Here is a 144,179-nt window from a genome sequence, read left to right as displayed (position 1 = left end):
GTCATATACTCTCAGCCTAACCTACCTCAAAGGGTTGTCATGAGGATAAAATAGAGGAGAGAAGAATTATATCAGTCACAGTAGGTCCCCATTGGGGACTATGGGGTTGTATATAAATTGAATCTTGTTGTTGTTAATGGTAGGGAATAAATAAATACATAAATACGTGTTCCATGAGCAGGTGGGAAGTCCAAAGTCAGCCTTAAAAAGTGGTATGGTCAGGGAAGGCAGGATAAATCAAGGAGCAGGCTTAGTGGGCAAATGCAGGAGACCAACTTCCTTAAGAAACATTCAACGGCCACTTAAAGTAACAGACCTTGCTTGTTCTACTGGCACACACCTCATTCCTTCCTCCTCCCCACCCCTTCCAGTGCAGACAATTGGGGTTCTAATCCAAACTAGTCATCCAGTATGTATAGATAGAGTTTCATAGGTTAGTTCCCTTGCACACCCATCCCAAACTCTGATTCATTTGCATGCCTGCATTGGTACGTTTCTAACCAGGAGGAAAGAGCAATTCACATGCCCAAACATGGCAACAAGTTATGCTTATGCACTTGTTGGTTTACTGGCAGTTTCTCCTATGTCCTCAGCTGCTAGGTTCATGATTCTGGGTTTTTTTTATATACCTGTGGTCCAGTGGGACAATTCTCATAACTATTCTGGTGTGTACCCACATCTCACCAAGCACAGGGAATCACTGGTATATACTCACTCCATTTGTTTTTCCTAAACAGTGAATTCAATCTAATCTTTTACTCCTGCTGCTCCCCGCTCTTTCATTTACTTGACCCATCATTTCTTCTTGCATCCTCTTTTATCCTTTTGTTTCCACATCTCCCAATTTCCCATTTCAGATTCCAGATTTTATATTTACCATGTACACACAGCAGATTTTTGAACTAGTAAGCGTGTTCGACCCCTTTCTTTCTCTTGGGTAGATTTGGTCTTTAAGCTTTTTATTCTTGCCCCTCTTGGTAGATTGCTGCCACCAGGAATTAAATTCCAGAATAACTTAAATTTCTCCTTTTAGTAACATGCCCAATGGTCAGGCTTTTTTTGGTACTACATGGCCCCGAAGGAAGGAATGGAATATAGGAATGACAGATACTCTGGGATATTTAAAAAAAAAACAAAGTAAATTTTATTTTTATAAGAAGTGTATCGGTTTCATATTATATCTAAAACTTGATGGTTTCAGAAGAGTAGTTCTCAATTCTTAAAGTTACTTTACTTAAACCCAGAGGAGTTAGCCATGTTAGTCTGTAGTAGCCAGACTAACTTAAACCCAGTCACATAGATCTTCCCTCAGGCTTCACACACAGTTTGCCTGCTTTTGCTATTAATTTCTCTCTCAATTACAAGTAAGACCTTTTCTCAGGCGCGCACACAGGTTGCCTGCTTTCTTCTGACTAAATGTTCTTTCACGAACACACAGTTCAGGTTTCCACACAGGTTATATTTCTCTCAGACAACATAAACAAGCTCAGGCTGCACACAGCTCGCCTCCTTTCTCCTGGCTAAATATTTCTCTCAGAACTGCTTGAAAATACTCAGGCTGCACACAGCTTGTCTCCCTTGCCCTGACTGAATCTTTTTTTACCCTCAGTAACTAAAAACTGCCTTCACTCCGCCCACCTTCTCAGTCATCAGCCAATCATATTACTTACTCATCCCTCTCTTTCACCCCCACTCTTCATCTATACCACACCAAGCATTTAAAGACACACACATGCATTTACTTAAAATCATTACAAAGCGTTTCTTAGAAACAAGTAAGGTAGTTAATTAGCAAACTCTTTTTAGAAACCATCTTGAGATTGAACCAAGAAATGCATTTCCCAGTCCAATAAATTTCTCCTCTAGCCATCCTTCCATCTAGAATTGTCAAGTCTGGACAGGAACAGATTAAGACATGCTGAGACCCTAAACTGTGTCAAGATGTCCCATAATGTTACCTCCAAATGGTGATTTAGTAAGGAGGGTGTTTTTAGGCCCTTCATAATTTGAAGCCCTAAACTGTAGTTTTCTTGGCTTATGCAGAAATCCAGCGCTGAGCCTGGATTTTGGATTATTGATTTTCCTGTAAATCTAACAGCTATTTCATTCATATTTTTCCATGGCTGTATTGCTCCTAGAAAATCATATTCATGGGCAACAGTGAGTTTACCATAAAAACTAATGTGGATAATTATTCCACAATTAGAAGCGAATAATAGTAATCTATTAGCAAATTTATACTGGGGAACTTGTACACTGCAGAAACTGTGTGTCGCTATCTCACTATTCCTCTAACTATGCTTGTTTATCTCCAGTGGCCATCAGATCAAAGTGGCTCATATCAGCTTGGACTGGATCTTTTATTGATGATACATGCAGCACAGTACAGAACTTATCTGCTTCTGCTGTCACTTGCGTTGCTTAGCCTCTTTCACGGTGCATACCCAAGTGCTTGAGCCACGTTGCACATTTATCAGAAAGCAACATGGAAATTTAATAGGTGGTCCTGTCTGTGGCTTCTATACAGGAGAGGCAGGACAATGGTGGAATCAATGAGAAGGAATGGCACATGCAAGTAGTTGGATCCGGCAGGTTTTTTGCACAAACTTGCCCAATTTGTCTCCTTTATTACAGCTCTCTTCCTGCATGGCTTTTGTCCATCCTGGTCATGTGAACCCCAGCATATCAACCCATAGAAAAGCTGGTTGGATCCAAGCCTAGGTGAAGCATGATGTGAAAAACTAGTACAGGATTCAGATGTGTTTGTAGCTAGTTTACACTCCCATCCTATGTGACGCTACTCCAGAGGGCTTAGGTTGGAGTAACTTTACATTGGACTGCAGAGACTTGCCCAGGCATCTGATTAAGTGTTTCTGTCTTCCAAAAGTTTACATCACAAAATACTTGTTAGATCTGAAGATGCCATGGAACGTGCCAGTTTTTACTAATGCGGACTAAAATGGCTAACCCCTTTGTGATTTTAATAGCAGGAGTAAAAGTAATACCAATCATACTAATATAATAATATAACATAACATTCGATTTGTATACCACCCTTCAGGACAACTTAATGCCTACTCAGAGCAGTTTACAAAGTATGTTATTATTATGCCCACAACAATCACCCTGTGAGGTGGGTGGGGCTGAGAGAGTTCCAAGAGAGCTGTGACTGACCCAAGGTCACCCAGCTGGCTTCAAGTGGAAGAGTGGGGAATCAAGCCTGGTTCTCCAGATTAGAGTCCTGCTGCTCTTAACCACTACACCAAACTGAATCATTCTTAGCATCAGTATCAGGCCTTGCATGTCCAAGTGTCTTCACATAGATTACCTCCATCATTCTTGTAGGCTGCCTAGAAAAGTCCATTTTATTATTCCTATATGACAGGATCAGGAGCAGCAAGATTAAGGAATAACAGTGGGCCAAATGGCAGACACAAAGTTGGGAGGAAATTCTACAGTCACACCAACCTGACCTTCAGGTATTAAACTGAAATGTGCCATCAGGACATTGAGGTCTACAGAACAGAAAGATCTGTGCCATATTTATTCTGCATATATTACATTGGCAATTAGAATGCCATTGGCAATTGCTTCAGTTTAAAACCAGAAATGCTGAAAGGGGTGAGAGTGGGACCATACCCCCAGAGGTCATCTAAGTGAGTTCATACTGAAGAAGAGCTTGAAACCTAGATCTCAAATATCTCAAATATTTTTGATATCTAATCTAACCTATTCTTAAGTTCTAAGCAATGCCTTTAAAACAATAGAATCCTGTTCTATTGCACACAAAGCAGCCATTGTATTTATTACATTAAAACCGTTAATGCATTTAAATGCATTAATTGTCATTTAAATGCATTTAAATGTCAAATGATTAACACTGTAAGGGACAGCTAATAATTGCTTAAATGCAACCTTTATCAACACTGCATCTGAAATATAGACAACAGCAATAACAATTGATGGCTTAAATACAACTCACAGGTATTCATGCATAACTCTATGCTGTGATCTCGGCAAGCATGCCATTAATGGCAGAGTTGCTCCATAAAAAATTAATTTAAAACATTAAAATCATTGATCTGCCCACCAAAATTGAGGATTGTTAATGAGGATGCATGAATAAGAGAAACCCAGAGCCAAAAGCCAGTGATACACATCCGCTAAGAGCATAAGCTATGTGCTGGGACTTAGCAGCTCAAGTCTCACCCCATCTGAACCTCAAGGCGAGCCACTTTCTCACTGTCTCAGTCCCCCATCTGTTTCAGGGAGATTACAATACCGGCCAGCTCTGATATTGGTACTGGATTATTGAATTAATGGGTGCACAGTGCTTTGAACACTTGCAGACACTATGCTATTTCTGTATTTTTCCAATACATACAGCAAAGTTTCATTGATTTGTATGGGATACCAATCCCACCCATGGACTGATTGCATTCACATTAGGGATGGAATGAACATTTTGCCCACACTAGCCAGTCAACAGGATCAAAGGCAGCATGGTATAGCCCGATCTCATATCCCAGAAGCTAAGCAGGGACTGTACTTGGATGGGGGACCACCAAGTAAGGCTCTGCAGATGAAGGCATTGGCCAAACCACTTCCCTTGAAAGTCCCTTAATGACAACAACCATCCCTTAATGAGGTTGCTATAAGTTGGTTGTGACTTGACAGCACGTATGTACATATGTACACAGCACAGTTTAAGCAGTTAAATGTGAGACCAAACCCTATCCTCTACCTGTAGACATGGACAAATGTTTTTTTTCAAACCTACACTGACTGTTGTCAAATTGAACATCACTAACATCTCACCATCATCCTTATCAGAAAGATCTAATAATAACATTAATAATAACATTCGATTTATATACCGCCCTTCAGGACAACTTAATGCCCACTCAGAGCGGTTTACAAAGTGTTATTATTATTACCCCACAACAATCACCCTGTGAGGTGGGTGGGGCTAAGAGAGCTCAAGAGAACTGTGACTCGCCCAAGGTCACCCAGCTGGCTTTGTGGAGGAGTGGGGAATCAAACCCGGCTCTCCAGATTAGAGTCCCGTGCTCTTAACCACTACACCAAACTGGCTCTACACAGCCCATTTCTATTCCACCTGTCTTCCAAGGTGCTCAGAGTGATACACACAGTTTCGTCCCACCTCACAACAATGCTGTGAGGTAGATCAGGCTGAAAGAGGGAATGATTGGCCCAGGTTTATCTAGTTGGCTTTGTGGCTAAGAAGGGATTTAAACCAGGATCTCCTCAATACTAGCCTGGTGCTGTAACCATCACACCATACCAGCTGTCAGTGATCAGACATGAGCCAATATTACTTTTTTGCTTCCAATCTGTGTGACATTGTTGTTGTCAGTCACTGTGGTAATGGCCACAGCCATTCATTTGAGCCTATGATTCTGCCTTATATAACCAGACAATTGGTCTATCTTGCTCAGCATGGCCTACTCTGGCAGTCAGCAGCTCTCCAGGGCCTCGGAGCAAAAGATTTTCCTCACCCCTGCTGAGAACCTTTAACTAGAGCTTCCAGGGGACCGATCCTGACACCTCCTGCATTTGCTCTTTGATTGAGTCATAGGCCCTCCACAATCCCCTCTTCCTCCCTGCTGTCTGTAGACTATAAGAAGGAAAAGGAGGTAGTCACTTGGATCTACTGGAGCGCTTCCGCAGGCATAAGGATTTCCACCTACAGATCATGACTTTCTCACCTCTCTACTCCCACTGAAGCCCCAAAGGCCCCTCCTCCCCAGAAACATAGCTCCTGGGGGACAGGAAGAATCCTTCTGTCTGCAGAAAAGCTCTGGTGGATCCAAGCTAACTCATAGCACAGGCTTTGAACTAAAGTCCCAATTATGAATTAAAAACTGGGGGTCCGCAAGGAATCACAGGCATTTGGAAATGCCACCAACCTCCTGTGTTCTATAAGCCCTCTGGGACTTGAGGAGGCTAATTTTCCCTCCCTCTTTCCCCCCTAACTGGCTCTCAACTTTCCAACATTCTGTGCCAACTGGAGTTTATTCAGCCCTCATAAAACCATTTTAGCAGTGTGTGTATGTGTGTGTGTGTGGGGGGGGTCTTTTTCTTTAATTTACAGCCATCTTTTTCTTCACAGTTGGCCACCAGGCTATGTACAAATGGGGGTTGTGCTTCTGTCCAGTCTCTTTACTGTTAGAAGGAATTATTAGCTATTCTTGTGAGGGAAAAGAGGTAGGTTAAGATTTTGAAGAGCCTCAGCTGAGAACGATTTAAAAGGATATCTCATCTAAGGTGTAATGCAATGCACAGGTCTTGATGCCTAACGAGGGACAGCATGTACAAGATTAGAGTCAGCTCTTGCATATATGAACATGACTTGTTTACTTAGTATTTGATGACTGGAATGTGTGAACTGTATTAGTTGACACTGGGTGTCTGTGGTAGTTCATCTGTGATGGCTCATTCACACATGCAAGTCATCACTGGATGCTATAGTCAAGAAGTAACCAACAAGTATGTGTGAACTGCCTGTTAGGCTTCGCTGCTCTATCAAATGCTTATTGATGGCATCAGATTCTCACGACAAGAAGTGTTGAAACATATGGTAAGAGTAATATCCCTGCATGCCAGGGGAATACTCCTGGAAATTTACATTTCATCAACCATTTTCCAAGCAACAATCTTTTAATAAAGAACTGATTAATAGAAGTCGTAGTCTTTCATTTTAATATATGCTCCTGCCACGAAAGCTACAAGTGTATTTTATCATGCTGCTGTTAAGTGCAGTGAATCTTACGAATATCTGCTTGGAAATAAGTCTTGCTAAGTTCAATGAGACTTATTCCTAAGTAAGGACCAAGTTTCCAACATCAAGTTTCCAACATCATCAAGCAAGCTACCGGCATAGTTCTTCTTTTGCTTCTTGCTGAGTGCTACTAGACAAACATCTCTGGAGAAAGAGAGAATCTCCACAGATCTTTTGAAGACCTCCACCACTAACTTAGAACTGATTTGGAACCATGTTTCTTCTTCTCCTCCACCTCAATGCAGTGTCCTGGATGGTACCAGAGGGCAATGCCAGAGGGCTATTGCCCCTCAGACATGTCCCTCTGCTGGGTTACTTTCCTGTTTAGTGGAGAATTATGCTCATGATGTTTTTGAAGGGAATGGGTCATTATGCATCAGGCCTTTTGTATCTGGGGGAGGAAGTTATAACATCCGAGTAGTGTGTGGGTGCTGAAGATGTGACAATGTAAGAAGAAAAGATTGAAGAAAAAGAATGAGACATGAGAGTATTCATTCACTTCGTAATTTCTCTCCATCCTACTGCGACTTCCCATTTGACCTGGATTTTGCATAATGCCTGTTAAAAATACATTCCTTTTTGACATTACTGCAGATCACAGTATGAAATTGTCAAGTGGGATCTCAGACTTGGCTAGGAGAGGCGAGGGACCCTATTCTGTCTCAGCTTACCCGGGCTGGATATTTAGACTTTCATCAGTCTCTGAAGAAGAGGTGGAGAATGGCTTTTATCCTCTATGGGATTTTCTCCTGTTACAGATAGATTCCAGTTTTGATTGAGTGTACCTAGTTGGGTGATAGTTATACGGAACTTACTGCGGTACCATACACCTAGTTTGCCACTGAGCTCCTTGGCTGACATGGTTGGTCTCTGACCTGAAGTTATTTTTCTTGGAAGAATAAGGCAGCCTTGTCTGTTGATGTTCAAGACTTAATGGCCTCCCTGACCACCATGGGACTGTCCCAAGTTGCACTGGACCTGCACATATTAAAGGGAATGTGCAGAATTTCTTCTCTGCACTGAGTAAGAAAATGGTGGCCTGGTAAGTGATATTGAACTAAGACCATTGTCATGATCAAACCATAATCCGATTAAGGTATAGTTGGATCTAGTCCCTTTCAACCCCAAGGGTAATGGATCATTGAGACTGACACAACCCTAAGCAGAGTCACACCGTTCTAAGACCATTTACTTCCGTGACTTTAGAAGTTAGTAACTCTGCTTAGGATTGCATAGTTGGAAACTTACAGATCCCATAAGATTCTAGGATGCTCTGAGAAACGTGGTTGATATTAAAGAAGTTGGGAGATGGCTAGAGAGAAGTTGATAGATGATTCAATATGTCAGACCAAAAAGTGCAATAGAACATATTTGCAATCCCAAGAGGTGGTGTTATTTCTATTAACAAAGATAACTAATACAGGGAACCTCTGTTACAGGGAACAACCTCTGAAATGTGAAATGGTTGTGGAGCAACTTCAGGGATTTCTAAATAATACCTCTTTTCCTGAACTGTTTCAGTGTGGCTTCAGACCTGGTTATGAGACAGTGTTGGTTTTAGTTGTTCTAGTAGGTTATCTATATCAACAGATGGATAGCAATAATGCTTCTGTGTGAATTTTGTGGATTTATTAGCAGTCTTCAATAATACTGATTGTACTATCTCATTGTGTCAGCTGAAATATACAGTGGGCATTTCTAGTACTGCCTAGAAATGCCCACTGCATACTATTGGGAGGCACCTAATCTGGAGAACTGTGTTTGATTCCCCACTCCTTCACTTGAATTCAGCTGGGTGACCTTGGGGTCAGTCACAGCTTCTTGGAGCTCTCTCAGCCCCACCCACCTCACAGGGTGATTGTTGTTGTTGGGATAATAATGGCATACTTTTTAAACTGTTCTGAGTGGGGTTAAGTTGTCCTGAAGGACAGTATATAAATCAAATGTTGTTGTTATTGTTATCCCTGCTTTTGTGACTCCATGCTGTAGCATAGTGGTTAAGTGGTTGGGTTGTGAATCAGCACTCTTCTTTCCAGCTCCACTACTGCCATGAGCTCAGCAGGCGGTCTTGGATAAGCCACTCCCCTCAGCCCCAGCTTCCCAGCTGTATTGTGGGGATAATAATAACACTGACTTTGTTCACCACTTTGACTGTGGCACTAATCTGTCCTGAAGGGCGATATAGAAGCACACTATTGTTGTTGTTGTTGTTACTATAACACATCATGTGTGGGGCTGCCCTTGAAGACAACCTGCAAGCTTCAACTAGTGTAAAATTTAGCCACTTGCCTTGTGTAGGAGTTGGGCAACAGATGCATATCCACTTTATCCAGCTAATACTAAAATAGTGTAATTAGCTTCATAATTGCTTCTGGGTTCAATGTAAGGTACTGGTTCTTTCCCATAAAATACAACTAGGGACTCACATACCTGAAGGACTAACTCTCCCATATGAACCAAAATGCTGACTTACTTCTGTTCGGTAACCCGATAGAAGGCACCCTCAATATACAGAAACATTTGAAACATTTTGTATGAATATTTATTAGAAGTATATAAGTATATATTTATAAGCACTAGTCACTTTGCACTTGAATACACTTTATATTTATAGAGATTGATTTTTGCATTCTTGCATTTTCCTCCCATTCTGGTTTTCCACCGGGTGTTTGTTGACTTACTTCTGTTCAGCAGGTCTTGCTCAGGCTCTCTTTATTTGGTAGATTTGTGAGGCTTCTGCAGGGCATCATGCATCCTCTGTTGCAACGGCTGGGTTGTGGAATGGTCTTCAGAGGAAGCTTGTAAAGCACCCACATTCATTTCCTTTTGTTGGGCTTGTAAAATTGTGCTGATTTGCAGGGCTTTTCAATGGATTTGGGAAATAACTGGGTGTTTCTGATATTGTCTTTGATATTTTATTTGATCACATTTTATTGCATGCCTTGCATTTCAGAAGGCAGGATATGCATCTTAAATAGGACTCCGCATATCCTCAAAGGTAATGAAGAGGTTCATACTAAATACTTTGTAAAGAACAAAAGTTCCATTGGAACATTCTTCCTCGTGATGTAGTTAAGGTGGAACAAGACTTCCTAAGTTACATGGATAACAATCCAATGACACATTTAATACATTTAAGCACTAACCCTAAACTGTTCAGAAATCTCATCAGTTTGATGTGATTTAAGAAAGAGTGCACAAGATTGTAGAAACCCACTGAATTCAATCACAATATCTAATAGTAAATCAGTTGGCCCTTGCGTGCATAATGAAAGCCACAACAGCAGGCCACCGGCAGACAAAATAAGGTTTCTTCACACTTGGAGGACTCTCTGGGTAGGCAGCAAATTTGTTTTTGTACCTTAACAAAAACAAAAAGGAAAGCAGCCTCAAAATGGCCTGATGAACACTAAATGGGAAGCCAGAGAGTGGAGTGTTGAGAGCAGCTAGTGTTGGTAAAGGAAAAAAGGGAGAGGGAACATTAAAGCTTATAGATAGCAGAGAGGAATATTTGGTGCAGCGGGATGGGATTTTCAAACTGTTGCACCTTCCTGTAATTCTTGCCCCCATGATGTCAAACTTATTTCCAATTAAACAAGCAGGCTAATGTGATTCAGGCAATGAATGGCGCATCCTGTACCGTAATCCACTCCTGCCTTCCCTGATCCATCTTGAAGCTGATCACCAGAGTTCATTTCTGACATTCCCTCCCCCCTCTCCAATGAAACCACTATTTATGTCCCCCAAAAGAGGCTGACTACGCCACTGTGAGAGTCAACTGCTCTGTTGTGGACTGGCTATTCTATTGTGACCATTTCATGGCTCACTGCTTTTTGGCAAAAATGAGATGCAAATATTTGGAAAGATCAGGAAGGAGAAACTTGGTCTCTGTTTCCCTGCTCTTGCTATTCAAAATAATTGCAGCCTGATTTAGTCAAATCACTATTGCAGGTATTATTCGTTCCTTCATTCAATTTCTGCCCAGTCTAAGTAGTACTGCACATTCGTTCCCTACTCTGCACTAAATGCTTAGTCTAGGGGAAGAAAAGAGGCCCTGAAAAGGGGCAACTGTGAGGAAAAGTTCTGAGTTATACCCATCAATGCTAGTTAGGAAGGACTGTTGTTATGACACCAGACTGGAAAAGCAGCTCTTTGCCTTGTGCTGGAGGCAAGGCCATTGCCCAGCCATCCCCAGGGTGGCACTCATGTGTTTCCTGCTACCTTCTCTGTGGCTTACATTTTGAGGATAAAATCCCAAGGGTTTTTTGAGTAGTACAGGGGAGGAAACACGGAGATCTGGATCTCTTGTAACCACCAGATGAGTCTCTTGCTATCAGCAGAGCACTGAGCTTGTCTTCGGTGGACACATCACTGCCTGCAGCTTAACCAGGGTCACTGACTTTCTTATGACTCTGAACTTGGAACCCCTCCCCAGTGACTATGCAGAGTGCAAGCCGTTCCTATTGTTTGGAAACCCAAACCAAATAGTGTCTCTTTCCATCCCCAGCTTTCCTCTGCCTTCTTGGGACAGGAAATATTTCAGACAGGAAGCCTGCAGGGAGTATCCATTCAGAAGTAGCTGCCTGTGTCATTGGAGGCCGCTTGGCTTGGAACCTCTTGTGAAAGTCCTTATCCTCATGCCCAGATCTTGTAGGGGCACCCACTACTGTCCCTCAAAATGCCCAAAGAGCCCACAGAGTTGACAATATTGGAGACGCCATAGAACCGAAGGGGATAGACACAGGTGCCTGGTGTGAGCTGTTTTTTTTATGGCCCTTCAGAAACCTGCCACACCTGTTCAACTCTGGGAGTCAGTGAAGAGGATAGAGACACAGGGGCCCACTGCAGATTGTGGCTTTCTTTCATAGTATTTCAGAAAACTGCCACACCTGTTTGACTCCAGGATCCTAGTAGGACAAAAGAGGCGAGGGTTTGTATGAGAAGAAATGACTGCTCTCTGTGCTCCGAGAAACAATTTGCTGTAACCAGGGCTTTTTTTCAGCTGGAACCTGGAGGAATGGAGTTCTGGCACCTCTTGAAAATGGTCACATGACCGGTAGCCCCACTCCCTGATCTCTAGACAGAGGGGAGTTTAGATTGCCCTCCAGGCCACAAGGCAGAGGGCAATCTAAATTCCCCTCTGTCTGGAGATCTGGGAGCGGGGCCACCAGCCATGTGACCATTTTCGCGGAGGGCAATTTAAACTTTAAAAAACTCCAGGCTTGTTCCAGCTGTTCCAAAGTGACGTAATTGTGCAGTCCTGAGTTCCACCACCTCTTTGCCCAGAAAAAAACCCTGGCTGAAACCAGTAATTCGAATTTGCAGATGGTTGAAGGAGGGGCAGAGTCAGTTCTTCTGAGGGCAAGGCAGAAAGCGCCAACCAGCAGCAGAAAGACTAAAAGCCGGTAACATGCTCTTTCTCATTTCCAAGAAGTTGAACAATTGCATTACAGATTTGGGGAGAAACAATAAGATTCACGCATAGATCCAGAGAACAGAGCTCTGTTAGGAGCATCTCATCCTTGGGAAGCCTGTTTAGGGACTTTTAAAAAAATTACAACTTTAAATGCCCTGGAGGATGATGCTCTGCCACCCCACCCACCCTGCCCCCTCCCGCCTCTTCCCCTGTCCCTATCTGTCACAGCCCTTCCACCCGTGTGTGTCACTGGACCGTCAGATGCAATTCTGCCCGACCTCCTCCCCAACAAAGAGCCTCGCTTTGCATGGATTTCCACCCACGGTTTTAAAAAGGCATTTCAAAAAAAAATCCTCGAGGCCTCCACAAATACGCACAGCAGGTGTGTAAGCCGCAGATGAGCATTATTCTCCAGCAATGGAATCCGGTCCGTCGCTGGTTTGTTTCTTTGCAAAGGCCTTGACAGTTTCAAGCCTCGTGGTTGGCTTTGGATCTGCGAAGGACGAAGACCTCGGCCGTGTCATCCAAAGGAGCCGGCAGGGATTTCATTTCAGTTGGGGGCTCTCCCCCTGCACCCCCCGCCCCGCACAGGCACACACAAGTACCGATCCAACTCCGAACAACAGTCCACACATCGTGCAATCCATTCCCAGTCGCGGAAATGGAAAGGTTTGCTTCACTAACCCCTGAAAGGTATCTGAAGAAATGAGCTGTGACTCACGAAAGCTCATCCCCTACCACAAATTTTGTTAGTCTTATAGATGCTACTGGAGTCTTCCTCTTTTCTACAAACAGGCTAGCAGGGCTACCCATCTTGATCTACCCTCTGAGAGTCAGTCCGACTTCTTTTGCGATCATTGGGTTAGGGAACTCAGCCTCTGAAGGAGCTACGGATTGAAAACTACCTGGAGTAAGGCTGGAAACCTGCGCTGGCTTATCTGGGGAGGAATTTGCTTTCCGAAAAAATAAGGCAAGGAATCCTGCTGCAAACCGCTTCATCCGCTTCCATTAAAACAGGGCGCGTCCCTAGTAGAGAAAATAAGCATTAACCTTGCAGTTACTGACTGCTTATCAGGAACCACTTTGTACGTACGTTTATACAATTAAAATTGCCCAGATAAAGTAAACGGAAGCCTACGAACTCCCCGAGCCGAGCAGCTGTGGCTAACTCATTAGGCATCGTTTAGTTACCCAGAAATTCTTTCCAGTATGCTGCAGGCTCCGTAGCCATTTCCATAAACAATCTTGCTCTTTTCCCGTAAGCGGAAGCTCTGCTCGAGCGAGGGTTGGGTGCTATTTTTTCCCCACTTTTCAAAACAACCCCCCTAATCTATGCTGTTTAATAAGAGATTGGTTATCTCGAGCGATTTCATTACATAATGCAGTTACTTACACTGGCAGGGCTGTTTTACGGCTGCAGCGGAGTTTGCAAACCACCATTGCTTTATTCCTACCCATACCTTGCTACTAGAAAGGAAGCCAGCATAATGGACAGATCCTCTATCCGTTTAGAGTATTGGGTCCCTACAATATCATAGAGCGGAAGCAAAGGAGAGAAAATAGATTTTCAGTGTTCATAGCTGGATGCATGGCAAGGTGTGTGAGTGTGTGTGGGGGGGAGGATTAAGATGAGGGCGCAGGCATCTGGCTTCTGGGGGCATATTTTTGACCACATCTCTGAGAGACATGGAGAGAAATGAAGCGGCCCGGTAACCTGGCCATACGGTTGGCCCGATCTGCCCACGAGGAGGCAGAGCTATGGGTAAAACACGTGCGTTTTCTGTAGGAGAATCTAAAATAAAGACTCAGAAATCTGGTGCAGGTTGGCAGGATGCTCTCTTGACTTCCCAAAATAGGCGGAAGGAGACTTCGAAAGATCCGTTGCATTGAGACGAGGGGAAAGAAACGATTCTTTAGACCAGCCTTGGGAACTGGTTCGTTCTTCCCTCTTCTTCACTTTGCCTTCGGAGCAGCGCTTCCAGCAGTGCGCTGTCCTTGGTGCTGAAGGCCATGGAACTCCCCCTTGAACAGAGAGAGCGGCGACTGCGGAGCGTGCCCCGATTTCTCTCTAGAGAATGTGTCATTCGAATATGGTCTAATCAAACGTCACGTTGTTGTTGCGAAGGGCTGGACTACATGACCCCTCAGGAACCGTTCAAAGCTAAGATTCTCCCAGTGGTTTAAGGAAATCAATCAACCAGCCATCCAGGCGCAATTGCTGAGCCCGGCCCACACGTTTCAAAAACACTGTCTTACACGGCCATGCATCTGATGAAGAGACCTGCGGTTCTCAAAAGCTTATGCTACAATAAAATTGGTTAGTCTTAAAGGTGCTACTGGACTCTTTACTATTTTTATAAGGTCGAGGGTCCCTCAGAAAACTGCTCCTTTGAAAAGCAGTAATTGAGTGGGCATGACAGGGAACTCTTTCCCCTTTCAGTACTGAATTGTGACAGTTCCTCCAGGATCTCCTCCTTGCTTACAGAAAGGGTCCCGCGGCCCAGCAAAATACTCTTCCCCATTCCCCTTTCCAATACGAAAAGACGGAGATCTCGCTATGTAGTTTCCATTGGGATGGCTTCTGATAGGACTTTGGGGGCAAAGCTGACCCCAATCACTTGCCCTCAGGGTTTTACAAGTGCTCTCCTTTGCCAGATCAATTCAACCCTATTTACAGAGAACCTGAATTAAGGGCACGTTTAAACTTAATCCGAAAATTCAGGCCTACAGATAGGACAATAGTATTTTTGGAGACTGCTGTGCTTTTAAAAATTTAAACTAAGGGGGGTGGTCCCTTCGGCACCCAAAAGTACTATTTGGTATAATGGTTGTTGACTCAATATTAACAAGCTAAGAAACAAAATTCAGACTAATCGTTGGCGGTGAGAAGAAAATCCGAAGTATATGTTGTATCTGGTGTTTAATTCGGATTACTATCCCTACAGCACATTAGGACAACTTGACACACCTTTAAACTGCTGTAGATGTCCTTAAGGTCACTGTCTCCTTTTTTAAAAAAGAAAGAAAACGTCTCCACAGGTCTCCATCCTATCTGATTTGAGTGGGAACACTTGCAGCAGGAAGAAGGCATTAGGCAAGTGTTGTGGTTGGTTTGGATTTTTAAAAATATCGGAACCCAACAGCCCCCTCTCTTTCATCCGCAATGCTGCTCACTGAATCAGGGACGGGTCAGGTACAGAGAAGCAAAGCTCTCTATATCCGCCTCTTCCAGAGGGCGACGGATTTCTTAGAACCAAGGATTCGCATATTTGAGAATACGGGGATGTTTTACGGAAAACTTTCGCTTGAAGTCGAGTTTCCCATTTCTAAAACGGGAATCAAACTTCTTCGGGAGCGCCCAAAAAGACAAATACCCTGGCCATTTATGCGCATTCAGACTCGGATGTTATACGTATTTATTTGTAATTCAATGGGATTGACTCCCAAGCAAAGTTCATAATCTTACAACCGAAGTGTTTCTCATCTTTACCGTATATACGGCTCGCAGCTCTTGAGAAGAGATACCTAGACGCCTATTTTAAAGTGTATTATTGTCGTTTAATTAACTACGGCTTATAATAGATAACATGAGCAATAACTTAGTGTAATTTAACAACCGTGCCTTTCCAGTTCGTTCCCCCGTTTTTTTTTTAAAAACAGGGCTTTCTCTCCACCGCTTTATCTTAGAATTCTTGGCCATGAATAAGCAATCTGAAAGGCCAGTTATTGTGCTGTTTAACACTAGCGGGGGAGCGGGGGAGATACAGTAATTCGTTTCGGACAAAATTACAGTCCACGCGGAGCCGCCTTGTGGCTGGTCCTACGATTGGTCGAAACTTCCAGGGCGCAAGAGATCTAGACGGCATGCTTTACAGTGTTGACTTGAGCTACTTTCTCAAACTTTTCCTGTTTAGTTTAAGATCTATTATGTAGGGCGAGGATCTTCTCATTGGGCCTGGGAAGACTGAAGGTGTCTCAGTGAAAGGGAAACGCCAGACCCCCGCATCTATTTGGGCAGTGGAATGGACTTGCATTTTAAAGCTGTTCAACTCTCTCCGCTCGGTGTGATCCAGGGGAAAGCGTGACAGGCAGTTCATTGCCTCCCCTGGTTCTACCAATTTGTTCTCGCACAGAACGCCCTTTGCTCCGAGCAATCCACAGCCCAACGAAGTCAGAGGCACCTGCGCTCAAGGGCACTGCGCTGCAGCCCTTTACACAGACACGCAACTCCAGGGACCATATCATCATAACCGTTAGCTCCCTAAACAGCAACTCGCCTCCGGGTACATATCAACCCATTTCTCTGTTTCCTACCACGAGCAAAATTCTTTGCAGGGCTTGAAAGGAAAATCGATCTCATTTGCCCCAATCGCAATACAAAACTTGGGAGGGGGCAGCGAAGATGAGAAAACCAACAGCCCCATTCCTGGAATCATTTTCTTTAAAAAAAAAAAACGCGATGGGAGGGAGGACAATATCTAATTGCTCGGAGCTGAGATGGTGAAATAGACGCCTCCAATCCCTTAGTTAAGACCCCCCCACCCCCGCCCGTTGGTGAAATCATCCTTTGCCCTCTAAAAGTCCGCGGAGCGCAACGTGCTGCGTAAAGACCAACTGAACATTTTGCCAGGTTTTATTATACTCGTTGTACACAGACAATACAAACGGGCGAAAAACCAAAACATTCTCTTCTCTTTTTTTTCAGATGGAATTTGCAACTTGTATAAATAATTATTCAGGTGCACAGACATAACAGAACAAATCGTTTCGTTTCTTTTTTAAAAAAACCCACAACAATCGATTTACAGAAGAGCCAAAAAATATACACACGGTGAAAACCCTGAATTTCTAGGTGGGAACGTGTCCCCGTCGACTGGAATCTAGAGTTAATAGTTTTGCCTGATGCATATTTCACGGTTGTTGTTTTTTTAAAAAATATTTTAAAAAATGGGTCGGTCATATAGATTTCCTACACAAAAATTCAAAGACTTGCTACTCTACATCAACGTAGGGGTCGGGTAGGGAGAACTCGATCGAGTATTAAATGCCCCTTACCCGAGGGAACAAGAGACTGAACAGGGAAAAAAAAATTAAAATGAAAGGGAAAGGGGGAGGAAATCGCTCTTAACGCCCCGCCTAGTGCATTTTCCCAGGAATGCTGTTCTGTTTTCCCAGCAACTTACTTAAGCTTTAAAAATAAAATATTTCCAAACTAAATGCATTTTTTTAAAAAAATGTACAGCTCACAGAAGTCATTTTCACTGGACTACACTATGGGTACCAACAAATCCGTCGTCTATTATGGGTTGTAGCTTGCTCATTACAAAGATTTACAGCAGTAGAAATCAACCAGAGTGGGGCAGGCAGGACGCGGGAGGGGGCGAGGCGGGAGAGCAAAGAAGTCGAATGGCTCCTGCGCACAGGCCAATCCTGGAGTTGGCATGGGGGGGGGGCAGGTAGGGACCGAGGGAGAAAAGACTGCCAGGAGGTGCTCGGATCAGGGCTCCCCTGAACAACCTGCTGGCCCGCAGTTCTTTCATTCAAGGATCGCCTACCTAAAAACGGGTGCCTATTTTTACACTGCAGTCTCCCAAAGCGCTGGGCCTTTCTAAGCCCATTGACTTCCCTGGGTTTAGAAGTGAGTGTCACACTGGGAATGACTGGGCGATCAAATTATTCGGAGGGCAAGAGGAAGCGCTGTGGAGCTCGGTCGGTTTCAACGAAAGCGCAGGCTTCAAGCAATAAAAACTGACGTCAATGGGACTTCGAAGCAATTCATTTTAGGCTGGCGCACTGGACCTAGCCGTGTCGAGAGGGCGCAATTTAGGCAAATTTCATTTTCATCCATGGGCGACGTGCCTGCAAGTCTCAAGGATACTTCAAATTTCCGATTGCCTGGAGTGCAAAGGGAAGTATTTTTCCTGTCTGTTTCAGAACTGGGCTGCCAGCCCTGCCGATTTATTAAGTAAGATTTAGAGGAAAAGAAACCCTGGATTGCACAAGGATAGAAGCCCCACTGAAACAACTAAAAAAGATTTCCACTGGCTCATTCCTCGAGATGTTCACCGATATCCTAAACACGGTTTGCTAGAAAAACTGCTTTCGAAATGACCGAGGGAATATTTGTAAGGAAATGCAGGTAGGAACGGGCGCAAGTCCTATCTAAGGACCTCAAATGTCTACAGGAGAAATTTAGATTCATAAATGCTCCATGGAAATAAAGAGGACTTAACTCTGTTTGACGCCCAGTTACAATGTCTCTCATTGAGATTGCAGTCCTACTTACATTAAATCCCACTGAATTCGGTGGTAGCTACTTATGAGTAAATAATATGCCTAAACTCCAACAGCAGCTCTCTTCCAAGCTGTAAGCAGCGTTACTGGCACGCAAACTCCTCTAGAATTGGAGGACAAGATTCGGCCAAAGTGACACACTTTAAAGACCCCTTGATTTCACTGAGACACAGAAAACGTGCTTTAGACTGCAATCACATGCAAAACTTACCTGGGAGTAAGCCCTCCTGATGACAACGGGACTTACTTCCGAGTAAACATGCCTAGGATCGCGCTTTTCCTGAAATCAGTGGAGCGTGAAAAGTGCTTGGATCGTGGCCCAAACTGATCCATTTCCCGGTACCTTTAGGAGTGAAATGCCTATCAGTAAAACCAGGAATTCACAGCCCACCGAATCAGTCCACCGGGATGCCCACCCCGATGTTAAACAACTTTGATTTGGCAGTTCTGGGAGAACAAACCCACCCACCCCTCTTACTTCCACATAAGTAGAAACTCTGAAATCTTAATTGGTTTCTTCTTAGCCCAAGTCTGTAAGGGCATATTCATATTTAAGAACTTCTGGAAAGTAGGGGAGGGGGGAGTGCCTTAATTTTGCTGGGGAAGATGTTTTCCTCTTACTTCATTGGCCGCTTTAGATCCATTCTTTGTTTTTAAACTGGCTATTTTCTCTTCCCTTCTGAATATTGAAAGTATTTTCTTTTTAAAGAGAAAGGAAAACCTCTCCTTACCCCTAGTTTCCTCCCGATGTTGGGAGAAAGAAGTAGAAAAAAATGAGACACACCGCCTAGCCAGGGCCAATCAGACCATAAACCTTATAACCTAGGAAACCTAAGTTCCATAGGACTTAAGGCTACCTAGAAAATACGCTAGTACTGCAACCTGCAAGAAGGTGACAGGCATTTCAGAAGGGGAAAGAGGAAGATATTGTCGAAGGCTTTCACGGCCGGAGAACGATGGTTGTTGTGGATTTTCCGGGCTGTATAGCCGTGGTCTTGGCATTGTAGTTCCTGACGTCAGGAACTACAGTGCCAGGAACTACAATGCCAAGAGCCGGAAAATCCACAACAACCATAGTTTGGGAAGAGTTTTCCGTAGGAATCCTTGAGCGGAATAAAAGTTTTTAAAAGTCCAGTAGCACCTTTAAGACTAACCAACTTTATTGGTTAGTCTTAAAGTTGGTTAGTCTTAAAGGTGCTACTGGACTTTTTTACTTTTTTGCAACTACAGACTAACAGGGCTAACTTCTCTGGATCTTGAAAGGAATGATATAGACAATTGCAGCCTCTTAACTCCTCTTTCGTCAATGGATTGTAACCTTTTGACTGTTCCTTACCCAAATGAGCGCGACCCCAACAGCGCAATCCGAAACAGAGTTACATGCTTTTGAATCCACCGAAGTCAAAGGACTAGAAGAGGGTAACTCTTCTAACTTTGTTTAGGATTGCACAGCAAGTATGTTAACTCAAAAGCAAGTCTGACTGAATGTCACGGAGTTTACTGCCAAGGAAGCCTGGGTGCACAACATTAGAATCCATACCAAAAACCTACTGGAGGTGGGAAGGGAGTGCCGCGTGATTGCCAGTTCACACACGAAAAGGCTAAAGCGGTGTCAAGAGTAACAGATCCCGGTTAAGTGAGCTGGGCCATTCTACGTGTTTAGTCTCCGGGTGAAATAATAATTCCAGAGGGCTAGCCAGGTCAGAGCGATCCTATGCAAAGTTGAAATCTAGGGTTTTTTTTAGATGGGATCAGCTCTGCACTGTTGGCCCCATACAGCAACCATAACCGGGAGTCTTGCGGCACTTCAAAGACCGACAGGGTTTTATTCCAGCGTCAATTTTCTGCGCCTCATCTCTAGGCACGTCACTCGTTGCATCTGAGGAAGCCGGGTCTAGTCCGAAAAAAAGTTCCTTCCGGAAGATACACGTTTTGGTAGTCTGTAATGTGCCGTTGGACTCCGGTTTCTTTCCATCTGGGCTAAGGGATCCCGACATGCTAGGCGTTTCCTACATGGGTGTCACCGAGGCGTTGGGAATCCCAGCCGCTTTGGCCAGGAACACTTCCCTAGGCTTTGGTGGCCAGGGTTGCCAACCTCCAGGTGGCGGCTGGAGATCCCCTGGCATTTCAATTGATCTCCAGGCCACAGAGATCAGTTCCCCTGGAGAATATGGTTGCTGTGGAGAGGGTAAAGTCTATGGCATTATACCCTGCTGAGGTCCCTCCCCTCCCCTTGGTCTCTCCAGGCCCAGCCCCCAAATCTCCAGGAATTTCCCGATCTGGAGCTGGCAGTCCAACTGGTGGCAATAGTCAGGGGGTGGGGAGGGCAGCGGGCACGACTTTCTCCAGTCCCTCTGGGGGTCGCTCCATCGCCCGTCCCGGCTGCCTGTTGGGACGCAACAGGGGCGGTTGTGCCTTCTGAGGGGAGCGTATGAAAGAGGCAGAAGGGGGCTGCGCGTGCGCCTTGGGGTGCGGGAGGGCGGGAAAGAGCCCCGGAGCGGAGTGGCGCGCCTGCGCTCGGGCGCCCAGCGAGGGGCTCCGGCGGACCAGGCGGGGCAAGAGGGCGGCCGAGGGGCGTGGCGTCCCGTGGCCCCTCCCCTCCCCGGCGGGCCGCGCCTCTAGCTGTGCGAGTAGAAGCCGTAGTAAGCGATGTCCTTGGCGCAGGGCTTGTCGCAGTCCCGGGGCGCCAGCGGGGGCTCGCTCTTGAGCGGCGAGGAGCTCTCGGAGGCCGGAGTGCCGGCCGGGGAGAGCCGCCGGCGCTTGGCCTGCTCGTAAATCCCAGAGTCGGTGGAGTCGATGGACTTGATGGAGGAGGGCGTCTCGATCCAGCTGGAGTCGGACAAGTCCTTGGGCGGCTTGGAGTCCTCGGGTGGCGGGCCGGCGGGCGGCGGGGGCGGCGGCGCCACCAGGGGCGAGCGCTCGGGGCCCGACAGGCTGTCCGCCTCCTCGCCGCCGCCCGCGCCCACCGGCAAGTAGGGGTGGCCTCCGGCCCGCCCGCCGCCAGCCCCGCCGCCCGCGCCGCCGCCGCCGTTGGGCCAGCAGGAGAGCGACTTGGCGCAGTACTGGGGCGGGCTGCGGGCGCCCCAGCCCGACGGGTCCGGGTAGTAGCCCAGCGGGCGCGCCGTGCAGCCGGCCGCCTGCAGCGGGAGCGCCTTGACGCCGGCCGCCGCGTACGACAGCAGGGTGGCCGCGTTGCCCGCCAGCTCCCCGGCGGGGTCGTAGGCCGAGGCGGCGGCGGCGAAGTCCAGCCGGTTGTTGGCCGGAGTGACGAACCAGCGCTGGGGCGACGGCGCGCCCGGCTCCTCGGCTTGCTGCGGCGACAGGAGGCCGTTGGGGTGCGGCACGCCCCGCTCCGGCCCGGGCCCGCCCGGCCCCACGCCCGCGCCGGCCCCGGCGCCCGGGTGGTGGTGGTGGTGGTGGAAGCCGCGCGACTTGGCGTAGTTGCTGACGAACTGGTCCGGCAGGAAGGAGCCCGCCGCGGCCATGGCGTAGCGGGCGCCCGGCACGATCTGCGAGCGGGGCGAGTCGTTGGGCGAGGGCGTCAGGCGGTCCATGTCGCAGCCCGTGTAGATCCTGCGGGGGGCAGAGAGAGAGAGAGAGAGAGACAGAGAGGAGGAGGCGTGAACGGGAGAGCGGAGCCTGCGGAACGCCCTGGGACTGGCTCCGAGGCCGGAGGCTGCACCTGCGAGCCTAGCCTCGTCTCTAGGGGGCTGGATGGATCCCATCAGACTCAACGGGGGCTCCCCGCCCAGGAAATATGCACAGGGACAACTGGCGACCTAAACTCTTGCGCAGGGATTGAAATCCCACCAAACTCGACGGAATTGTCCTCTCAATCCATCATCAGCCTGCGAATTTGCACATCCTATAGAACCCAGTGGGATTTTTTTCCCGAATGAATATGCGCAAGATCGGGTCGCCACATCCCAACCCGGAACACAATACTCGGGAGGAAAATGCCATAGAACTGAATGGGATTTAGTTCATAGTCACCGTCAATCTTAATCCTACTTGCCAAGGCATTCAGGGCAAATAGGCACAGGAGCGGATGGCAGGCCCCGGAACCTCCTTCTGAGGCCCGCTGAAGCATCAAGAATGCCTCCCTGCGCATTGATCGAGGTCTCTGCTGTTCTCACTACTTCGTTATCACAAGCACACAGGCACTCCTCGGGTGGCTGCAGCAAAACTTTCCAGGCAAGACTGACCTTTGCCGGATTTTTGCCAAGTCCAGAGGGATTTGATGTTCTGTGGATTTGCAAAAATTTAAACCTAGCAGTACTGGGCCTCACCTTTTGAATTTCTGCTTGTTGGACATACTTGAAAAGAAAATCTGCCAGAAAAGGGAGTCAACAGAACTCCTCCTCCCTAGTTGTAGAAACTAGCCACAGACACGAAATGAAATTAGAAAAAGAGCTCAGATCTACTGCTTGGAGGAATAGAAAGTTTGGGTCTAAAAATGAAACAAATATAAATGAAACAATTACAATAGGAATATTTGAAATAACACCCAAGTTCCAACAAATGGATGAATTATGGGGAAGGGCGCTGTAGGAAACTGGGAGGGCAGATTTGGCCGAGCTATCTTTGTCATTCCCTGTAAAGCCTGTTAAATTCTCAGCCTTTGAACTGAAGCTCTAAGCAAATCATAATAATTTATTGATTAATTTTTATACCTGCTGTTTCCCCCAGCTTGGTTCTGGAAGCGATTTTTAAAGGACAAAAAGTACAATAAATACATGCATTTACTAAAAAATATCCAAAAAAAGAATGAGCTTCCAGTCGAGTTTCTCTTTCTGTCTCTCTAAAAACGCTAGAGTTTTTGCCTGGGCAGAACCAGGCTCGGCTCCTTCGGAAGCAAGGAGAGCAGCCAGAGGAAAAGTAGAGCGAGGCCCCGGTTTTAAAAGCCTACAGCCCTTCAACCCCGGCCGAGTTAGGCCACAGCCTAACCGCGGAGGCCTCATTTGAGCAATTGGACGATTGGTCGCAACATCCAAAGGAAGGCTGGCTGTTCTTGACTTTAGCCGGAATCTGAGATATTCTGGAAGTTCGGGGATGACAATAATTGGAGAAGGAGGTGGGATCTGCAACACCAGCTCTAAGAAAGCCTCTTTCTTTCTACTGAGTGTTCAAACACAAGAGTGCGAACAGGTCTGGAACCTGATTTAATATTTGGAGAGACAAGCCCGGAAAGGCCTGGCCAAACTGGGGAAAGGGGGGGGGGGCAGCTGTCTCTTGTTCCGAGAGACCTCCTTGTTCCAGAGAACCAGGATCCCTTTCTCCAAAAGACAATTCCGCATTCCAAACATCACAGAAACATAAAGTACCTCTCATGTTCCAGACCCCTCTGCTTAAGGAGGCCCTTTGGCTTAGAACATTTGCATGGAGTCAGTGGGCACTCAAGTGGGGGGGCAGGGGCGGGATCTAGGTATTTTATTTTACAGTGAAAAACTAAACACATGACCTCAGGGGAAAGAACCTGGTTGTCTAAATAGGTCTGGGCGATCTGGGAGACTAGGCAGACCCTTGAAAACCTGAGGACCCAGCGCCCTGACAGTGCTCTGGAACCTCCCACAGGCAAGTCCCTTAAACCAACTGAGACCCTGGAAGAAGCCTAGAGCTTCAGACAAGGCAGCGCACCTGGAGATCCAGAGAGGAAGAGGGTCGCTGCCTGGCTTGGAGCCCAGAATCCAATCAATTGAGTCCTCGTCTGCTTGATAACTAACCCAGACAAGGAAACATTGGATTATGTCATGCTCACTAAGGTACATACACTTTCCCCCCAGTACCGATTTTTAAAAAGGCTTCGTTTAAAAATACGTAGAGACTGATTTCCCTTCAATTAACCCCTCCCCGCCCCCAGCAGCATATAAAGATTAGGACGGCGTTTGTATTTTATTTTAAACAAGGCAGCCCACCCGTCCTCCAAGAATAAGCCTGCCAGTGTGGCAAATTGAGCGAGGCCAAAATACGCTCAACAGGTACTCGGGGACCATTTGTAACAAACAGCAGGCAAAAGTGCTCTGCTGCGGAGCGCTCTGAATAGACGGCTGAACGAATGCCAATGGCAGAGCGAGGAGAGCCAGCCGGGCGGCAGGGAAATTGAAATCGCTCCGATCATCAAGTGCCTGCCAAGGGCATTTTAAGGGGCAGGCGCCTGATCACACCTTTTGCGCCCAGATTAATCAATCCAGGCGAGCTACCTGCCCTGGATTGGCGACTGACAGTCCCTCCGCCAGTCCCTCGCAGGGGGCTCTCCAGCTGGATGCAAGCAAGGAGCGCCGGGTGCTGGACCCTCACCTGCCTGCTTTGCTGCTCGGTTATGTTTTGGGGTTACCTCTGCTATGGCGGTAATGAGCGGCTTTGGCACGGATCTACCCACGAGCCTTTGTTTCTTTGGGTGTCCTGGGGAGGGGGCTTGTTCTTGCGACCAGTCCCGTTGGCATCACTCATGCTTGCAAATAAGGGATTCGCTCACCCTGGTGGTGTACAAGCCTAACTAACCCATGTCGAAGCTAATGATGAGCTTCTAGAAGAGGGTCTACAACGTTCAACTCCAGTCTATAGGGGCAAAGCCTTCAGCAGCCGATCACTTTCAGCATATATATTATATATATGTAAGTCTGTGGATTCTGCGCTACCCCCCTCCCTTTCATGAATTATCCAGCATATGCTGCAAGCAAATTTCAGGTCGCTAGCTTGCTGCTTCAGCTGCGTTGCTTACGCTGGACTAGGTCCGCAGATATAAATCTTGTTCGCTCCTTGAAAGGCTTCTGGTCTAAAGTCTGCTTCTAAAGGAGGACGGAGGGGTCTTTCCTAAAATTTGGGATCCAGTTGTTTTTAAATATTTGATTTCAGAGCTACATTTTAGCAGAGACCCCGCCCGCCCGCCCCCCCTCTTCAGCTGAGCAACTTCTAGAAAGACGCTAGCTGGGTGACTCCTTTCCTTCCAGAAGGCCAACCCCATGAGAGACTCCGAGCCGCTTCTGATCTGGATCTCCTCCTTCAACGCCTCAGAACTGCCAGGGAAACTCCTACACTCCGGCTACAATCTTGTTCTCACTTATTGGGGAGTTAATCCAGTTGCATGATATCGCGTCGTGCGCTCGCCTGACTTCGCCGGCACTCCAGCACCATGGACAGCTACCTTTCCCATTAAGTCAACGACTCTTCCTATATAGCGGCCGCCCGGTCTACACAGTCTCTGAGCTTGTCTGCTTCCGAGAGAGGGTGAAAGGCCGCAGAGAGGTCTCTTCAAGGGAGGGGGCTACCTCAGGCTTTATTCTCAAAGTGTGAGGGGGGAGTTAAACTAGTCGGAGGCAGTTTTCCTCTTAGATCTATTTAGCTATTAAACTCTAACAACCGCATAGTGTACCAGGGAAAGTCTAAAGCAGAGTTTACAATTTTAAACAAATGGGAAGTCCAGGGACAGACGTATAAAAATCACGTCTAAGGTCCTATATGAAGCTAGCCTTTCTTCCTGCAGGATCTGAGATTATCCAGAATTTGCAGAGGCTGGGGTTGTGCATAATTCAGAAAATCTGTGCTGCTCTGTCACTGTCGAGGTTGGCCCAATGAGAGGACAGGCTTCTTACTTGTCCCGACGTGCCTATGACGCCAGGTTTTCACAGTGTTCGGTAGGAAAGGGACCAGGGAGAACAATTTATGGCAAGCTTGTGATTAGATCCAATTCTGGCTCTGACTCCGTCAACTGGCTCTCTACACCATCACCGCGCTTATGAAAATTATTGGCCTCAGTGTTTCCAAATAGTACAACTGATCATGCAGTCCTCTATAGGTACAAGCCTCAAAACCACTACGGTCAAATACCGAGAGAACAAATTGTCCCGAGAAGCATCACAGGAAAACTCCAGACAAGGTCTAAGGCTGCAAGCCACCGATTATGGAATCGAAAAGAGGCGGGGGTAGACACCGAGTCCCCTCTAGGCCACGAAATGTACCCAGCCTATGGACAGATTGTAATCTCTTCCCAAGACTTTTGGAAGAGGGTCAGGCCCTTGGAGGAGGGTCCAGATGCGATGCGATCGATCAGTCAATCAAATCAACATCGACCTTCTCCCCTAAACACTGGAGAGCCCTTTTTCTCCCCTTCTTACTCCCCTGTAATACCTTTGCACAAGGGACCCGATAAGGGTCCGCCAGAGTAAAAGCTGCCCACCATACCTGCCTCCTCCCCCCTTCCTTCGCCCCATGGCCAACTACCGTAGCTGCGACCCTATCCTGAATGAACTAGCCACTCAGCCCCTTCCAACCCCCTACTGCGATCGCACACACCGGGATCCTGCCAAGGGAGGCCAGTCGATCGCAGCCACAGGCTCGAGTCGTAGTCGCTTCACCAAACATTGTACTCAACAGAGGTCGGCAAACTATCCTGAGCGAACATATCTAAAAGCCGCCGCAGAAGAAGGGACCCGAGCTAGTCTCACTTACGTGTCATAGTTGTCTCGAAAGCCTTTTGCGAAGGGGTTGTGATCTATCTTCAGCTGTGTGATCTGGGCAAGGAGGAAAGCAAAGAGTCAAAGATCTTCCCTCCGAGAGAGACAAATCTATATCAAAAAGCAATATTCGGTCATTTCATTTTGCAATTCATTCTCTTCTGCCCTATGATAGAAAAGGGCATTGGTTTTTAAGGGGGGGGGGACATATTCCTCCCCACGAATTATGGTCATCAGAAACTTGAAGAACAATTCTGGGCAACTGAAACAGGCACCCACATTGTGAGATTCTTTCTGCCTGGATAGCAATGCAGACAGCCTGTCGAGACCACAGGGCAAGGACCTGATTCTATGCACCTTTCTTGGGGACTCAAGTCCCCCGAGTAAACATGAAGAGGATCGGGGCCCAAGGGGCGAGTAAGGCCTAGTCACGTGGCCGACGCGGCTAGCTGCCCATTCTCCCTAAGGCCGCCGGACAACATATTCGCGATTAAATGAAAAGGGAGAGAAAGAAAGAGGAAGCATCAGCGCCGCATTTAGAGGCAGGGATGCTCAGTCTATGAGACACCGGCTTCCGAAAGCAGAGTGGTTTAAAAAGAAAAAGACCTCCATCTTTTTAGGCCACAAAATAACCACATTTCATGGTATTTTTTTAATATTGCAAATTTATATAAAATCAATATAGGTTGACCTCCTTCCCGAAGTGTTGGGTATCGCTTCGAGAAGCGTTTTGCTCCCTTGGAAGCAAACTCCCTTCCTTTCAATAAATCGTGGCGCCTTTGCACGCAGGAGCCCCGAGGGCGAAAATAGGGAAAGGAAAAACATTCGACTACTATCTATCAAAGCGGATCGGGCCATTCAAACAAAGGCAGCGGTAGCTGGAGGGTGGGGCGGGCGGGGGGACGTTTCACAGGCTCAGAAGCGAGTCAGGGCCGCCCGGGGTCCTCAGGGAATGGGGCCACCTCCTCGGGCTCTCTCAAGATGCCCCCAAGCTCAGGGCATGAACAAAAATAGGGCGAAGCCGGGAGCGGCGGGGAGAGCCCTCGGAGGTGCCGTTTCTAAACAAGGCTGGCCCTGGAGCTCCAACCAAGCCGCCCGCCCGCCCGCCCGCCCGCGGCTCTGGCTGTCCCTACAGCCCCGATCCGGGCCCCCCGAGAGCGAAGAACAAAGCAGGCAGGCAGGTAGAGGGCACAAAACGGAGCTGTTTACATCGGTGTTCTGGTAGGCGGTGACGGCGATGAACTGGGTCTCCGGGAAGGTGAAGGTCTGCACCCTTCCGGGCTGGCTGGTGTCCTCGGTGCCGTCCTCGTTCACCTCCACCACGTGCAAGCGAGGCTGGTATTTGTGGAGGGACTGCAAGACCACCATCTGCCGGGCGGAGGAGAGCAAAGGATGGGCAGGAAAGCCCGGAGTGCGGAACGGGGGCACCAAATCGGGGTGGGGGGAGGAATGCAAGGCTTGGACTGGCAAGTGCCACCCCCCCCCCTTCGGAGAGAAAGCTGCTGGCCCACCAACCCCCTCTTTGTTCCTTTCAACGCCGCCGCGATTCGTTTCCCTTTTTGCATCGGTTTTAAAAACGGGTTTTTAAAAGCGAAAGCCTCCGTTACAAAAGGCGAGGGTGGATCGCGCCCCGGGGATTATCGAGATTCTAGGTGAAACGTTTTCTTAAACCGATGCACAACAGACCCCCCCCCCCCATCCTTTGGGCCGGCCGGATCGCCTGGCAGGGGCTCGGGGGCTTCGCCCAGCGCCACTGACCTGCCCGTTGTTGTTGGAGGCCCCCTTGTTGTTGGTCAGCTTCAGCTTGCCGAAGGAGATTTCCTGGCGCATCCAGTGGGCTCCGGTGTTGGGCGAGTCTGGGTGCATGTAGACTCGGTTCCCTAAGCGGAGCAAAAGCAAAGCGTCGGAGAGAGACAGACAAGCTCAGCCCGGCCTCCATTAAATCCCCGGCGCTGGAAGCCACGCAGGGCCCCTCGCACGATTCTCAACCGCGAAACCAGGAAGGCATTGCAGGGAGGCCCGCGCAGCCCCCGACCCTCCCTCCCGTGGGTCGAGGGCCCCCTCCCAGCTGCCCCCGGCCAGGCTTTCCCGAAGCCTTCTCCCCTCCGCCGAGGGGGCGCGCCGCGGCGTGTGTGCGAGCGGAGAAGGCGCTGGCTGGGGAAGGACTTGCCTTGCACGTTGGTGTCCGCCTTGCCGCAAGGGACCCACTTGCCTCCTTGAAATCGCCAGTGGTTCGGGTCGGCCAAGATGACGTCCACGAAAATGTTGTAATGAGCCGTAGGATCCAGACCCGAGATATTAAAACTCAGGAAAGGGAACATTCGCCTGCGGTAAGGAGAAGGGAGAAAGTTTAAGGAAGAAAATGGTATACCTCGTCCTCGCAAAAAAGGAAACTTCGCTACGTCTGTCTACAAGCCCCTGTTCGAGAGTTCCTTCCCAGCCGAGCCAGTCCTTCCCTTCCGGGTTTGCGGTCTGCGTTGCGGATCTAAGGATGCCCCCAGGGCCGGGCACCAGGCGAGCCCCTGGAGCTTTGTCCAACGGAACCACGCGAGCTCCTTCTCGAGCTCTGGAGGCAACCGGCGCTGCCTTTCTGGGAAAGCCGCGCCGCGAAAACGTACTCCGGAGCGAAGCCGGCTCCGCTCTCCCTTTCTCGCTGGGGCTGACTTCCGAGGAACCGGGCGGCAGGACTCCGAGCGTGGAGGCTTTTCCCGGCAGGCAGCCCTGGAGCCCCAACGCGTTTCCTCGGAAGCGAGTCCCAGGGATCTCTGGATCCCGGGCTGGAGGGTGCGCGCCTCGAGGCGACGTCTCCGGGGCGGCCGGGTCTTGCCTGCAAAAGGCCCGGCGTCACAGAGCCCCACCGCTTTCGCTGCCCCAAGGACCAGTTGGAAAGGGCACCGAAGGCTGGAAGGCTGCGCGAGGGGGGGTTTCTTTCTTTTTAAAAAAAGATGCCTAATATTTAGTGTCTGGGGGGTTTATTCCCAAAGTGGGGAGAAGAGGGGAAAGTCCTATTCGGAGAAAAAAGGCGCTGCGTTGCCGAGAGCGTATCACGCCAAGGAGGAGACTGGCAAAAAGGCAGTGAATCAAACCGAAATGGTCAAAGTGCTTCCATTGTTTTGCCTCCGAGAGAAAAAACCCTCTTCCGCGGGTTGGTTCCTCGTTCGGGAGGCGGCAGCGGGGAAAGTTTGTGGGGCTGCTGGCCGCGGCGAGCCCTCCGGGGCTGCGCTGGGCTCCTTCCCCGCCGCCCGCGGCTTCGCTCCCCGCTTACCTGCCTTGCTTGGTAATGATCATCTCGGTCTGGTGCCGGTGGAACTTCAGCCAGAGCGGCCTGTTGCATAGGTAGACCTGCGCCTTGCCGGGGACCAGGCCGGCTTGGGCGGAGGGAAACTGGTAGAAAGGCGCGCCCTGGTACGAGTGGCCGTACTGCTGCGGGTAGGGGTAGCCGGCGGCCGGGTAGCCCTGGGGCGCCGAGTTGGAGAGCAGGCTGTTGTAGGCTCCGTTGGCCAGCACCGGGTGGTGCGCCATGTAGCGGCCGGGGCTGGCGATGGAGAAGGCGGCCGCCGGGTTGTGCTGGCCCGGGTAGGGGAACATGCTGGCCGGCGGCGGGGGAGCCGTCGGGGGCTGGAGGGCGGACGACGAGGCGGACGACGACGAGGACGAGGAGGACGACGAGGACGAAGAGGCGGCCGCCGGCGAGAGCAGGTAGCGATCGGCCGCCGCCGCTGCTGCTGCTGCTGCTGCGGCCGCGGCGGCCGCTCCATCGAAGGCGGGACGGAGCTGCTCGTGGCCGCCGCCGCCGTCCAAGACGACGGGCGAGAGTTTGCCGCGCTGCTGCTGCTGCTGCTGTGGCTGGTGCTGCTGCTGCTGCTGCTGCTGCTGGGCGTCCCCTGGCGGGTCCTTGGAGTCAGGGAAATCGTCCGCCTCGGCCTGATTCGTCATCCCCCCCCTGGCGAGTTTTTTCAGAGGTGAACTTCTCTCCAGGTTGTCAGCCGCCGCCGCCGCGAGGACGGCTGCGGCGGGGTGGTGGTGGTGATGGTGATGGTGGTGATGATGCTCGTGCAGGGCCAGCTCCGAGCCGCCCGCCGCGGGAGGGTACGCGCCTCCGCCGCCGCCGCCGCCGCCGCCGCTCACATGGAGGAATTTCTTGGAGAGCATCACCGACGGGGGCGACAGGCAGTGCTCCAGCTGCATCGCTCCGGCCGCAGCTGCCCCGCGCCGCCCGCCCGCCGGCCGCGGCTCTGCCTTCAGGGGCCCCGGGCCAGCCGGGCGCGCCTCATCCCGGGACCCCGGCCGTCCGGCCGCGCTCCTGCTCCGCCACCCGAGGCTGGTCCCGCACTGAAGCCGCGCGTCCCTTCTCCCTCCCCCCGCTCTCCCTAAGCGCAGAGATTGGCCAATTGACACCGTGCAGCAATCAGCCAAGCCTCCGCTTTTGATCTCCCTGCCTGCCGAGCGCCGCGAACGGCTCCTGCCATTGGTTAGCCGATGACAGTAATTTAATTAGATCGACGTTAATTAGGATAATCACCTGGCTCCCGGTCGCGGGGAGCCAGGCAGGGGGAAGTGGAACCGGCCGGGCGCGCGCACGCGGCTAATAATAATAATAATAATAATAATAATAATGCCACCACTCCGGAAAACGTTAATGTTGTTGGGAGACCAAGAAGGAAATGGGGCGAGAGCGGCTGTGCTTTGCAGGCAGGCTCATGACTGTGTGACCTCTGGAGAGGAAGGAAGAGAGTGGCAAGGGGCGCTCTGGAGTCTCTCGCCCGGCTTCCTTTGCCACGCGAGGAAGGCCGGGAGGAGCGGGGTCAGGATGCGACCCCTTCCCTCCCGCTCGGACCTCCTCCTCCGATCCGATCCGCTCTCCGGAGGTCGCACTCGCATTCCGGCGAGCCTTCCACAGCCCCCGTCGCCTAAGTCGCCCGTGGTAAGCCAGATCCCTTCCCTCATCGCCCGGGGTGGAAACGAATCCCCTCCGGGCCGGGGTGCCTTGGGCAGCCGCGGATCGAGGGCCGGGAGCTGCGTTCCGCCCGATCTTTGGGGGAACGCGAAGAAAGACTTGGCTGCCTGTCCTCATCCCGCCCTCCGAAGGCCCCGAGCAGCGCACCAGAGAAGCTGCATCGCCGCGGGGGGCGGCCGGGGAGAGGGAAAGCCGTCTTTCGCGGTCCTCCCCGCGAGTGTCCTTGCCTTGCCGATCTGAAATAATCATAAGGCGAAGTGCCTTAATGCAGGCGCCTGGCTGTTTACGGTTCTTCGGGAAATAAATATTTGATCCGCGGCGCTGACCTGATGCGGGGAGAGGCGGCGAGGAGGGCGCCGCTGCTGCTCCCAGGCGCCGCCATCCAGCCCCGGCCAGGGGCTCTCCCCTCCCCGCCCCTCCCCGCCCCGCACTCGCAGCGCCTCTCGCGCCTTCCCTGTTTGGAATATATGTATTTTTTCTCACACAGAGATCTCTTCGGTGATAATAAGGAGGTTGTCACACGTAATTACCTGGAATTCGTAGAAATAAATTAACATGCTGCTAGATTCCGAGAGGAGAGGGAGTACGGCCGGGATTTCCGAGGCACGCTGTTTTTAAAAAGATTTTTTTAAAAAAATAATTTAAAAAATCAAGGATTAGGTGTTGCAAAGGCCCCCTGATTTCACTGGGAGAGTTTTGAGCGGATGCTTCTCCCTCCCTTGAAATCAACGAGACTCGCAACACACGCCTATGTTTACTCAGAAGTAAGTCTCCTGTCGGTTTACCTCGGATTTCAGCTTTAAAAAAAATCATTTTAACTTGGCTGGATCCTGGCTCGGGGTCTAGATGTCAAGGGAAGACTAGAAAAGACCTTTCGAAAATAAAATAAAAGATGGTGAAGAGGCTTAATTATGCCATTGAGACAAAGACTGAGAGAATCACCCCACTTAGCAACTTCCTTCCAACCATTTGGATTCCATTTATGTTGTGGAATTGAGGCCCATCTCCTGACCAGCTACTGGCTACACCAACCACAGCATGGCAAACAGGGCCAGAGGAAGAGAGGTGCAATCCTAGGTTAATTTCTCTCTCCATTACCATCTTTGGGTTGAAACCAAAGGCAAGTAAGGCAATTAACACCATGCCTTCTCCTACAAAAGATCCCCTCTTCCAGTGGAGTAACCATATTAACCCATCATAACAAAACCAAAAAGAGGAATTTTGTGGCACTTTAATGACTGCCTGATTTAATGATGCAGCAGTCTCCAGTTCACAAAAACTTATGCTACAATAAATTTGGTAGACTTTAAGATGCTACTCATATTCCCATCTATCATTATCATCTTCATCATCCACGCTGAAGAGGTTGGCAGATTCTCACAGAGGTACTACAATCCCTGTGAAGTCTGAAAAGACACCCGTTACATTACTGATTTAATTCTTTTACTCCAAAGTGGTTTATGATACATACCATTACAGAAGGGAAAAAACACATACAAATGTATACAACTAAAATAAATCATTCCTGTTTTCCTGGAAATCTTGGCTTTGAAAGCTATTTATCTACACTAATATTTTCCAGTTTGATTTTACTCGATGTATAGTTTAATTCCATGCCATCAGCACTTCTCTCCTTATACACCACAAATGTGGTTAGAATTGCCTTATAGTGAGAGGCAAGTGGAAACATATAAGAAGCACATGAGCATTCTTTGGGAGCAAGGCACCAGATTGGGGAAAAACAATCAAAATAAGTCACCTTGTTAATTCTAAGAGCTGGAACCAAGTCAACAAATTGGAACATTGGAGCCAAAGCTCTTTTGGGGAGTTCATGTAGGTCAGTCTGCACAAAAGAATCAGACATTTTAAGAGGATAACATCCAGAAACTAGCAGAGTAGAGTTTCAATCCCATGACAAACTGCTGCAGTGTGGATTTTCAAATCACCATATTGTAGCAACAGAGGATTCAAGGGAGTCTCCAGTGTGAAACTGCTTGTGTTAGAATTCATTAGCAAGTTTCAGAAGACTAGAGGAGCTGGTAACAAAAACAGCAAGGGGATTTTGTGGCACCTTAAAAAAAATCACCATTGGTAAGTTTTCATGAGCTGGAGACCACTTAATCTGATCTAGGCTTATCCATGAAACGATAGGCCACAATATATTTGTTAAAATTTAAAATGCTGTAGGACTTCAGGCTGTGATGCTGTGAAACTCAAGTCTCAATGGTAATTGAGAACAGATACTTAACTACACAAAGTAATTGCTGCTGTATCCCATTTGCTTTGGCTGCGAAAGACAGACATGCACCCTCTAGAACTTGTCCCATTTTACTTGTTGATCTCGTGTCTCTAGTTATGTTTAGCTGTAAATGGCTTGTATCCACTCTGATCTGAATTTGCATTAATTTGTGTTCTGCATCACAGTGGTGCACATCTGTAACAATAAAATCTGGCCCCTTTGACACATGAAAATTTATGGCATAACATTTATTGGTCTTTAATATGCAGCAGCAAATTTGATACTGTAAAACTTGGACTCAGCAGAGATTGGGAGTGCTTGTCTCATTCAAGAAACAATTGACCCACTTTGGATGTTTACACTATGATGAGTGGCTGCTCATTGGGAGCGAATTACAGCTCTCCACATTGTGTGCCCCCCCCTCCGGCCTTCAACAAACAGGATCAGGGAAGTGCTTGTTTTTTACTCGCAACAGCTCATTTCTCACTCTTAAGCAGCATCACCTCACACATAAGATCTCCAGGGCTTTTTCAGTGGTGGCACCACATATTTGTAATGCCTTCTTACTTGAAGCTAACCTGGCACCTACCATACTGTCTCATAGGCACCAAGCCCAAACTGTTCTGTTTACCAACACTTTTATCTAAGGATTAAAAAAAATTCTTAGCTGTTTTATGGTCTGGCTTTTGATCTAAGGGTTGTTTTATGGATTTTAAAAAGGATGCTCAGTGATTGTTTGATGCTGGTTTTATTTTTGGCCCTGACTTATTTGGAATGACTTTTAAAAAATAATTTTATAATTTTTTAAAAAATGATTTTATGAAATTGTTTTACTTGTCAGTGGCTTGTAATATACGTTTCCTACATAAAATAAAAAAACTGAAAAATCCCACCCAGGCTGAACATCTAGTCATTACATCATTGGCCTTCAGTAGTTCTGTCATAACTGAATTGTGACCAGACTTAAACTGGTTCATTCCAGTGGTACAACCACTACTACTTGGAGAAGAAAAATGAAAGAAGGAACAATGAAGGAAGGCTAGCAAGAAAGAAGGACTCCAAAATTCTTCAAAAAGAGTCCAATAGCACCTTTAAGACTAACAAATTTTATTGTAGCATAAGCTTTCGAGAATCACAGTTCTCTTTGTCAGATGCATGGAGGGCAAAAAGAAACTGGTCAGATATAGAGGAGGAGAGGGGAGGGCGGAGTAGCTGCAAACAGCTCCTTCTGATATGGAGATGAAAACAGCTCCTTCTGATATGGAGATCAGTTTGCTTCTGTTGAGGAAATCAGTTACCTCTGATAATGAGATAACCATTCATAGTCCCTATTCAGTCCCAGCTTGACAGAGTCAAATTTACATATGAATTCCAATTCAGCAGCTTCCCGTTGGATTTTGTTTTTGAAAGGTTTCTGTTGAACTACAGTGACCTTTAAGTCTTTGATGGAATGTCCTGGTAGATTGAAGTGTTCTCCCACTGGTTTCTGGACGTTGCCATTTCTAATGTCAGATTTGTGTCCATTTATTCTTTTGCGTAGAGGTTGGCTGGTTTGTCCAATGTACAGAGCAGATGGACATTGTTGGCACATGAGGGCATATATCACATTGGAGGATGAGCAGCTGTAAGAGCCAGAGACAGTGTAGTTGATGCCATTGGGTCCTGTAATTGTATTCCCTGGGCAGAGCTGGCATCTGGGTCTGTTGCAGGGCCTGGTACCTGTGCTGGTGACTCTGCTAGCCGATTCATGATTGTAAGTGAGAAGTTGTTTAAGGTTGGGGGGCTGTCTGTAGGCAAGAAGAGGTCTTCCACCCAGGGCTTCTGAGAGAGAGGTACTCTGCCCCTATCCCCTATCCCAAGCTCTGTAACAGGTGATGGGAGCCTTTTGCTGGGAACCTACTAGACTGGTGGGAACATGAAGACCTTTTCCATTGGTATCCCCAAGCTGTGTAATTTCTTTCTCAGGAATGTGACATTGGTGCCATCCTTCAAGGCCTTCAAGCAAGTTGGACAGTTTCATTCTGAAAGCCCTTTTAATTAACTAATGAAAAGTGAGGCAGCCATTATTTCTCCTGTACAATCTGATTGTTTTAATGAGATTTTACCATTTATATATGTATTTATTCTTAGTCGCTTTGGTCACCAAGAAAAGTAGAAAGGCAACACAAACAACTAAATAAATGAAAAGCCTAGGTAGATAAAAGTATGTATCTATTAGATTGTTATCCCGCCTCCAAGGTACTCAGTGCATATGGCTTTCCCTTCCTCATGCTACCTTCACAACCCTCTCAGATAGCTGCTCTTGGAGTGTTTGTGGGGCTGAAGGTCAACTGGTGTGATTCATGGTCAAGTTAAGGTTTGGATTTAGGTATCTAGTCCAACAGTCTTAGCCCCTAAACAAGGAGTCCTCAGCATGGTACCCCTGGGTGCAATGGTACCCACTGACACCTATCCTGGAGGCCAGTAAGTGTTCTTAGAAAGTGGGCAGGAGCCAGTGGATCTTTCCACCAGCAGGGCTTCTGATTGGCCATTGGAGATCTAATTGGTTGCACAGATTTTTAAAAAGTTGCTTCTGCAACAACTACCACCAAAGCACAAGGATATTTGCTGTGTAAACTTTGTGTGTATGTAAGATATCACTGATTTGCATTTTAGCAATCTACCATTTTAGGGATGTGCACTCATGTCAGCTAATATTCACTTCCTTTAATGGACAACCATCAGTAATCTTCTTTTATCTTCGCACCTCTCCTTGACTCCACAAATTCAGAATTATTACATACCTTCCCATACTCATAGAAACAGAAAAATGGCAAGAATTACTGACATCACTGATAGGAGCAAACATTGAAGAAATGAGTAAGATTTAGGAAAAGACAAGTTGAGTGCAGAAATGTATCCATAATCAGAATCATTGGGGTGGACGTCAAAGAAAATTCTGTAGCTAGCTTTCCTCTTGGTTTTTCAGACAACCAACATCAATCCATGTTTATGTCCCCAGGTATCCCTAGTTTTTAAACAGTATGGTGTAGCTGGCTCATCTGTTGGACTAGGATCTGGGAAAGCCAGGTTAAAATCGCCACTCTGCCATAAAGCTTAAGAAGCAACTTTAGGACATTCACCATTCCACCCCAACCTACTTCACAAGATCGTTGTGGGGGTAAAATGGAGGAAAGGGAGGCTGAGCTATGCTGCCCTAAGCTCCTTAGAGAAAGGACAGGATTTAAATGTACTAATCAATTCATTAAACTAAATGGATGGATCACAAATCACACCAATCAGATCTGTACCACTCCATGTCTATTCTTTCCACAGACCAAATCCAATGGATAACTACTGACCAACAAGCATGGTATTAATGATGAAAGATAAAGTCATCCCTGATGTTCAAAGAGGAATAAGCTGCTGAGGGATGAGAGAACACAGGAGGATATAGCTACTCTGCTGGTTTAAATAGTCATGACTTTTCCCAAGGGACCTCTGGGAATGGTTAGTGTTCTTTAACAATGAATTTTCAGCAGTATTGCACCAAAACATTTCCAGGAGATCCACCCCCTTCCACCAAGGCCCTCATTGTGTGCTGCCCTCACAACCCTATGAGATACAGGAGGATCCAAACAACTTTTTGCTGGTAAAAAGGGAGGAGGGGGTCTGTGGCAGTTGAAGGAGGCTGAATAAGATGAAGCTCTGAAGCATCTATAAGCTGGGCTTCGTTTTGTGTTTAGGATGTTGTTGTATAGAAACCCTTCAGGGTCCTCTGTCACTGCCTGGAGCCCATCTGAAACGGACCTTCCCATTAGCCTCCATTCATCTTTGAATCATCAACCCACATTCATGAGAATGAATGACGTAAGTTTATGATGAAGTGTTGCGAGCCTGTGAACGGCATGCCCCATCTCTTCTTCAGGTATGTTTAAAACAATATTGGATGTATTTATGAGATAAATTCAGTCCTCCATTTACTAAATATTTTACTAAACAGACAAGATAAAGGTGAAGGCAAAACACATTTTATTGAACAGAAAAAACTGGTATTCAACAGTGTGTTACATAAGGTAGTAAAGATCCCCTATGCAAGCACCGAGTCATTACTGACCCATGGGGGGACATCACAACTTCTTGGAAGAATTTTTATGGGGTGGTTTGCCATTGCCTTCCCCAGTCATCTACACTTTATCCCAGGAAACTGGGTACTCCTTTTCCCCGACCTTGGAAGGATGGAAGGCTGAGTCAACCTTGATCCAGCTACTTGAACCCGTCTTCTGCCAGGATCAAACTCAGGTCGTGAGCAGAGCTTTGGCCGCAGTACTGCAGCTTACTACTCTGCACCACACGCTCCTCAGTGTATGTTCCAGTTTAAATGGGTAAATACCAGGTGAGATTCTTGCCTCCTTCCCTCAGAACCTTTACCTCAGGTTAGACCTGGTTACCAAAATGCAGATTCCCTCAGAGGTGTCTATTTTTACCTCTGGTTCTCAAAAACTGACTAGGTAGATTCAGTGCTTCTGGCTTTTACCATCAGACTTATCACCTAAAAATAAACGTTCTTCCCTAAACCTACCCCAAAACAAAAAATCCTAAACAAAAACCCTGGCTAAGCTGATGCTTTTACCCAGAGCCTCCAAGTCTCCCTCTGAGGGAAAAAGCTTTTCCCTCTTTGAAACTAAGTCTTGCTCACTCTGTCCCATCTGGTGGGGTTCCATGGGCTCTGGTTGGCTGACAAGCACTTGGATTTGCATAAGGCTAAAATCATAAGGATTGGTTCAGAGCTCTGGGAGGGAGGTGGGACTTTGGGGGATGATTGCCACAAGTTACCAAAAAGGCAACTCTGAGGATCATGGGACCTGCATGGACAAAAGCCGTATGGGACTCAGATTGCAGTAAACAGGGAAATTAGCTAAGATTGAGTGAAACCCATATTGTCTCTGTCTAGTAAGAAATAAAGTGTATCCTCCTTTATTAAGAGGGCTGTTATCAATGGTTCACATGAGGTATTTGGACAACCGGTTGAAAATCTGGTCTCTGCATCTGGTACTGTGGGACTATACCAAAGCAAGTGTTTTCTGTGAAGTATCAGAACTCCCACTTTCTGGATAGGGAATATAGGGTAGGAATGTCCTCTGGATTTAAAAAAAGTCCTCTAAATAAAATATTCCATAAGATTGGCTGCCTAAATCATGCCTGTAACAACAGTATATTCAATATACACTTGGTACAAGTCAGAAAGCCTTTTAAATGAGGCAGAACTAAAATTGATTAATTAAACTAAAATGGATGAAACAATACAAAAGGCACCCCCTCACACAATTACAGTGTTAAACTATGCAGTGTAGTGAACATTAGACATGTCATTGAAATAAATGTGACTGCAATTGTGTGTGTACTTACAGAACTCTTCACCCGGTTGATCTCAACAAATGCTTAGGACTGAGCTGAAATTGTATAAATGACAAACATGCTGTTTCCTGAAAGCAAGCCCACTGTGTTCAATGGGACTTGCTTCCCTTGTTCCAAAGGATCTATGCTGTCCCACTGACATCAGTGAGATTTAAAAACACCTTTTTATCACACCAAAACTTCTATGAAACATATTTTAAAATACATTACCAAATAAGAGAGACAATCTACCAACATTCATAAAGATGTTCCACTTAGATCAGAATACTTTTTAGAGAAAAATCTTTGTGCTCAACCCTGCCAAATGAAGGACCTATTTTGCAGTGAGGGAGATTTAAGTATAAACAGTTCCCTACTGAAGCAAAGAACACAGAGATGTATTATTGGCTTGGAATTGTGTTCTTTCTGGGCTGACCACTAAAGAAGACAGGGCTTTAGTCTAGCCCACAGAGCTGTTTCATGTTATTATCCGTGCTGAAGGCAAGGGGTGATCTATTAACCCTGCATTTACCAGGAAAGATATTTCAAAAATAGTTAAATCAAAAAGAAACACAAACAGTGTATCTGATAGCTTCTTTGTATGAATTGTACCACAAAGTTTGATACATTTCTGTGGCTACAATCTCATGAGGATTATTTCTAATTAAATAGCATTATACTTTGACTCCACAGTGAAGAAGCAATTTTATATAGACATCTTGCTGCTGAGACTGCTATAAATGCTTGCGAATTTAGCACATTTTCTTTTTAATTTTTTCAAATGGCCCGAGGCTTGGTAGTAACAAAATTAACTGAAGTATTCTCTGATGAATACTATTAAAATATCCTGTCATTAAAAATATAGAATTACTTTTAAAAACAAGTGTGTGGGGGCAGGTTTCAGAGGAAAGGTAAAGAGGGTGTTCCATAGTACTAGTCAGAAGACTCTCGGAAGTTCAAAAATATGCAGAACTCTGATAATATTTACTTGATAATATTCAACTTACCTCTTTCCCTACCCAGTTTCATGGCTGGAATTTAGAAGACACTAGAAACTGTTTCTAGATAGAATTAACGCAGCAGCAGAGATGTTCAATGGCCCAGCTGAAAGCAATCCTAAAACTAGCTTCTTTCTCGTACACCAAGAGCAAGAGTTCCCAAGAAGTTAGACCAAAAGGTCTTTCCTGAGAGGGCCACATCTGCTGGTAGGCCCCCACCCCTGCATAAAACCCTGGGTTAGCAGAGCCCCAGATGTATTCTCTCAGTTCCTTTAGCTCAGTCATATTGGGGAGAGAGAAGATACTGAGGCTATTCCAGACATGATGATGATGATATGGAATGTACTATTACATTAACAATGCCATCCTAACAAGTTACCCTCTTCTAAGTCCAATGTAGTCAATTAGTTTAGAAGGGTGTAACTGCTTAGGACTGCACTCTTATAGTACCATCCCACATAGATTTATACCCTTCTAAGACTGCTAAAATATTCAATAGACATATGAGGCAGTAACTCTGCGGAGGATTGCATTCTTGGAGTATTAGCAGGGTCCATATGATCATTCTTTCCCAGGATCTGAGCCATTCTGCCAGCAAAGACATCCCATTAGCAGCAGCTCCAAAAATTTCAAGAAGAGAATTTGGCATACAAGCTATTTGAAGAAATCATCTATTTTTTCATGTTTACTTTTATGCTTTTCCTCAAATCCAAACTCACATCTATATTATTCAATATACACATGATCTTTGGCAGAACAAGAAGAGCGTAGTGAAGAGAAACGCGTTCTGCCAAGGAAAAATACACAATAGAGGTCAGGCCTAAGGAACGTTCATGTTAACACAGCCAACTGTTAACACTATTAAACAAATTTCGTTAGCATCTGCTTGCCAATTAATGTATCTCTAGGTTTGGTCTTATTGTGCCCATCAGAGTCCTTAGAGGTAGATTAATGAGTAGATCTTTCTAATACACAGGAAACTGTTAGAACTTCTTACAGAGGAACTGAACAGAAGGAACTTAAAGCCCATCCAGTATGGATTTGCTGAAACAGCTTGAATGAAACTTGTCCAGTCATTCTTATTTTTTGATTGGAAATTCTTCTAAGGCAAGGCTTAGTGAAAACCGTAAGAACTGCCTGCATTTTGCAAGAAATATTTCCCTTGCAACCACAAACACCCTGTTACCAGAGAAGACAAGTGGTGTGTTAGCACAAGGTAGTTCTTTTTATTATTTCCCCCCGCAAATGGGAGTGAAAGCAGCACGTTTTAAACCGTGACTATTTTCTTATATACCTCCCAAGAATATGAGGAGAATTTACACAGAAGTCACTTTAAGGAAAAAGATTTGTGACTTTGCAAGTGTATTAGCACACTGAACAATCCATTTATGGAAGTTAGGAGCTTTTCAAAGTAGTTTGTGAAATCCATTTGGATCCAGTCCTTTAGAACTTGAAAAAGGAACTTGGTGGAACCAGCGAGAGATACAGAGATACAGGCACGTGCGCCTGATGATTAACCACATTTGGTCTGAGTTTAGGGATCGCCCAAATTATGGCTACTTGGCTGAGGAACTGTAACCTTCTGCCTAGTAGTATGTATCGCTGTTAGCCAGATTACATGATGTTTCGAGCAGTACTGAATGCCTACAAATTGCACTGGTGTAATGGTACAATATATCTGATAACCAACAAGGCACACAGCTGTATACTGATAGCAATGCAATGCACTTCAAAATGTCCGGAAGATTTACATCTCTAACCTAGAAGAAATGCACTGCTATGTTTGTTACCAGATGTCTCTTTATACACCTGTGCCCTGCAGGTGAGATTGTATTCTGAAATCAAACTGAGCATCACACATACTCTTTCAAAGACTGAGGGGGAAAATAATGAACCCATATATCCTCATATTAGAGTGCAGAGTACTATCACTGGACACTGACCAGTTTCATGATTTGTTTTCCAGGTTCTTGCAAGCATTTTACATAAGACTGACTCCTCTGCCACATCCTAGGGTTTGTGATACTTCCTTTTCAGTTGCTGCATAAAACTTGGGAGTAGGGGTGTGCGGTTTGGATATCCGATTCGGGAAAAATTCCCAAATCGGATCCGATCCGTAAAGATTTGGAATTTCCAGATTGGGGCCAGCATGCATAAAAAACAGCCCCCCACCCCCACTTACCTTGGCCCTGTGGTCAGTGGTGGCTCTGGCCCTCCCTGCTGTGGTGGCAGCAGCAGCGGCGGCGGCGGCAGGGAAGCCAGCTGGCTCCAGGCTGCCGCTGCGACCGAGTGCCGTGGCTAAGCAATGTGGCCACTGTGGCTGGCGCCGAGTAACGCCGCAACCGAGTGCCGCAGCCACCAAGGAGCAACGCTGCTGCTGCAGCCGCCGCCGGGTGATGCGGCTGCTGGGTGATGCGGCTGCTGCGGCCAAGGAGTGATGATGTTGTTGATGCTGCTGCTGCTGCCAGGCGACGCCACAGCTGAGGAGCAATGCCGCTGCCGCTGCCGCCACTGGGCAACGCTGCTGCCACTGAGCAATGTTGCTGCTGATCTCCCTCCCCCTCCAGCACAAGGTAAGTGGGTGGGGGTGGATGGGTTGCCCCAGGGCGGTGGGAGGTGGGGGTGTCACTTCAGTATGCTCTGAATATTTACGGAGCATACCAAAGCGAGTAAAATACCATAATTCTGAAGTGGCTTGCTGCTCTGGAATTATGGTATTCCCAAATTGTTTTCCAGCTTAGGGTAAACCAGAAGCGACCTGGCCCTGCACACCCCTACTTGGGAGAGATCTGTGATGATGTGTAAACAAACCTGGATTATGTTCTCTGTTCTTCCTAAACCAATGAAACTGTGTTTATTGTAAAGCTTAAAACCAAGTTGTTTCTTAAGACTGAAGGATTTTTTTTTTCAGAATCACACCTATGCCACAAGAATCCAGATTTCATTCATAAAGAGCCAACTTACTGATATATGTTCTCAGCATGAATTTTGTACAGCTGTGCCAACCTTTTCTTCCAATTTATGAACAAAACCACCAGAACACTAAATGGGTTACAGGGTTTTTAAAAAAATTATGTACGTAGCAACCATCAATATATATGTACTGCTAATTTCCCTTCAAATATTAAGTGAAAACATAACACACATTTTCCAACTTGGTGGTCTTGAACTGTGTTGGAGTTTGTGAAGATTTCAGAATTTTTTTTTTTAAAAAAAACACCCCAAAGTAACTGCACAACAAAAATGGAAAGGTGTTATAGTGCTGCTCTTAGACTGCAAATGCCAGATGTCTTTGACATCCAAATTTATCTTAGTCTCAGTGCTTGAAACAATGGATGATTACAGAAAGAAAACAGTGTTGGCGAGCAAAAGAGTTGTTATTTAAACACAACGGTATCCAACATAGCTGCTAAACACTGGACAATGTTGGAAGTCATCAGCACATCCACGTGTTCTTCTAAATGACGTTTCGGGTCCTAAAATATAAACAGAGGATGTTATTTATAGGAATTATCATACTCCTATTCTACAATCATGCTTGTAATTGTCTGTTCTAAGTTTCTAATTGATGACTGAAAAGACTTGTAAGCCATTACAACTCCAATTTCTTTTATGCTAGCTGTAGTTTCTCGTAAAATTCTTAGTAAGACTTTATTGTTACTGATGGAGACACCATTTTGTTTATATCAACTGAATGGAGTCTTAGTTACTGATATGCAAGAGAATGGTATTTTGAAGTTCTTGAAGCATTTTTCCACATATGCCCCCGGCTAGGTGGGATTTTTTTTTTCATTTTCTTCACACCCTGCCTCTTCCCCTCAATGGGGATCCAAAGTTCTTTTATTTCCATTTTATTCTTCCGGCAACCTTGTGAGGTAGGTCAGGGTGAGTGTGTGTGACCAGCCCCTGATCTGACTTGCGGCTATAGAGTGTCTGGATGGTCACCAGGAGCTTCCCCCATCCCTCTGCTGGGAAGCTCAGTGTGCAAAAAGGAATTTAACGGAATGGAAAGATCTGCTTTGACCAAGAATTCTATGGACTCTCCCTTGGAATATACATAAGGTTCTAGATTAGGGTCACTGTGAACAGCCCTCCTGAAGTCTGAAAACAATGGTCCTTGGCTGTTTTGAATAAAATACACAACACTGATTTTATAGTACTGTGGTAAACTGGAGTTTAATCCAGACAAGATAGAGGTGCTGTTTACTGTTTTCTAGACCCCTTCCAGTCTGGTTTCCGCCCGGGACATGGGGTCGAGACATTGTTGGTCGCCCTCACAGACGATCTCCGCAGACATCTGGATCAGGGCGGATCAGCACTGCTGATTTTGCTGGATCTGTCAGCAGCGTTTGATACGGTCGATCATGAGCTTTTGACCCACCGCCTTGCCAATGTGGGGATTCAGGGGACAGCACTGCAGTGGCTGGTCTCCTTTCTCCATGATCGGGGACAGAGGGTGGCGCTCGGGGAGAGGGTGTCATCTCGTAGGCCACTGGTTTGTGGTGTGCCACAGGGAGCAATACTCTCTCCATTATTATTTAATATCTATATGCACCCCCTCGCCCAGCTGGTGCGGAGTTTCGGGCTTGGGTGTCACCAATACGCGGATGACACCCAGCTTTATCTGTTGTTGGACGGGCAGCCTGGATCGGCCCCTGATGCCCTGGAGCGTGCTTTTGAGGCTGTGGCTGGTTGGTTGAGACAAAGTCGGCTGAAATTGAATCCCACGAAGACGGAGGTCCTGTATGTGGGTCGTGGGGAGATGGCTTTGGGACCTCGGCTTCCTATACTTGATGGGGCAGCACTTACACTGGCCCCGAGGGTTAGGAGCCTGGGGGTGATTCTGGATTCCTCCTTGAAGATGGAGGACCAGATCACTGCAGTTGCCAGGTCTTCCTTTTATTATCTTCAGCAGGCCAGGCAGCTTGCCCCTTATTTGTCTCCCCGTGACATGACTACAGTGGTCCAAGCAATGGTCACCTCTAGGTTGGATTACTGTAACGCGCTCTACGCTGGGCTTCCCATGGGCCTGATCCGGCGGTTACAGCTGGTACAGAATGCAGCAGCGCGGGTCATTGCTGGAGCACCGCTGTGGGAGCATATTACACTGGTGCTACGCCAGCTGCATTGGCTGCCAGTGGAGTACCGAATCAGGTTCAAGGTTTTGGTGTTAACCTACAAAACCCTACGCGGACTGGGACCGACGTATCTGAGGGACCGTCTCTCACCATATGAGCCCCGGAGGACTCTCCGCTCTGGCGGAAAACATCTTTTAAGTGTCCCTGGCCCTAGGGAGGCCCGCCTGGCGTCAACCAGGGCCAGGGCCTTTTCAGTCCTGGCCCCGACCTGGTGGAATGCTCTGTCTTGCGAGACAAGGGCCCGGCAAGATTTGCTTGCATTTCGCCGGGCCTGTAAGACAGAGCTATTCCGCCAGGCATATGGCTAACGCCGGGCAGTGCCCGCCCCCCCTGTGAAGGGGGGGTTAAACCATCACCCCTATGCAAACACAGAGGCATGTATGAACCACTATGCAGCATGAATTGTTATATTTAATGTTTTTAAATGTTTTTAAATGTATTATTTAATGTTTTTAAATGTTTTTAAACATGTTTGTATTTGTTATCCGCCCAGAGCCTGCGAAAGCAGGGAGGGCGGAATATAAATATAATAAATTAAATTAAATTAAATTACTGCTGAGTTCAGCCAATCTGATTTGGATAAGGCTGTATTCCTCCAAGAAGACATAGCTTTATAGTACACTTGGATCAGGAAGGCAGCTGTCACTACAATTGTTTTGGATTACTTTAAATTGGTATATGAGCTGAGTCCCTGTTACTGTATTTCAGTACTTTCAGGTTTCTGCAGCTCAGCACTGTACAGTATTTTTATTTCTATTTTTCTCCTATTGTAAGTTGATTTGGGGCACATGCAGGGTAAAAACGTTTTAAACAAACAGATTTTGCATACTGCTTTTTCTTGTTAGTTTAGGGGCCTGACTTGGTGCTTGTACAAGACCCAACAGCTTCCACTCCACTTTATGGCAGTAGCATTTCAACCACAGACACTGGAAAAAATCTGCTAGATATCAGCCTGCATGTTACTTTTGTTCCCCAGCTGCCGTTTTAGACAATGTCATTGATTATGATCCTAAGAGCTGTCAATCTGCACTGGCAGGGATCATCATGGGCCCAAGCAGCTTCCAAATATCTGGTACATTTGATAAACATTCCTGACACATCAAAGTTTATATAAACCAAATGAACATGTGCTAGTTTTCCAACTGCCTAGGCCAAACTAACTTTTGTGCTACATTTTACCATAGAGCTGACGATTAGAGGACAAACACTACATGGGATGCACAGTTGTACAAGTCTTACACAACAGATTTTTAAAAACTGAAAAAGCATCCTTGGAGACCCTGACTGAAATTGGGAAGAGTGAAGGGATGGGTGTGAAGAGCTACTTAAAGCTTAAAATCTCTACACACCAGCTGTTTTCTCACCTATAAAGGAAATATGAGTTCCCTATTCCTCAGTCTTCACGACTGCTTTTCATTTGTCACACATAGCTTGGCCCTTATTTATAACAGAAAATCTCTAAAATGAGTCTCTGCCTAATAAATGATGCTGTATAAATGTTTAAAATATCATTATGTCATAAGCATTAGTTGAATAAGTACACATTAGAAATTAATCATTAAGTTCAAGAAACGTCCCATTATAACACTGCTTTTCTTCTTCTTTTTTACCAAGTTCATTAATGAAATCTGGGCTCCACTGAAATCAATGGGAGCTTTGCCATTTGCTTCCAGTGGAACTGGGACTCCATCCCATGTTATTTTAAGATATCCTCACTCAAAACAAAAGCCCTTTCCAATTAAATCAATGAAAACAAACCATAAAATACAGAAAGGAAAAACTGTGAGATGGGAGGGGGGAACCTGAAAGAAAACTAAAAATGCTCTTTTTAGAAACTTTCTAACTTGCAAGCAAAATACAAATTCATACTGTGCCATGAATTACATTTATATCTGTATACTTTTGGCACGCAATGCCTTTCAGTCAAGAAGTTTTGTGGCTCGTTTTGCTAAGCGTACTTTTGCTTTCTTGCATAAACCTGGTAAGAAACACCTTAGGAACACTAGTTCCTAAGTTTCTTCCCCTAAGCTTGTTCTTTCCAGCTCTCCTTTTCTGAACATATATCAATACATGAAGCTGCCTTATTGAGTCAGATCCTTTGTCTATCAAGGCCAGAACTGTCGACTCCGACTTCCAGTAGCTACTCAGATCTTTCACATCACCTGCCACTCAAACCTTTAAGTGGAAAGGCCAACGATTGAGCCTGGGATCTTCAGCATGCAAAGCAGATGCTCTGGCCACTGATCTACAGGCCCGCCTCAATTCCACCGACTACTTCCCAGGTCTTGAACTGTAGTTCTAGATAGGACCTTCAGGGTAAGCCCAATGCATTGCAAAAGGTCCAGCAAAATAAAAAGCAGAAAGGATTCCTTGGCTGAGGAAAATGGTTTGCATTCCTCTTCAACTTCATTTGTTGTCATTAAATGAATGGGCTGCACTGGGCATATCTAGCATTCCAATGCGAAGGAGGGTTTCTTTACAGTATTTGACTGGTTACTACAACACCAGGCACTAAAGAAATACTGCCTCTTTCTTCCAAGAGGAAAAATTGATTTTTTTAAAAACACTGAGAAACTCAAACTGTACTTCAGATTAATTTATCTCATCAGCAGACTGGCACTCTAAACCTTAAAACATACCTGGAAATAAATCAATGAAACATTTCCAAGTAGCTATGTGTTGAACTCACAGGGAGTCAAGGACTCAATACCTCATATTTATATCACTCATAGGAAGAGAAGTTCTCAGGCTCTGGGGTGGGGACCCAAACATGGGCTGTAACTCTACTGCAGGAAGCCAGGAGGGGAGGAGGAGGAACAAGGTGAACTGAGCATGTGGCTCAGGGAGGCCTGATAGCAAATTTGGATTTGCCTCTGCATAATGCCCCCCAAATACGACATGTTCCTCATAACGCTATACCAAGAATCCTCAATGTGGTGCCTGGCAGTACTTCCCTGCCAAGATTTTCAGAAAATAGGCAGGACTTGTGACTGTCAACCCTCATTAGATGAAAGGGTTTCCAGCCACTTGTGGATGAGGAGGACTGGTAAGGACCGAGGATTGTGGTTCCTTCAGGCACTCTTTCTAATCCCTCCATCTTCCCCTCAGGCTTTTTTTCATCTCTTTTTAATCCCCCTTGGCAAAGCGAGAGTGGAGGGCATTCTGTTTTGCCCCTTTCTCCAACAGCCATTTTAGCTTCAGCTCCACCTCTTGCAGTGGCCATTTTGGGGAAGTACTTGCCACCCCCTCTCAAAATTCCAAAGGTGTCTGCAGTTTCAAAGGGATTCAGGACCCCTGCACTATACTGTATACTTACAAATAACTACCCAGGAAAAATATAGACTTGTTAATTATTAACTGATGTTTCTGTGTATTACACTGGGAAGGGTGAAAGTAATATGGAGTTACTTTGGAAGTGAGTTCCAAAAAATACAGTAACTTTATGTGGGTCCCACTTCAAAGAAGGTTGAAAACAGCTGCTTTAGAGTATTTAACATGTTTGGTCCTTAAAGGCACCCTCTAAAGTAGCTAAACACTATGGTGGGGCTGACACATTTTCCCAAGTAAGTGGGTACATAAAAAAAAAACCCTCCACCAAATTTGCAGGGAACCTACTCCTTCTCATCCACTTAAAACTCTCCCCCAAGTATCAGGAAAATTGGACCCAGGGGTCCAATTATATGGGCTCCTGAACAAGGTGCTCCTAGCCACTCTCCACTGATTCCTACGGGGAAACATTTCTAAGGCTTTCCAGGCAAATGAAAAACTTAAGCAATGGCAAGCCCTGGCCAAAAGCCTAACCAAATGCAAGTCCCATTCCCAATGCAAGATGAACCAACAAAGCCCAACAGAACCAAACTACAGAAAGGGAACCCATGTCAAACCAGAGAATCCCAAACTGAAGCACGGGCTGGGGAGGGGGGGCAGACTCGCCAGACAAGTTGCAAAGTTTAAAAGGTGGTGGGAACAGCCTGAAGAGCCCTTTTCAAACTTGGGGGTGGAGGTGGGATGGAAATCTACAGCCCTTATGGAGAAAAGGAGGCAGCGGAGGTGGAACAGAAGAGAGAAGGCAAAGATGTAAAGTGGCTTGAAGCACTGAGGCAAGCTCCATAGCAGGAGAGCAGTACAAGGCCAGCAAGGGACGGGAGATAGCAGGCAGAGAGGCTAGGAGAGGAGCTAGCTGGGAACATGGGGAGCCATGAAGTCATAGACCAAGGGAGACCGTCTTGCCTTCACCCCATCATGCCTGGGGCGGGGGGACTTGGATAAGCCAGGCTGCAGTGTTTGCCAGATGGAACTGAACAGGGATATTCAATAAAACAGTGCAGTAGAGTCTGGATTGCCTATGCTCATGATAGATTCACTATCAAGTTTCCTTTTTTGGGGTGGGGTGGGGGGATTGCTAGTCAAACAGAGTTTAAAGCTTATGGGACTCTCAGAAAGTACATAGTTCTCTGGACTGAGGCCTAGGTCTTCACTACTGCAATAATGAACTGAAACCATTGTTTTACAATGCGAAGGAAAACCAGATTGCTTAGGGGCCGCACATACCATTAATGGAACAGTAGCAGGTAACAAATGATAGTCTGTCTGTTCAGACTACCTTAAGTCAGAGACAATAATTTGTTCCAGTGAAAATAAGTGAACTCTTTGTAAGGAGTTAAAAGAAAGGAGAAAAAACCCACCAGCATGTGACTAAACAAAAATACACAAACCATGTAATTTCACGTCAGTATAATTCCTTACACCTCACCTGCTTGCCAACATTTTTTATTGCCAGCTGTTCAGGTGTCATCTTATCTTCTTCCTCTACAGCCTGTGAAGGAAATGCAGGAAAGGTTAGCACTTGAGATCTTATTAATTCCAGAGCCAAAAACATTTAAACACTATTTTATTTAAAACTGAACATAAAGCTACAGCATCCTTTAAAGAATTACATGTCCAATGAAAAAGGAAGCTAAACTATGCTGGTTCCATGAAACACAATAGTACCAAGTTATCAGCATAATAGTAAAGATCCACGCTCTTTGTTTATTTGTGTGGGATCTAGTCGTATTTCAAAATCCAATGCTTCTGTTGAAGGGATACTGCACTTTTACAATTTGGTATTATGAAAACCATAATTATTCCTCCAACACGTATTCCTGTTGATACTGTAGGTGCTTATTTCTTATATCAGCATTTCTAAAACAGGGGTCCTAGACCCCCAAGGGGCCCATGAGAATACTCCAGGTGCTTCTGTAAGGTTGAGCCTTTGCCATACCATTTGGCTTAAATGAAAACAGAGCACTTCTAGTTTTTCAAGGAATGAGGGTAAGGACTACTCCACTTCTGGGAAAGGGGGCTGAATTCGCTTTCTGTCTTTCAAATGACAGGGGCTCATACAACTGCCACTGCCTGCAGTCATCTAACTTCCGGATCATCTCAGAACACAAGCCAGAAGATGCGCTGTCTGGCTGACCAATACTTCAGCCCTATGAGCTGTAACTTGCTGACTTGCTCCAAGTCTTGTAGTCCTAATGCAGTCTTCATAAGAGACAGCGGCTTAATGTAGTACCTTGTTATAGTTCTTTGCTAATTCCAGCATTTCCTTCACTACTGTTTCATTAAGTTTGCAGTGTTCACTGTAGTCTTGGAGAGTTAACCCCTCCATCCAACTCTTCTTATGCAAATTGAGTAACATCTGCCAAAAAAATATATAACAACAACCTGTTCACAAAAGAGCTGGAAAAAGTGTATCAGATTTCAGACACTCACAGATGGTTCATAGGAACAAAATACAGAAGTACACTCGGTCAGTTAATGTAGTAGAGGATTTTGTGGTGGTTAAGTGCAGGTATCATGGCAGCTGAAACCTTCTAAGCAAATCCAGTTTTGCAATACAATCTGAACCCCAAAAGACCCTAGCAGGACATATTAGTAATCCTGAAGACATTCTATGTCTGCTGGTATTTATAATAATAATTGCCAAGAGAAAGGAAATTTTTCTGGAAGGCATTCAGAACACTGCTGTCAAGTCTGAATTTTATGGGCCTCCTACAGATGACTTTTTCCTGTTGCACAGGTCAACTTCTTACCCTATTCATGAATACTCATACCCTCGGAGATGATCTGATGCGACAGAAACTGTTTGGGATATAAAGTATTAGTGAAAATACAAGCTACCGTCACAGGGAGATTTTCAAAGACCTTGATTAAGTGCTAAAAACTGCTTGTGATCATGCCGTTTCAAGGCCTTCAGTCAGACCATCAGCTTCCAGCACATAATTGGTGTCAGAACTGCTGAGGTCCCATTCTCAGTCATGAGAACAAAGTCATGGATGTGGGGAAACGGACATCACACACTGAAAGGATGCCAGCACACTGGGTGAAGGCTATACATGCTAATAGAAACGGCCTTGGATCCAACAATCTTTTCCTTCTCACACTCAGCAATTACTGTTATCACCTTAGCAAAAATGCTTGCAGTGCAATGAATAAAGATAGAATTAACCTGAGGATTTTTTTTTAAGGTCCAGACTCCAGAAGGTGGAGCAAAAAAAGCAAAATTGAGTACAGGAACTGACACATGAAGGAACAACTCGTCATAATCTATGTTTCTTGATGCCTAGCAAAAGCTGATGTGCAAAACACAGCCCTTATGTGAACACACCCATCTCACTTTATCAAATCTGTCTGCTCACGCATATCACAGGTTTGTTAGGCTTTGTTTTTAAAGCACCAAAAGAATTCAACACTTTTGACTCTTGCGAGCCGAAATTAACTGGCTCCGAGTGAGAAGGCTGGGTTCTGTCTGGACTTCAGGAAATAAGATTGACATCTTGACAGTGAACGGAATAATGCCTTTTGTTAATTTTCATGCATTTTCAAGGACGAAAAACACAGCAGGATATTTAAACAGGGGCCACTGAGTCAACTTTACTGCCAATAATGAGCAAACCAGGTGGATTATGTTGTGAACATTATATGGCAGAGTGGGAATCTGGCACTCTAATTACTATACAAAACTGGCTTTCAGTTTTCCCTCCTTTCCCCCTCCTGGAAGCCACTCCCTGGAAAAAATCGTATTAAATTGAAAACGTTGTGTGGTAGCAAGTTGCTAAGATATGCTGTGTGGTGGCCATCACCAGGCCTGGTTAAGAGAAGCACAACCCAAACCAGTCCTTCTATGAATTGTGTCCTTGGTGGTTATGGCAGTGAACTTCTGGCATGAAGGTTGTGTCAGTGGCGGTCCTGACGTTTCTGTGGACATACTTTGGGCAAATCCGACAGTGTTCAACCATACAGGGATTTAAGGTGCCCTGTAAAGCCTTCCTTCCTCAACAGGCCTTTCAAAGGAAGCCATAATCTTTTCTGGCAGTTTGACCAGTGTGTTCACTTGGATGCAGGCACTCAAGTAACGGAATTAACTTTGGAGCATTTGCTAGATCGTCTGGTTTCATAACCTTTATTTTAAATTGGCAAGCCACTTTGGACCAGGGAAGAAAGCAAGGTATAAGCTTTTTTTTTTTTTTTAAATAATTACTGCAAGAAAATTAACAGGTTCATTGCAGAAACAGAAGATAAACTTGCGCAAAGAAGAAGCTTAAAAACACAGTAGCTACATTTTTGTCATAATTTAAACAAAAAAAAGTTCCTCAATCCTCTAAGTAAGACAGACTGATTTTCACCAACCACTTATTTAGCATTTCCTGGCTATGCATGCAGATGCCTCTTGGAGGAAATGCAGTTCCCTAATAGGAGTTCAGACTGAGGTTCGTGCGGCTCAGCAATGCTTTTGCTATATGATGAAAAGGAGCAGAAGGAAAATAGCGATAGAAAACGACAACGAAAGAGACCAGAAATTAAAATTCAGATCACAACACTGTTGCATGCCACTAGCCAGTTTAAATCATTTGCAAATGATCCTAAAGCAAATAAGTGAAATTACCCTAGGAAAAAAATTAACTTGCCTTCTGTTCTAGTTCATTCTTTCTGTAGTTGATAGTGATGGAATAGTAATGTCTATTCAGACCATGAATTAAAGCCTAGAAAAAGAAAATAAATATAATGGATAAATAATATACCCCAGAGCATATCCAAAAAGAGGAAGAACTCTAGATATTCTACAGTTCATGAGATCCAAACAGTTTTTGATCTGATTTGTACCACCATTTTTTGTTCTTCAAGTCTTTTAAAAATAATACATTTGTGTCCCTGACAAAACAGTTGTGCAAGATACTTAGCTCTGACAAAGTTCATTTCCTATAAGGAAAAAGATTCATGCCTTACTATGGGACAATTTAACTTTTCTTCAAGATTTCTCTGAAATCTTGAAGCTGGAAATCTTCTCTTCTGTTTAGAAGGGTTTAAGGCAACATGCATCATCACAGTAATCCTTACACAAGCCATGTAAGGAAGGCCACCAGTCGTGTTACATAGCAGATGAAGGCTGAGGCTAAGAGAACAGCAGCCTGCTGAAACATGAGCCCATGGATGTAGCAAGTTTCAGAGGCGATTTCTCAAGTATGTAGACCAAATTACATTAATACACCCTATGGTTTCCCAAATGTGAAATACTCATTTCACAGTTGGCAAACTATAGGGTATATTAATAGTTAGTATCTTCACCTGCACGAAAAATCACAACACGACCACTCCATGTATGTCCCCATGGGCCAGCTGCAGCCATTAGACTGCTACCTTTTGGTTGGTTGTTATTAAAACTGCCTTGAACCAAGAGAGAAAGTGGGGTACAAATGTTTAAATAAAGTGGCCTGCCTGGCATTGATGAGGACTCCATGCTTTCTCTGTTGTTGCTCCCATTCTCTGGAACAGGCTCTGAGGAGGGTGAGGGGGAATGCTGTCCTTTGAAACTTTAGGAGGTGCAATTAAGCTGTTTATTCACCAGGACTTTTAATGGGGGGTCGGAAACAGACATTTTATGAGGTTGGGGATGGGGTTGGATTTAATTGTTTTTAATCATGTTATCATAAACCACCTTGAGCCACTGGGAAAGGAGGCAAGGTGCTGCATGTCTTCATATATGCTCTAAAATCTTGCTGTGTTCCTGCAACTCCAAGAAAATACAAATATACATTTCCTAAGGATGCAACAGAAGGGTGAAATGGGCCAAAGGTCAAATTAGGAACTTGGTATAGGATAGGAGTAAGTCTTGCTAGCAGTTCAGAATTTTACTATTTGAGCAATCACAAAAAAGAAAAAACATAAAAGTGTACCACAATGAGATCAAATTATACTCTTTAACATTTGTTATAAAATGCATAAATACATTTGTACACCTACTTTTGGCCAGGATCCAAATAAATGTTAAATGTTCACAAAGGATTATAACCACAAGTGTGAGTAGGCTAATTTTTGATGACTGGGATTTTGGGGACGGGGGCATGTGCATTCTAGAGGTTCCCCGCTGCTGAAAAGACAAGTTGCCTTTGAAGCCAAAAAGCACCTTGTCACTTCAGTAGCAGAAGGTGCTGCCATCAACTATCCTGCTGCAAGGGCTATCATCCCCAATGCAACTGCATCACTTCTTTGAATCTTGCCCTCCATTTTGTAAGGACTGACACATGTTGAGCTGAGTGAAATGTGCAGCAGGTTCGGCACTGGCTTAGAATCAGCAAAACACCAGGCCAGCAGAAGTGGGCTCTGCATTTAATGGCTGTTCGGAGACCAAGATATTGCTTAACTTTCTAAAGGGAAAAAAATAATGAAGCAGTAGGACACTGTGGGGGTTTACACATACTACCTAAAAAAGCCCAGTAATGTATTCTCTGGAAAGATACAAGCACAGGCTTGCCTGCATCCAATCAAAAAACATAAGTGGGTTCTTTCATACTCATTATACTTTGCAGTTTGCTCTAACTTAAATGAAGAGCACAATCCTTCTGCCTTATTAAAGAGCAATTCTGCTGTGTGCACTGAGTTCTTCTGTTAAGCTATTGTTAGACAGGGAACGTGTGACGAAATAATCAAGCAATTTATCCATGTTTTGATGTCAGAGGGGTTTAGAACTATGACTGGATCGGAAGTCTCCAAGGTGAGAATGGGGGCTGGAGTCTCTGATGCTGTTTTCAAATGTGAGGGCAGTGTTTCCAGCATATGTTGCGATTAGTGTGCTTGTAATTAATCTTCAGAGAAATAATTAAGGCTTCTTGCTTGGAATGATCTGGGCCTTTTAAAATGCATTTTAAAGAAAAATAATAATTTCTTTGGCAGTATCGTCATTAGTGCATGAGAATGATAACGACAAAGATGTTAATCATTCATGAGGGAACACTTGTTTAAGAAACAAGATGCTTTCCGCATGGAAAGCCTGCACTCCTCCCCCAACCTTACTCGGAGAGAACCGAAAACCAAATCCCTGTCTCCATCTTTTGACAGGACTTACTTGAAAAGAGGTATGTATTGGATGGATCAACTCTCTCCCCGGAAGTTATATCAAAACAGAATTTATGCACAAATAGAAGTTTAAAAGATCGAAGCTCACGTTTTCTATAGGCTGATGCAATATAACAGTCTCGATCTCCTGTTATCAAATCCCCTGCTTTAAGCTGTTGAAAGCTTTACTGGTTTGTTTAAAGGATATGCAAGACTGCATTATACAGCTTATTTTAAAGGATATGTGTTTTGGATTGGTTGTGATCCTAAACCATGCTGATTTGGCAGTTTCACTAAAAAAAATATACATATATGTGCCTCTTCAGATCTTCTTCTGGTTCCAGGATAATAATAGTTTGAGACTGTGAGTGGGATCCTTTTGTTGTAAAAAGGGGATCAGCAACGAATTCAGAGATGGACAGAGCTACTGGTTTACCCATTACTTTCCGCCTGCAGTGGCTAGGGACATGAGAAGAGGTACGAATGTCCATGACATGCTTCTAATTTCATCTTGAAGGAGATCCCAGAGATGAAAAAAACTGCTAGCCTATTTTTCTAACGTGTATAAGTCTGAAATAGACTTGTTGATCTGTTCACATGTATTTGGTTTTAAGATTATGGTCTAACTACTTTTTAAACTATAGTCTGACTGCTTTGAGGGTCTCCAGAATTTGTAAGAAAAACTAAGACAAATAGAGAGGAAAAAAGGGAGGAAAAGAAAGAAGTTATTGAGAAAACTGTGAGTAGCACAGAATTAATCTGCATATGATCCCTTGAATAACAATGTATGATTGTAGCAAAAGGACAAAGCAGTGGGGGTAATACATAAAATAGCCAATTTTGAACATTTTCATTCTGCATTTAACACAGCTGTACCTTTGTAGCAAGATTTAGTATTTTATGACCTGAAAATGTGGTGCTTTAAATTCTTTCATTTTAAATCCTTTCATTACTCTTCTTTAAAAAGAAGAGTTACGAGCACAAAATGTTTTAGGTGGATAGCCATGTTGGTCTGCAGTAGAAGAAGAGACCAACAAGATTTTCAGGGTATGAACTTTTGAGAGTCAGAGCTCTAAAGAAGGGAGCTCTGACTCTCAATATACCCTGAAAATCTTGTTTGTCTTTAAGGTGCCACTGGACTCAAATCCTGCTGGGCACAAAATGGTCAGCGATTATATTTTAAGCTGCAAGAATCACTCACATCTCAAGGTGAACACACCAACATCAAACAATGAATTTTACCTGGATAGATGGCTTGTTTAAGTGACCCAGATTTGAAGTTGTTTGTCTTGGTTCATGTCCCAAGACCATCATATTAGCATTGATCAATCTGAAGGCATCGATAACAACCTGTAAAAACAAGACTCCAAAGTCAATTCTTTGTAGAAGCAAGCGACTGCACCAAGTTAACAGTGGACAAGTCATGATCAACTCGCATCTGAGTTTTGGCCTTCTTCCAGAAAATTATTTAATTATAATATTAATAAAAAGAGAGAAAGCCTCCTGCTGACTTTGCCAGCAGCCCACCAACTCTATCTTCTATTATAAGGTGACATTAATTACTGCACGTTTCAAGGAAGAGAAAATAAATTTAAGTTTTATATGTTTCAGAAGCCAAGTATACATCTCTTTCTACGTATGTATATATATATATACACACACACACACACACAATGTAACTTTAAAGACATGTATATATTTGTCACCTACATCTTACCTAGTCAAATTGAATGACAGAGAGACTAAAACTGAAAGTGAGCACGAGCTAAGGGAATATGTTTAAAGCCCAGTCCTGTCACATCAATTATACCACTGGAATACTTGAAATGACAACAAAATTATAGTCAGCAAGGAACTTGCCCTGTGTATTCCCCTCTAGTCAGATGCTTTTTACTCCCTGCAAGTAGGAAAGAGGTTATAAACTGTCGGATGGATTATGACCACCTTGTCAGTGTCATGGCCAGGAGTAAAATAGAGAAAAAAGGAGGAGGGGGGAGAATCAAGGTCACTTATGACAGAAAAAAGTGTAGCAGGCGGCTTTCAGAAGTTTCTTACTTATTTTTATTTGCTGTTAAGAACTCCACAAATTATGGACTTGTGCCCTGCTGATTTTGTCCAAGGATCTTTCTGCAAAACAGAAAGATGGACCTTATCTAGCAAGAGAATGATGGAGGGCTCTCACATACATTTTCCTGCCTCCTCTCCCACTCTGCATCCTAAAGTGCTCCTCTCAGGGGTTAATCCCCCCAAGAAACAGCATTGTGAAGGGGAGGGAACAATGTGAGGTGGTAACACGCAACAATTGCCTCTAGTGGAAGTGTCAAAAGTAGGAAAACAATTAGGCCCCTCTGAATGCATGTGTCTTCCTCTGAGAAGAGGCTACAGAGAAACTGCACGCACAGAGTCTGCAAATCCAACTGCTACAGTTCGTATCTCACTTGAACCACAAAGTCATTAAGTGGCCTTAACAAACTACTATCCATCTCCTATCTGCAGCGCGACTGACCCACCACAGAGGGATATTTTGGGGGGTGGGTGGGTAACTATTAGAGATGTGGTGAAGCATTTTAAAATTTTGAGGCTGGCATCTCTTTCATCAAGAGAACACAACTTATACATCTGTGTCAAGCAGTTTACACCACATACAATCATGGTGGCTATGCAAGTCCAGAGGTGGGATGGAGGCATCTATGGCAACCTCAACAGCCTTGGGACCACTTCAACCTTAATATAATTTGCTATATGGGAAGCACTTGCATGTGAAAAAACATAAAAACTCTGTGTAGATTTCTAAACGCAGTTGTACAAATGCCTGTGGCCAGTTAAGGCTTTTTAGATCACGTAAAAACATGAGGTCATCAGATACGCAAATATCAATTTTTATGCCTCTTTCTATGTGCCAGAGTTTTGTAGATACGGCAGGCATTTGAACCAGTTCTTAGACCATGAGGACAGGAAAGTGTTAAGAGCACAGGAGAGAACCATCCAGGGCTCATTCCCAAGAGATTTCATAAAATGAAGAAAAGTAGCAGGAAGGAGTACGAAGGATCAATGATGCAAAGGTTAGAAGTCTCACGCAGACCTGACAAGACTGAAATAAATGAGGTTAAACACAAATCCAGAGACCCGCAAAGCAAAAAGATTACCATGTCTTGATGCAGAAGCCATTTGGCTCTGCCCATCAGCTGGTATCTCAAGACAGGGGCGGGTGGGGTTGGAACAACTTCTTGGAGATTATATCCTCTCTATGGGAGCAGTGAGAAGTTAACAAATGCTTTACTAACAGATTATACTGTGACTTGTCATTTGTGATTTTATTTTAGTCTATATAATTTAAATTGTGATTTGTATATGCAGTGAGCCACAAGAAATGGTGGAATATAAATATTTTAAGCCATGAGGACGAGCAGCAAGAAAGGCAGCTAAGAGTACAGTCCTGTGCAGAGTAACTGTGCATAGGACTGTTCTGTACTTCTAAGTGCCTGCACCAATTCAATCAATGGATGAGTTTTCCAAGACCATCATACACACCGAATTGTCATCCTGCACCCAAAGTTTCCTTTAAGCATTTGTAAATAAATTTTAGTTTAGTTTTAGCTTAGCTGTTATATTTCTACCCTGCCTTTCTCACCAAGACTCAAGGCAGATTGCAAAATATACAAAAAAAATTGACCAGACAGCATAAGGCATCCAACGAAACAATGCAGGGCTGGAAATTAAGGCAAACCAACCCCCTCCCCCTGCCCAAGGCATGACATACTATAATGCAGAAAGTGGGTTACAAATGCAATAGACAATGCACACGAGCATCCCTAAAATGGAGTTACTTTTAGCCAATACTAAGGCAAAAAGTTGTTTCCTACTTGCTATCATTTGTATGCAGGAAATAGATTCATCTACGAGTCTGATAACTGGTCACAGGCCTTTAATAGCAGAGCGAAAAACTTATGTCAAACTCTACAATTATAGGATATCTAAGTAAGTGTAGAATGTCCCCCCAAATGCTGCCATTACTGAAATGGAAAAGATGTAAGATTAAGGGGGATGAGGCCATCTCCCATCTATTTTTTGGGAACCGAAGAAGGCTGAGAGCACATCCAGCGCTTGGTCAAGGTTCTCCTATCATCCTGAAGCTGAAGATAGCCCGGGACCCTCCATTTAGAACCGATAATTCTCAACATATGTAACAAAAAATTGGGAATTTTAATTAAGGGGTTAATTTTTTAAAATGCCATTTTACCCTGGAAACTCATTTTAAGCTGTCTGTGGTTTGTTTTTATGATCCATGGTTTTTTGGGGGGGGGGGTGCTGAGGCTTTTTTTTAATGCTGGATTTTAATTAATAACTTTTGTTTTTATTATTTTTGTTTTGTAATCCATCTTGGGCAATTTGTTGGAGAGGCAGCATAAAAATGTTCTAAATAAATAAATAAATAATCTCATGTGATTCCCGGAGGACACTAGTACAGACAGCACTCATCAGAAACAAATGGCAGACCAAGGTCAACAAATACGAACAGCCTTGTATCTGAAGAAGGGAGCTTTGACTCTCGAAAGCTTATACCCTGAAAATCTGGTTGGTTTCTAAGGTACCACTGGACCTAAATCCTGCTGTTCAACAAATATGACATTTCAGGTACAAGTCCAAAATTTACGAAGGACTGGGAATTGGCGAGTGGTTTCTGCCCCGCCTCCCTTCTTCTTTTCCTTCCATGGTCTCAGGTACCATCTTCTCCACCATCCCTCCCCCGTCAGGTTGAGAAGTACTCTCCTCACCCCACCTTCATTTTTTTTTAAAGTATTATTCTTGGTTCACTTGCCCAGTCCATTTTGAAAGTGTTCTGTAAGTCGTGCTTTACCTTCAGACTCCTTTGGCACAAGGCACCTTCAATTACTCAACAGCCCTAATGCTCAGCCCTAGATTGGGCCAGGGATATATAGGTATGTTCCTTCTACCTCTATGATTATGCAGAGTAACTTAAAATATGGGATTTAAATTGTGCACAGTATGCTTCAGAATTTAACTCTGGGCTTAACCTCACTAGCTTGAAATCATGTATTATTTGCTATACTTTTTCTTATGTAGTATCATTTTATGCATGGTTTAACATGCTTTGTTTTAGACAGCTGTAATCTTAGTCCTATTGCGTTGCTTAGTAGATGGCTCATTCTGTTGACTGCATTGACTTACACTGGGTAATCTGCCTTGAGTAGACATGGGCACGAATCGAAATATTACTCAAATTTCGCGACAAATCGGGCAGTTTCATGCTTCACGAAAACGTGATTTGTAGGGCCGTGTTTTTCATGAAATCCACTTTTTTAGGCAAGGGGACAGAGGGTGGCACTAGGGGAGAAGTTGTCATCCCGCCACCCGTTGGTGTGTGGTGTCCCTCAAGGGGCAATACTCTCCCCCCTGCTATTTAATGTATATATGTGTCCCCTCGCCCAGCTGGTATGGAGTTTCGGACTTGGGTGCCACCAATATGCAGATGACACCCAATTGTATCTGATGATGGCCGGCCGGCCTGGCTCTGCCCCAGATGTCCTGGAACGTGCCTTCAGAGCTGTGACTGGATGGTTGAAGCAGAGTCGGCTGAGACTAAATCCCTTGAAGACGGAGGTCCTGCATGTGGGTCTAGGGTCCATGGATGCGGGACTCCGGCTCCCCACTCTTGATGGAGCGCCACTTACGCCAGTGTCAAGAGTGAGGAGCCTAGGGGTGGTCCTGGATGCTTCCTTGTCTATGGAGGCACAGGTCGCAGCGGTTGTTCGATCCTCATTTTTCTATCTAAGACAGGCTCGACAACTTGTCCCTTACTTATCAACCCATGACCTTACAACAGTGATCCAGGCAACGGTCACCTCCAGATTAGACTACTGCAACTCGTTCTACGCAGGGCTTCCCTTGGGCTTGATCCGGAAACTGCAGCTGGTGCAGGATGCAGCTGCACGGGTGGTTGCCAGAGCACCAATCATGGCTCATATAATACCTATCCTCTGTCAGCTGCACTGGTTACCGGTTGAGTACCAGGTCCAGTTCAAGGTTATGATGTTGACCTATAAAGCCCTATGCGGACTGGGCCCAGCATACCTTCGGGACCACCTCTCCCCATATGTTCCCCGGAGGTTGCTTCAATCAGCCACTAAGCATTTGCTGATGGTCCCTGGCCCCAGGGAGGTCCGCCTGGCCTCTACCAGAGCCAGGGCCTTTTTGGTCCTGGCTCCGATCTGGTGGAACTCTCTGTCTGAGGAAACTAGGGCCCGGCAGGATTTGTTATCTTTCCGCTGGGCCTGCAAGACAGAGATGTTCCGCCAGGCATTTGGTGGGGGCTAGGCTGTCCTCTCGCCGGCCATACCACTGAAGACCTTCCACCACCCATGCAGGAAAATGCTGCATTTTAATATTTTATACCCGTTAAAATTTAATTGTTTTGATATAATGTTTTAATGTTTTAATAATGTTTTTACTATTTTAAACTGTTGTTAAACCGCCCTGAGACCGTCTGACGGGGAGGGCGGTCTAGAAATGTGATTAAATAAATAAATTCGTAAGCTTCATGGTTGATTTGTAACGCTGGACAGGTTGGCGCCAATCTATTGATTCCCTAGGCAACAGAGGCCAGGAAAGTCTGCAGATCTTTTGTTGCCCTGGAAACCCCAATCTTAGCTCTCAAAACCCTGACAGGATGCGCTCCCTGCCAACTGAAGATCTCCCAGCTTGCCCTATGTAGCAAGGGGCAGGAGATTAGAAAACTGAGGAGATGGCCTTTCTGTAGCCATGGGAACAACAATCTCTTCCCTCTAAACCCTGATGGCCAGATCTGTCTGCCAACCACCAGAGAGCTTCTGTTCTGCTCTATGTGAGCATTTCTTATTTAAGGCACAGCTCTCGCTGCCTCGTGGTTCAGTTCCAGTAGAAAGAGGAAGAGGGAGGAATTGTTGCTGGAATTGGGAGAGTGGATTTGGGAGCTTGTGGGAATGTCTTTTGGGTGAGGGTGCCTCCCCTCGCTCCAAGTTTCAACCCAACCCCCGTATCTGCTGGCCTGTGCCTGGCTCTGGGGCCTAGCTTAACTGAGGCCTCCCTTATTTATTCTTTGCTTGTCTTTGTCTGGCATCTATGGGTGAAGGGGGCCATTGAAATGCCCCTGGTTCTGATGAATCACGAAACTAACAAACCATTTTGTGAAATTGGTCAATTTCGTGAAAAATTCATGTTCTGTGATTTGTGAAACATGACAAAACACAAACCTCTCATTTCAGTTTTTTTTCAATTTCGTGCCCGTGTCTAGCCTTGAGTCTATGTGAGAAAGGTGGACTATAAATAAAAATAAACAAATAAAGAGATATGTAAGTAGACTTGATACCTTAACTAATCCTGGTGCGAAACCCCAAGCATGCACATGCCTCAGTGGATGCTATGTCTCATGATGTTTAAAAATCCTTAGATCATAGCCTCATTCATGTGCTGTGTGCACTAGGACTTCTATGATGAATTCAGCTGAATTCATCAGAGCTGAAAGAGGCAGGGCTAGATTCACAGCTGACAATCCTGATCAGGTATTTGGCAGCACAGAAGTAACCTTCTTCTGTATTCCTTGAAAAAAGGTGGTTCCCTCACCACGTTCTTTTTCTCCCTCTGCAGCTCTTTTTGTACATGAATGGGAAATCTGGAAGGATGGATCCCAGGTGCAAGTGCCCCCCCCCACGTATCTCCCTTGCTATACTAGGACAAACACAACAACTAAGAAAATTTAAATATTTTAGGTATTTGTGCCAGCTATTAAGGCTTTTTAAATCATATTTTTATGTAACACTGGTTCTTATCAGTTACCCAAAGCATCTCAACCAGATGTTCTAATTTATGAACACCTGCAAATGCCCAACCACAGCAGAGAGGGAGTATACATAAAAAAGTAAGCAAAAACAAAACTAAATATTCTACAGTGTAGTCCTCTAGAGATTTACTTGATAGGAAATCACACAAATAAAGAATTTACTCTGAGGAGAAAGATACAGTTCCTTGGCAGGATATCAGAAACACAAGGTGCTTAATCAGATTTAAGAGAACTAACACGTACAACTCTTAGAATGGATTCAAACTGATTGCTCCACTAGAGCGCATGGAACCCATCCAAGATTGCCATGGCATTTGCGAACACAATTGCATCTACTCAGATTTGCCCTCTGTATGCACTTCATGCACTACAAAGGGTATTAGATAAGTAGCCTAACATCAGGATATCTAAACAGCCGCCTGTTTTAATAAGGTCACATTTAAGTGGCCTTTATGGTAAACTGCCTTCAGCCATCTAGTGGTCACCTAGGGAACTACACTAGGTACACTGTTCTGGAACCCTGAATAGGCCCTCAATTCAATGGCCTTGATGCATGTAAATTTTAAATTATTTCTAAATTGACATGGCTGACAGTTCTTCACCTCCCCTATTGATGTTAAAGACTTTGCTTTCTCTGGAGAAGGACATTATATTGGGCTGTTAAAACTTGTGGACTGTACCAAACCACAGTATCTTTTTAAAGCAATACAGGTACCCTATTCTGTATTAAGGAGAATTTGCTTCCTTAAAAACTACTGGTCAAAAACATGACTTTAAGTGACATTTTGCTTCTGCTGAGCAGCATCATTACAACCAATGGAGAGGGGGGGAAAAGAGAAGAATACTTTAACTACCCCAAGATTAAAGGAATTCACTGCGATCACTATAGCAACTGTCTTAAGGAAAACTAACATGCTCAACAACCTGCAACCTAAAATTAGATCTGGGACGCAACAAAAGCATAAATACAGCAATACACCCTACATTTCGATTTCTATGCAGCCTTATAATTGCTTCTTTCTCCCCCTCCCACAGCAAGAACAAACGAGTTCCTTCTTTAGAGAATCGTATCAAAATAAATAGGCTCATTAATGTCCAGTGCACTAATGAGCAATGGATGAAGAAGGTGTTAATTATGCTACAGTAAGATTCAAGGATATAAAACCCTGGTGAGCTCCTGGATATACGCAGGAGCTCAAATCTTCTCTAGGTCTGTGTACTATGAGGTACAGTGGGAGGCAGCCACATGGTCACCTTATATTTTGTAGTGGAAACTTGACAGACACAGCAGTAGGATCACGGAGAGCACAGAGGTCAACTCAAGAGGAGGAAAAAATCAATCACTGTTACTTGCATTGTTACAAGTGTTTGAGTTCTCTTTAGACCTCTCGGCTTCCTCAGACCACAAAGACTTGTAACGACATTAAAAAGCAGTCTTCAGACTCCCAGGAAAGAGATGATTTTGCATTAGGACTTGAAAGGCAAAATCATCTCTTTCCTGGGAGAAAGGAAATAAAGAGTTTAATGTAATACCATAGTTTTAAAAAGTGTACAGACTAAGGTGGCAGGATTTTGAAAAAAAAATTATTGAATGCTTTTCTGTACTACAATTCTTTCACCAACTGGACGATTTAATTCTGCCTGGTGCAAATGCCTTGAGACTTTGTAGAGGTCACTTCAACAGTAGACAGCTTATAACAAAACCATTAGCGGTTTGGCTAGCTTAAGGAAACCCTCTTACTTTCCTTTTTTGTTTATTATCACTGCATGAATCTGCAGCATATGATAGTTTATAATTTCTCAGGCTTGTTAAATTCATGTTAAAGGTCTGTTTTCTTGTTGAATAAATTTTGTTCATATAATGCTGCCTATTTCGTACAGTGAGTCTTTAATAGCACCTTTGGTCTATGCGCAACTCACAGATCAAAACAGAGGACTAAAATAGGGGTTGATGATGCTATTTACATGTGTGATTCCTGCTGTCTTCTTGTTAGTAGCTTTAATATAATAGAAGACCTTGTCTGTTTTGTAATTAACACATCTTTACTGGAGAGATATTTGGAAGTGATTGCTGTGAATATACTGGTTAGTAAAATAAACACAATCACACACCACTTTCTGTTATCAGACAAATTTGTGAATTGTACACATTATACTCCAGATCAACAAACTGTGATATAACAGCCAAGTAGAAGACACATTTATATAACCTTTTATTTTTCAGAAAATGTGTATTCATTCTGACCTTGCAAATATAATTAGTTTGTGGGATGCATGGATTTCAGTACTATGGATTGCTTCAGTAATTGCAGTGCTTGGAAATAGATACTAAATATTTGGAAGCTGCCAATACAAAATAAAAACTGCATCTTTATGTACATCTGTTTGGGGTTCCGAAAGCATCACAATATGAACAAAACCTACATCCCATTTTTTTTCAGCTACTGGCCTCAGATTAACAATCCATAACATTGTTCATAACATCGTCAAAAACTAGCATTCAAACAGCTATCCAAGTAAATTTATCTACGTAATTTTAGACGTTAAGCAATTATCCATCCTGCAGATGAGCACACAAAATCACAACCCTGTTAACCAATCTGTGACCATTAAAGGGAGTCATTGTATATTACTATTTTTTTAAAAAAATTGTTTCTTACAATCGCTGTGATTTTAAACATTCAAGACCTTTTCATTGGAACTGTAGCTGTTTATTTACCTCATGATTTTTTACATTGTAAATGTTTCTCCAGAAGCAGATCTACTGATACTTCTGGGGGAAAATAATATTAGATGTAATATTTACGATGGTGAACTAGAGTTGGTTAATTCAGCTCTGTTGTTCAGAGCTGAAGCTTTCTCGCATCAATGTATTTGCAGCAAACCCCCCCCCCACCCTGTGACATATGCAAGGTATCTTAAAAATGCCTTGTGTTGCTTTTTCAAGTCAAGTACCCAGCTATTGTTTCAGCCATATGCTTATGAAACAGCATAGCCACACAGAAGAAAAGCTGTGTGAAGGGATATAATATAGCTGTGCCAGGTGTGGAAGGCGGAGTAATGTCCCATCTAAAATCTCTTTTATCGCCTGCAACAGACCTGTTATCAACTGCTTAGTTGATTTCCAGATTCTTTAAAAATTAAATGAACACATGACCCTCAAAGTGCAGCTGAGGCTTATGACCACTTCGTTATTTATGCTGCCATGCACGCTCAGACAACCACAACTAAAGAACATCTTCAGTCCCCTGCAAGCCCCCACAGCATAAAAAATTCAGAGAAGTCTTACTTTTTATGCCATTTCCAATGAAAAGCACTAAGAACAGAAACTGACTCATGCCAAATGCATATCACTGAATAGCTGTGATTGTGAGTTTGGAGTCTGCTTGGTGGAAATTATTTATAAAAATGTCAATTTCAGCTCTGGAAAAGAGTTCCTAGGAGTATGTACATTTTCTTTCGTTATCCTCTGAGAATTTGCCGGCTTTGGTCAGGGCTACAAAGCAACTCGAATACCCATACTGGAAGAGGAGACAGCTACAGAATAATACATTTATCTTGACAAGCGAAGGCATGCATCCATAACCCACAAGCAGCAAAACCTCAAGTTTCAAAGCTATATTCCTTAATGAAGACAGATGGATTAGTCTACATCCACTATGGTAAAAGGCAATGAAAAATTAATACTTTTAAACAAAGAAGTCTACTTTGAACTTTTTGGTCTTAGGGAAGAAAAATAAACTGAAATAACCCTTCAGTTTAACAAGCACGCTATTACTGCCTGGTCTTGAGCAAAGCAAGCTTGAGTGCTGTTGCAGTAAAGAAAACAGTTTGGCATGCACAGGAGTACTGTTAAATATCCATTCTAGTTCTAGACCAAACAAGTAACTTACCTTCTTAAAGTATGAGATGAAATTAAAAACCCCAAATGTACAATTATTAGATGCATTTTAAAGTTTAAACAAGACACGAAAGCTTTAACTACAATACAAATCTGCATCTTATTTTAAACATTTATACCCCACCATTCCATCTGTGCAGGATCCTTGGGGGTAGCTATATATATTTTGTAGCCAATGTTAGAAACACATGCAGACTCAGTTCAGGCAACTTTCCAAACCATGGCTGGTGTATCAGAAATAAGCTGTAGGAATGCACATACCCTGATCCTTGGCCCCTTCTCTCTCCTATTTCACACAACCCACAACCTGCTGACAGGTCTAAAGCAGCTAACTAGCGTTTGTCCTCCAACAACAGAATGAAAATCAGTTTCAAGGAGGATTCTCGTTCTGGTTTGGAGGAGGTGCACTAACCGTAGTATTCCAATACAGACATCATGACAAGCTACGGTTAACTCAAATTAGGAGATGGAGATGGAGAAGGTGGCAGCACCATGCAAGTCTCTCAGTACTTTGAAACAAGACTTGAGGATTACTTGAATGGTATCTTTTTTTTAAAGCAGAGGTGTTGGGTTGGAGTCCGGCGAAGTTTTCTGCCAATGGAAGACTGTCAGGAGAACAAAACTTTCTTGCTTCACTGTCTTCTGTGACAGCCCATTCGTCTCCCTGAAATGCTGCTCTTGGGGGGTCAAGGGACCTCAGGAATGGCACAACACGCAAATGTGCAGCAGGAAGGTGAACTGGAAGAAATTACACCTCCTCTTCATCAGTGGAGAATTTAGTCCGGATTGCACCTAGTGGTTGCATACTGTGGCCCAAGTGTTGTCCTTTATAAAGACAACACCAACTGCATGATTTAATTTCCCCGTCTATCTGTATTCTGTGAGTGGGACTTCAGAGTCAACAAACTGATACCCCAGCTTTGTACTTCCATGGCACAACTATGCCAACTATGCATTTTAGCTTCCCCTAGCACATCCACTGGGGCACGTCACAAGTATTATGTTCTGTGACAGTTTTGTTAGGAGGTAGGAGATGGTAAGCCACTCATCACTACAGCAACCGTTCCAAGAGAGGATTTCATGTGCACATGTAACTACTTGCAGTTTCAGACATGTAAGCCTTTACAATACTGAAATGGCCCCAAACAAGCAATTAACAAGACTGTACAAAGGCAGGGTCATGATAGTCTGATGACATTATAAGGACTTGTGTTTAGGGTAGACGTTCATTCTCCTTCTCTACACGCATTCTTGAGGACAACGAGGAGAATTCAAGATCCTGAAGTGAACTCAGCTGAAGATATGTCCTGTTTGTTAGCCCACCAGGGCAGCTGGTTGGCCACTGCATGGCCATCCAGCTGGGCTCTCCTAAAAGAAAAGCTTGGTTTAGAGACAGAAGTTTCTGTTCCAAGGTGTCAGGCAGAGCTGAAGATATCTTCTTCCATACAGAACATCTGAAAGCATCAGTTACACAGAGAGCAGAAATACAGAGAAGTCAGAGGATCAACAGCAAGTCTGTTGATCTGGCTGGCCTCTTTCTCAATTATTCATTTTATTGCAGTGCTTGCCCAGTTAGACTAAAGACAAGGTAAGAATAAAACGTTTAACAAAGGGCACTATCCACTTACTGTATAACACTTTGCATATAAACACTACTAAGCTGTGAAGCAATTTAAATATAGGAAAGAACTGTGGCTGAAACTATAACATACTACAGAAAAACAAATGACACCACGAAGAAACTAGGTACAGTCTAGCAGATCATACATTTAAAAAAAAAATCACAAGCCAAGTATTCCCAGATACTCCTTTAAAAAGGATCTCTATGAAAAGCTAGAGAAAGCCATGAGAGTTTGTGGGAAAGACCATCTTGATGGGGTTGAGAGCTGGAAAACTGGAGGGAGGGAATGTAGCGAAGAAGGCACACGGAGAAGGGCCATTGATGGTGGGGAGCGAAATGGAGACGAAGGAATCAAAACCAGCACATGAGAGGCAAGAAGAGAAAAGAAGGGCTCAACATGAGTTGGGAAATTTAGAATTAAAGCTGGGTTTTTGATGATGGTGCTTCAGATTAGACTGGCTGTGATGCGATAGCTTTATGATACAAAATTAAACAGGATGGTGAAAACCAAGGTAGATTTGTGAAGAGCTACAAGAGGATCTATCTAAATAAGGGGAGTGGGTAACTATGTGGCAAACAAAATTCAACATGGTCAAATGGCTGAATGCAAACAAATTGAAACTGAACCCAGACAAGATGGAAGTGATGCTTGTTGGAAAGGTGGCGATCTGGGGTTCAGCTGACTGTTCAGTTGACCATTGCAGACTGGGAGTTATACTGAATCCAGCACTGCTGGTAGAGAAACAAGTAAATGCAGCTGCAAAAAAGTCATTCTCCCACTCAGGTTAGCCTGGAAGATGGCTCCTACCTTGACACGGCTGATCTGGCCACCTAGATTCATGCTACACATGTAACACATTCTATACAGGTCTTCCTTTGAAGTCAATTTGGGGATTCCAGTTGGTACAGAATGCTGCAGCTCAATTATTATCAGGAGCTAAGCAGACATTCATATTACCCCGATTCTGTAGGCACTCAACTGGCTACCCATCGATTACCAGGCTCAATTCAAGGTTTTGACTATCACATACAAAGCCCTTCATGGCCTTAGCACCTCATACCTGCAGGATCACCTCTCTCCCTATGTTCTCCCATGGCAGCTTTGCTCACCTGAACAGGGTACCATCTTGCAAATGCTTTCCCCTACCTTCTGCAATGGCCTGCTGAGGAGGTTCGGAAAGTTCCCATTCTCTTGGCTTTCACAAACTATGCAAAACCGAATGATTCAGGACAGCTATTTTACTCAGGTAACAGGGCTGTGCTATGAGGAAATAGCCCAGAGAGATGCTTGTGATAAAGGGACTGTAGACTATACTACACTGCCTGTTGATGTAGATATGCTCCTACTGCTGAGTTTCCACGTCATTTAATATGTCGTGTCAAATTGCTTATTTTTTGTATCAGCACTGTTTCTGCTCTATATTCGGACTGATGCTTGTATTCGGATTTCTGCTATCCATACTCGATTGTATTATGCCCCAGCTGTTGACTGTATTAATCCTATGCTATGTAATCCACTTTAGTCTCAGTGACAAAGGCGGACTATAATTAACATAAATAAATAAGTGTAAGGTGATACATAATGAGAAAAAATTCTAATTTTAAATATATACAGATGGAGTCTGAACTGGCTAATACAGACTGAAAGACACCTGGGGGTTATAGAGAAAGCTTGACGAAAATGTCAACTCAATGAACGGCAGCAGTGATAAAGGCAAACTCCACGATAGGAATTATTAGAAAAGGAATTGAAAATAAAACAGTCAATACTGTAATGCCTTTGTACAAAGTTATGGTATGGCTTCATTTGGTGTTCTAGTTGCCATATCTCAAAAGAAATCTGCAAAAGTACAAAGCTGGGCAACTAAGAAGACTGGGGGCTGGAGCACCTTTTCTAGGAGGAAAGACTGGAGAGTCTAGGAAAAAGGTGGCTCAGGGGAGACATGATAGAGGTTTATAAAGTTGTGTGTGGAAGGCGCAAGAGCCCCACAGTGCTAGAACTTGGGGGCTCTCAAAAAAGTTGAGAGGAAATAAGTTCACGACAGAAAAAAGGAAATACTTCTTTACTCAATGAGTAATTAAACTGTGGAATTCACTGCTGCTGGATGTGGTGATGGACACAGGCATAAATGACTTTAAAAAGGAATTGGACAGCTTAATGGAAGAGAGGTCTATCAATGGTTACTCACCATAGTGACTGAAAGGAGATTCCATATACAGAGACAGCAAACCTTTGAATAGCAGTACTTGGAGATAGCATCAGGGGAAAGCCGGGGCCTCTGTAACATTTGACTGGTCCTCCAGGGCAACTGGTTGGCTCTGTATGAAACAATATACTGGACTAGATGGGCCACTGGTCTGATCCAGCAGGCTCTTCTTATATTCTTACATACACTTCAACTGCAAATATGGGCCCTATGGAACATGTACTTGCCTATCCAACTCTCCAAACATGCCAAAAATGTTCGCTGCACTGTGCATAGGGCTGACCTAAACCAGCTCCACGGAAAGTATTAACAGTGAGAGGAGGCCGTTTAAAATTTACAATAAACACTGAATGGTGCCCAGGAGATGCCAAAAACCTGGTGCAAATTTTGCAGGATAGGTGCAAAGTGCACCAGCAGCTGCCAGAGCGACATCAGTTGAAGGTTCTGACCTACATTTAAAAGGGCAGCCCCTCATGGTGATAAATATGTGAAAGAAGTTGGGAGGACCCCCCCCCCCATCTGACACAAAGAACACTGACTTCTCGCCAGGTGAGTCTGGTGGAAGAGCAAAAGAGCTGCTTCCTCACAGTCTGAGCACACCAAGCAGCAACCACGGGTGCTGGGCTGCTTACATTTCTGGACGCAGAGGAAGCAGGAACACCAGCTGATGACATCTCTGCTCCAACCATAAAGGTCTAAACATGTGCTCTGGCCTGACCCAACTACACCCTACTTTTGGAGTACAGCAAGGAAGCTGCTGTGCCAAGTTCAATGGAATAGCATGTTAATATGCACGCCAACAGTTGCTTCTCTTGGCTGTAGGCGACACACACATAAGACAACTGCTGACTTTTTGAAAACAGAAAGGTGGGATTAGAAGCAACATCCATCGTGGATATCACTTAACATCGCACTGGCATCCTAGTGCCCAACATGGCAAGGCATTCAGGAGTTTGTGCACCGAGAAAATTTCCATCATCATCTGATCTGGACTTGGGTGTGTGTGTGTGTGTGTATTGTTATTGCTTATTCCTAGGATATTACCAGTTTGGGAGTCAAGTTCACGTGGTATTTCTTCGAGACCATTATTTTCAATGGGAAATCTATTCAAGGGGTTGGGGCAGCTGTTTATAAAGATAATGGGCACTAAATCTGCACAGACTATAGTCTTCCCTCTAATCTAAAGACTCATGAAGTTTTAAGCAGACTGAATAAAGGGGGCCATCTTTAAAGGTCCCTCTCTGCATAGCCACACTTATCTCTCTTTTGATTTCTAAAATGGTAGCAACAGAGTAGGAGAGTTCAAGACAGACACACTGGCATTAAAAAAATCCCTCTCTGTCTGTAGTTGTTTCTTACAGTGACTGACCCACTATAAAAAAATCTGCTACCTTTCTGCTGAAAACGCTATCTGCCATGCTTCTTTGTTGTGGTCTGTTTAACAAAATAAGGAAGACGATCACACCGTTTCTATTATTCTCTAGGGGGCACTTGGGTGGAGAGGACGAAGTTGGTTTTTTCAATGTCACCAAAATTACAGTGGAGCATCTGCCTGTCCACCAAAGACCCCCAAGCGTCAAGCAAATTGGGCAATGGTTTGAATTCTATGGGCCCTTGAACAGGCCTTGGCTTTCTACTTTCAGAGGGAAAAAAACTTTCTCCCCACCCCATAAAGGAGGGAGGAAGGAAAATGGCAGCTCTTTGCAGCTTGAGATTGGCTGGAAGTGCTCTGTGCTCTTCCCTTGCAAGGATATGATTGGAAGGGAGAAACATCATTGTCCAGGAAAACAGTAAAATCCCCCAAAAAACCATGTGTACATGCTGCATCGTTGGCAAGCATCAGAACTTGGGAGGAAAAAACATGGATTTTGGGGGGTGAGCGGGTACTTTAATTCTCAAGCATCTTGGATCTGTGTTACCATTCCAGAAAAATAAATGTAATGATTTGAAATAGTGATCTCCATGCTTATCTTCAGCTCCATAATTCTGTTATGCACAGCCCCTATTTTAAGGGGCAATGGCTTGCATGTTATCAGCTGCTCTTTACCCTGATGCAACACATTCCTAATAGTAGTTTGTGATAATACAGAGAGGAACCACATAGTGATATTTCCTTCATGCCCCAATGCTGAAGACACACCATCTGGGCACTTGGCACTAACAGAATGGCCAGTGCACTCACTGAGTCTTCTGGCCAGGATCCAAAGAAACACACTTTTAAAAATGAGGAGAATTAAAAGCAGTTTGTGAAAAGGCGTGGGGGTCAGCTGTCCAGGAAAAAGAAAAAAAAGAGGCAAATTCCACTGAGTTAGTGAAAGTCTTTTGCAAGTGATCCTAAGCAGCTCAGAATCCCAGCCTCTGGGGTAGGCTGAGGAAGGCGTTATCTTCTATCAAGATATTCTACTAACTATAATACAGGTTACTGTGTTAACAGTGGGCCTAGATCCATTAACGGAGCAGAGTTCATGCAAGGCATCTTTCACTGCCCAATCAAGAGGAGGCGGAGAACCTTTGGGAATGGCATAAGAGATGATGTGGGGGCTTCAGCAGTAAAGAGGAAATCAACTACTACCTTGGGAAAGCTCCCACTTTGACCTTGTGGGAGAGCGTGTGCTTATCTCTCCCTTCCAGTTGCAGCCTCCCCCCATGTCATTCCCATAGGTCCTTCAATTCTCAAAAGCAGCTGGGGGGGGGCTCTAGTGGGAGAAGTGGCAAAAATCACTTCCATAAACTCAGCTTTATTCACAGTTCAAGGAATCCAAGTCAGTGTTTTTAAAATGGGGGTGCTGTATTATTTAGCCATTCAGGGAAATCTGAGGCAAAAGGCAGGTTAAAAATGAAGTAAAATAAAAAGGGAGGTGAGAGAAAAGATCAGTGGCAACGAGAATACAAAGAAGCCTGAAGCACACATGTTACAAGGGTACTGGATGCAAGAAAATCAAATGATCTTTAAGCAAATACAATGTTCTGGGAAGGGAAGGGAAGACGGATGGGGAGCGGGGATGAAGGCTCATCAACTTTAACAACTCTGTATATGGAGTGGTATAATATCAAATTACAATCTTTTTTAAAAAAGCTTTATAACACATTTGCTGTTAACAAACCAAGAAAAAAGGCAATGGACAGCAAATCTCATAATGGGAGTAGACAATGAGCCTCTCTACACGAGACATCTGACAAATGAAGAACACATGTTGGGAGATGGAATTGTAGGCCGGGAAGGGTAGCTTAAAAGGACAGAGCTGGAGGCAGGACAAAGGTTCTGCTATACACTGGAGCCATGTGAAGGGGCTGTGAAATGCCAAAAGGGAAATTTCAGCCCATTATAGCCTCTCCAGGTCCAAGACTGCCTCTGGAAGGCAGTTCCAGCCCACTTCCATTCCTTGCTGCCCTCTACTTGCAATCCCACACAGTTTTAGACTGGTGAGCTGAAATTGAAAGAGCCTTCAGGGAGGCGAAGATGAAATTAACAAACTCTCTGAGGAACAATCTCTGCCGGCTCAGTCTTTTTTTTTAAAACTACACTTTCCGGCTAACATTGGGCCTCCCTACACTTGATGAACACGCACTGAGGCGTCTCGTGTAGAGATTCAATGGAGAAAGAGAGCTTACAGTAAACATTCAGGCTAGAGGGGTAACAGGGACTGCAGAAAACAGCCCTACAAGGACTTCTATGTTGATATAGTCACCGTATTACCACATAGGTAGCTGCAGTTTGATGTTATTTTCAAGAACTTGACCATTTGTCAAAGACTATTAACCACTGCTCAGAGGTAAGCTTGAAGCTGTCCAGGGTGACACTGTTACTACTGTGGATAGCAACTGAGAGAGAGAAAAGCTCTTCTGATACAGAAGACACCCACTTTTATGAGATCCATTTTACATAACTGAAACCACCACAGGGATTTCAGCTTGTCGAGATGGCCTTGTAAATACTCTTAGACATGTCCAGACCATGACTTGTTATCATCTGAGTCAACCTACTTTAGTAAACTTTAGTAACAAGCCACATGACTAAAATCTTAAAACTAGTGAACTGGCTGAAGAGGGAGAGAAGGACACTGCTTTCTCTCTCTTTTCTCATGCTTAGCAACTGAGAAGAGATTTGACTTCTTCTACTATATCAGTGGGCTTAGACTGAAGTAACTCTTCTTAAGATTGCACTGTTACTGATGTTTGAAGTAACCATACCCATGAGACACCGTCCTTTTATTTATACCCCACTTTTCTCCTCAATGGGGACCCAAAGCTTCATTCTCCTGACAACAATTCTCTGAAGTAGGTGAGGTTGACAGCATGTGACTACCCCAAGGTCATCCAGCAAGCTTCCAGATCCTAGTCCAATACTACTAGCCACTACATTCCTTCTTAGGAATGAAGCCCCTGACAATTATGTCACTCTTAACAAAATCCCAGCACCCTCCTCGACTACAGTTCACAGAACAGCCAGCATTACATGGAAGTCACGGCACAATGCATTATAAACGATTTACACGAGTAAGTTTCAAAATGTCATGGCTACATGATGACTGAAAAAATCAAGCGATTTCTATAGAAATTGATTACAGTACAGCACGCTACTGTGTTGCATGCCCTTCCGCAACAAGCGGTGATCCAAAATTCTGGTGGACGATACAAGTTTCTTCCACCACGGCTTTTTTTTTTTTTGCTCAGGTCCCAAACCCCATTCTCAGTCTTCAAATCCCTGCCACTTCTTCTTCCATTGCAAATGTAAAATGAGTTGCTTCGCACAAGGTCTAACCAGACACAAGACTGTATTACCCACAACCATGGAGAAGAGACACTGAATTGCAGGAAATGGCTGTGAATAGAGTTTACAACTGCATGATGCTAGAATCATACCTAGATACATCTGAGAGGGGGGGGGCGGCTTTATAACCATAAGGGTTCCCTTAAGAAGCGTAAAACTTCTGACTGCTGGTAGGATAGATTAATATTGCAAAACTCTACTTCGTTCTCTCCCGCTCATTTAAAAAGGTGCCAATTAAACCTGCGGTGAAAAAGATTTTAAGTAGTTCTTTCAACACGTTATTAATGTGTACTACAGAAGGTAGTAGAGGATGTGCCAGTGTGATGCAGGGGAAGTCGAAACCATAGAGCACATGTTTTTTAGGTGCCCAGTATCAGTTTACTCATGTTAAATATATTTCACCACTAATGGCCAGGCCAGTGAGAATCAAATTGTATCATTTACTTGTTAACTGATGAATCTCAGACTATTACTGTCAATGTAGCCAAATTCTGTACCGCTTGCTACATAACCCGAAAGGATTGTGTAAATGCCCTCACACTTGCTAACGGATGAGGCCTGGTTGCAAGCCTCTTTTGGGTATTTTAACATTTCTACATGTATGTACCTACCCTCTTATCTGTATATAGTTCACTGTATGATTTTTATCTATTTTTTATCTATTTGTAATTACCTATTTTATGGTCTCTCGTCTTTTAGATTTATATTATACTGGCACAGTGCCGTAATAAACTAAACTGAACTGAACAGAAGGTGATACTTGGAATGGCCTGGGGAAAAAATAGTCACAATGAGCCACAAGTATTCTAAAACAGTACTGCCCCTCCCCCCTCCCCCCAAATAATGGTAGGGTGTTCTGCATCACAGGGGAAATCCCAAAAGCAAAACAGAAATCTAGTGGTGACTCATTGAATCAGGAAGCTTCTTGTGTTTGTTCTCAACCCCTCAGAAGGGAGACGTTATTTAAATCATGGATACACCAACAGATGCATGTGTTAAATCTCTTTAACTTTTGCTCTGAAAATAATTAACAAGGGTGTAGACAAGATTTACTTTAAAAGAGAACTTCATCTAGCAAAAAATGGGTTTATGTTCTTTTTATCACGTTCAACTTAAAATATTATAAAAGACAGCAGTCATTCAAGCTGCTTAGCTACTTTAACGTCACTGAAGCACAAAGTCCAAAACTTAAACACTTAAAATATTTATAAAATCATATAAATGTCATACATATTATTAATTGAATGACTATTCTATGATACAATAGAAGAGCATGCTCAAACAAAACACCTCAGCAGTATTTTAAAGCAGTAACCACCTAGCCAATTTCTGTATGTTCTGTAGTTTTTCTAATCCACTCTCCCTGTGGCTGAGCAAAATCGAATTGCCTCTCACATTTGCAGACAGCTCTGTGAAGGTGATAATAGAGCTGCTCCCTGCTGTCATGAGGCAGGAAATAGGAAAATGGCATATGGGGCTAGAAAGAAATAAAAAAAGAACCAAACAAGAACAAAAGAGATTTCAACAAAGGACAAACTATAACCCAATATGCTTTGCAAGTTAATCTCTTTTCATAATGATTTCACATAATCATTCATCTGCAAACTTACCCTAAACGTGAATGGCTGTGAAGTCTTTGGGGAAAGTTTTTATTCTGAAACATTTGGAGCACATAAAGTGTTGTGTGCCATCTCTAGAAAACAAAAGTGTTCTTGCTACATAGGAAAGGGTTGCATCCAGCCCAACTTACAAGGATTTCATCTTAATCATTTACTTCAAATTTTACCATCCTAAACTGTACCTAAAGCACAAAAGACTTTGGCTGTCAATCACAGAGCCTGACCCTAAACACGCTCATTAAAAAGTAAGCTATAAAAGAATTCAAACAGAACTTTCTGTTTTAAGATTATACCTAATTTTTTTTAAAAAAGCACCCATAAGCATGTAGCAGTTCTTCAACAGCAAAGGACGGAAAGGAGCGAGACATTATTCCAGATATATGGCCAAGTTAGCTTATATTTCATATCTCCAATTTTCTCTGCAACTTTTAATTTAAAAATTTAGAGAAACTATGAAGTAACCAAGGGTTGGATCCAAAGAAGGAATTCCAGTAGCAGAACAGATCCTTCCCCCATCTCCTGCTGTAGTCCCCAGCGCCATTAAAAGATATACTACTCCTGAAGACTGGTTGACCCTCTGGAACAGTGGTGCATGCTGCTCACATGGGAAACATGGATCCTACCTTCCACTCATAGACGGGTACCTTTCAATCCAACTCCATATAATTTCTGAAATCTGTTCCATATGAGAAAATATAGAGTGAACCTCCCTTTCCGAGGCTTTTAGTTTAAAATTTTAATAGTAAGCAATACATACCTTTCCTTTTACGCTCTGAATGGGATCCACCACAACAGCTACAGCTCTTTCTGATAAGGCTTCAAAACTTTGCTGAGTATTGATATCCACACCAGACAACCAGCAGCCAAAGCCAGGGTGACTGTGATACCAGCCAACCACCATCTCAGGTCTGAAACAAAGCAAAACCACATCCAGAAATCCTCACTGCTACTTGCAACCTAAACTATAAAAAGCAACAATGGAATAAAGTGACGGTAGGTGACAAAAAAACAAAAAAAGGTGAGAAGCAGCACTATCAGGAGCATTTAAATTACCGTTCACCAGATTATGGTGAAAACATGAAAATGTGACAAAGGAGTGTTATCATTAAGCGATGCATATTAGCAATGGTAGGTCAGGCTCTCAGCTTCTTCACCCTGTTACCACACCTTTGAGCCACTTTTTACTCTTTCAGCACTTCAGTAAATACCTACTCCAAGTAACTGGCACCAAAAGTTGGTTTTTCACGGCAGAAAGTCCATTTCAGACACGGACGACAGGAACAAACGGTGGGGAAAGATTAAATATCAATTAAACCAGCAGTAGAACTAGGACTCGGTCAAAAAGCAATTTGCACTGTTCGACTCAGCCGTTGAGTCTTTTGTTAACATTAATTTTGAAGTTTTTGCCACAGTGTAAGAATTTGAGCAAGCAGCTGACAACTGTTGAGAGCACACAAGTGAAGTAACAAAATTTATTTAAATATTTGGATGCCTTTTTACCAGGTAACCTTTGCTCTGGTGTACAGGGAGCATCATAGCTGAAAATTCAGATTTTTAAGGTGGTACAAAAGGAGATAAGATTGTTTCATGGTATGCAACAGTGCCAAGCAAAACTGGAGTCTGAAAGTAGTGATGTTAGATTAAACCAATAGCTTTGATTTCAACACTAACAAATAAACAAAGAGAAAACAGGGCATCAGTTACACTATATTTCAAAAAAGCTAATGAATAAGGTTCTTACCTTCCCGTCTGCTTTAGCATATCCAACATTTTGGCTTGAAACACAGGATCAACAGCCTCGACACTGACCCCCTAGAGTTGGGGATAGTAAGAGTTGCAGTTACAGATGCATTTAATTTGCTATCATTCACAAAAAGACTTTTAGATTGTTTACTTATAAAAAGGCCTCTGTTTGGGCAAGCATACTGTCAATGTTCAGATGTTTAGTGTTCAACATTCAGACAGTCACTATTTTCTTGTTTTGCTGAGTAGTCACGTCGGTTGCCTACTGCCAACTCAGCTTCAATTTTATTGCTAGTGGCAAGACACAGCCTGGAGGACATAAATCACCAAAAAACCAGAAAGGAAAGTGACTATTCTAGTAAGATTTTTTAAACTCCATCATCACATATGAGAACTATTCTCCCTTGCTTCACAATACATTACTACACTCTGAGATGCTGCAGCATCCATTAACACAGAGAGAATAGGATTGGTTGGACATTTGATTAAATAAAAAAAATTGGTCAGCTGACCAGTCAAATTGCCTATTGTCAAATAATACCAAGAGTGGGGGAGACAAACCCGGATAGTAGATAGCACTGAATACAAAAAGCCGGGAATCCACCAGTTAACCAAATCTTATTATTAAATATAAGTGCAAAGTGCAGGTGCAAACAGTGTAAACAGTGTACAATAGCAATAAATGAATATAAAGATGAATGCAATTTCTGTTCATCAAAGTCCGTATACAAAATCCATAAATAATCCACAATGGGAGATCCGGAGGTAGGAGAAAGCTGTGCCAGGGTACCAGGTAAGTAGACCACAGTCCACGCAAGGGTAGAAGATGAGTGTGCCAACGGGCAGATGCGTGCATAGATTTTCCAGTTCCCGTTTCGTGTTGAAAACACTTCTTCTTAGGCACGGACAGATCTGTCCGTGGATAACCTTACAGTAAAAGACATGATCTAGGAGTGTTTGTGACCGGGAGAACTTTGCCCTTCCATGTTCATTGTGCCTAAGAAGAAGTGTTTTCAACACGAAACGGGAACTGGAAAATCTATGCACGCATCTGCCCGTCGGCACACTCATCTTCTAACCCTTGCGTGGACTGTGGTCTACTTACCTGGTACTTACCTGGTACCGTGGCACAGCTTTCTTCTACCTCCGGATCTCCCATTGTGGATTATTTATGGATTTTGTATACGGACTTTGATGAACTGAAATTGCATTCATCTTTATATTCATATTGCTGTTGTACACTGTTTACACCTGCACTTTGCACTTATATTTAATAATAAGATTTGGTTAACTGGTGGATTCCCGGCTTTTTGTATTCAGTATTGTCAAATAATAGTCAAGTACTAGTAAGGCATGATCATTTAATAATTGACAAGTGAGATAATAATGCTAATTACAAAAACAAATTAGTTAACTTATTGAAAAATAATGAAGTTATATTAAAAAATGCTATCAAGTTTCTATAAATGTGAAAGATTCATTGAACGGTTACTGTTTATCCTGGAACACGAGTGTCAGCCTATAGTTACAACCGACCAACTTTTAAGTGAAATTAAAAACAAAAATAAAGCAAAGTAACTGTCAACAGAAACCTTTCAAAAACAAAATTCAATGGGAAGCTGCTGAATTGGAATTCATATGTAAATTTGACTCCGTCAAGCTGGGACTGAATAGAGACTATGAATGGTTATCCCATTATCAGATGTAACTGACTTCCTTAACAGAAGCAAACTGATCTCCATATCAGAAGCTACTGTTTGCATCTACTCTACCCTCCCCTCTCCACCTATATATCTGACCAGTTTCTTCTTGCCCTCCATGCATCTGACGAAGAGAACTGTGATTCTTGAAAGCTTATGCTACAATAAAGTTGGTTAGTCTTAAAGGTGCTACTGGACTCTTTTTGTTTTTTAAAAGATGTTGTTCTAACTAGGAAGCAGGCCAATGTTTCTAGATCCAAGTCCAGTCAGTCACAAAAGCTTTACAGACGACATGGCCAGATCATATGAAAGGTGTACTCATTGTTTCCTGCAGCAGGATGGAGTAATTGGTAATCCTAATCAGTGACATTTGCTAAGGGTAACTGCTTTTGCTCCTGCTTGGAGATGCCTGCAATTATAGCAGGTGGCCTGTAGGAAACATTCTGCTGTGGACATTGGGTGATGATGGACAATCAATTGACTTTGCCTAACACAGGATTGATCTTTTTATCAGTGATGGCTGGGCTTATTCCATTTGTTCCTATTTATTGCAATTTTAAGACAGATTATGGGGTTTTTTTGCTGGTGATCATTCTTTTTCTTGTTCCAGCTTTTGTATTGTAAGTATTTTATGTTGTTTTTAAATTACTTGTATGCCATCTTAAGTACTATTTTAGAAGGAAGGAATATTATTTTCTGAACAAATAAACTTATTTGTCCCCAACTGCTGCAAAGCTAAGGGACGTGGAGCCCTCACTCCTGCTATTGCTACCAAAAATAAATACATAAATAAAATAAAAGGGCAAGCTGTTCTCTACATAATGGCATTTTTTGACTGTATGAAATATTTGGCTGCAAACAGTCACTTGACAATATTTGACCAGTCAACAGCATGACAATCTTTACAAAAGAGGAGTCAGTATACGGTCCGATTATTGTTTTTATACACTGCAGCAACACACACACATCCTGACCTGTGGCACTCCCAGCATTACTATTGTAGGAGGATTTCCCCCTCCTCCCAGAAACACCGGCATTTGCCAAGCAGATGGAACTAATGCTAGCTCCGCTTCTTCTGCAAGTGTAATGTTTGCTTAGGAAGTTGGGCAAAGTAGACTCTGCTGCCAAATTTGCGTGCAAATCCTTGTAACTTATAAAGCCAGCAAACAGTAATCCTATCACTTATTATGCAGACTGTACTTATTCAGCTCAGACCGTTTTGAGCGACAGTCCCAAGAGTTACAACTTCTCAAACCTTACCTAAGCAGAAGTGATTACTCTCCATTTCTTTAAGTGTGTGCGCGTGTACACATTTGAGGCAGCTTCTACTAAAGAATGACCTTTCACAACAGAAACATCTGCAATACAAGTTGGGCTCTTATTAGGAGATTCTGAGAAAGAGATTAAGTGGTGCCACTAAGAGTAAGATAGACTATAATTTTGATCCAAAGCACTCCTGGGCTAGGCAGCTGGCTTTATTTTCCGAAGTATAGCAACTCAATGCAGTTGAGGACATCTAGCTGTAAACCTGCATGGGCCATATCACTAGAGAAGGCTCAACTAGATCAGCTAAAGAATTAAAGCTAAAACTGTTAAATACTAGCATGGATCACTGGTATCTCTTACAGGCCTGGATATATGCATCCCAGCCATCAATATCTTTTTTCACAACTATTACACATGTGGGGAAAAAAAATCTTGATGTACAGTTATCTAGTGTGATAAAACACATTTACTCACTAAAGAGCACTTACCGTTCCTGACTGTGGCATAGCAAACACATCAATCACTCTGACAGTGTAGTCATCAACAAATTCTCCAAGCATCAGCCCCATAACTTCCATGGGAACACCAGCACGACCATGTTTCAACATCTGGAAAGATCAACATTCTATTGATAACGTATTCCACGGTATGCTATGTCAGGGACACACACTTAATTCCCTAGTGCTTATTCTTTTTTCAATTACACATTCACAACTTTTGTGCTATAAAGCCACATGTATACGTGGCATTTACTGGGGGCAACTAATTTCCTCATGCTTTGCAAGCTTACTGATGATATTCCATCACACTTTGTATACACCAAGATAACAGAGATTCAAAATGTTGACTGAACACGTTCGCACTCACACAAAATAATGGAAACATAACAGATTGTACATACAGCAGTTCAGGTCTGAGAAGCCAGGTGACCCCAGAAAAAAATAAAATAAAAATAACCTTGCGCTTATATACCACTCTTCAGGACAGATTAGTACCACAATCAGAGCGGTTAACAAGTCAGTGTTATTATTATCCCCACAACAGACACTCTGTGAGGTAGGTGGGGCTGAGAGAGCTCTGAGAAGCTGTGACTGACCCAAGGTCACCCAGCAGGCTTCAAGTGGAGGAGTGGGGAATCAAACCTATTTCTCCAGATCAGAGTCCTGCCACTCTTAACCACTGCACCAAAATGGGGCAGGGGGAAGTGAAACATGGTTCAACACATTTTTTTCTAATAAATGTTTTTTAACAACATTATGTATGCAGACAACACTCAAAAGTCTACATAAATTACTTATTTTCTGATATGATGAGCAGAAATAAGCCTGTATTATATGAAGTGCTTTGTCCACCAACACTCAACAAACCACGTACTTACCTTCAAAAGGGCAAGAGAAGAGATGTAAACCTGTTCGGCTGTGTCAACGGCAGGTGCATCAGTAGGTGGCCCCTAGATAAAAAGGCAATGTAAGACCTTCCTTCTTGGCCCCATGATTTATTTTGTCAATAAAAAATGCTTTCTTTATAAAGTGCCACATATATACATTCCATTCTATCAGTAAGTTAAAACAGACACCAAAGACTAAGATATAAGAACACAGATCCATTGGACAGGGGATTTTCAGCTCTCTCTTTCAGCACTAGTCCCAACCCACCCCCAAAAGGATCACACCCAAAGAGCAAGGCGACACCCTCCCTTGTGTATGCAGAAGGGCTTTATGCACCCATGGGGATTGCTTTCAACCTCAGCCAAAGTTGATAGTGAACACTCGCCTATACAAACTTAGATTCTTCGCTTTAAATGGCCTCAAAGTCATTTGATTACTTAATCTAAACTATCTAGTCAGGATCAATAAAAAAGACTATGCAGGTGTTGTGCTGGGCAAAAATCTGTTGTCAGAGATGCAGGCTCTGCTTCAACCAAGGCTCTATTAGTGAGTCAAGTCTTGCAGGAAGGCTAACCCTTCCTCAGTGTTAATATCTCTCTAAAAATCTCCAGTTCACCAATTAACTACATGTTTCTTACAGTGGTGTGAATATAAATGCTGCTGGGCTAGCATGATTAACTGGCACCAACACAAACACAATTTCCCTTTGCTTCGCCAGTTTGCAGCTCAAGGAGGCTTGAAGAGAAAGGCTACGGGAGCACTTTGCAGATCCACTGGTGCAAGTGAGAGAAAAATGGACCTCCAATCCCTAGGCAGAAAAGCTGTGAACAAAATACTCTGCTCTTTGCTTCATGAGTAGCTAATAAAAAATTAGCACAATTGTCCCAGGTGTGAATGACGACTGAGGCCAGTTCTGTCTGTGTACTGCTCAAGTGCAGAATGCTGACTACAGCGCTTGAAGGTAAAAAAAAATAAATTATTCCCTTCCTGGAAAGCAAGGCACTTTCCGCAAACCATTTGTAACCCTACAGTAACTCCAGAGGAAATGCCCAAGTACATGTTGATCAAAGAAGATGAAGCCACAATAAGCAATTTCTTTAAAATAGCTGAACCCTGCTTCTCTCTCAAAAAAGTCAGCATACCTTAAAATAGCTACCCAGAAATAAATTAAGAACACACAAGTATGCTCAAAAGGTTTAGAAATTCAAAGCCACCTAAAACTGCATGTAAAACCAGCTCATCAATTGAAGAGCAACAACTGTATTAAGTAACTTGGGTTAAGTTCATCTATGTTATTTAAATGACAGCAAAGTCTGGTAGTAACAGGAAGGGAGTGTCAAAGAACTGAGCTATAATGAAGATGGCCCTGCAGACTGTATCATGCCAGGAACTGAGACTGAGTGCAGCCCCTCGCCCCCACCTGAAAATGTAATTGGTGAGCAAGTCTGTGTGAGGAAGGAGGTGTTTTGGGAAGCACCATGGGTTAGATTCAGTCCTTCCACAAATGGTGCAGAAAGGATGTTTGCCACCTTTTCACTACAATGTTGGTAGCTCTCTGAAAAGCTGTTTCTGAGGGTTAGCTACTCTTGGAAACTCTCTGGGATACAGCACGGGGAAGCCCCGCCTCAAAGGGAGAAGTTGGCAGAAATCCTCTTCCCACCTCTTGCATGAGAGGTTGATTCCTGCCAGTTCCCCATTCAAGAGACTGTTGAGGGATCAGGGAAATACAGATATTGGTCCTTCTTCCCAACAGCTTACCTAGCGGCTTGTCCTGTGCATTGCTGTAACAAAATAATTATTCAGGTGTATATGTAGCAGCAGATAATGCTAGACAAATACTCCTAAGATCCATGGGAAAAAACTTGGTTTTCAGCAGGAATAAAAAGCCAGACCAAGCGAACTTCTACAAACCTAATTTAAGTAATTCTGCAAGCATAACGAGGTCTGGATTATGTATGCTATGGCTTCTGACTGTTGTTCACAACTCTAGATTTTCATTGTGCCCAATAAATCAACTCACCTTCTTTAGGATGTTAATTCCTTCGCCTTACCAGTTCCAGTCTCCTGTTATATTCTTTCCTTTCCTAAAATTTCCCATCAAATCCAATTTTGCTTCCTTTTCTTTCTGCTACACCTATATTCTCTTCCAATACTTCCATGCAGATTATAATGGCAAGTTACGTTACTCACCCCATTTTATCCGCTATTCTTTCTACCCACATGCTACAAGAACCATTTTCACAGTTTCCTAAAAAGGCTCAAGATTCCTACCCAATATTCTGATTGAGTTTAATTCTAGTGAAGTAAATGGCACACAGTCACTGGTAATCCAGAGTACACTTATTACAATTTTTTGTTCTGCTGCCTGCTCATACTTCAAAGCCATTGCTGATATACTCCACTAGCCTGCGTGCTGTTCAAATATTATGCATTTTTGCCTAAAAAGGAGTAACACTTTCTGCCCTCTAGGCCCTTACACCTCGCTTCTGTGCCCTCACTGGTATTCACAACATCTCTTAATTTATCTGTAAATTGTTAACACACAAACATATGCCATTCCCTCTTCTGGATTATTAAAAAAAGCTAAATTAGATGATCTCTAAGGTACTTTACAAAGCAGAGCTCAATGCATTCAACCAGTTCTAATCAGGCTCTGTATGTCCTACTCCCAATTAGTCTAAATCAAAGAACTACTATATCTGAACTACTACTAAATGTAACAAAGTCTGTCAATATGATTACTTCTGTCATCTGGATAAATCACGATCTTTATTTTAGAACCATATTTGTTACATCTCTATATGCAATTGCAATCCCATGTTCATATAAGCAGTCCTAGGAACTTTCATGATGACTGCTTGACGTTAAATGGCTTAAGGGCGATAACGACGACCTTGGTTGTCTGTAGTTGATGTAAATATTTTGGAATTCTGGAGAAGCATCTAAAACCAAATGTAACAAATCAGTGTTCATCTTAATGAAAATGAGCATCTGAAGGCCTCTCTCTCATGCTCTCACACCCTCGTCTTGTCACATGCCGATCAGATATTGAAGCCTTCCTAGATGCCAACCAACCAGGCTGGAGTGATATCCAAACCAGATAAAATGACAAGTGTGTCCTTTTGTATAGAAACCACAATTCCAAGTCAGGATTCAAATGTGATACAGAACCCCGATTTGTAGACAACAGTTTGTCACTCCCTATTCAGATGTCATGGCAAGCAATGGGACCTGGAAGTTTTCACTATATAAACTGTGTGAGAAGAGAGGGGCAGGGAGGGAGGGAGTGTGCCAGCTGGAAGACTTTCATTTTCCCCTAACAAATAATGATTATGAGAATGCAGCCCATGTGTAAACAAAGACAGTCTCATGTAAAAAAAACGAATTACCATAGTAAAGAAGCAAACCCCCTTTCAACCTGGCTCTTCAGCCCCATACTATACTTCCTTAACTGGGAATAAGTCTCAACTAAGTAGGAGAACCGTAATCGCAGGTTAAGTGTGCATAGAATTGCAAACACAGAAAGAACATAGGAACACACACAAAGATGGCTTCTACAAAATCAGACCGCTGGTTCCTCAAAGTCAGCACTGTCTACTCAGAATAGCAGCAGCTCTTCAAGATCTTGGAGGTCTTTCACATCACCCACTACCTGCTCCTTTTAAGGGGAGATGCTGGGGACTGAACCTGAGATCTTCTACATGCTGAGCAGATGCTTCACAAGAAGATGCTTCTCCTTCAAATTAAACCCAAGAGTGCTGAGTTTAGAGAACATCTCGTGCAAGCTGCAAGCATACTAAGATCTGTATCATGGCCATCTCCACTGCACTCTCCCGTGCATACCTGTAAGCTTATTGCTATCCAAAAGTGTTTATATGTGAATCTTAAACTGCTAGGCAACCTTGTGGTCGCCCCCTTCTTAAACACCCAGTAACATCCATGAAGGTGCAGAGAGCCTAAATTATGTTCGGTTACAAATCAAACCTCATCTACTAGTGAACCAACCACAAAAGGTGATAGAAAGTAAATATACTCCCCCCCCTAAACCAGATGCATCAAATTCCTTCTTTCCAGATAATTCCCTGGAGAATGAACGGGCTAACACCACCACTAAAACATAATCTGAAATATAATCAGGCTTTTAAATTTTGGTTCTTTATAACCAACATTTACCATAACAACAAAAGCAAAACTTCCTTTTTTAATGAAGATGTTTTGCATCCAATCCATACAAAGATTTAAAAAACCAATCAATCCTGGTTATACTTTTTAAAGAGAAGAAACAGATGCTTCTTCCTGACTAAACTGACTGCAAGTGTTAGTCAGTGAACTGACCTGCCTGCAGGGCAATCATATCAGCCGTAAGCTGTATCAATCATTTCTTTTAAGCCGCTGCTTATTAGCGAGTGCAGGATTTAAGGTAGACTCGTACTATTAAAAGCCAGTTCTTTTTAAATCAGCTTTTAGTGACATAAAATGTTTCCAAAATTCTCAGAGAGAGGGGGAAAAGATCAAATAAGCAGCTCATGAATCAAATGAGGTTAAAATGAGACGCTACTTTTCCTCGGGAGCAGTCAGACATGATCCAGTTATAAAAGCTGTGACTTTTACTTGGGCAGCCCTTGTTGACTAAGTGTTAAAAAAGGCATTTGCCATTATAACAGCATAAAAACTAATGCCTCAAAGTGTTATCTACTCAGGCCTTTTAGCAAATTTGTTAACACTTTTAGGTATATTACTCCACCTTTCTCTTAGTGTGAACTGGTATCAATTATTTAGCCAGTTTTATTATGTTATTAGAATACCTGCTGATTAATCATGAATCAAAGTGTCATTTTAGAGCAATGCCCTTCACTTTCATTGAGTGCTTCTTTAAATGTAAATAATGCATTCAACACAACTACAAAAATGAAACTTATTTAACTAGGAAGAATTATTTGAGAGTTTAATTTGTACGCCCCATGACCACAAAACTACAAAGGATTTTAAAAACTATTTTTATACTGCTAAAGAAAAAAACCAGGGCAATCAAAAATAGTTTTTTGGGGGTGGGGGGACCAAGGCAGATGTGCCCCATAAATGATTTTCTGCAACTATACTAAATCCTCATGTAAGAGGGTTAGATCCAACGCCAACTCCAACCTTTATGTTCACAATTAAACCCACTTTAAAATATAAATGCCACAAAACATGCATAAGCAAATGTACAACAATCCAACACTGTCATGTTTATTCTTACCCAGCAAAGTAAAAAAGGAACCTTTTAATACTTAATTTTGTGAGTATTAAACAACTAGTGTGAAAAACAAGATGCATGTAAACTATTTCTACTGCCTCTGCTTCAATGACTAGCTGAGACAACCTGTTATAGGAGGTGTTAATTGGCAATAGGAGTGCAAGTCAGAAGCATGTTCCCCATCGTCCTAACCCAGCAAGGCTAGGTCATTAAAGTGGAAATGAATTCTTTCATGCTGACTTAACTCTTGGAGTGCAGATTTTCAGCTGTTACACCTAGAGACAATTGAGAGAATTTTAAAATGTGTGTTACTTTAGATGGAAGGGGAGGAAAAACCATTTGCCTCCACACACACACCCTCCCTCATTATGTAGTGTTCGTAGGTTATATTTTATTATTCACTGTGTACTGGATATATTTTTTTTCAAATGGCTATGGGATCATGCACACTTTCTGATATGCAGAATTACAACTAAGACAATATACATATATTTTAAGAGGTATGTAAGGCAGGAGGACGAGACAACCGGCTCTTCTAAATGACGGCAGAATCCAATTCAAAATTTGTGTTTAACCTTGTAGCTAGCTTTATTTACTGCTGAAACCTTGAACATGCCTAGATTTGTGTTTTTTTCCTACACCAAAGCAGGCAGCTCTGGTAATTAGAGGAGACAGGAGGAATCTTGAGCAGTATCTTCTGAGAGCTCTACCTTATTTTATAAAATAGGATATACTGTACTTGTGGCTATCACCAAAATATGAAGCTTAGATGCAATACACCCTTTGAAATAGATGCTTTACTATTACTACAGTCTCTCATTCAGAAACTGCTCCTTGTAAACACAAACTGTTTTCTTTTGCCAGAGATATATCCATCTTGCTAGAAACTTACACTGGTGTTCTCTCCCATCCAGGGACATCTACACCAGAGGTCTCCAACCTTTTTTAACCTGTGGGCACCTTTGGAATTCTGACACTGGATGACGGGTGCAGTCACAAAATGGCTGCCGCAACAGGGAGAGCCATCCACAAAATGGCTGCCACAAGAGGCAGAGCCATCCACAAAATGCCAGGGAGTGAGGCCATGCATAACTCTAATTTTAACTCTTCAACATTTCAGGTAGAAGCTCTACTTAACAGGATGCCTTTTAAAATGGACATTGTTTTAAAATATTTTCTTGTACACACATTCCTTATCTTCAGCCGTATAGTGAGGATTCTTGTGCTCTGGTGGCAGGTACTGCTGAAGTCACTTTTTAAAAACCTGCATAGCCAATCAGATCTCCAATGAGAAGCCCTGTTCAGCAAAAAACCCAGCTGTCCCCATCCACTTTCTAAAAACACTTGATGGGTGCCAGGAAAGGCCTCACACTGAGGAACACTGATCTACAATACAGCCAACGTACCATCCTGATTCCCAGAAGGCAGTGAGTCCTGCCCCACATACCTCAGGGAGTCAAGGTTTTAAGGCATCAAAAATTCATTCAGTTCTATTAAAAAATATTAGAACTATAGAATAATCTGACAGCCTAAGCTCAATGAGAAGTGAAATAAGTCCTGCTAAAGGCTATCTGCAGAGGTTGTTGGCATATATGCAATTATATGAGAATTTACTACCGAAACACCATTTTAAAGAGGAAGCATTACCATGGGCTGAAAATATCTGGTCAGTTAGTGATAATGAATGTCTTGCAGAATAAGAAAACCAAGAAGAACAGCAAAGATTTGTGGTTTCAACAATTTAAGCTCCTAGACGTGGTTTTGTCACGTAACTGTATCAGAAGCACGCATTTGTGCAGAAGAGGCTTTTATGACGCTTAAAGAGCAAATGACTTGGGAAGTTTTTACAATACTGATTGTGGGTAATCTTATAAAACCAGTGAGATTTTAGTAATTTCCTAGCCCGAATAACCCGAGAGAAATAACAGACACAATTCATATTGATTAGAAGTGTACTTATGCAAAAGAAAACTTTTAGTCTTGGGGAGGGGGCTAAACAACCTGATCTGAGGAAGTGTCAGTGGTTCCCCAGTGGGATATGACATGATATATTTTCTAAACTTAAGTGAAAGAAAAAAAGCTGTCCACAACCTCCCTCCTTTAAAAATGGCTGTCAGATGCTGTATTCATCTGACTCCAGACTCAAAAAACAAATTTGCTGATTCTTGTATACATATCACTGTTCAGATAATTTAAAATGTATGGGGTGTGCAGGAGCCATAGCTCAGTGGTAAAGCATCTGCTTTGCATGCAGAAGGTCCTAGGTTCAAACTGCAGCATCTCCAACTAAAAGGCTCAGGCAGCAGATGACATAAAAGACTTCTGCCCAAGACTCTGGAAAGCTAATGCCAGTCAGAGCAGATAACTGATGCTGACAGCTTCAGTGTAATTTATGTTATTTAGGGCATTTTTTATCCCACTTTTCTTACCAGCGCCCACAGAGGTTCCTATGACTTCAGGAGGCAGATACAACATTTCTGCACATTCACCCAATACTTAGCCAGAGTTGTACCACGGTTTTGACAATGGCAAGTGTAGGCCCATGCTAAAATGGCAGAAGAAGCGAGTGGCAGGAGACCTGCTCCCTTTCTTCCTGTGATGAACAGAATGGGAGCTATGTACACTCAATTCCCCTCTTCTCTCTTCGCTAGAAAAGAGCTGTGCCTGGGCAAGGTGTGCAGTCCAATCATCTGCCTGTTTGCTCATAAGCAAGCCCAATAGACTCCGAAATATATCACACTGAATTACATGCACCTGTGACCAATGCCATAAAGTCAGATCTGGGTCACAGGGGATAATGGTATCTTTACTGGTAGTAAGTCTGTTAGCTACAACTCCACAACCAAAGCCCTTAAAGAAAGAAGATCCAATGCAAGTCTTGGACCACAAAAACTTGCTTATAGTTTTTTTTTAAAAAAAACAACAACAGATCATTAACCTGTCATTACAATGCCCGTGAAAGAACACTAGACTGTATTTAACCTCTAAATACGCTAGATCAGCACATTCAACAGGATTTTTAGATCCGTGGCAGGTCTCTCAACTGCTACAGGTTTTATCAATGAGTTCTAAAAATAAAAAAGGAAAGAGCTTCTACAGCATCAAGCAGTGCAGTACTTGAAACCTCTTTCAAAGTGACAGTTTTCAAGTGCCATGTACAATGCCCTAATCTGGAAGTGTCCCAGCTAACCCATCTGATCAACAATTTCACAGATGGAAGCACTTGATGGCTAATTGGCAAGCCCATTATTCAAACAAAATAGCTATTTGCAATTCTTGCGTCTTTATTTCCAGTTGAAGTGCTAACACGTCTAAGAGACAGGTCACCCTTCCCCCCATGGTCCTTGTAAAAAAGGAATGGTCTACCTTGACGCCTATTCCCACAAGACCCAATTTAAAAGAATCTTGCCAAAGTTGCCACAAGCAAATTGAAAGAGATGCTGTGTTCCGTATTCAAGGACAGACTCTCGGCTGGCGTTTCAGTTACTCTTTTGAGGGCTGTATACAGTGTTACTCTGGGTTATTTACCCACCCACCCGCATCATCATGTCACCAGCTGTCAATGCTATTGTGCACTAGAAATGACATTTTGGAATTCAGAAAAGGAAGTGAAGCAAGAGCAAATGTTTCATTTATATTAATACATTTAGAAATGCAAAGTCTTTAGCCAACAAAAAGTAACTGCATAGCTGAATCCAGCAGTCCAACTAGAAAGTCCCTACATATTTGCCTTGAAGGTGAAGGACGCCAGCAGACACAGCCATGTGAGAGCAAGGGAGTTTCATTATAAGAAACATCGGACTTGTTTAAGAGGCTTGGGTTCAATTCTCTGCATCAACAAACACTACCAGTGGATGTGAACATGCCCTGCCTCAGCCCAAGCTGTGCCATCTGAAAAGATGGTTGTTATGAGAAAAAAATATGGAGTGTGTGTGTGTGTGTGTGTGGAGGGGGTATTAATTTTATCATCTTCTGGAACAGAATTAATGGAATTGTTCCATGATAGCTCAATGTTACAATTGGCCAAGTTTAAGGAAACATTTCACATTCCAAATTGTTTACTCAGACTTTTGGGCCAAGTGAATCCAACAGACATCTTTAAAGGGTATTTTTAATATTCTAATAACCATGTCATTCTAATAAGTATGCAGAAAAATTCAGCATATTTGTGACAGCTATGTATGTATCAAGACTGAAAATTTATATCATACAAAAATGACACAAGGCTCTCGAAGTGACAAGTTGGATACATATATTAATATTATGTTAAGATGTCTAAATGTTTTAAGACATTTTCTCTGAATGTCCAGGGGAGGAACAAACAGGCCATGCTAAGTCATGCTACACAGTCTTATAAATTTAGTTCCATGCCAGCTGCCTATTAAGGTAGGGCGATTTATTTATCTGGATGCTAAATGTTGCCTTCCGTTCATCTGAAGCCCAATTTAGATACTCTTTGCCCCCCCCCCCACATGATCATTGGTGAGACAGTGCGGAGCCACTGTTAGGCCGGGCCGGCAGTCCAGCAAGGACCATATAAAGATGCTAGCTGTATGAACCGTTATCTTCACATGGAAGGTAAACATGTGGCAGCTAAACTTCCTGGTGCAAATGACAGAAGCCATGAGCTATACTCACATGGCTTCTGGAAGCACATACCTACACACAATCCTTGCTAGGCTACCAGCTGCTCTAGCAGCTAGCCATCTGGGAGTCCAAATGTGTATGTACTGGGCCTTGGTTTAGTCAAACCAGGCGACAAGGACTATGGAAGCTTTTACAAGCCACTAGAACAATTATAAAACTTTAGCTATACTTAAACAGCAGTTTCCACGTTCTTTTTGTGAAAAATTCATCTTGTAATCTGTAAGAAAGGCCAGTGAAGATCTCCATAGCAATCAGTAATAATGGCCTCTCTCAACTTGCTGGAAATCATTGCTAATTTCATACTCCACAGAGAGTCCCATAAATTTCTATCAAGCAGCATCCTACACCAAACACAACCTATCAGGATCTTTATTTAAATAGTTTTCCAGTATTCCATTTCTTAGCTAAATGATATTTTGTAACTTTCTCCCCATTCTCATCCCCATCTCTAGCAGTGAAGTTCGGATGAAATTCAATAGGATGCCCAGCTCTCAAGTCTTACATGAAACTGGCATACATGGATTCCAGAGGCATTTCTCCTAATTTCTCTCTCTGTACCAATGAAGGCTTATTGCTATCAGCCATCTTTATGATTTGGCATATCTGCCTTATTCAGTATAGAACACGTTACCAGATATGACAAAATATGTACCAGGTATGACAAAATACAAGTGGGAACCCGCATCTCATTTCCCTTTCCTATTATTTCCTTTCTCTTCCCTGAAAAACCCCGTAAGCATCTCCTTTTTCTGCCTCCTTCTCTCCTTCCCACCCAACTAATCTACCTTTTATCTGTCCTCCCATCTTCAGCTGCATTTATTATATTTATTTACTAGATTTATACCCCACCTTTACCCACAATGGGCACCAAAAGCAATTTATAGAATTCTCCTTTCTTCTATTTTATCCTCAGAACAACCCTGTGAACAGGGGAAGAATAGAAGCGAAAAACCCTGGGAAAGGGCTTCTCCCTCTGCCCACCCTTGGGCTGGGTGCTTCCTCACTTGAATTGCACGAGCCAAACTGGCCGCTGGCAGCACCTCTCACGCAGACCATGTTGGGCAGTGGCACTGCCTGTCTCACCTTGTGCAGCCTCTTCGTCCTTGCCTCACACGAGGCTCAGGTTGGGCACTGCCTGTCCTGCCTTGGGTGAGTGGGGCACCACCTCCCTCACCTCAGACAGGCTTTTTCTGGCTTACACAGGACCCAGTCCTTTTGTCGCAGGGCTAGCCTGGCCCATGGGAGGCACCCCAGCGCTCTTAATGGCCAATCTATCCCTGCCTGTGAAATAAATTAGGCTGAGAATGTGTAACTGGCTCAAGGTCACCCAGTGAATTTCACAGCAGAATGGGGGTTTCAAAGTCCTTCTCTGAAACTCTAAGCACTACACAACACTGACTACTGTAGGGTGGCTGCTGTTGAACAGTAGCGGGCAGCTGGGCATGGGTAAGTCATGCAAGTTGTGTTGTAGCAAGATGTCCAGTGATTGCTGGCAAGCCTAGCCTTGAGGAGTCCCCCTCAAAGGCCAAAACAGCCCTGGAAAGGGCCCTGTCCCCTCCCCCTGCCTTTTACAGAGATGCTGGCAAAACTGTTGTGGTTGCCTAGCGAAGGTCATTTATCAAAGCTACAGGTGCTCCTTTTATCATTTTTGGTTTTTTAAACACCCCCTCCATGTATTTTTTTAATTTCAGATTTTTCTGCAAACCTGGGGCTTTTAAAAGATTTTGTAGAAATAGTTGTCTTGTCACTTCATACTTCTAATCTCCGGATTTAAGCATCCTCATATTTGACTCGGTTGAGAATGAAATATATTCATGACTGATACAATAAACCAGGCATCAACTATTTAGTTTGAAGGCACCTGTTTCTGCGATCTGGCTACAATATATCTAGACTATCTTGTTCAGGGAACTGGTCCCATAGACTGAACGATTTCCAAGGGAGTCTTTACCTGGAAATTAAAATAAGATGGATAAGCTGGGACCAATTAATCCTCTATCTTTATTTATAAAACAAATACAGATTTTCTTTAAATGGGCAGAACAATGGGGAACAGTACCAGAAAATAAAGATGGCATATTATGCAGAAAGCACTGAAGATCCTATTTCATACCGGAAGTTGCCCTAATAGTCCTGTATACAAAAGGAAAAAGGTTGAAATTTAAAAGATGTGAATATGTTCTTAATCATGGCAGATAGCGTTCAGGATTGCATGGCCATCACCATGACACTGAATGTGTCATGAGGTCTGCTCAAACAAACGGCAATGTATGAATGAGATTCTGGAACAGTCATCGGTGACTAACCCAGAAAGATTTTATTTATAACAAGTTCTTTGTACTTCTCTTTGCATGGCAGATCAAATTTTGCTAGTACATCGGGCTTTAAACATGATGCTGTGTGACAACTAGAGTGATCTTACATGTTCATCTGTGGAGCACTATAAAGTTCTATTATGTTTCAGCTCAGCTCTGGGCAATCATAGACACTACTGTATCTGAAGAAGGTGGCTTTTATTTTCCAAGGAGCATCCCACAAGAGACTGACTTTCTAAGATATGACAGGATTCCACTCTCCGCTGTAACAAACTACCATGCTACTAAGCATACAATCAAAAGTATACAGCACTGGAGGGTTTTTTTTCTTTTATAGTTACTGCATTTCAAACTTACAATTATGTGAGTACGCTGCTGAAACCTTTTCAATTAATGTAAAGAGACTCCAGCAACTATAACATCAAAAATACATCAAAAAGCTGAATACTAACCTGTCCCAGACCAGGCATGCCTCCACCAAGTCGAAGAAGTCTATCCATATTTTCTAGAAAAACAAAAAGAAAACATACCTAGACTCTGATGTGTTTACTGAGTTGTTCTCTATATAATTCACCTTCAGTCACTCAGTATGTCAAAAATATTGGTAGTAATTACAACACAACATCAGACTTCCTGTTAATTAACACCACATATTAATTCAAGAAGCTGTCTTCCATGCTAATTAACAACCTTAGTTTAGCTACATAGGTTTTGGGTTACCCCCAGTTTTGAAAATAGACAAGTATTTCTTGTTATAATATGAAAAAAGAAGAAGTTTGCAATCATTTATTTCCTCCCCAACCACTTACCTGGGGGGCGGGAAATCTGCATACAAAAGTAAAGAAAATTCATTACCATTAGTTTTCTTCAATTTGTCCTGAGCACATCAATATAAAAATAATTCAAAAGTGAAGATTTTTAACATCCTCATTAGTAAGTTCTGTGCTAATTAACTTACAGCTTGTCAGTTATCATCAAAACTGCATGTGAAAGACGCTGAACAGATTATAGATTTCTGAATTAGCATCAAAAGCTTTTTTAATGAACTCATTACACCAAAGGAACACTGTAAAGTAAACATTAAATGCCTTTAGTTAAAGTAATAAGAGCTATACCATCAATTCTCTGCATTCCAAATTGTGTTAAATATGGAATGCTGGAGAAAGGCTAAGCCACAAACACTGTGACATTTGTTATTTTGCTTTAACATTAACATTTTCAGCGATGACATGTTACTATGAGTTCTTGAAATTCAGAATATCTTAAGTAGCAGCATACCTGCATAAGTGATAGTCTGAATTGCTGCTTAAGTACTGAAACCCAGAGCTTACCAGAATCCAGTCCCAGAACACCAAGCCATACACTGCCACAGCCGTACAGTGAAATCCTAAACTCCAGTTTAAGCCCTCTGAGATCAGCAGAGGCCTGAGTGTGCGTGCATTACTTCAGGGCAGTGATGTGGGTTTTCTGGGAAAATCTGAATTGATTTCAATGGGCTTAGACTGGAGTAACTCAAGCTTAGGATTTCCTTGATAATCTCTTTCTCTGCACTTAGTATCAACAGAAATCATCCACATACTTGAGTGTGCATACGAATTACTTCAGGGCGGTGATGTGGGTTTTCTGGGAAAATTTGAATTGGAAAAATGACCAAAAAATATAATTTAAATGTGTAATTTAAAAATTCAAATAGTGTTAGCAAAATTTAAATAACGTTAGCAAAAGAAGGTCTGGATCATGTACAAGCACTGGGGTTTGTCCGCGCTCCATATTCCACATTTAGACCATCTAACAAGATTGATTTGCAGCACAACAGCCCTGATAACTATAGATAAACAGACCATATTTGCATACATGGGATGGAGAACTTTCCATGGAAAAATATAATGGAGGATTTTCCACATGACTTTTCAGGGATGTTCAGCTCTTAGCATCTCTTCAAGTACTCTCTATATCGTGATGGGGCTTAAGGAGGAAATTTTAGGTTCTTTATATACATGTTTCTCAGCTATCTATAAGATGGCTAAGAAACAAAACCATGAAAATACTTTTAAGGCAAGTTTCTTTGAACTTCTGGCCAAGTACACTAACAGCCCAATTCTGAGGGGGGGGAGGGGAAGTGCTCAGCAAGCTAACCAGGGGTCGGCATATCCTGACTTACACTAGCATAACCCCCCCCCCCCACGAGGACGCCTGGCCATGACCGGGTGCAGGCATAAGTGCGGTATGAGCCCCTGGGCCAGCGCCCGGGGGGGGGGGGGCTAGGGGGCAGGGTGTGAGTTAGTCAGCTCCCTAAGCCATTTTGGACCCAAGCATGCTCCCAACAGCAGCATAAAATTGTGCTGCTAATAACGGCAGCATAGCCCATAGGTGCCCATTGTTAGGGAAAATAATAATAATAATATTTGATTTATATACCATCCTTCAGGACAATTTAATGCCCACTCAGAGCAGTTTACAAAGTGTGTTATTATTATCCTCACAACAATCACCCCGTGAGGTGGGTGAGGCTGGGAGAGTCCTGAGAATCTGTGACTGACCCAAGGTCACCCAGCTGGCTTCAAGCGGAGGGGGGAGGAATTGAATCCGGTTCTTTAGATTACAGTCCCGCTGCTCTTAATCTCTACGCCAAACTGGCTCCCTCTGCCATCCCCATACCTGGCCCCACCCAAGCTGTTTAGCAGAGCATAGGATGCCGACTACCATGGGAATCAATCTGATTGCTGCCCTGAGGCAGCCAAGGCCCCTCCCTGGTAGCCAATCAGCCCCCCCCCTACATAATCTGTGGCTAGAATGGCTGTGGCTCCAAGTAGCTAAGGACATGGTCGGAGGATCTGCCTGAGAGCCCTCTGCCATGGGGACTTAGAGAGCGAGGCAGGAGAGAGTACTCATGACGTTGGGGCAAGAGTTAAGAGGGGGAACTTAGCAAAATTCAGGGCATGCCTTGCACTGACACACGGGAGGAGAACTAAGTCCAGAATGGCTGCCTAAAACTGTCACCCAAGTTGCTTTACAGGTTTCTTGGCTCCTGAGTCCTGGCTTGAGGAGAGGTAAGCGACCACCAACAGATAAGAAGGAGCTGAGGAGCCCACTGTCTGGCTTGCTTGTTCACACTGGCCTCCCTTTCCCCCCTTATTGGCGCTCCACCTCTGCAGATAAGGCTTGCTGGGAAGAACTGCGGCCTCTGCCCACAAGCTGGCATGGACCAGGCCTACCAAAGAGGCAGATGCCTGAGAAACTGTGCTTGACACAGCTGTTGAGAGGAGGCTTCCAGTAGCCCACGCAGGGCTCCATTCAAACTCCCTCAGCCGGGCTCCCCCCTCAGGTGGAGGAGGGAGTGTGGCTGCGGGTCAGGGTGACTGGGTGCTCGCTCTCACGACTCCTTGTCGACAGCGGGCACACATCCACTTGACTGTCTCCCTCACAGGCTGATAAAGCAAGGGTCCACTACCTACCCGTGGAAAATATTAATATGGAATATAAATATTATTAATATGGAATATAGCTCTTTTTCAAATAAAGTGCTCAGGTGCAATAAATAGTTTATTTATTTGATTTATAGTTCGCTTTCCCTGCAAGCAGGCTCAAGACGGGTTACAACAATAGGTAAAAATACAAAGAATAAAACAGTAAAATCACAAATCTCAAAAATATACATTTCAGTAAATCAAAATCTCAACAGTTCCCCAATGAAAGGCAGAAAGCCGCCTGCTGTTTGACCTCCTCAGCAACATGCATCGCCCGAACTCTCCATTTGCTAAGATTCTACTTTGGCATCTCTGCTGGAGGTGGTGCACATCACAACACAGTTTGGCAAACCCGCTTAGATCTGGTGGGTCGTCCGGTCATTGAATCCTGTCCTGCTTAAATCAAGACGCTTTAGCCGAGGCTAAAGTTATCAGTTCTAAAGCAATATATATTCTATCCAATAACTCTATCCTATGATCAATACAAACAATTACTGATATACATTCAAAATATTGGTGGCCATAAACAATAATTACCAAACCATTTTCCTAAAACTGGCAGGCACTATAATAAGACCTTGCAGTCCAAACAATACTAGTCACCAGAGGTAAACAATTTGCTACACAGTTCCTAAGGAGAGGTTGTCTTCTGCTCCTCTGTAGCACTGTGGCCGAATCTTGTCCTGCTCCCAGGAGGAAAGTGTAAAGGTAAATGGTCTACAATGCTGGTAACCCCCTTCTCTTATTATAACACAGGTCAGTGGAGGAATTAGTGCAGAAATAAATGATCTGACTCCCAAGAAGCAAGAGGTAAATGATGTACAAATCAATCTGTTTGATGGGAATAACCTCTCCCTTTCTATATTGTAGATTTGCAAGAGTGCTGATGATCCAGCAAAGTCCGCCTGATGAGATACTAGCAGGAATTTCTCATTTCGTGCCTTGGCATTGCTCTGCTGCCAGAAGGATCAGGTGTCCAGTAGCACCTCGGAGGCTCCAACCCCATACAGCTCCCATTCCCTGCTAGAGATGGGCACAATATGATCCCCCCAAAAACATGATAATGGCGATCGCGCAATCGTGACTCAGCGGATCGTGATCGGCCATGGCCAACGATCCAGCGATCGGGAGGGGGCTCGGATCGGGAAGCCAGACACTCAGGCGCCAGTAATCTATTCCCGGGGCAACGGAGCCAGGGGAATGCCTGAGCTGTCTGTCGCCCTGGAAACTCGAATGGAGCGCCCAGCTTTCCTTGATCAGCAGGGCTTCCTTCCAACCATGGAGCAGCAAAGCAGTCACCAGTTGGGAGAAGACACCCAGGGGAGGGAGGGGGAAGGGGGTGTTCTGTAGCCATGGGTACTCCAATCTCATCCCTGCAAACCCCGATAGGCAGTTCTGACGGCCAAACACAGATGGCCAAACACAAACACAGATGCTGCCAGTATCACCCACCGTTCTTTTCTCGCCAGCGCGCTCCTTTTTGGCCTGGCGGGCAGGCACATGGGAGGTGCCGCCGGCGAGCGGCCAGACCCCCTGCCCCCTGAGGGGAGGCAGCTCGTCACCGTCTCCCCGTGCCCGCCGGGCCTGGTGGCCACCGCCAACACCCACCTTCCCACATAGCTGGGAATAGCAGCACACCCCGCTTTGGCCTCCACGATCCACGGATCGGGAACGGGAGATGATCGGTATGGATTGTTTAGTTGGGATCGTCACCGGCGCCGATCCACGATCAGCTGGATCGGCAATTTTTTTTGGAACGCGCCCATCTCTATTCCCTGCCTCAATTTTACTGCAGGCTGTGGGGCGGGACTTGTAGTGGTGCCCATGTGGGTACACCACAGAGGACTCTCATTCTCCGACAGACAGTGCTGCTGGTTTCTGATAAGCCAGGCAGAAGATGCTGTATGCGGGGCAGCGAGGTTGATGCTGGGAGGGGTGTGTGTGAAGTGTTGTCCTGGGATCTCTGGGACTCCTCCCCTGCGAGATCACTGTCCCTTTTGCTATTTACAGAGGCAAGGATGGGCTTTGGGAATCTGGCACATGGGATAGGATGACAGCCCCAGAGCCATTTCCCTGGTCCCGCAGGCCATCATTCCACTCTGGAGGACATCATCCCAGGATCAGGGCATGGCTCTCTGGATCCACCCCACATTCCCCTCACATCTTTGTGATGCAGTGATGTGCTTCAATGGATCCACAGCATGTCAATGGCCATTTGTCGCTCCCATCACATCCAATGGGCTTTTCAGCCTCTCCCGCAGTTTCCAATGGGCTATCTTGTGATTCGTTTTGGAACCCATCCTCCACTTGCTTCTAAGGAGCTGCCAAGACTTGGGGGGCTGATCCTGAATGCCAGGGGCTGCAGGTGCAACCCTCATCAGGTCCCACCGCTATCCTGGTCTAACTTTTCAAGGAGGAGGTGCATGTTTCTCAGAGCGGCGGCAGCAGAGTTTGCAAACAAGCAGAGCTTCAGCGGCCAGCCTGGCCCAGGCAATTATGGAGCATTCTCTCCTGGCTGTGTCTTGCTGGGCTCGGCCTGCTGGCGCAGCTTTCCTGCAAAAGTCCTTAGGGAGCGAATCAGTACCACCAAAGTTATGCGAGGGCGTGGGTGCCCAGTGGGCCTCAGAATTGGGCTGTTAGATATTCAGTGTAATTCAGGGGTCCAATATGCATGTGTGAATTCCAGCATGCACACAAAGCTACAACACACACACACACAAGCATGCTTCTACCAAGTCACACTCCAACATCTTTGTCTGTACAAAAACTCCTCCCACCACTGCTGCTCCATGCTATGTTAGTGTGAGAACTCCACATCAGGATTCATATAAAGCTTCTGAGCAAGCCTATTAACATCGAGATTTTGTTCATTTTCACTAGCTCAGCTCACACAGTGAGCTGATGAATCAAGCAACAAAAAGTTAATTAAACTTTGTAATAAAAACCAGAAGTGAAGCAACTGATGAGAATGGTGGTGCCATTAATTTCTCTACTTCACAAATTAAAAAAAATATTCAGAAAATAGTGTTATATGGCTGAGGTTACCATGTTGATGGTGGAAGGAGAGAAACCTGTTCTTATAACTTCTTGGTTGCTGGCTGCTCAGAAGACAGTAGTGTCAAGCATCCTAAGGAATCATTCTACGGTAGAGTAAGTCATGTTTCTTTCCCTCTGTCAACTTATGATCAGCTAACAGATAACCAGTAATGCTGGTCTGTTAGGTGAGATATAAGGACTGAACCAGAGATACCTACATAGCAGACGGCCAGCAAAGTTAGCAGTGATCACTTTTTTGAGGGACAGGGCATGCTCTATTAAAGCAGCAGTAAGTATACAACTTTTTCATGCAAACAGGGCTTCTATATCAGGATCAAGATAATGTGCTATTATCCGGACTACCTTTTTGGTGTAGGCTTGGGAAACGACAAAGTAGACCGCACTGCTCCTGCCCACCCTAGCAGCATTCCAAAACCAACGACGTTGTACACAAGCAGGCAGTGCAGAGGACGCTTTCCCAAATGTATTATGCCTGCGCAGCACAATCCACAACATGTCACATTTTAAAACAAGAACCTTGGGTTTGGATCCTATGGTAACCTTCCAATTCAGCAGCAGAAGCTCCTCTGACAGTGAAGAGGACAACTTCTGCCAATTCCTCCCTTCTGCTGCAGACCCCCAAATCTCCCCTCACAGACACTCTGCTCCTTCAGGTTTACTGACCCAAAGGAGCACAATTTGGGGAGGCAAAGAAGCACCAGTGAGAAGGTGGAAGGAAGGGAAGTTGACTCTACTTGCTCTGCTCAAGCCAATTGTACTCTGAGTCACAAGATCACAGATAAACGCTGACTAAAACATTTCAGTGACAAACCAGTTACAAGAGGGTAATCTTTTCCATCCAGTGACATAGGATGAACTTGGGCTGGAGAACTATTGCCAAGCACATATCTAGTTGCCAGTCTATTCAGACAGACTGAGCACTACAATGGCATTTCTAGACAATATAAGCAATACAATGCCAAGGAAATCTAAGAGAATGATTTCAACCATGCACAATTACTAGAACGATTTAAACGGGATAAAAAAATTATGGGGTTTTGAACAAGAAAAGAGAGAATTTGACAAAGAGGTATGAACAAATGATGATTATGTTATCTCCAAAATGTAAAGACTTTTTTAAAAAATTGACACGGAATAAAAATGTGTTAAAGATTGTATGATAAAATGGGCTAAATTTTTTGATATAATATACGAATGGATCAGTGGGAGAATATGTGGGTAAAGGGACTTAAATTTACTTCAAATTCCACGCTCGAACATTTTTATAAAATGATGTATCGCTGGTATATGTCTCCAGATAAATTAGCTAAAATGGCCAAAAGTATTTCGAAAAAATGTTGGAAATGCGAATGAAGCGACATTTTACCACTTTTGGTGGACTTGTCAGAAAGCAAAAAAAATTTGGTCACGAATTCATGTGATAATTCATAAAATTTTTAAGACTAATATACAACTTAAACTATAAGTATTTTTGTTGGGACTAATGGACAAACAGCTGGAAAACAAGTATTACACCTTGTTTTTATATATGACTATGGCAGCAAGGCTTTTATATGCACAAAAATGCCTTCAATAGACGACTGGATTGTGAAAATGATGGGAGGTAGCGAGATAGCTAAACTTACAGCGTTGATCAGAGATAGAACATTGTCTACATTTGTAATGAATTGGAAACCCCTTATTGACTTTCTTCAGGAAATGGAAAAAATGAGCTGATGATTTGTGGATTTGACTTTTAAGGAGACAATTTGGGGAAATTAAATTTGGGGAAGGGGAATACATAGAGAAAATTAAGTTTATGTATCGATAAGTCTACAAGAATACTGTTTATAATTTATTTATTTATTTATGTCATTTATAGTCTGCCTTTCTCACTGAGAATCAAGGCAGATTACACAGTGTGAGATTAGTACAGTCGGTATCAAGGACAATTTCATAAACAATGCTATAATGTAAATAAACACAAGTTTACAAAGACATTTTACAAAGACATAACATTAGCAAGAATCCAATACGGAGTTGAAGAAATGCTGAAACAGAACATAAGCAATTCTAGGGCTGACATAGGAGCACACATTTAAAGCAACAGATAGTACATAAGGCAACATAGTGGTGAAATCTATGGGTGTTTATGGTCTCTAACCCATTAGCGGAGCAACTGAGACCCCTCTCTACAATACAAAAGTCTTTTTGAATAATTCAGTTTTGCACTGTTTGCGGAAACGTTTATGTTATACACATCGTAGAGAAAACTGAAAATGGTCTATTATATATGTATTATTTTTTCTTTTTCTTTTAATGAGATTTTAATCTCTGTATTAAAAACAAAAACATTAACCACCAAAAAAAAAAAAGAGAGAGAGAGAGAATGATTCAAACCATTCTATTCCTAGCTTGTACTCACCTGCAGTATTCAGTTCAGGTCAACAATTTTGAGAGTTCCTGATCTCAGCAGGATTCCTGAGCTTTGACGCCAGTGAAGTTTTATTTCTATGTAAACAGGAAAAAAAAAACCCAAGACTGAGAACACGAAACAGTTCCTTACCTTTGAGTATTTCAAGCCATACCAATGACACCATGGACACACTTTTGCTAAATTTCAAGCAGGTCACATTGGCTGTAACAAAAAACAATGACAGCCAAACGAAATTATTCAGTAGGGCTTTTTCACACAGATAATAGGACTGTGCTGTAAGAAAGGGTTCAGAGATATGTGCTGGAATGATATTGGAACTGTAGACTATAGTCCTGTGTGCTGCCTCTTGCTATAAGTATGCTCTTACTGGATAGTTCCATGTCATGCCAACTTGCTAATGTTGTTTTCAGCATTATTTTCAGCTCTGTATCAGATTTCTACAATCCCTACCCTATTGTATTGTTTACTTAATGTCCTAGCTGTTGATTGTATTGCTCTACATTGTGTAATCTGCCCTGAGTCTCAGTGAGAAAAGCAGTCTATAAAAAGCATTAATTAAATGTCAATAAAACACAATATACATAACAGTACAATGTCATGTGGTGAGTTGCTAGAATGAATTCAACTCCTGCCAGTTAGCTCTATAGAATGAGGGCATTAGGAAGCAGAGGCACTAGGCAATCAGCTACAAAACTGGGCACGCATGCACAGAATCAGGGTGGATAAAAATCAATGATTTTTTAAAAAAAATAAAAAAAAATCAAGATTTTTTTGATTTAAATCGGATTTTTTTTTATTTAAAGCGGATTTTTTTGATTTAAAACGGATTTTTTAAAATAAAATGCTTTTTGAGGAAAATATATTGCCATCCAAAGGTTATTCCATCATGAAATAAAGATTAGTTTTTAATTATGTAGAATAAGGCTGTATATGTTTAATTTTTTTGGTAAATAAATTCCATTAATCCATTCACAATGTCATGCTCTTCCAGAGGTTTTGTAAGATTATTGGGTAGTTTCTCTGCCTACAAGATAATATCACAGATGCTTGGTTTTGCAGTTCTCAAAACTGAATTTGTGTCAGCTCAGCAGAGATCACATGCCTCTTCTTCACAGCAAAAATGTTGTAACATGAACAGAGTTGAGAAAAAGACCTTATCCTACAAACTTATGAAGATAGAATCAACCCCTTCAGTGCTAAGTTTCAAGAAGTTCAGTGAACAGAAACAATATTTTTCTGATTGTTTGGAGTGGAATAGATTTGCACAAGAAGAAACTAAGTGTGAGGAGGGAGGGGCAAGCAGTACAAAATTAAAGTGAAACTTTTTGAGCACAATACTGCACAAGTCTTTGGATCTTTTGTGTGTATGACCTGAGGTTTATCACATTCTTTCCTTGGAGGAAAAAACCTATAATGGCAGCAGGCCGTAAAAGAGACCCAGTTTGGGAATACTTTAATGAAGTTCCTTTACCTATTGGTAAGGCAGGCATCTACTTGCATATTAAAGTTATACCAGCAAGAATTAGTCTTTATGTAGAAAACTATGATTTAAATCAAGCCTTAATGACTAGTGATTTAAATCGTGATTTAAATCAGTTTGATTTAAATCAAATTCACCCTGCACAGAATGGATTATAAAAGCCAGCAAGAGAGCAGCTGATGACATCACTTCCTCAATATAGGTTCTACTATCCATCCGGTTGCTGTATACCTGCTCAATACTCCTGCTGAGACCCTGGTGCCTCCACTACCAACATGTAAGGACACACCCTCTTCCTCCTTCAGCGGCACTTAGTGGCAGAAGATTAAACTTTCCTAGTAACTTAACATGTGAACTACTACTGCAGCAGAGGCTTACTTATTCATTAATTTCAAGACAATGTAGGAGAACAGAGAACTCATTTAAGAGCCAAAATTGGTATATGATTATGCAAGTTGGGAGAAAGTCATTACTAAATCAGTTTTAAAGACGTTGGATCCACAAGTAACTTAACAGGAAAGCCACTTACAACAATGCTCTATACATGAACATCACAAACACTAACAAACTGATTTCGCACAATGTGACAAAATACATTAACATGGCTTGGATCCCGCCTAAATTTCCATAGGTACAAAAAGGGGGGGGGATTTTCATTGATCTCCCTTCTGCATGAGACCTCTGATTCCCCCCAAAGTTATTCCTGGGGTCGCCCATCTCTCAGAAGCAGCATTTGGGGACATGGTTTGGGCTGCCAAGGAAAGAGAAGCCAGCAGGAATACCATGTCCATGAGAAACTTGTGTAGCATCTAAGCTCACGTAAGCCACAAAGATCAGATATTAAAACTCTGAGTGTTTATACTCTCCGCTAGGTTTCAGTTACTTGCTGTGTAAGGTCAGCACACTAAGATCAACTTTTTAGCTAAATTTTAGTGAAAACTTTGAGGTGATTGGGAGAGCTGTGCAAGAACAACACCCCGGAGGTGAAAATGCAGCTGCCCAGATGAATATTAGGCCATCTCCTGTTCCATTCTACCCAGGTTCAAGGACACCTACAAATGTTGCCAAGCCAGGCAACAGGAATGTCTCTAACAGTCTTGCTTAAAAAGGGCTTCTCCACATGGGTTTTACCAGGGACCCCAAGCTCATTTTAACTTTGTTTGGCAAGTTACATGCAAGGGTTAGGAAGGGGGAGATTTGGGGTGGGAGAAGATACCAATAGCCATGCTCCTGCCTTGCCCCCTAAATGCAAATTAACAGCAAGTCTGCACCAGCTCTAGGAGTCTTGGATACCAGCCTTTATTAGCTATTTACAGTGGCTAAACATTTTATGAAAGCTGAAAAACGTTTTTCACATTTTCATATGGACAAGTTTTTGCAGATGGATGCTGTTGAGGTGCCAAAAAAAATAATACTTAATGAACAAGTACACCAGGAGTTCTCCACAAATGCAAGAGAATCTCCAATTATCATAAGCTTTCCATATGCAAATATTTATGCATAATGCAGTATTGTTTAAATAGCTATTCCAATGCAAAATGCTACTTAGAATTTGCTGTGTTTAGATGAAACAGAGCAATGTAAACATGCTACTCTTGATTTGCTAAATCTTCGATTAACAGCGTTAGTTGTACATTTTCCACAGGCTATGGGCATCCTTACCCTTATCACCAATTTATTTGACCACTCTCTCTTCAGACACCCAGTAAAGGGCAGGGAAGAATGTGATTCATGAAATACCAAAAGCATTCCATGCGGCAGTCAGAGACTTCTCTCTATTTGAACTTGACTGTTGGGTAGGATAACATCCTAAGGGAACATCCTAAAGCTTTCCAAGCTGGGATATTTTGCAGGGATGTGGATTTTCCAGGAAAATTTGAATTAAAAACATTTCAGGTTCAAATCTAAATAGGTAATTTATATAATGTTAGAAAATTTAAATAAAATTGTCAAAAGAAGGCAAATACTCGAAGTACAGGCCTGGACTATGTACATGCACTGGCGTTTGTCCATGTTTTATACCCCACATTTGGCCCATCTAACATGATTGATCTGAAGTACAACTGTGACAATTATAAATAAATAACTATATTTACATACATGGGGCAGAAAATTTCCCACCCCACATCATTATTTCTAAGTAGCATGAAGTTTTCTTAGGTTAGTGCAGATCTGAAACAGTGGTATTCTACCTCAAACCAACTTTTTGATGAACATCATGATTTCTAAACATGCATTTTTTAAAGAAACAATTCTAGGGGCCTACTTTCCATACCTCCCAAATATCTGCTGGGTTAATTTTGTGACAAACGCCCCATCTTTCCCTGCTTCCTCTCACCTCCCCAAAACAACTTTAATTTGTTGCTCATTTGTTCAGGGGAAAAAAGTTTAAACACAAGTAACAGGCCTTGTATATCGTAAGAAATGCAAGTAAGAATTCCTGAAGTGCTCCATCATAGTTGCTTACTACAAAGTCACACACTGTTGTATATCAGCAGGAAATGGGAAAAAGTCACTCAACCAATTCATATATTTTTGTTCCAGAAAGGATTCTAGACAGAACTGGAGGGGGGGGGAGAGAAATTATGTGCTTTTATTATTTACCATAATATCCTAGGACTAGGTAAGTTATAAATCTAAACAAAAAGAAGGTAGGTATATCTGACAAAGAATAAACTGGGACAGGCTAAGTCATCATCAGCATGGGTGCTGCTGAACAGGGACATACAAGACCATTCTGTGCAGCAGGTAGGTCACCAGTCACACCACTGGGGCACAACTTCCTCTAAGTGTCTTCAGATTAGCATACTTCTCCCCCCACCTTCCTCAGGTTTGGTAGCACACCAATCAATTTGCAGCTAGACACTGGGGCGGGGGGGGTGCTATTTTTTTCCAGGCCAAAAAGCTTGACTACATGGATATAGATTCAAAAACAAACAGAAGTAATAGAAGAGGTGACATGAAGGAGACATACACACACAAAGTACAACAGCTCACCTAAACAAGGGAGCCTAATAAGGGAGTGTGAGATGTGTTAAAAACAACCCTAAAAGGTGTCTAAACTACGATGAAACTGTTGTCATGTTCTCCCAATTAAAGAACAGCCAAGAAGCCCTGTTTGAAAGAGAAACTGTATGCTTCACGCAAACAAAAAGAAAATGCATTGGCACAAAACATAGGCCTAAGATAAAACTGTTGGATGGTGCAGGCATTAACAATATTTTAATAAAAGTAATTAAATTTTCTTCTAGTAGTTGTGGCTACTACTATCAGCAACTCTTCCAAGGCAGTCAGCATTTATGGCATTAATAGTTTTGTGAAAAGTAGAGATGGATGTGAAGGCTGTACTTGACCATACCCACTGGGAGCATGCAAAGTAATCATGTTGCCCAGGAGTTATCTTACTGTGGCAGAAGCAAGCTCTAAGGCAGTGAGATAGATTTAAACCTTCCTTGAGCCATCACACTGGGTCACCCTCCACAAGGCACTAGGGTTCAAACCCAACATATTTCACAGGAGGTTGGTTATGAGAATAATTTAACAACCATAAAGCACATTGTATGCTAACTGATGCAGAAATAAACATTAACCCAAGGTACAAACAGCAATAATCCAAGCTGCCAGAAAACAGAAGAAACTCGGGTGCTAGGTAACATGGGGGAAAAGCCCATTACATCAATTTCCTCAACATTTTAGATTGACTTTGGAAGAGGGAAAGGGAAAAGAGAAACAGGAAATTTAGTATACTTTGATTCTCATGTAGCTGTTACATTCTGTTAGGCACTGTTTCCAACTTCTATTGACACCTATTTCTGCTATTATATACATCCAGCCCATTTTCAACAGTTTTCAGAAATTATCAGAACTCTCCCATTCCCAACACATCCAGAGGCATTCACAGGACTCAGTTTGGCCTTAAAACAGTTTCCATAGACTCCAGTCTGGTCATACATATATAAGTGCACTATTACACTGCAAGGAGCTCAGGATGGCATACATCATTTCCACCACATTTTATTAGCTTTATAACAACCCTGTGAGGTAGACACTAACAGAGAGACACTGGTCCAAGTTTCCTTGGCAGAGCAAAGATTTGAACTCAAACCTTTCAGATTCTAGGCCAACTACCACATCACATTGGCTCTCCACAATAATTCCAGATGAATTATCTGGACTTCTCCAATGTTGGCCTGGAGTAGCAGAACCAATCAGAAACCCAGCAGCACCATAAAGCCTAACTTTTACTCTGCTTCTCATTATAAAAGCAAGGTGTGATTAATAATAATAACAACTGCACTTATATACTGCTCTTGTAGACAGATCAGTCAGTGCCAGTCAGTGAACAAGACTGCCTGCTGAACTCAGGGCAGGAGTGGGATTTGAACCAGCAGAGTGCTTGTTTGCACTTAACTACTATATGTAGGAACAGTTTTGTTACATCTTTACCAGTGACCTCATGTTTAGTTAGCACACTAGCTCATCAGACAAAACTGTCATCACATTGGAAAGCTATTTAAGAAAAGGGGCAACCTGGAGAATATACATATATGGTTCTGTTTGGTTTATCTACTGTGAAGATTTTAATAAATGGTTTTTTTAAAAAATCATATTTACTCGTTATACGTTCTGGGTCCTGACCGTATCTTGAAGGGGAAAAACATCCAAGGTATATAAATACACGACATATATCACACTTACAAAGACACAGCACTTCTTACACCTTTCTAGTTCTGGAGAATAATTTCTGTCTCTGTGTGTGTGTGTGTGTGTCTGTGCGCGCGCGCAAATGAGCTAGCAAAACGCTAGCCGCGTCTCTCCAAGTACCATGGTCGATACCCTCAGGATTTATTTATTTGCCCGGTTTTTTAAAGCCCTCCTGAGAAACTCGAGACCAGAAAAGAGCCCCTGAGAAGAAGCTGCGAGTCGATGCCACCTCTACCTTCACCCCTCCTCAACTGAGAGCTGCAGCGCCGTGACAGAGCGCGAACTAACACCGCCTCAGGCCAACAGGCGGGCGCCCGCACAGGACCCCCTTCCTTCGCCGCTTCGAGGCAAGCCCCTCAGGTCACCATCGTGCTCTCTCACGCCCAAGGCCTACCTGTCGCAGCGGCGAATCCCGGCCCGCTTCCCTCAGGCAACTCGCCTCTTCCCTACAGATAAGCGCTCGGCGCCGTCTTCCGTCCAACAAGGCCGCGATGAATCAGCCCAATCCATTCAAACCCGCCCGGTCCACCGTCCCAGGCCTCCCCCAAACACTTCCGGGATCAAGGCGCTTTCTGCGGCCTCACTTCCGCCCCATCCCCGCATGCCTTCCGTTCTCTCTCTCTCTCTCTCTCTCTCTCTCTCTCTCTCTCTGACAACCAATAGCTTGGCCATACTCGGAACCATAGCAACGGAAAGGTCCCACCCTCCTCAACGAATCTCTGTTTTCCCTAGTCGACCCTGAGCGCTGTACCAGCAGTAGCGTGTAGAGTGCGAGGGTTGGGGGCCGTTGCATGAGCAGTCGGAACCGGATTGCTTGCGACAAGCCAACACGTGTCAGTGGTATTTTGGGTGAATATTAGTGAGGATCCAAGGAGGATCGTTTAAAGGAGTGGTCTCCCTCTTTGACTCAAGATTTATACAAGGAGCATACAGGTGGTGAGCTGCGTCTCTCCAAGTACCATGTCGGCACCCTCAGGATTTATTTATTTGGGTATTTTTACGCCACTTTTTTCTCCAAAGCAGCTTACAGAAATACAATTTAAACATTTATTTCTTAATTTTATTTATAGTTTACCTTTCTCACCGAGGCTCAAAGCGGATTACATAATGCAAGTAAATGCAATCAATAGGGTGAGGCATCTAATAAGCCGTATAAGAGGATTACAGAAATCTGAAAACAAAGCTTAACGTATTAGATAAACAAGTAGCTGCAGTAAAATCATATTGTAACTCTGGCAGCAAACTGTAGGTTTCCCTTTTAGTAGGTGATGGCTCTTTTTTATTACTTTAGTCGTGGAAACGGTAATTAAGAAGAAGATATACAATGCAGAAAATTGTGTTATGTAAGGAAAAAATAGTGCAGTGAGAGCAGGATAATACGCACAGTAAATAGGTAATACATGATGAACACACTGTTCACAATTCCATTCTCGTTATAAACATTCACTCCTAAATCAGTTCATTGTAAGAAATAGGCAAAAAACAAAGTATAATAAACCGTATCACAAGCTGGTCCTGGATCCATTGGCCTGGCTCACTCATGGCCACAATGCTTTAAAAGTATTAAACTCTAATTATGAAATAATATGTCGTTCTTCCATAAGTCTATTGCTCATCATATAGACAACCAAATGAGACTGATGTAATTTCTGACTTCTAACATGCCGTATGATAGTAGCTATTTCCTTCTTTGGTCATGCAAAATATCCATTATATGGTCTAGATCAAAACAACAGTAAGATCCTCTGGGTCATTTTTTCCATTCCATTTTTTCCACTGTCACAGCCTTGCCAGAACTTAGGAGTCTTGAATACACAAGTATCTGAAGGATACTTTTAACTCTCAAAAGCTTATACCCTGAAAATCTTGTTGGTCTCTAAGGTGCCACTGGATTCGAATCCTGTCGAACACAAACTCCACATGTCCTAAACCAATTACACATTTTATGGGACTGCGTTAAATCTATTGCAATGGATTTTTTACAAGTGGTGTCTGACCCATAGCTTCCCAAAGTACTTGCCATTCTTGTTATGGTTTTGCTAGGTCCCAACAGTCCAGTCATTTGTACATTAACTATGTCATCCTATGGTGAGTCACACCCTTCTATTAACCTTGAGTGGACTTAAAGTGTGTAAACTGCTTAGGATTGTGCTGTAAATTACATGTAATTTTTCTATTAGAAATGAACTGTTATTTTATCACATCCTTCCAGCAAGGAACTGGGCAACATACACAGTTCTCCCTTTCCCATTTTATTTTCCCAACAACCCCTTGAGGTAGATGTGAACAATACCCTGTCTCCAAACCTAAAAGCTAGGGACTTAAATTTCACACCCTACAAGCTTCTTTTGTTCTTTTGTTTTTTTAATAGTTTTATTTTTATAATTGAGGCTTTGGGGATTGCTTAGTTATCTATGTCCTCAGTGAGGGTAAAACTTGGACTCATGGTGCCACCCGACATTCACTTGGACTAAAATGAGAGAATTATAGACTTGAAGGAACGGAACTGAACAGTAGGCCTGAAGGCCCACCGTAGGCTTGAAGGAACCATACAGTAAGAAACAGGTTTACTTCAGTGGTTTGCATGGCTTGGTAGTTTCTTTGTTTTTCTTTTCTCCAGCCCTCTCAGTATTACAGTAACAAAATTACGGGAGAGCAGGGGCCTGAGAAGCTGTAACAGTTACAAAGCAGGTTTCTTGTCTGATTGATTCTGACCTATAACTTGGAACAGAAAGGCTTTTACCTTTTGACTGTTTTTGACAGGAACAACACCCAACCCTTTATAATGCAGAGCAGACAGGCTTCCCCCTTTTAACTGTTAATGGAAACGGCACTCAAACCCAGGGCCATTTTAAGACTTCTGTAGGCTCTAGACACTCTTTATGTTTGTAGGCCCCACCCCACATCATATCTGACTAGGGCTGCCAGGTCCCCTGGTGGGGGCAGGGATCCCCCGCTCCCAACCTCTGCCCCCCACTGCCACTCACCTGGCTGGCAGGGGGAAAAGGTCTGGAGAACAGGAATGGGAGGCAAAAAACCTCTTGGGTGTGACCACACCCTCCAGTGGTGCTCACACAAGATACCCCCCAGTAAGTACCAGGACTCCCCTTCTCACTGGGAGAGTAAGGTGACTTGGCAGCCCTATATCAAACACATTAAAATCTACCCACATCCCACATTAAGTATAATTTTTGCTGGTAAAACAAAGAGATGTTTATAATTCTGCTTTTGAACTTATTTGGCTACAAGAAACCAATTTACAGTTGGCTAAGATTTCTCAGCAATCATTGGGCATGCTCAGGAATTCCTGCACTGTGAGAGAATCTAATTTACAAATTGTTTCAAATGCAGTGGCATTTATTAATATTAAATTTAACAATGAAGTTTTAATATATTAATTTGTAAACATTTCATTACATGTTTATTAATTTCAGTTTTGCAGTTTTTGTATTTTGAAACTTAGCATTATAAACCAAGAATGGACTTATAAATATGAACTGAGGTGTTCTTCCTTCACACAGCTCAGTATGCCTGTACCATAACACATTGGCAAAGGAACCATATAGGGGATTCTTTCTTTTGACACTATATTAGGGTATTCAGTCTGTAATAACTGTTATTACAGTTTGACGCTTGCTATTACTCCTATAGATTTCAATTCCCACACTATATTGAAAGAATGGAGAAAATCTGACTTTTTTGTATTTTTAAAAATCTAAACAAAATATACCTTCAGTGTATTTAGGATGTAACTACTTAGAATGACCTTTTATATATATTGCCTCAGTTCATGCCAGTCGTATGAACATGACACAAATTTATGCCAAAATGGTCTCTCTAGTGCCTGCGCTGTATGGATTGGATTGACTGGGAACCAAGCCAATATTTCCTTGTATTAAACAGACAATTTGTAACTCAAGCAATGCTATTACAAGATTCCAGTGTTTCACAGAGATAATCATCTGGATATAGCAACCCCTTGCAGGTGAAAGGATATACACACAAAATCCATTGACTCAACAAGAGATTTCCTTTTCATTTCAAGGATGGCGCAGTTCCAAGCCCAGAAAGAAATTGGCGTTATCAAGTTACTGCTTCCAGTGATATGAGTGAGGAGCCGTCATGTACAGGAGGGGGAACTGGATTTATAGGAAAGGGTTGAATCCTGACTAGATTTCTAGGGTGAGGGGGCTAGTTTTACTAAATCTCCACTCCCACAGCAACCCAAAATACTCTCTGAAATGCTGCTCCTGGGAGACAGACAACCCCCAGGAATAGCTTTGGGAAGTATTGAAGGCTTACTGTTGGGGAGGGGGACAGCAAAATCACCCTTCCCTCCTTGCACCTAAAGATATCTAGGTAGGCAGGATCCAAGCTAATGTTTTTAGGGTTTTGTGGCCCAAGTTTCTTTTCAGGTATTTGGCTGTCTTCTCTCATCTTTACTTATACTATCAAGAGCATAATGGTTATCATATGGAGTTAAAAATCTTTTAGAAAATACTTTACACCATTGACCTTTATATTGCTTCTTCTAGTTTAGCATGTACCATAACATGTACTCTGTCAGAAAATGACTGAGGGTGACAGGTGATCCTCCCTGGAAAGGGAGTTCCAAAGTATTGGTGCCATGACTGAGAAGGTCCTTTCTCAAGTGGCCATCTATCTAGCCTCAGACGGTGGGGGCACCTCAAGCAAAGCCTACAAAGATGACGAGTGGACAGGTAGGTCCCAAGTCATACGGGGTTTTAAAGGTCTATACCAGCACCTTGAATTGCTCAGAAGCAAATTGGGAGCCAGCATAGATGTAACAAGACTAGAATGATATGGTCCCTATGACCTCTCCAGTCCGCACCCTGACCATAGCATTCTGTACAGATTGGACTTCATGCACAGTCTTCAAGGGCAGCCCCACATGGAGTGCATTGCAGTAATCTAATCTAGATGTTAATGGGGCACCACAGTGGAAAGATCTTTCCCACCCAGGAAGGGCCACAGCTGGCTCATCAGCTGGACCTGCTAAAAGATGCCCGTTGCCACCACTACCAAAGTCCAACAGCACCCCAAAACTATGAACTTGCTCCTTTAAGTGGAGTGCATCCCCATCCAGAAGAGGAGATAATCCCCACTCCTGGGTCAACCTTTCTCCCACCAGTAGCACCTCAATTTTTGTAGAGATTAAGTTTCAGCTTCTTACCCCTCATCCATCCCCAAACTGCCTCCAGGTAACTGTTCACAGTTTCCTTAGCCTATCTGAGATCTGCTGGAAGCATGAAATGGAGCTGAGTGTCATCTGTATATTGGTGACAACTTAAGTCTCTGGGTGATTTGAAAAACATGGGGGACAAGATAGAACTTTATGGAACAGCCAAGGGGTGGAGCAGCACTCCTCCAGCAGCACACTCTGAAACCGACCCTCAAAGTAGGACTGAAACCACCACAAAACTCTGCCTCCCCACCCCACCCCCCGCCAAAAGCAGTCCAGAAGGATACTATGATGGATGGCATCTAAAGCTGCAGAGAAGTACAGGAGAACTAATAGAGTTGCACTCCCCCTGTTCATCTCCTGACTTAGATCATCCACCAGGGCAACTAACTCTGTTTCAGTCTCATGATCAGCCCTGAAACCAGATTGGAATAGATCTAAACAATCTGCTTTATTCAAGAATCCCTGAAGTTGCCTTCCACTTGTTCAATCACGTTGCTTAGAAATAGCATATTGTTGACTGGATGGCAGTGATTGCACTCTCTTGAGTCCAGAGTAGGTCTCCTTAGTAGACACACCACTGTGATGTTACAGTGCCCACGTTGCTACACTATGACACTAATATGAATAAAACTCTGTTTTATCACAGAGAAGCTATGATCCTTGGAATGGCCCAAAACCACACTTACACACATAGATAATACATCTCTAGGGCAGCAAAATGATGAGGTTTGATTTCTGCACATGGTCTGACATGGTGAACAGAGTGAAGATGAAGGTATTATATGATGCCAAGGAAAGAGGTGGATTACAATTACCAAATTTAAAATTACATCATGAGGCTATATATTTGGTATGGTTGAAAGAATGGATGTTATTGAAAAATCATAAACTATTGACTTTGGAAGGATATAATAAACTTTTTGGATGGCACGCATACTTGTGGTATAGAAAGACTAAAGCTGATGCTATGTTTCTACACCATTTTGTGAGACGGAGCTTATTTGCGGTTTGGACAAAATACAAGAGATACCTAGAAGAGAAGACTCCTATGTGGATTATTCCAGCGGAAGTTGTGAACCCAAAGATGGAGTATGAGGGGGAGGAGTGGTTGACATATAAAGAAATTCTTAGAGTGGTTCAAAATGTATATACTATTAAAGCTAATGAAGAGCTGTTATTTCAGTATGGTTGGTTTCAATATAGACAGATAAAAGATTTGTATGATACAGACAGAAGAAAAGTAGGATTTAGGATGGAAAACTCGGAGTTAGAAGAGTGTCTACTTCAAGAGGGGGAAAAATGATATCTAAAGTATATAAGATTTTGTTGAAATGGTTTACTGAAGATGAGGTAGTTAAAGTGCAAATGGTAAAATGGGCAATAAATTGTAATAAAGATATACTGATGGAAGCTTGGGAGAAGTTGTGGAAAAATACTATGAAAATATCAACATGTACCACTATAAGAGCAAATGTTTATAAAATGATGTATAGATGGTATTTAACACCAAAAAAGTTAGCTAATGGTAATAATCAAATGTCAGATAAATGTTGGAAGTGTAAGAAACATGAAGGTTCATTTTATCATATGTGGTGGACTTGTGAAAAAGCTAAACAGTTCTGGGGGGAAATTGTAGAAGTTATGTCAGAGATTTTACAGAAAAATGTTGTTAAAAACCCAGAATTGTTATTATTATGTATGAACCTGGAAGAATTTGATAAAATGGACAGAGTAATGGTTTTTTATATGATTACTGTGGCTAGAATGTTATATGCACAGTTGTGGAAGACGCAAGAAACACCATCGGTAGAAGATTGGATTTTGAAGCTATTAAATATGGCAGAAATGGATAAGCTTACAAGGAAGCTTAAAGAACAAGCTACAGAGGAATATATTATGAGTTGGGAGAAACTTAAGAACTTTGTGGGGAAAAAGGGACATGAAAGGGAAGATGTGGTCTTTGGATAATTGTTAAGGGAAAGATAGGTCTTTATTTAGAGGTTAAAATAAGGTACTATATTACATATTATAAGTTAGAATTTAATAATAATAGAAAACGGGCTTAAATGTTGTAGATAGTGGTATGTTATAGCATATACTATATTATATATAAAATATATAAATTAGAAGTTTATATTATAAAGGATAATTTGTACTAAGCTTAGGAGATAGCTATGTATTGTAGATGAAGATAGATATGTTATGCTATATATTATACAGTATAATGTAGAAACTAATATTATAGAAATTATTATTATAGGAGATAGAGATGTAATGTGATGTAATAGATATGAAGGGAATGGAAAACTGTTGGAAGTCAACAAAAAAGGGGGGGAATGAGTGGGAATAATATAATGCGATGGAGATTGATATTAGATATTATGATTTGTATATGTTAACCCAGCCAATAAATTTTTAAAAATTATTTATTTATTTATTTTATGAACAAGATTCAAGTCCAGTAGCACTTTAAAGACCTGCTAGATTTCCAGGGTATGAGCTTTTGAAGGGAGCTTTGACTCTCAAAAACTCATACCCTGGAAATCTAGCTGGTCTTTAAGGTGCTACTGGACCTGAATCTTGCTCTTCTACTACAGACCAACAGGGATATCCACCTGAAACGATTTATTTTGTTATTTATAGTCTGCCTTTCTCACTGAAACTCAAGGGAAATTACACAGCGTGATTCAGTACAATCAATTTCATTTAAGCGTTGTCAATTCCCCAACAACTGTGTAAAATATCATAGAGATTAACTCTTGTGGAACTGGTTTGCCCTCTGGACATGCTCAGGGGCATGTTCCTAGGGCCACAAGATAGACATGGTATGGCAATGTCTATCAGGTAATACCACTGCCCTCTTCAAGGCATGGGAAACTACCCCTTCTCTCAGGGAGGCATTTACTGTCTTCCAGGCCCAGATAACCAGCCATCCCCGCCGGCAGATTTAAGCAGGGTCATACAAACAGGCGGTAGGAGTCAACTTCCAAGAATCTTGTCCACATCTTCAGGCTGGACAAGCTGAAAGGTATCCCATAAAACTGGACAAATTGGCACCCAAGGACCATCCAAAGCTGTCCATCTTCAAGGGCAGCACCAGAATATTACAGGCAGCATATAGTAGGATATGGCAGGTGTAATTTGTGCATGTAAATAAGTTTTTGTATTTTATTTCTGCTGGTTAATGTGGGGTTTTTAAATATTTGTTACTGTGGGTTTAAATGAAGGCCTCTGATGTGAGAAGTAAGGAGACTGGATGGGTGAAGGATGTGTGCTGTGACTGGATGGTAACTGCACGACAGGAAGTGGAGCAAAATGCAGTTTTAGTCAGTGCAGAGAAAAGTGTTAATTCTGTCAAATTCAGTGAATCTGTGTGGAGTTCAGAGAAATTCTGTCAAAGTCAGGCAAACTGTGTGTATGCCTGGGCCAGTCTGTGTTTATCTCAGAGAAGGGTTATTATATCTAGGTCAGGCAAGCTGTGTGGAAAGGCCTGAGTGAATCTATATTTGTGTGGATGAGAGGAGTATTTATTCTGTTAGTAAAGAACTGTGTGGGAAATTAGTCTTTGTGACTGGGTCTGTGAATATACCTTTAAGAATATGTAACTATTTTGAAACCACCAAGCTTATGAACATATTCTGAAACCAATACACTTATCAACCATCACATTTATGTACTTATAAATAAATTCAACTTTGGGTTAAGAAAAAAAAGGAATCCTTTTTACCTCATAGCCACCCCCGACATGCTGACTGTTCTGTCGTACTACCATCTCTAACAAAGCCCTCCTAAAATACAGAACAAATAGAGGCCTAAGGTGAAAGCCTTTGGTGGCAGTGAAACCTTTTGAAAATTCTGAGGAGGTCAGGGAGGCAGCAATATATAGGTCACACAAAGATGTGGTGTTGATGGTGGAATTCAAATTACAAAGTAAAGGTGTTTTCAAGGTAAAGAGTCTGGGTAAAATAGAGAGTACCCGAAGCTCTGGATATAGGGGGAGGGAGGAAAGGAGGGTTGGTTGTGTCCAGGTAAAAGGTTACGGTAATGTAAGGAGGAGCTGTAATAAAGAACCAACGCAAAGTGAAAACAAACAGAAACCTGCACAAGGATTGTACAAGCAGGTGGTAGGACTCAAATGTCTGAGAATCCTGTCCACATCTTTAGGCTGGACAAGCTGAAAGCTATCCCACTCAACTGGACAAATTGGCACCCTGGGACCACCCAACTCTGTCAAGGGCAGCTCCAGGATATTGGGGACAAGATATGGCAGGATATTAGAAAAGGCGCTTTTCAGCAGGAGGGGGGACTTATGGATAAAGACTTCAAAAATTAAAATATTATAGTATGCTGTCCTCTTCAAGAAAATTCCCTTCCATGGACCCTAAGGGCTGAAGATCCAACCAGCTCTTCCACTGGTAAAAAAGGAAGGGGAGAGTCCAGGTCAACCATCAAAAAGGCTATTTTTTAATAAAAAGTAAACAAACAGGCTATGGTAGGGATCATGGGATCTGCTTAGACATGCAGGATGGGGAGTTGTAGTGAGAAGGAGAATTAGATGAGAATTAGTAAAAAAAAAAAAAAAAGCTGGCTGGATCCAACCCAGTGTCTCTTGTATGGGAACTCTATAATGCTCAATTACCACAGAACAGGATTAGTCCTAATCTCTCTCTCACACACACACACACACACAAGTTTTTACACACAGACACACTCTGTTATATATTAATCACTAGCAAAAAAATGAGGGGTAGATCTGGAAGCATGCAAAGATTCAAGCCTCCAGATCTTGGTGAACAGCTGGAATGTTACCATGGTACATCAGGGCCAAAGGGGGGGGGGTTAGGCACAGGCAAGATAGAGCTGCATCTGAATATGTTTTGAACTGGGACCAAAAGGCCTAGACTGGGACTTGATATGTACACAAGGATAATGTTGCCAACAAGCCTGGAGAATGGAATGTTATTTACCAAGTGATGTTATTTACTACAAGAAGCTTCAACTGCCCATTTCCATGCCTCTGTTAAAGGGACAGGATATTTCTCTCCCAGGAAACTACCAACCTTACTCACAGACAGCTAGTTATTTTGGCTTGGGCTTGTTTCTTTGTGTGTGCATGTGTGTGTAACTGTCTATCTGGCCATTAATGGCTAATAGTTTGTGTGCCATGACTGCATATTTAAAGTTTGTATTTCATCTGTTCTATCTTTAATTTAACCTGTTGTGTTAGTAGTCTGTCTGTCATTTCCATAAAACTATGTCATAATCAGACTTTTTGGGGGGTCAGGAATAGGCAGGTTTTCAATAATTTAATATGCCATTTGAAATAAACTTTTGAGTTGGATATTTCATCCTAAGAGCAGAGCTCCACTCACAGAACAGAAGTCTCCAGCTTTCCAGTGCTGCACATGGTACCCACCTAGATGTCACCCATGGAAGTCGGGGGATCAGGAGGAATAATTCTGGGACTAATGTTCAAATATGCAGTGAGATGGGTATGTATGTGTGTGGATAAATAAAATTTGCTCTTCCACTGGCAGCAGTGTCATTCTATTAACAGAATATGGGGGGTTGGATGCAACCCTTTCTTTTTTGCCTTGCTGTAAAGATATCTACAGAGTATGCTTTTCCCATCAATGTCATTGTGTTTATTTGATGATATTGCCACTTGGATGTTATGTAATCAACAGGCATCTCTCTCCCCCCGCCCCATCTTCAATGCCTAGCCCAAAATATAGGATTTGTTTATAACATCTATTTTCCCAAGTTATCAACACCTTAAGTAGCTTCCATCTCTAATTTGTTTACATGTTCACAGATTTAATCAGAGGCCAAAGTGAGCTGGAAGTGAGGGGGAAGCCCTTGGATAATTAAGTCTTCTCAACTCGTTTCTGTTTCGCTTCAGTGTAAGTAACCGTATAAACAACAACATGGTTATGATCTCAGTTGGCACTGAGGTGGTGGAGCTTCGGATTTGCTGCGTCCTGAAAATCCCCTCAAGTTCCTTCACATGTAAACATGGGCCGATGATTCAAAATAACAAGCCTTGATGATTGACCTCTAGTGCTTCAGTGTATAAACAAGCCTCTGCTCAGTTTGTTATCTTGGGGCGGCTGAGAGACGCACCACAGGATGATGCTAAATCCAATGATGAGTGCTCTTAACATGGCAGCAAAGGAGCAGGAGTTCTCGCAGGGGAGATATCATTTGGGGGCAGCATCCCTATGGTAGGCATAATGTGTATCCTGACTCTCACATATCCTTAAATAGGGTTAAACAAATGAGTACACGCGAAGCTACCTTAAGTTGCTTCCAGACAGGGGTGTGAAAATACATCCTTGCTGTGGTATGAGCAGCATGCAGCATGAAAACGTACAACAATGGTATCCACACACCTTGTCCCAATGCAACTTGTTGCTGTCACTAACTCCATCCCTGTCCCCCTTCCCTTTGTCTCTGTCACATCAGAGCAGAAGCATCAATGCAACCACAACTGTGCATCTCCCTCCCGCAGCCCATCAGTGCCCATTTCTGTTCCCTTTCCCCTGAGCCATAGTGTAAAGCTACCCTACGTCCAAGCTGGGGAAAGGGCGGGGAAGCCCTTTAAAGGGTTATGCAAGGAAAAGGATAGCTTAGCTGCATCATTTTGAAGGGGGAATTCACCTTTGTCCCTCACTGTATTGGCTACAGGCAGAATGTCCACATGGATTCTTTGCCCAAAGCCAACCTGTAGTTCCTCCTCTGTGCCACATCAAAGGAGGGTTTCCTCTGATCTGGCTCATCTGGGAAATCCCCAGGAGGTCCAAAGTCCTTCTCACAAGGACTGTAACATCATATAACACACCTTGTGCATTGTGTGCACAGGGGCATGCTACTCTCCATCTGGGGGGGGGGGGGGTGGAAACGTGGAGCAGCCTTATACTGAGTCTGAACTGTGGTTTGTCAAGATCAGTATTATTTACAATGGCTCTTCATTGTCTCAGTCTTTTATATCCTTTTAATTGGAGATGCTCAAGATTGAATTTAGCATTCCTAGCTGGATCCATGCTATAGTAACATCAAGACTTGACTATTGGAATTCACTATACATAGGTCTCCCATCTTAAGTTAACTAAGAGGCTCCAATTGGTGCAAAACACTGCTGCTTGACTATTATCAGGAGCAAGCAGGAGCATAAACAACACTCCTGCAGTCACTCCATTGGCTACCCGTCAGTTACTGTGCTCAGTTCAAGGTATTGATTATCACGGCCTTGGTCCGGCATACCTACAGGCTACCTCCCTCCCTGTGTTCTGCCACAGCAGCTTTGCTCATCTGAACAGGGTCTCCTGCAGGTGCTACTCTGCACATGGGCAAAATAAACTGCAGACCATACATGAGCTTTCTCTGTGGTGGCTCCTACCCTGTGGAACAGCCTGCCTGAGGAGGTCAGGAGAGCCCCCACTCTCCTGACTTTTCGCAAACAATGCAAAGCCAAATAATTCAAAAAGGCTTTTTACTAAGATAGGAGGGCTGCATTGTAGGGAGGTGGTCTCAAATGCTTTGCTAATAAGTTAGGGGCCTTAGACTTCATCTCTATGTTGCCTTATGTAGTATCTATTGCTTTAAATATGTGCTTCTATGAGCTACCTGTGCTTCATGTTGTCTAATATCAGTTCTAAAATTGCATTGTTTCCCTCACTAAATCACAGAGTAACTTTAAAACGTTTTGTCATTGAACATGAGAATCTATTAAAACAACTGTAAAGGTATTATTTATTTGGGGAATTTATATGCTGCCTCTTCAGAGGCCTGCCCAAGACAGCTCAGAAGTAAGACCAATACTATAAAACAATAAAAATAGCAATATATTATCAGTTAGTCAAGCCTCTTAAACATATGCCATTAAAAACAAGTCATGGGCATAAAAACAGCAGATGTAAACATGAATGGATAGTTACCCAGCATAAGCATTTTAGACTGAACAAAGTCTTACTTTGGCACAAGACAAATGGAGGCTACCAGTTTTGAACAGTTCAGTAAACCACCTGTTTGTTTATGTCATTTATTTATTTATTTTTATGTCATTTATAGTCCACCTTTCTCACATAGAGTGTGACTACAAGTAACTTTCTTCATATGGAGAACACTAGATTTTTCTCACAAGGTTACCTGGGAAGTGAAGTCCGAGTGGTCCTTCCCTTCTCTGTTAGAATCGCTGCCTGAAGAGCCACAAGAGGGCTTCGTTTGGGGGCGGGCAGCTGCTACTTTCTCCCAGGGCGTCCTGCAGGCTGCCTGCTCCTGGGGAGCTGCTCTGGAGAAAGTGGCCGCGTCGGTGAAGCTCCAGCCGCAGCGACAGTGGAAGGAACTGCTGCAGATCCTTCTGCTGTTGCTGCGGCTGAAGCTTCACCAATGCTGCCGCTTTCTCCAGAGCAGCTCCCTGGAAGCAGGCAGCCTGCAGGACACCCTGGGAGAAAGTAGCAGCTGCCCGCCCCCCAAACAAAGCCCTCTTGTGGCTCTTCAGGCAGCAATTCTAACAGAGAGGGGAAGGACCACTCGGACTTCACTTCCCAGGTAACCTTGTGAGAAAAATCTAGTGTTCTCCACGTGAAGAAAGTCTCTTGAAGCTTTGCTCTGAGACTTCAGGCAGATTATACAGTGTGATATTTTAACAATGTGATTAATTAAATCCTTTATTAGTAGAAAAGAGCAAGAGTCCAGTAGCACGTATAAGACTAACAAAATTTGTGGTAGGGTATGAGCTTTCATGAGCCACAGCTCACTTCTTCAGATACAGCTACAATGTGAGTCCATGATGTCCTTATATCTTGGAGACAGGAGTGATTGCAGAAGCCGAATGATAATAGCTGGTGAATGACAACGGCAGGCATGATTTGATAGGTTGGGATATGCAGCGGGGTAGTAGGTGTGGGAAAATTAGAATTGGTAATGAGACAGGAAGTCCGTGTCTTGATTCAGTCCAGGTGAGTGCTGTTGGAAGAGGAGGATCCAGCGCTGTCTCTCTCCTCAGGTTTCAGAGGGGGACAAACCAAAGAGTTAGATAGAGAGGTCAGGGCACTCTGTTTACTGTTGTTTACTGCCCTGACTGTCCTTTATTATGCAGATTGCTATTCTCAGGATTTCTTCCTCCTGACTTCCTCCCTTTCTCTCTTCTTCTCTTAGTTGCTTTGTTCCAGGCAACACCTTTCTCCTTCTCCCTCCATCTTGGCAGCATGGATGCAGGCCTTGCCCTGCCATCCATGTCCATCCTTAGACTAGATAGGTAGTTAGGATCTGTCTCTCCTCCTTTCCTATCAGAGTATGGCATTCCTGCAATAAAGAACTCTCATTTCTTTTCTAAATACAAACCAAGTGAATGCTTTTATTATTTTCTTTCCTGCACATACACCAGCCAGCAGAATGAGCTCACAACTACCTATAATCATGCTTCCTATGCCACATGATAGACTCTGCTAATGGCCCAAACATGGAATCCTTTAATTAGGTTTCTGGGGCCTACATAACGATTTATTTATCAGGTGGATTGTCTTGAGCTTCATTATCTGTTACAATTCAGCAGTCCCTCTTTCTAATCTCCCTTTGAAATTCCTCTCAGGATAACTACTACTTTAGGTCAATTCTGCCACTTTAGGTTAATCCTTTATTGTTAAACTCCTCTGAACAAAGGTCTTAGCAAAAGCAATACAGCTACTTGTATAAAATACAAATCAGTGAAGATTAAAACAAAACATTATAGATTAAAATCAATCTCTATAACAGCTTAAAAAAACCACAAGTGTTAAAAATTTGGCAACAGAACGTGTTATGTCTGGCTTAATATCTGCCAGCAGAAAAGAAATTGTGAGATTCAAGAGGCAGCTGATACTTGCTTAGGAGAGGTACAATCCAGAGGTCTCTCAGCTGTGTCCGTTGGTCACAGAACAAAGTAAAATGATCTATGGACTCTATTACTCCAAATGAGCAGCAGCAATAATGATCAGAAATGGAATATGGAGTCTTAATAAGCTTGGAGGATGGCAAAACATTTAGTTTTCCTAGCACAAAAGCACAGCCAGGAGTTGTAAGGAGGCTTAAATACAAGGGTAAGGTCAAAAGGGGTGGAATCCCCATTGCAAAGGTGGAACATGTGTGCCTTGCACAAGCCTGTGTGCTGGCATAGTCCATCTCAATTACCCATCTTCTAACCAACTTTTCAGCTTCAATATATACATATCCCTAATCACAGCAGGAGAGAAGCCAAGAAACTATAATGGATTGTTCACATAGTTTCCCCGTGCACTTCTAAAGGGCTTTTACTTAAATAGATGTAACCCCCCACACACTAATTTAGTATAGTAATAATATTAATAGTAGTAATAACTTCATCAACCTTTTCATGCAGCTGCTGTCCCAGAGAGAGCCATTCAAACAAAGAGGTGATGGAAAGGAAGGAACTTAAATCTCATTGATGGGGTTGCTGTGTCATTTGTCACTTGCTGTGTACATACATACATACACATCGATGTGTGTGTGTACAGTAAGAAAGCATATCCCCTGCCAACCAACTACAATAGCCAGCACGTTTGGAGAAAATGTCCTACCCCTTTACTAAAGACTTTATGATATTTTTTTTATCAGATGATATTATTGACCTCCCTGCCATAAAAAATTTCAACTGCCCATTTCTCTAAGAATTTCCCAAATCTCTGTGGTAAAATCTATAAAGATCTGTGAAATTCCTAGAGTATCTACACAATGCCATTGCACCAGTTTTCTCTTCATTTTGCTTCCAAAGCTCCATAGAGTGGCAGTTGGAGCCTCACGCCCAAGGGCTGCCCTATCCTCCAGCAATGTGCATGCTTTTGCTACATGGACTGGATTCTGGCATACCAGCACCTGTTGGTTTGCATGCATGCTTCATATATTAAGGTTGTTCCATACATTGTGTTCAATCCAGCTAGCTTTCCCACTCAGTCTCACCTAATTCCCTTAGGGCCCATCCCGCATGGCTTTTGTACATTCAGGCCTTATGATACTCAGTGAAGCCTCTTTTTTTGGTGATCAAAGGGGACTCTTTTTCTGTAGTAGAGGAACTGGTTGAATTCAACTCATTATTATTGCTAAGAGAAACACTGGTTGTAGTTCCTAAATAAACTGTGAATGGCCATTTCGGCACGTCCATAAAGAGACGGGCCCACTCACCGAACGCGGGCAGCTTTTCCACTTCACTCTAGATGTGTATGTTTTCAAAACGGTTGCAGGCTGTTTGGCTTCCATTTTTTCGGAAGCCAAACAGCCTGTAACCGTTTTGAAAACGTAGACATCTGGAGTGAAGTGGAAAAGCTGCCCGCGTTTGGTGAGTGGGCTGTCCCTTTAAGGATGTGCAGAAATGGCCAGGGTCATGTATACTTGTAAGTGTGTATGTCTTTGGCCTTGTATCTATTTATAGCCTGCCTTTCTTGCTGAGTCTCAAGGCGGATTGCACAATTAGAAGGGCAACTGTAACATTCATGGGTGCTTTCTGCATCAAATATTTAAAGCATGAGCATCGTAGACTTGTGAATGTTGCTGTCTTTGACTGGAGAACAAAAGTCTCCCTGCAATTAATTACTCTCCAATAACATCTTTTAGATCTTGTAGTATTATAAAAACCAGAAACGAATAAAGCAAAATGCCAGCTCCCCCAGCACTCTTGATGGTGCTGCACAGACTTGTACCACCTGTTGGTATGGTACGGTCCTTGCTTTCTAGCATCTCCGTTAAAAGCAGACTTTCATTATTCTTAATGATCCATCAAGTCTTTGTGTGAATGATACATATATTGGAATATCATAAATAAATATAGATTCGGAACAAGAAAGAGAGAAGAAAAGAGAAATATTTACATTAGAAAGTACAGTGAATTAATTGCATATGTAAAGCCAATATCCAAGTTGTTACTTATGACAGATGGTATTTTATATTTTGATGTAAAATATATATATTCTTAATCATATATGTCAAGCAAAAGAGACCATATGTTGTTAAACACTTCCAAATTGTCATTTATCATGAGGGGCAATCTTCCTAGAGCCTTGTTTTGCCGTGGTTTATCCAGTGTGTCAGATATTTGACCCGCTGGAATAAACCAGAGCAAAACGAGTCTCTAGATTTCCCTTCATAATCAGTTACAGCCTGGAAATCTTTAATATGTACCCTATTGGTACAGATATTGTTTTAGGTTCTTGATGTTGATATATTTATATTTAGACCCAAAGCAGCTTACAATATCATTCCCCTTTCACAGGGCTTTTTTTCTGGGAAAAGAGGTGGTGGAACTCAGTGGGTTGCCCTTGGAGAAAATGGTCATGTGGCTGGTGGCCCCACCCCCTGATCTCCAGACAGAGGGGAGTTTAGATTGCCCAGTGGCGTGGAGGGCAATCTAAACTCCCCTCCGTCTGGAGATCAGGGGGCGGGGCCACAAGCCATGTGACCATTTTCAAGAGGTTCCGGAACTCCGTTCCACCGCATTCCTGCTGAAAAAAAGCCCTGCCCTTTCGTCTCTATTATCCTCACAATGACCCTGTGCAATAGTTTATGCTGCCTTCTGTGGCAGAGTTGAGATTTCAACCTAGTTTTCCCAGGTTTTCCTCTGATGTTCTTGCCATTATACTGTGCTTGTTGATTTGAATGTTGTGCCACAAAAAGTGCCTCAAAACTATTTGTCTCTTAAGGCGGAGAAGGAGAAGGAAGGAAAGGAGGGAGGGAGGAGGGCTTAGTGAAGTAATGATATAACTGCTCTGGAGCAAGGGCAATTTCACAAATTATGCTTAGCATGTCTTACAAACTGAAGGCCCAAGGCATTTTTTTTCAGTGTTGTAGGTGGTATGATAGCCTGCCGGTGGTGCAAGTGTGTTTGTTCTGCCTCATCATCATATGTGATCAAATAGGTGGTGCAGGCGTTTACTGTGTAATGCATATGATCATTCCAGCCAATGTCTTTTTAGAAACCAAGTGAAGGAATAGCTGCTTTAATCCTCATGTGAGAAAAACCTATTTGTGCTACTTCTGAAAGTCAAATTAACTGTCTTTCTGTTTCTGAATAGCCACTCAGTGGGCTCAAATGTATGCTTTTAATGAAGCTTCACTAGTCAAACAGGCAGATTGTGCAGGTATCCAATATCGCACACTGCCTCCAGGGCATAATACAAAATGACCCTACACGATTGTGGCTTCCAGGAAGTAACGCATGTGCCTTTTGATATAGTGAGGTAAGCCGTCTACAACAGCCCTACAGAACCTGCCACTGGAACATGCCAGTGGGGTGTAGTGCTCAGAGAGTTGGACTAGGAATGGAGAGACCCAGGTTCAATCCTCTATTTACACCAAAGTTACTGGGTGCCCTTTGGCCAACACCACCTCTCAGCCTAACCTATCTCACAGGGTTGCTGTGAGGATAAAACGGAGAGGAGAGCCACGTTTGCCACAGGAAACTCCTGAGAGGAAGGGCGGGGAGAGAAATGCACTAAATATATAAAACCAAGCTGAGATAGCTTGCGGGACATGGAGAGGATCACCTTCCAGGGGTCAGAGAAACCCAGCTTTGTTGTCTGGGGGTTATCAAAGACTTAACCACAATGTATTATTAATGGACTGTGTTGGTGGGTCATGAGTTGTGTGGGGCCTGCTACTCTGGTACACAACCAAGATTGTGTGGGACCTTGGTACTCTGATAACTTGTAAAAGTGGCAAGTTTAGCAATGGATTGTAAGTCCCATTAACTGTTTGGGCAAATCTTTAGATGGGGTCCTAAGGAAAATGTGGGGAGTACTTTATTTCTTTCAAAAAAGAAATGCCAGTGATCATTTTTTTTAACCCTGCCACATATAATATTACTTTATATTAACTCCTCATACCATATTATGTTATATCTGTTTCTTTGCAATAGATATGTGGCCAAAGACAGACATGATGTAGGTCTGCAAGACCAGCAGTATCTCTGAGAGATCTTGCCCCTCCCCTACTCTTACAGAACTGGTTTCAGAAAATGGAAACCAGGACAATATTCATGCTTTCACATTTTACGTGGTGTGAGAAGCGAATCAGACTCAGCCCAGATGAATCCAATCAAGCCTTCTGAATCTTATCAGCCTGAAAGTGAAGTTTGTAGAAAACTGGAGAAAATGGAATTGGAATTGGTAAGGTTGAAAACCGTCACACTGTTACATGCAGCAACTCTTTCATTTATTGTTTGTTAGCTACTAATATCTAACTGAAAATGACTAGGAAGGTGTGCTCAAATGTTCTAAGCCCACTTTGGTGGGGCGATGCAAGAAAGCTGTCCGTGTTCTGCCTTCTCACACACTTGTACAATACAAATACTGCTACAGCTACAAAAGGAATTCAACTGTGATGCTAAGTGTACATTATTAGAAACAGGGCTTTTGATATGACGGTATGGAGTACTGGCACCTTTTAAAAATTTATTTATTTATTTGTGCCATTTATAGTCCGCCTTTCTCACTGAGACTCAAGGTGGATTACACAGTATGAGATTAGTACAATCAGTATCAAGGACATTTCATAAACAATACCTTAAGGTAAATAGATACAAGTTGAAAAGACATAGTATTAGCAAGAATCCAGTACAGAGTAGAAAAAATACTGAAGCAGAACATAATGAATTCTAGGACTAACATTAGACAACATGGAGCACTGGTGGTAATTAGGAGTACATATTTAAAGCAGCAGATAATATGTAAGGCAATATAGTGATGAAGTCTATGGTCCCTAACTCATTAGCAAAGCATCTGAGACCCCTTCCCTACAATACAGCCCTCCTATTTGAGTAAAAAGCCTTTTTGAATAGTTCGGTTTTGCATCGTTTATGAAAATCCAGGAGAGTGGGAGCTCTTCTGACTTCCTCAGGCAGGTCATTCCACAGGATAGGGACACCACAGAGGAAGCCCGTGTACGGGCTGCTGCTGACTTCACCTGTGTGCAGCCTGGCACCTGCAAGAGACCCTGTTCAGATGAGCAAAGCTGCCATGGAGGAAGATAGTTATGCTGGACCAAAGCCGTGAAGAACTTTGTATGTAATAACTAATACCTTGAACTGAACATGGTAACTAATGGGTAGCCAATGGAGTGACTGTAGGATGGGAGTGATGTTCATGCTCCTGCTCGCTCCTGATAACAGTCGAGCTGCAGCATTTTGCACTAATTGGAGCCTCCTAGTTAACTTAGATGGGAGACCTATGTATAGAGCATTACAATAGTCAAGCCTTGATGTTACCATAGCATGGATCCAAGTGTCCAGTCAGCCGTGTCAAGATGAGAAGCCATCTTCCAGGCTAGAGTGAGGTTGTAGTAAGCATTTTTTGCCGCTGCCTTAACTTGTTTTTCTAGTAATAACACTGGATCCAGTATAACCCCTAGGCTCTTAACTGAGTCTGCAGGGGTCAGATGAACTCCATCAGAAGTAGGGAGTATAATGTTCTTCAAGATCTTTGCTTTCCCAACAAGCATCACTTCGGTCTTGTCTGGGTTCAGTTTCAATTTGTTTTCAACCATTTCACCACGGCTGTCAGGCAGCAGTCTTAAGATTTCTACTGCATCCTGTGGGGACCTGGATAGCGAGATATAGAGTTGGGTGTCATCTGCATATTGATGACATCCAACTCCACAGCTGCGAATGAGTTCTAAAGGTTTTACGTAGAGGTTGAATAACATGGGAGATAAGATTGCACCCTGTGGAACTCTGCAAGAAATTTCTAATTCTGGAGATAGTTGATCTCCAATGGCCACCCTTTGAGTCCGCTCCAAGAGAAACGATTTAAACCAGTCCAGGGCACATCCTTTGATGCCCACTTCTGTTTCTAAATGCCTCAACAGGATGGCATGGTTGATCTCCCAGATACTGATCCTCATGTGCCGACCCACCTCACTAAGCAAAAGAAAGAGAGTGCAGACCATCAGATACAACCTAATGTGATCTGCAAAGGGAGGGGGGAATTGGTGGAAATCAGTGAATATATGCGTGTACTGGCACTTGTATTTTTTAAGGGGGAAAAACCCAAAACAAATTAGGGAGAAGTCATTGTGTGATATGTGATGATTAGAGGCAGGCACAAACTGAAATACGAACCAAAGTTCATCACAAACTGGGCTGGTTTGTGGTTTGCGAACTGATGGTTTGTGGGAGCTCATTTCTCACAAACCTGACATGTTTTAGCCTGGTTTATTTGGTTTGTATTTTGGTTCGTCACTGCAGGCAGCCTGAGATCTGAGACAGCCGGAGTAGACCAAGCGAACCCTGATAGATCTGATTCAATATTAGGCAGCTTCATGAGTTCAGCTTCTGTTGCTGCAGAGGTAGATTCTTGGGTGGTATACATGGTTCTTCCTTTCCTGATTTATCCTCACAACAACCATGTAGGCGGATTAGGTGGACAGTGTGTGACTTGCTCAAGGTTACCCAGCAAGCTTCATGACGGGGATTTGAACATAGGTGTCACCATGTGACTTGACCACACACACTCTCAGATTTAGGTCCAGCACCCTGATGACTACTCCCCACTGGCTCTTAACTGGACTGTAGATTCCTGACAGCTCCCTGATAAGATACCTTTCCAATTTTTTTTTGTTGCAGTATATTCCATACTAGTTGCCAGGGCTGTAGTAAGAATGGCATAGCAGGTGTGGCTACCTCGGAGTGCAGTTCTCTGGTTCTGGGTGCAAGGGTACCTGATCCACTGAGATTTGGACATGAGCCTAGAACACAGGTAACATGCCACTGTGTAGAGAACATTTAGTAGTGTTAAACTGGCTTTTGGGGAACTCTTCTATGGCTGCTTCTTATTGGATCTCTGATAAACTTCTAAAGAACCCAAGGTCTCCATGGTGTGAAAATGAATAGCGGTGCTTCAGTTTTCCAGGACCTAGGGAAAAATAAATTTACCCTGCTTGCAATGTCTGTTTCTCTCAAGTTGAGTGCCACATTGATCACACTGGTTATTTGTTTGCAATTCCGAATTAGCAGCTTTTTGAGTTCTATTGCATCTGAGTGCCTGTAGCATTCAGCATATTAACTGGCCTGGTAACTGCTGTTACTTCATGGTTGGGATTTCCTGATTTACTTGCTTTATGTGTTCCACAGGGTAATCATGGGCAGGTCATATAAAACCAGCCACATTTCAAGTCTGTATGCTGCTTTTGTACCTGTGGATTCTTTAATCCATGGAATTCATTAAGTTGATCTATACTCACAACTTACTGGAGCAACTGCTCCCAGCAGCACTGCAAGAATACTCAATGGTTTTTCTTTAGAAAGAATACTCAAAGTATTGTAAAACACTTGAGCAGAGGAAATGGGCAAAACTGAAATACTAGGGATTCTGGATGCAAACTGTTACTGGATAAGGGAACTTTCCTATAGATCAGAAAATCAAAACAGTTTAGATTTTATGCTCTGCAGTGAGGGTCACTGTCTTACTGGTGGTGTGAATAGTCTGGAGACACGTGCGTCACCGTGGCTAGCAGCTTCTGCAAAGGTCTTTTTGCATTTGTACCACAGGAAGAAAGGTGTGACTTGGATCCACTAGAGCATTTGCGTTGGTGGAAAGAGTGTTTTTTTAAAAAAAGGACTCTTCCTGTCCTTTAAGCACTAATAACTGACTGACAAAAGTGAATAGAATTTGAAAGCTTAAGCGTCCTCTCCCCTCCCCATGTGGCCCCAATATGAATCATATCCTTTTACCACTGAATGGACTTCTGTGATCTTTGTTACTTCTGATATGGCCCTATAGACGTGTTGCCATCTGTTAATGACCTTGATTTTGGCAGGCGTTAGTAATGATTTCAAGTAAATGTGTGCATGTATCTTTAAATGCTTGGTGTGAGATAGGTGAAGAGTGGGGGTGAAAGAGCGGGATGAGTGAGTGATATGATTGGTTGATGACGGAGAGTGTGGGCGGAGTGAATGCAGTTTTGACTGAGAGTGAAAAGTTTCAGTCAGAAGAAAGCAGGCTAGCTGTGTGCTGCCTGAGTATGTTGAAGTATTTATGAGAGAAATATAACCTGTGTTGAACTTGAACTGAGCATGTTTGTGAAAGAACGCTCAGTCAGGGAAAGAGAGGCCAGCTGTGTGCTACCTGAGCAGGTTTAATATTTCTGTGAATAATAGAGGAAAGCAGGCAAGCTGTGTGCAGCCTGAGTAACTTTAAGCATGTCTGTGAGAGAAATATTGAGTCAGAGAAAGAGGCTGTGTGTGAAGCCTTAGAAGAGATCTGTGTGAATGGGTTTAAATGAAGTAACTTTAAGAACCAAGAACTACTTTTATGAAACCGATATGCTTCTTGAAAAAATAAAAGTTTATTTTGTTTTTATTATATCCCAGAGTAGCTGTCATTGCTATATCCCATTCTTATCCTCAGGGCCACATAGAACCATGAAGAAGCCTGACGCTTAGGCACGTTACAAAAGGGAAAACTTAAATAAAATATCTTGGAATATAATATTCCTAGTGGCAGCAAACTACCCAGAGGGTGTTAAGAGAAAGATAAAAGGCAAAATCTACCCAAGAGAAAGCAAGGGTCATAAAAGTGTTCAATAGACTTCTCTTAGGTTGTTCAGTTGTCTATCATCAAACACCATTACATGTAAGAGCTAACAAATCCTGTTGATCATTAGCTGCCAAATATTGCTATCAAAGATCACCACCAGTTATCCAGCAGTTGCCAGATAAGTAACATTCAGTTAGCATCCTGTGTATACTTCACATTGAAATGTGCAGAGGAAAATTTCAAAAACAAGTTCTTTGTTTGAGGTAGACTAGAAGCCTAAATCAACCAATCAACCAGTATGAATTAGCTCCTTTTTATTGCACTGAAGAGCACTATATTCTTGATAACTTTATTTCATTTATACTTTACCTTTCTCCCCAGTGGAAACTCAAAGTGGCTCCCATTGTTCTCCTCGTCTCCATTTTATCCTTACAGCAACCTTTTGAAGCTAGACTGAGAGTGTGTGACTAGCTCAGGGTCACCTGTGAAGTGTAAGGATTCATACCAGAGTCTCCCAAGATCTTAGTCCGACGCTCTAACCATTACCAGCTGGCTCTCAGTTGGCTCAGGCTTGTACCTGCCTGTATAGCTATGCCATCCTAAGCAGAGTGACACCTTTCTAAACAATTGTTGCACATTCCTGCCTCTGCCATAGATTCTTACAAGTCCTGGGTTTGCTTCTAATGTACATCAGCTCAAAACAAGAGATGTGCTGCTTATGTTTGCCTTGGCTTGATCAGTGCAAAAACAGTTAAGTCAGAGCAGAAACAACAGTGAAGCAGGCAAGCTTTTGTCTGCAGTCAGAGCTTCCAAATCTTTTCAGTGCCACAGGTCTCTATGGCTTTTACAGCAACAGCCTAAGATCAAATTTCTCAATGGGCTTCTTACTCCTAAAGCAGGGATAACCACAGTATATTATAAAAGGTCAGATTCTGTGATCGGCTCCAGACATTTTATTTGCAGTCAGTAACGGAAGTAAGGATCTTTTTTTTCTTTTGGTAATGGTTGCAGCATTAAAATAAGTAACAGTATGCAAATGAGAGCTGAGGGGACCATCTGTGTCATTTTAATAAAAGACAATTAATGCACAAGAACTACTAATGCGCTGCACAGCACTAATCTTTATGATGAAGACTCTCTTTTTTTAAAAAAGCAGATTGTGAATAAATACCACTGCCAGATACCCCAGTCATTTAAATGCAGGAGATCAACAAGGAGGGTTCCTTTCCTGATAATTGAAGCATGGGCTCAGGGACTTGCAAAGCAACTCAGTGGCAGATACTGGACCAGAATCCAGATCCCTTGAGGCCCTGGCAAGATTGCAAGAGGTTGGTTTCAAGTCCTGTTGTCTGGAAAATTGTATAGAGGTTTCCAAAATTGAGGACTCGGTAGAAAGATCCAGAGAACTTTATTAGGTGAGAATATCTTAACTTCTCTGAGATCAGACTAGAGAACTTTTGAGGACTGTCTGTCTGTCTGTCACATTTTTATCCTGCCCTTCTTCCAAGAAGCTCAGCATGGCATATACATGGTTCTTTCTTGCTCTGTTTTTGTCTTTACAACAATCCTTTGAGGTAGGATTAGCTCAGAGAGAGGTCACCTGATGAACTCTGTAGCTGAGCGGAGATCCCCAGCCGCAATCAGTTCAACCAGGAGTTGCTGAGAAGTTGTTATTCTAAACCTAAACAGGATAGTCATCACCTGCTCATCCTTTCTGCTTTGATCAGCTGACACCCCGCCCCCCATATTTTCCCACTTTATTGGGACTGACTGCAAGAAATTATATTCACCCTGAGCACTTAAATTCTATGAACATTTTCAAAGGCAGTAACACCGAGGCCATTTCCACACGTCTCCCCCTCCTAAAAAATAGCGCAAAACTTACGGAACGATGTGCATTCATGGCGCAATTTTCCATTATGTCTTTACTTTGTGGTGCGTTTTCTGATGTCATCGTGCCATGAAGCAAAGTCATGTCGGGAAATCATGCCATGAAGGCGTGTCGTTCCATAAGTTTTGCGCTGTTTTTCGGGAGGGGGAGAAGACGTGTGGAAACAGCCTAAGCCTCAGTGAAGATAGCCAATGAAGCTCAGCCTATAATTCAAATTTACAAATTCCTTGTGTTTGTTGGATGACCCAAGGACTTGGCATATCAGATGTTCAATGGCTCCTAGACTCACGTGCCCTACTCTCCTTGCAACCCCGCGGTATAGGGCAGCTTCAGCTCCCCTCCTCCCGCACTTTTTGCTACCTCAGACTGTCTCACAGAACTGCTATTTGATCCATGTTACTTATGTGGGTGGACAGCTAGAAGTAAGTTTTGCAACGTGGGACTCAATAATGGCTCCACAAAGTCGTCTGAGGAAGTGAAATGGCATGGAGAGGGGAAGGCTGAAGCCATATCTATACCACACAATAGTCATTAGAAGGAAAGGATATGTCTGAGGCTAGGAGGCACTCTTATTGAATATCTGATGCAAAGCCCTCATATTATCCATCAACAAACACATGGACTTTGCAACATGTGGAATGGCCTTAAATTTAAATTTAGAGAACGAGGGGCTAGTTTACTGGCATAACAAGCGAATTCATGTTTTCCTTTTTCTTTTTGGAAAAATGGGTTCCCAAAGTACATGAGGTAAAAAGGCAAACTGGCAAGGCTCCACAACTGGAATAGCACCCGTGTATTTAAATGGTTATCTTTTCTCTTGTAAGAAAGCAAAAGTGGGGATTCAACTAGTGTTCAGGCACTGCTTCTGGGTACTGCTGAGGAAACCTTGCAATTTAAATTTGGGGATTTAATTTAAAAGTACTGAGTTTACAAAACCATTTTAAGCATTCTTTATTATGTTAGACACACAGCATATTTTTACTTGAATGAGAATATCATGATTGCACTGTGATGTTATTAAAATAGACTTTGTATGACATGTTTTAAAACAGGAAAGAGGAATCTTCACCCAGGTTTGAAGTTTTTTCCCCATTCTGTCCTGTTGCAAAAGCTTCTTCCATAGGACAAGCCCCTCCCCCCAGTAAATTATAGTGATGCAAACTATCATACCCAAGCTATCATACCCATCTTATGGCAGCAGCAACCACATTTCAAGAGATGGTAAATGTCTATCCAGGCTGTGTAGAAGCTGATTCCCAAGGCTTCTTCCAACATTGCTATCCTGGTCGGAAAACCAATCCATGAGCACAGGTTCCATCTGCTTCTCCAGCCATCCATTTTTATCCTGCCCTTCCTCCAAGGAGAACAGAGTACATGACTCACCGTTCCTGATTTACCTTTATGAAAACCCTATAAGGTAGCTGAGAATGAGAGATGACTGGCTCAAGGGCACCCATTAAGTTTCATGGCAAAGTGGGGCTTTGAATTCGTATCTCCCAAGTACACATTCCGACCACTACACCAGATAGAGCCCTCCATCCTGGCTGGCTGGGTAGCAGAAGTAAGCAGTCAGAACTTCTAATCAATGTCTAACACAAGGTGCATCCATTCACTATATGTCCTGTGTCCAATTTTTTTAAAAAGTTATTTGTGGCATTCTGGAACAGTTAATATCCATCCAGACTTACAGTTTATTTGGGCAACTGTGGTCTAGAGTCATTTTCCCAGGCAAGGAAAGGCAGAAGGGGCTGAAGCACAGTCCAACCAAAAGAGTCACCACTGAACAGGTTCATCCCATTTGGGTGTTTTTGCACTTTGGGTGCAGGTAGCAGCCATCTGTTGGAACTTTGTAAGCAGTATCTTTTCTGGAATGTGGTTGAATAATTAGAGGACTAATCAGGATGCCCTTGAAAAAGTTATTTTCCTAAACGAGTTGAACAATAGCTGGCTCCTTGTATCGGGGCAGGGGTTGCATGGGCTCTTGCACCCCCCAGGCCTTGGGTCCACCCTGAAAGATAAGAAGACAAACATCTGTTTAGAGTCTGTATACCAATACTTGAATTGTACTTACCAGTTGATTCCAGACACTGGCATGAAACGTCCTTCCATCGTGTACCTGTGAGGGTAAAGAAACACGTGTTTTCCTCCACATGAAAATAGCTATTTAAAAGCAGAAGATTTACCTTGTGGTTGGCAAAACCAATTTGATGTCTATTGTTATTGTATATATCTGAACTTGTGATTTGTAGATTTCATGTGGATTGGATTTTGTGTGTATTTTTATGACTGAATATTTATTACTGATGCACTGAACACTTTAATATGCACTATAAAATTTATTGTATATATAACTTTATATACCATACTGTTTACATTTATGCAAGGGTTCTAAAATCTGAAGGAAACTGCTTTGCTCAAATGCAGTATGAGAGCCTGAATGTGTGTGATTAATTGTTAGCATGTATGAGAGAAAGGTTGGATTTGCTTGATGGGGAGGATTTCTTTTCATAGCATCCACCCTTTCTTGCTACTACTTTGAGTGTAATTCCAGTACAGATTGACAATTCTGAAGGGCAATGAATGGGTATGGTGCATGAGTACCTCTAATTTCCAAAAAAGGGGGGTCATGAGATTGAGCTCTGAGGTATCACATGTGCCCCTTCTGCCATCCCCCATTCTACCATACAAACCTAAACTACAGGCAGATATTATATTGTATCACTTGGGCACGATTTTCATATGTTGCCACCCTTATTGATAGCCACACCAACCACATTTACAACGAGCCTGCCCTAATTGTGCCAAGAGGCTTCCTCCATGTTCACAAAGCCTTGTTGCATTGTGGTTTATGGTTGTATGCAGAGTGACAGAGCAAAAATGGCTCACCATATGTTCCAGCCTCCTCCTGGCTGTTCATGAGGGCGGCTGGCTTCATGTGTGAATCATTTATTTACTTATTTAGTTTTGAGTACCCAAATATTCTCCCCAATGGGAACTGAATGCAGTTTACAGTAATATTCTACCCTCCTCTGTTTTATCCTCACAACGGCCACCCTGTGAGACAGGTCAGGGCTGAGAGAGAGAGAGAGAGGCTGGTACAAGGACACTTTCATACCAGAGTGAGAATCTGAGCCTGGATCTCCCATATCCTGCCCTAGCCTGGATAGCCCACACAAGCCCAATCTTGATAGATCTAGGCTGCTAAGCAGGGTCAGTCTTGGTTAGTAATTGGATGGGAGACCTCCAAAGAAGAGGCAGACAATGGCAAACCACCTCTGTTAGCCTCTTGCCTTGAAAAACCCCGCTGGGGTCATTGTAAGTCAGCTACAATTTCACAGCACTTTCCACTACCATTCCCAGATCCTAGTCTGCAACTCTAACCACTATACCAGAATCAGAACTTGAAGAGAAGTTTGAGGAAGGCTGATAGAGGGAGAAGAATGGGTACACCTCCATTTGATATGTGTTTCTTTTCATTCTTTGCATCACCTTGGATACTGTTTGCATGTAATATTTACCTAGACTGTTTACCTAGTTTTGATGCAAAATAGTGTTTAGACCTTTTCATATGAATTTATCACTTATTTCAACACTACCCCATTATTTCCTTTTTCATGAATGTTTTGCATATTGTCTTCACACTTTTTATTCCTCTCTGGAGATGTATACTACCTGGAATGTTATCAAATTAGATATCATTTCAGATATTTGAGTGACCTGAGTGATACTATTTTTGCAAAGAAAAGAGACAAGGCCTTACCTTTTGTTTTGATTTGTTGAAATATAAACTGTCTGGTTTTGTTCTTTTGGGACTGTGTGTTTCCACACTGATACATGGCTAGAACAGGCCTGTACAACTTGTGATGCACAGGATGAAAGCAGCCCATTACCTCATGTGTGGCATCACACCAGGGGTTTAAAACAGCTCCTACTGTTGTCACCTTTCTGAGACTGCAAAAATGGGAAGAGGGGTGTCAAACATCTGTCAGGACACACTGCCAGGAGAGAAGACTATGTGCACTTGATGAGTGCACAGATCTTGTCCTGTGCTCTGCTGACAGGCTGGGTCTAGGCTTCTCTGGAGTAAGGCCCCAGGCTTGGCTGGCTGTGTTACCCAAATAGGAGGTCTCCTTAATTTGTTGGGGGAATTAGCATTAAAAGGAGACAAGCGAGAGGGGGTAACTGGGATTCTCCACCAATGTCTACGGGAATTATGCCCTTAGAGGACTCTCCAATAAGCATGCAGATGTTCAACAGGAAGGGTTTTTTTTATTAAAAGAGAAATAAAAGGCAAGCACACAGCATACATAGCGTATGCAGAGAACTAATTAGGAAAACAGTGAGGAAATGGGGAAAGCAGTTTTGGGGGAAGGGCGATAATTACCAGACTCATAGAGGCAGAGGTCCGTGAAGCAGCAACAAATCGACTGGTGTTTCACAGAGAGAAGAGGCCTAAACAGACTGGAGGTATGTGAATGGGTACCAAAGCAGACACACACTGAGCATGATGGGCTGTCAGATGCATATTACACCAACTTTGAAGCAATTTCATTGTCTGGCTATTTGTTTCTGGGCTCCGTTCAAGGTTCTGTTGCTTCTCTTTATTACCCATATAACTGAAGGACCGCCTCTTCGTATATAAACCTACATACTAGCTAAGGTTCCTGGTGCACTTATTTTTTTGTTTTTTAATTTATTTATTGGAGCCTTCAGCACTTGAGTATGTCATTCTTCTATAAGGAGCACTGACTCTGTGGAGCAGCCTGCTGGCGGAAGTTCATAGGGCCCTGCCTCTTCCTAGAGGTCAGAAAATATACAGGACTGGTCTTTTTTCAGAGGGCCTTTTCAAATGAAGGCTGGCTTTCTGGGACAGGGCTGGTAATATTTATTTAACTACATATGTTCCACTTTATTACCCAATGGGAATCCAATGCAACTTACATCATCCTCCCCTTCTGACATTTATCGTCATGGCAACAACCTTGTATGTCAGGTGAGGCTGTGAGAGAATGACTGTCCCAAGGTCATGCATAGGGTTGCCAGGTACCCCTCACCTCCCATTGGGAGGGTGGAGTCCCTTGCACTTACTTTGTGCTGGGCATGAGGTGTTCTGTTGTGCACGCACAAAGTGCACATGCTCTGGAGCTGGCATGATGACGTCACTTGCAGTAGTGACGTCATCATGCCAGCCGCACAAGTGCTCCTGTGCTCTGCATGGGGCCAGTTCAGCCTGTTTGTGGCCCAAATCTGCTACAAATGAAGTGCGGGAATGATCCTGCGGGTGGCGCAATGATGTCACTTCTGGAAGTGATGTCGCACTGGTTGGGAGCGCATGCACGATGAGCACTCCTGAGGTGCCTGCCGGTGGCGGGCAAGGTCCAGGAGCTTGGCCCTTCCCACCAATCACTGGGCAATTGGCGGATGAGGGGGCAAATCACCGGGAGTTTGCCCGCCACTGGCAGGCACCTGGGAACCCTAGCCACGCAGCAAGCTTCCATGGCAGAGTAGGAATTCGAATCTGGGCCTCCCAGTCTCAGGTTGCTGTCTGAAACTACAGAATGCTGATTTTTTTGATGGCGTTTACCTCCTACAGGTACCACTCTGCAAATGGGAAAGATCAACAACTGCCTGTACATGTACATTCTCTGTAGTGGCTAGCACACTATGGAATGGCTTGCGTGAGGAGGTCAGGAAGGCTCCCACACTTTTGGTTTTTCCATGTCGAACAGAACGGTTCAGAAGAGCATTTTTATATAGAGCTGCATTGTAACAGAATAATTCAGAAAAACATTTCAATAGAGGGAAGGAGATTGTAGACTATACTAGTTGCATATATTATCTGTTGCTATATTTTTTTAAAATCTTGACTTGCTCTCACTTAGGGATGCCAGGTCACCTGGTGAGGGTGGGGGATCCCCAGCTCCCAGCCTCTGCTCCCTTCCACCCCTCACCTGGTGTGGGGGGGGAGCCTCATGCCTCAGGAATAGGCCCAGGAGGCAAGAAACCTCCCGGGCCAGTGCACATAGGTGCACTTCCGGAATTGACCTCATCGTGCCTGCCGAGAGTGTGTTCGCTGCGTGCACTAGCGAAAAAGTCAGGAAGGTAAGTGCTCTGTGTCCCCTTCACCTCCCACCGGGAAGTTAAGGGGACCTGGCAGCCCTACTTTCACTATATTATATTTCTGTTTGTGTAATACCATTTCTTGTATTGTTTCAACATGTCATATTAAATACGCCTTGTTACAGATTTCTTCAATTACATTGTTTGTTAAATGTCTCCCTGTTCTATAGATTGCAATGACTTACATCTTTCTCCATAAGAAAGGTGGACCATGATTAACATAATAAAAATAAATAAATAAATAAATAAATAAGGAAGATTGGCTTAAAATAACTTTAAAAGGAACTAAAATATCTTGTACAGCAATTCTAAGGGCCAGACTAGATGAGCATCCCTGGGAATGCTATTTTCCCTCTGAATTCCTTCACTTCATGTCCCTATGGAGGTTAGGGATCTAGAAAACAGCAAGGTGGGGGTGGGGAGAGAGACCAGAGTGATCCAGTGCAGGATCAGGGCCCCAGGGCATTTGTAATGTGAGGGAATTCAGAGGCCAAATAGCAGCGGCAGCCCTGACACACCCCTGGGGATGGCATGCCATATCATCTAGTTTGGCCCTCAGCTTTGCTCTAGAACGAACTTAAGTCAGGTGGTCTTAGACAAGTCCATAATGACAGCTCCTTAACACTGTAAAATATAATGGAACGTCTCTAAATTTAAAAATATATCACTATGGGACTCTTCTGAAAATCAAAATTAAATTGTAGTTGAAATACTTGTTGCTGTTACAGTGTTGTGGGGGCTGTATTTTTTATTGTCTTGTGATATTTCAAGAATAAATAAATACAGAGAAATAAAAGTCTAGTGAAAACAAGTCTAAAATCAATTGAAGAAGATCCATAAAGCAATTAAAATAGAAGCTATAAAGTGATAGAATAACAGTCAGAGGGCAAAGTGGGGGGCAGGGAGTCTAATCTCTCACCAAATGCCCAAGAAAATAAAACAGTCTCTACCTGGCTACTAAAGCTTAAAACTAACTAACTTTATATCCTTTTTTGAGAGAGTTACTGCTTTGTGGATCA

General features: G+C 43.2%; 2 protein-coding genes across 3 annotated transcripts; both read right to left on the bottom strand.

The window, feature by feature from the left end:
• Positions 1–21,130: 21,130 nt before the first annotated feature.
• On the bottom strand, positions 21,131–31,153 carry TBR1 (T-box brain transcription factor 1). Its single transcript, XM_054972292.1, has 8 exons — positions 30,845–31,153; positions 30,615–30,796; positions 30,231–30,554; positions 29,136–29,290; positions 28,724–28,845; positions 28,175–28,333; positions 26,961–27,022; positions 21,131–22,085 (listed from the first exon to the last, which is right to left on the bottom strand). The coding sequence occupies exons 1-8, from the start codon at positions 31,151–31,153 to the stop codon at positions 21,131–21,133; spliced, it is 2,268 nt and encodes a 755-aa protein (XP_054828267.1).
• A 7,002-nt stretch (positions 31,154–38,155) lies between these two features.
• On the bottom strand, positions 38,156–111,976 carry PSMD14 (proteasome 26S subunit, non-ATPase 14). 2 transcript variants are annotated; one of them, XM_054971368.1, is made up of 12 exons: positions 111,820–111,976; positions 105,230–105,315; positions 96,754–96,806; positions 84,094–84,165; positions 83,204–83,323; positions 79,748–79,818; positions 78,764–78,914; positions 57,293–57,400; positions 53,626–53,700; positions 51,231–51,356; positions 50,427–50,489; positions 38,156–44,011 (listed from the first exon to the last, which is right to left on the bottom strand). In XM_054971368.1, exons 3-12 carry the CDS (start codon positions 96,799–96,801, stop codon positions 43,913–43,915), a joined length of 933 nt encoding a protein of 310 aa, XP_054827343.1. In that variant the 5' UTR covers positions 96,802–96,806; positions 105,230–105,315; positions 111,820–111,976; the 3' UTR covers positions 38,156–43,912. The 2 variants fall into 2 exon arrangements, with proteins under 2 accessions (XP_054827343.1, XP_054827344.1); XM_054971369.1 differs by lacking the exons at positions 105,230–105,315; positions 111,820–111,976 and adding an exon at positions 97,111–97,125.
• Positions 111,977–144,179: the final 32,203 nt, after the last annotated feature.

Source organism: Eublepharis macularius, chromosome 2, assembly GCF_028583425.1.
Source record: "Eublepharis macularius isolate TG4126 chromosome 2, MPM_Emac_v1.0, whole genome shotgun sequence".
NCBI lineage: Eukaryota > Metazoa > Chordata > Lepidosauria > Squamata > Eublepharidae > Eublepharis > Eublepharis macularius.
This window is presented reverse-complemented; position numbering and strand designations above follow the sequence as displayed.

Coding starts and splice junctions, on each gene's coding strand:
- TBR1 (XM_054972292.1), bottom strand. CDS start 31,153: ATGCAGCTGGAGCACTGCCTGTCGCCCCCGTCGGTGATGCTCTCCAAG. Junction 27,023..28,174: donor CCGCCTACCAGAACACCGAT/GTAAACAGCTCC, acceptor CTCCTTGCCCAG/ATCACACAGCTGAAGATAGA. Junction 22,086..26,960: donor TTTCGAGACAACTATGACAC/GTAAGTGAGACT, acceptor TGCCCCCCGCAG/GATCTACACGGGCTGCGACA.
- PSMD14 (XM_054971368.1), bottom strand. CDS start 96,801: ATGGATAGACTTCTTCGACTTGGTGGAGGCATGCCTGGTCTGGGACAG. Junction 51,357..53,625: donor AGAATGAACTAGAACAGAAG/GCAAGTTAATTT, acceptor TTTTTTTGGCAG/ATGTTACTCAATTTGCATAA. Junction 44,012..50,426: donor TAAAAAATGTTGGCAAGCAG/GTGAGGTGTAAG, acceptor TTTATATTTTAG/GACCCGAAACGTCATTTAGA.